Source organism: Barbus barbus (genome assembly GCF_936440315.1).
Source record: "Barbus barbus genome assembly, chromosome: 19".
NCBI lineage: Eukaryota > Metazoa > Chordata > Actinopteri > Cypriniformes > Cyprinidae > Barbus > Barbus barbus.
This window is the reverse complement of record NC_136747.1, coordinates 26,409,108-26,553,286: the sequence shown is the minus strand read 5'-3', so window position 1 is coordinate 26,553,286 and position 144,179 is coordinate 26,409,108. Positions and strand designations below refer to the sequence as shown.

Here is a 144,179-nt window from a genome sequence, read left to right as displayed (position 1 = left end):
AACATATGAAACATGAAACACGATACATTCATACACACAATGACAAAAACACAATTACTAAACTTTAATTACAATGAAAACAGTATAAATATAAATATAAAAACTTAAAATACAAAATTTAAATAATTCGGCAATATAGCAGTATCAGTGACGCAAAAATAACCCTGCTGATCTGGAGAAAAACACAGTTTGGTGATGCATTTATTTGAAGCAGATCTATTCAATTATATTTGGTTTGCATCAGTGTATAACACCTTGGCTGTTCACATCTTCATTTATTGATTTGTCAGATGCTTAGATCCAGATTAGTCTACACTTGTGTGTGAAGGATACAGTGCTGTGATTCCCCAGTATGACACACACACCAACAGCAGCACAAACGTGACAATGGGATAGAACAGCGTTGACATCATGTGACCCAGCGCCCTAAAAACACAAACACACAGTTTACTCACTACTCAAGTCAAACTCCTATAGACAGAAAACTGTAAATAATATGATGATAATGTATGATGTGTACATTAATGTGATCAGTTTTAGGTTTTGCTCTGCATGCATGACTGCTGATGAGAATATTTCACTTATGTGTGTGATGCATGAGCGCTGTGCTAATCGGCTGTGTGTTTCTGAGCAAGTTTTGGATATAAAACTACTATGAAGTGTCTATGAGAGAGAGACAGTAAAACCAATGTGTGTGTGTGTGTGTGTGTTTATTTACTTGCTTGTCTCCTGAATAAGAGCGATGGCGATGAGAATACGAGTCCTCAGGAAGATCAGCGCCAGCAGCAGAATGGCCTCGACCACACACAGAATAATCACTACAACACAGACAGAAAGATTGTCAACTAGATCGATTGATGTTTTCTTAGAAATTCAAAAAAATATTCAAATTATTATTCAAAATTAAATTACTGCAAATTTAGTTTCAATTATCTGGGTGATCATTAAATCTGTGTGATTCAATTGAAATTGAACAGATAATGTATAAAGCTCATAAATTGAATTCCCAAATGTATTCAGAGGCTATTTAAAATGAAAATGTAAGGGAAAATATACTTAAGAAAATAGCACGTTAAAAAAAACTAAAACAAGGCCAAGATAAAAATAATTTAAAAAGATGTATATCGGTCAAAGTGCTGAAATTGGCAAAAACTCTGACAAGGGATTAAAAATGTTTTGTTCACTTTTAAAATATTTTTTAAAAATAGATTAAAAAAAAAAAGATATTTTTTTTTAATATATAACTAAAAATAATTTGTCTATGAAATCTGTGAAACAATTTTATTATAAAAATTTTTTTTTTCTATTTATTTTTAAATTTTTGTCTATTTATATTTACATGTGTATTTTTTTGTTTTCATCTTATTTTTATTGTCTGTGTGTCGTTGTTGTCTCTGTGCACTGGAAGCTTATGCCACTAAAACAAATTCTTTGTATGGCAATAAAGGCAATAAATCTTGGCAATAAAGCTCTTTCTGATTCTAAAAGGTGTCATTTTTCAGGTGTTTATGAAAGTAAAAATCAAGTTTTGTTTTTGTATCTTTCAGTTGAAATGACACTTATGAAAAAAGAGCCGTAACAAATAATAAGCCTTAATAAATAAATAAACAAAAGTTCAGTTAATTTGTAGCATTCTGTATAATTATTATGGAATTGTGTATGAGGGGCCGAAAGTTAAAATAAAATGTATTATTCTAAAATTTATTCGAATTAAATTACATTACAGTTTTATTTTATTTGTTAATATTATTAGTGTACTCTTTTTGTCCAATTTTTATTATGATTAATTTCTTAATTTCTCATTGTACACCGGCCAATTCTTAGGCAATATAAATTAAGTTTTTGTTGGGCGCATGAAGCACATTGAATTTAAAAGAGAAACTGAACTGAATTGATATGGTTCTAGTATTCCATTTAAACACAGAAGTGCCAACGATGATAAACACAAAGTGCAGTGACTCACAGAAGGCCAGCCAGGTGTCTCGCACCTGCAGATAGACCTGCACGTTAGTGGTGAAACCCACGTTACCATAGGTCAGGCTAGAGTTCGCCAGAGACACGTACTCATTATAACAGTACCAGATTCCTGACAGAAAACAAGAACACAAGATTATGACAGATAAAAACACTATCAGCTAACATCAGTGTTTACAGTCAAACAACAGACTTTTTATATACAGTATATACTATACATAAAACAAAACTTATAAGTAAGGTATTTCTAGCAGCTAAAGAGGTTTATAACAGCACAGAAACAACAAGAACAGTGAAGTTACTGACTGACATTATTCATTAATCACTCATTAATCTTCAATGAAATCATTATGTGTCCAGCATCTAGTACATTATTAAAGCATGTGATGTTTCAGTGAGTCTGAGCTGAACAAAAGACAGAAAACAGGTCAGATGCACACTGTTTCTCATGGCTGGTTAGGACAAAAACTCTGATGAATATGTCAGATATGAGATTCATCACTTGATGCTGTCATACCTGGTTAAAACACAGTGTAACAAGTTAAGAGAAGCGTTTCATAAACACACTGGTAAACGTACCGAAGGCACCGACCGCTAGAACGCCGACGATGAGAACCCAGATGAGAATCGGCGCTGTGAAACGCAACAGCAGCAGGAAGAGAACGCTGACCACCATCGCAATCACCAGACCACTGACACACAGAGAGAAGTCAAAGCAAATATGACACAAAAACTCACAGAACCTCATAATCAAGAATATAACATCTCCCAATAATAAATGCCAAAGTGTGCATGCTATTTCAAATATTTGAACAGTTTAAATTGCAGCAGTAATGATAGTCTGGTAATATTTAGTAATGCAATAAAAAAAAATCCAGACAGAAAAAAAAAAAAAAACTACAAAATAAATTAATTTTACATACATTATTATACATAACATAACAACATTTTTAAATTATGAAGTAGCTTTATTATTTTTATTACTACATTTATTATTAAATATTCTACTTTATTATTAAAGTTATTTTTAATAACATACAATTTGTTCTTTCTATCTGTCTGTCTGTCTGTCTGTCTGTCTGTCTGTCTGTCTGTCTGTCTGTCTGTCTGTCTGTCTGTCTGTCTGTCTGTCTGTCTGTCTGTCTGTCTGTCTTTTAATTGTATTAAATAATTGATCATTAATTATAATTGATAATAAATCATTTAAAATAAGTGTAACATTTTGCTAAGTTTATACACAAATAGTTTTGATTATATATTATCTATGTGTACAAACACACACACACACTAACTTTTATTATATATTATATTCTTTATTTTTGTTATATACAGTATATATATACACACACACATATAGCGCTGCTTGAAAGTTTGTTTACCCTTTATAATTTTCTATATTTCTGCATAAATGTGACCCAAACCATCATCAGATTTTCATATAAGACCTAAAAGTAGGCAAGTGAGTGAAAAATATTTTCTTTGTCATTTATTTATTGAGAAAAATGATCTAGTGTTATATATCTGTGTGTTGACAAAGTATGTGAATCCTTGCTTTCAGTATCTGGCGTGACCCCCTTTTGCTGCAGTAACTGAAGGTAAAGTTTCTTGTAAATGCTGATCAGTCCTGCACAATAACATGTAGGAGTTTTAGCCCGTTCCTTAGTGCAGAACCACTTAAACTCTGTGATGTTGGTGGGTTTCCTCCTATGAACTGCTTGCTTAGGTCCTTCCACAACAATTTAACTGGATTAAGGTCTGGACTTTGACTCAGCCTTTCCAAAACATTAACTATGTTCTTCTTTAACCATTCTTTGGTAGAATGGCTTGTGTGCTTGGGGTTGTGGTCTTGCTGCATGACCCACATTCTCTTGAGACTCTGATGTCCTGACGTTTTCCTGTAGAATTTGCTGGTATAATTCAGAATTCATTGTTCCATCAATGATGGCAGGCTGTCCTGGCCAAGATGCAGCAAAACAGGCCCAAGCCATGATACTACCACCACTGTGTTTCACAGATGGGATACGATTCTTAAGCTGGAATGCAGTGTGTTCATAATAGTTTCTCATTTAAATCAATAAGTTCTATTTTGGTTTCATCCATCCATTAAACCTTTCTCCAATAGTCCTCTGGCTTGTCCACATGATCTTTAGCAAGAAACTTTCTTTTTGGAGAATAGTGGCTTTCTTCTTGCTCAATGTTCTCCTGATGGTGGGGCTCATGGACATTAACATTAGCCAATGTGAGAAAGGCTTTTAGTTGCTTAGAAGTTACCCTGGGAACTTTTGCAACCTCACAGACTCGACCTCGATCTTTGTTGGTCGACCACTTCTCAGGAAGGTAACAGTGGTCTTGAATTTCCTCCATTTGTACACAATCTCTGACTGGATTTGTGGAGTCCAAAGTCTTTAGAGATGGTTTTGTAACCTTTTCTAGCCTGATGAGCAACATCAACTCTTTTTCCGAGATCCTCAGTAATCTCCTTTGTTCGTGACATGATTCACTTCCACAAACACGATCAGTCTTTGATAGATCCCTGTTCTTTGAATAAAACCGGTCACGTACTGACATGTGATAGTCATTGCACTGACTGAAAACACCTCTGCACAGATGGACTCTAATTTCACCTTTAACTGATGTTGGTGATGTGGGTGGTGATGGCGCAGTGGATAAGACACATGCCTTTGGTGTGAGAGACCCGGGTTCGAATCCACTGTGAGACACCAATGTGTCCCTGAGCAAGACACTTAACCCCTAGTTGCTCCAGAGGCGTGCGACCTCTGACATATATAGCAATTGTAAGTCGTTTTGGATAAAAGCGTCAGCTAAATGAATAAATGTAAATGTAAACTGTAATTAACTGCTAATCCAAGAGATTCACATACTTTTGCCACTCACAGACATGCAATATCATTTTCCTGAATAAATAAAATAACAAAGAAAATATTTGTCTCTCACTTGTTTGATTGGGTTCTCTTTGTCTACTTTCAGGACTTGTGCAAAAAATCTGATGATGTTTTGGGTCATATTTATGCAGAAATATAGACAATTCTAAAGGGTTCACAAAATTTCAAGCAGCACTGTTTATACATACACACACACATACACACGTATATATATTGTGTGTGTGTGTGTGTATATAAATGTATGTTATTAAAATATTGAATAATATTAAAGCTACTTAATAATAATAATTTATAAAATGTTATTTTATAAAACTTATCTTAAAAATCTATCAAAAATTATCTATAGAAATATAAATTTAAGAAAAGAATTATGCTTATTTCAACATTTAAATGAATTTTAAATGTATTATAAATGCAATATTTTAAATAAATGTTGTAAAATGTAATAGAAAAGAGCTGGACTCACGCTACGATCCACTGCCATGACTTGGCGAAGTCCTCGAAGATCCGCAGGCCGACGTCTTTGATGTTGAAGCTGTTGGTGATGTCGCTGTGAACACAGAAACACTGTCAGAATAATCGCTGTGTGCTCCAGCACCGACAGACCCACGCGTCCCGGGGTGGAGGGCTGCTTTGTCCCTTTGTAAAGCTGTACAGACTTTACAAAGCATTTGTCAAAGCTCACAAATGAAGCACTGGAAGGAGCCACAGACGGACTAGAAGCTCTAAAACGACTACAGCTACACGCCTTCACCCTACAAAGAGACAGACAGACAGACAGACAGACGTCTACTGCTATACACATCTGTCACTCACTTTGTCGCCCCTCCAGCACTGGCAACAAGAGAGACACGCGTCAAGATCACACATGCATATTTCATTACTATATTTTGAGAAATAATGTGTCCACAGTAGTATGCTAAATGTGACAAAACCCCCATTTGTGGACATCCTCGAAACAACATATAAAAGAATCAAATCATATATTCTTCAATATAAAATTGCAAAGGTCTCTAGAGAGGTTAGTGTATGAGATTGAGTCAGTCCAAAATTTTTATAATTAGCTGTATAGAAAAACAATAAAAATTGATAGCATGTACTTATTTAGATTTAATATAATAGATATTTTATACAATCTTTCAGTGTTTTTAAATCAGTTGATATCTGGTGGACATGATGGTCAAAAGCTAAATAATGCAAAACAAATAAATGTTAAAGATCACAGATGAGATGGACAGAAAGACAGCTGATTTAATCTAATTAAATATGAAATTAAATACAAAAATGACGTATTTAAATATCAGTTTTGGAAACATGATTCACATTTTACATTTATTTTAATTTATACAGTATTTTTTAAAGTAAGTTTTGCGCAAATATTAGTCATTTTTATGCTTTAGTGATTTTCATTAATCATTTTATTTCTATTTAGCTTTCATATATTCTAATTTTAGTTCAGCTTAATCTTATTTCAATTAGTTGCCAATGCATAGCTTGAGTTTTGTTGTTGTTGTCTGAAGTATTTATAAATTTTCAAATCTGACCTTTCTTTCAATTAAAGCTAATTAGTTTTAGTATTAGTTAACCATAACGATACTGCTGTTAATCAGCTAAACCAATACAGTGTTTTACAATCATTTTTGCACTAATAACAGAACCTTCATGTCATTTTTCAAAACTCTAGACACATAATTCACAACCGATGATCAAAATGCACATTTTTCAAAACACATAACACTTTATACAAATGCTTGGATAAAATATACATGAGCCAAAGATCTTTTGTTCAAAGTATTACTATTGCAAAATACAACTCGCACATAACATCTGAATTGAGTGTTTATTCATTTCATTGCAATGATCTAACCATCAATTGATACAACTGCTCAAAGTGCTATGTAACTGTTGCATTACTCTTATGGAAAATTATGAACAACATTACGAAAGTGAAGCAACTTAAGACTGAGTATGTTCAGGTATGATCAGTTTCAAGATGCCTGTTGTTGGGAGAAAAGAAATCCCCAAAATTCTATATAATTGTTATCAGTATTTATAGTCTTTTTAGAGGCTGATAGAGCTGGAAGCTGATGAAAACCATTCATATTTTTGGATGAGGCAGGCCATGACAGGAATGAAAGGTTGAGAGCCCAGCGGTTGAGAGGGGCCCAGAACGATGTTCGCTGGGGGCCTTACCACCCCACACTGAATGTGATTTTGAGGGGACCCATAGCAAAATCAGTGCAATGGGCCCAGAATTCCTAGCGATGGCACTGAGAGCAATCATGGTTTCAGGCCCATCCACAGTTTATCACCTTGTATTTATCCCATATTCCCCTTTCCTTACTGTAACCCAACTGAAGAGTTTTTCTCCACATGGAGGTGGAAGGTTCACAATCGACCCCACAAACAAGTCCCTCTTCTCCAAGCCAAAGATCATATGTGCAATGATATCAAAGGAGACTGATGTCAGGCCTGTTTTTGTCATACCAGAAGATTTTTTCCAAGATGTTTAACTAATGAAAACATCCATTATGATGTGGATGAGAACCTGCTGTGGCCAAACCCACAAGACAGGGTTGATAAAAACATGGAAGTGCAGTGAAGGACACTCCAGTTTACATTTTACTGTAGGTCTAAGTAGTTTTTTTTTTTCTTATTTAAAGTTTTTTTTAAAAAAAAACCTGTTGTGTTGATTATTTCATCAATAATTTTCACATTTTAATGATTCCAGTGTCTGTACTTTTCTCAATGATGTATGAATGTGTAGAACCATAATGAAAGCTGCATCATGTGTTTTGAACAACTATATTTAATGATTGTACAACTAAACAGTGAAACTATGGGTATACTGTGTGTGGGTGATCTAAAGTAATGTTCCTATGATATTCCATAATAAATTAGTATTTTGAACCAATGCTTCTGCAAATGCAAGGCTTCTTTAAAGATATGAACGCAATATGCAAAGTTTTGAACAGTGGATAGCCTGTGTTATAAATAATGACTGTTTTGAGTTTTGTGTCTAGAGTTTTGAAAAATGACATGAAGGTTCTATGATTAGTGCAAAAATGATTGTAAAAAACTGTAAATCATCTGATAATCTCAAAATGACCAAATATTGATGAATCAGTCGATTACTAGTGTGTAAATCAGGATAATTTAGTCCGTGACAAGTTCTAACGTGTTCTTCATTTGTGTGTGTATTTGTGTGTGTGTGTGTGTGTGTGTGTGTTTACCCTGTTGCATTCCTGATTGCTGCCAAAGTCTCATTTGCATCCAATCCAGGAAGAGTGAAGTTTGGCGGAAAGTTACTGGGATTATAGGCATTTCCTCCCAAACTGGGCAAACACCGTCCCAACACTAAACAGACAGATAGGTGGGTGAGGATATTATAGAGATGAGTAAACCACATGGTGTTCAGTGACTGTAATCTTCATTTTCTGTCACTCACCGGAGGTGGTCGGCATGTAAAATAAAGGACACAACTCTTTATTTACAATGTCCATAGATGACTGAGAGAGAGAGAGAGAGAGAGAGAGAGAGAGAGAGAGACCGAAAGGCGTAAGAAAACAACCACATATTTACCATTTTTCTTTATTAAATAAAATACTACTAAGGCACAGATCATTAAAATATGAACAATTGGTCATCATATACTCTGCAGCTGCAGGGAAGAGGACGATTGACAACAAATGACAGTTCAACAAAAGAATGGCAATCCTGTCATCATTTACACACACATACTCACATATGCAGTGTCTTTCAGCTGGAAGGATGGGACACAGTACTCCTGTTTGAAAAAATTAGCCGGTTTTGCACCTGCGAAGTGGGCGCTAGGAGGCAAAATCCAGAACTCTGATGGACACGTCTTCACACACACCTAAAACACACAAACAACGACTATCACACAAACCTTCAACACAACAACATCACAATTCATGAAATGGTATGGTATGAATGACACCAACTTTGTTTCAGATTTGTATTCTAAAATTCTTTAGGAGAAATAAAACAGACACAAACGGTTCAATATCTGTCATATGATAAGAATTTAGAGCTATAAAATTAATGCGGGAAAAAAAAATGTCAGGAGACTTCAACACACCATACAGATCAGTATTTAGTATCATTCGGTTATTTTATTTTTTTAATCATATACATTTATTATATTTTTATTACATATGATTATTTAAACAGCTTTTATATTTGCATTTTAATTCTAAATAAAGTTTTAGTAGTTTTGTTGTGTTTTTATTAGCTTTTTTAAAATAAATATATAGAAAGAGGAACTCAAAATTACTAATATATATATATATATATATAAATTTTGTTTTGTTTTTATCTTTTTTTATTCGTTTTTTATATAAATACTGTATATATAAAGAGAGAGAACAGGAAAGAGAGAGAGAGAGAGATTATTAATTCTTAATTTCAGTTATTTTAGTACATAAAGTTACTAAATATTCAGTTGATGTTTATATTTTATTTTATTTAAAGCAACAAAAATCTTTTTAATGCTTTCAGTTGTATGCATAGTTCAATGGTTTTAGTAGATATAAACAATGTTGTAATCCACATTTTCTATGAATCGCATTTTAACAGTTTTACATGTATTTGCATATGAAATGAGCATTATACATTACCCGATCATAGCAGTGGGCATTTACATATACTATAAGGAAACACACCCCTATTAAGCGTTGAAAATTGCTATTTATTTCTATATTTGTACTATTTTGGGACTAGCATTGTAAATGAAGCGGTTCTAAAAAGATCTGGTACCTGTGTGGTGGGACACTGGAGACCCTGCAGAGCTGCAGCCATGATGTTTGTCGCTGTGGCACATTTGAGGATGTCAAAGTACATGACGCTGGGTTTGTCCCTGAGAGACAGACGGACATGAGCATCAAACCACTGCAAACACACTGATGTCTGACTTCTCTAAAACAACTGACGGCGAATCTCACTTGTTCTGTCCGATTCCGCAGAACATTCCCGTGGAGTTCCTGGGATACAACACATGTCGAGGGTCTCCATACAGCCAGGCTGCAGGAACCAAACCAGTTCACATGAAATACACACATCAGCTATGTTAATTAGCAGAAGAGACACTTATTCTGCACTATTAAATCAAAACAGAACATGAGAAACTGAATTAGTTTTTAATACAGTATTTTACTGTTTTTTTTTTTTTTAGACACTTTGCTTCATGCAGTCCATAACAGCACACCTGAACCATGGCTTATTTTCAATGTCATGCTTTAGTAAACTGTAACTGTGGACTGTAATTAGTTCTATGGAAAAGTCCTTAGACTCTAATTAGTGTTTCGTTTGCTCTTCATTATGTTCATCTTAATGAGATCTATCACATAATCGCAGATGTCAAGAGTAAATACTGATGTTTTAGATGATAAACTGTCACGTATGTGATCAAAAAGACACGACAAAGTCACTTTAACAATATCCAGATTATCAAAGATAATCAAAGCAAGCAGCATTTTAATATAATGCAACATTTTTATAATATAATATAAACAATGTAACAATATAATATTTGTGCTCCTATCTTGTTATATTTTATCACGAGACACAGGAAGTTGAATTGCAATTCCAAGAAAACAAACACAGGTAAAGCATTCTGGGAAATGAAGTGTTTCTTTCACCTTGGTCTACAAAAGGTCACTTCCTTGCATTGAAATTCAAATGCAGTTCCACATTCTGTTTGCAACTGTAACATCAGTATTTGGGATTTAAAAATTCTAATTAAATTCCTAAATTCTGAATGGACTTGTTATGGTTTTGAAAGCGCATTTGAGTTCAGGAATAAAATAAAATGTAAAATTACTCAATTTCAAAAGTTTTCTTTTAAGTTTTCTGCTGTAGTTTTCTATCAAAACATATTTGGACTTCACATAAAGAGCTAAATAAAGTTGTGTCTGTGTGTATTCCTACTTTCAGCAGAAACAATCACATTGTGTTACCCATAACCCCTTGCCCTCTCCAGTATTTACATATTGCACGTTAAGGGAGGCAGATAGAGTTCAATTTCCATATTGCTTTCAGGTCATACAGCCCCAATACACACAGAGTTCACAGCATGTATGTGTCTGAGCGCTGAACAGTGATGAGACGCAGATAGAGGCAGGAAGACACAATGACAGATGATCAGACTGATACACACAGAAATAGAGAAATGAACAAGAACTTACCCAGAATTCCTACCACCATGTAACCGGCGATAACCAGCATGAACAGAACGCAACATATGATGTCCGTACAGCTCCTACAGACACACAAGACACAAGCACACACCTTACACAACTGCTTCCAGAACAAGACCTTATTTCACCACAAATTCAAAAGAAAACTGAATTGGTCTTACATTTCACTGCTGGTTATACTCTGTATAATTGTGTATGTGACGAATAAAATAAACAAATAAAAAAATCTTGAAAAGAAATAATTTTTTATGCATGAAGCATTGAACCAAAAAATAAAACTTGCTGAAAATGTACTCTCTCAGGCCATCCAAGATGTTTCTGCATCAGAACAGATTTGGAGAAATTTACTCTAGAATTACATCACTTGCTCATCAATGGATCCTCAGCAGTGAATGGGTGCCGTCAGAACGAGAGTCCAAACAGCTGATAAAAACATCACAATAACCCACACCACTCCAGTTAGTCAGTTAGTCCTTTCATATCAAAATCCACCGAACTGTTTTAGACTGTCTTTACTTGTCGACAGAGCTTGATCTGTGCATACAGTATTTTTCTTCTGATTCAGACCATCTTTTCATTGGATGAAGCAATATTAGGGATAGAGGACTTGCATTGTAGCTGGATTTCCATAAAGGATGGATTAGTTTCTTTCAAACACACAACATTTCACAAAATGTTATTTGCTAGACTGGAGTGGTGTGGATTACTTGTGGATTACTGTAATGTTTTTATCAGCTGTTTGGACTCTCATTCTGACGGCACCCATTCACTCCAGAGGATCCATTGGTGAGCAAGTAATGTAATGCTGCATTTCTCCACATCTGGTGAAGAAACAAACTCATCTACGTCTTGGATGGCCTGGGGGTGAGTACATTTTCAGCAAATTTTAATTTTTAGGTGAACTATTCCTTTACTTCATAATAGTATTTGCCTAATTGATACAGGGGAAAAAAGCATAAAAACTAGGGAATTATTAAAAATAAACAGAATAATCTCAAAACTCAGAATGCATTACTGTGGTGCTGTCATCTAATGTTACAATACATTTTTTTTTTTTTGACTTATTAAAATCAAAATCTACTTTCTTATTTTTTCTTGTAATTGTGGACATGCATTTGTCAGATTGACACACACACACACACACACCTGTTGTGAATGGGACCAGTGAATGTGGGGTCAAATTGAGCTGGTTCCCCTGAAAAACAAGCAGAGTTTAGATCAGTGGTCAGCGTGTGCCGTTTAAAAGTGTTTATTTGTGGTGTTATGCATTCTAGATTCTCAGCAAGACACTCATAATAGATCTCTCCACACAGTGTGCCATATAATATCTGCCAAACAAACCCCAAAATTATTTGCATCCATATAATTGTTGGGTTTGTTTGTTTTGATAGACCAGTTTAGCAGGAACTACAAATCAAAAGAAACCCATTAATGAAGTAGAAGTATTTGCCTTCCGTAAAACACTTAGTTCCCAGTGAAGGGCAGTAATGCAGGTGTATAAACACCAATGATATTTTCATTTCATTAAGATACTGTTTTAGTTTTTAGCAATAGTTTGAACTGCGTGTTAGTTTTATATTTTCCAGATTTATTTAAAATTTTAGAATTTTGTTGTGTGTGTAATTTTGTCATTTTTATTAGTTTTAATATATTTATTTCCATTTTAGTACATTATTTTAGTACATAAATCATTTCATGTGAGCATAATTTGTAAGCTGTTTTTTTGGATTAAACTGTCAAATACTAACACAGATGTTTTTCTACCCTTTAAACAGGAGAGAAAACAGAGACGGATGGAGTAAAAATGGGATGATTTGAATATCATTTGAATTCACAGATGGAGCCAAACAGCAGATAGAAAGTCGGTCAGTAATCATGAGTGTTTCTGTGCACTTCCTCTAATGAAAGCTGCTGATCAGGACAGGTGCGCCATGTGCCCGGATCTTCAGGATGTTCCTGAATGTGATCATTTACTGAGCAAGACTGATCGTGCTGCATATGAACGGTTGTGTTCATGCCCACATGTACACCAGATGCTTATTTAATGCATTTGAATTCTGTCTCAGCTCAGCTCAAGTCCCTGGTTAAAAGTAAAGCCAACACGTGAATGAAGAAGAAAGTCAAAAATAAATGTTGTGGATGAATATTGACTGATTAATCCACAGTTTTTTAGAGGGGGATCAAAATGACAATTTTCACCTGAGATTTGGGGCCAAATTGCAGGAGGGTGAAAATGGCTTTAGAAAGATGGTAGCAGCATTAAGTTAATTAACAGAGATTGTTAGGTCTCTTAGTAAAATCTGTTAACTTCAGCAATCTTTGTTGCATCATATGCCAAAGGTGACTGTTCAAAAATGGGGAAAAAAGCACTTTCCAAGTTTTTTTTTTTCTCTAAAGTTTGCATGTAAGAATTGTTAAAGATATCTCAATGTCCTTTTAGATTCTGGTTCATAAAGTTTTCTTTCGACATTTTTAATTGAAAAATGCATTTTCTTCATTTTAGTTGTTGAACTTTAGTTGTGAGAAAAAAAGAAAAAAAAAAAATCTCACGATACATGGCCCCATTCATTCTTTCCTTTACACGGATCAGTCATCCTGGTCCCTTTGCAGAAAAACAACCCCAAAGCATGATGTTTCCACCCCCATGCTTCACAGTAGGTATGGTGCTCTTTGGATGCAACTCAGCATTCTTTCTCCTCCAAACACAACGAGTTGAGTTTTTACCAAAAAGTTATATTTTGGTTTAATCTGACATTCTCTCAATCCTCTTCTGGATCATCCAAATGCTCTCTAGCAAACTTCAGACGGGCCTGGACATGTACTGGCTTAAGCAGGGGGACACGTCTGGCACTGCAGGATTTGAGTCCCTGGCGGCGTAGTGTGTTACTGATGGTAGCCTTTGTTACTTTGGTCCCAGCTCTCTGCAGGTCATTCACTAGGTCCCCCCGTGTGGTTCTGGGATTTTTGCTCACCGTTCTTGTGATCATTTTGACCCCATGGGGTGAGATCTTGCGTGGAGCCCCAGATCGAGGGAGATTATCAGTGGTCTTGTATGTCTTCCATTTTCTAATAATTGCTCCCACAGTTGATTTCTTCACACCAAGCTGCTTGCCTATTGCAGATTCAGTCTTCCCAGCCTGGTGCAGGTCTACAATTTTGTTTCTGGTGTCCTTCGACAGCTCTTTGGTCTTGGCCATAGTGGAGTTTGGAGTGTGACTGTTTGAGGTTGTGGACAGGTGTCTTTTATACTGATAACGAGTTCAAACAGGTGCCATTAATACAGGTAACGAGTGGAGGACAGAGGAGCCTCTTAAAGAAGAAGTTACAGGTCTGTGAGAGCCAGAAATCTTGCTTGTTTGTAGGTGACCAAATACTTATTTTACCGAGGAATTTACCAATTAATTCATAAAAAAATCCTACAATGTGATTTCCTGGATTCTTTCCCCCCATTTTGTCTCTCATAGTTGAAGTGTACCTATGATGAAAATTACAGGCCTCTCTCATCTTTGTGGGAGAACTTGCACAATTGGTGGCTGACTAAATACTTTTTTGCCCAACTGTAATATATGTGTGTATATTTATGTATATATAAATGCAAACACATGCATGTATATATTTAAGAAAAATATGTTGTTCATATATTAAATATATTTATGTATAATATAAAATATAAGAATATAAATATAAATGTATATACATGTAAATAATTTTAAAATATATACTCTATGTGTGTATTTATATATACATAATAAATATACACAGTACACATACATATATTACGTAAACAAAAGCCTTTATTTTGGATGCGATTAATCGTTTAACAGCACTAGTTTGTAGATGTAATGAATCTTAAGCAGTTCATCAATCAAGCTGATGAAAAAAAAATCATTAGATTGATCGCAATGAATTATTTGAGTTAATCTAACTGCTATGGCTTCTCCAGTGTAAAGGTCATTGCACACCAAGTCCCAAATTTTCACATGCGTTTTTCCGTATTCCTCACCCTTTCCTATTAAAATGCATGCTACGGATGCGAAAACACAGAAAATCGAACCTGATCCGAATTTTTTTATGACGGATGAAAGTTTCGGAGGCAGTGTGTAAATGTGATCGACACAACGTGAGGTCGTATTTATTTTTTAACGTGCAAAAATTTCAGACTCAGTGTGCAAAGACCTTAAGTCTGTGGAAAGCTGCATGTGAGTTTAATATCTGGATATTCACGCACCTAAACATAAAACATGTTCAAGTTGTTGACATGAGCCAGAAATGCAACATCTGATCTGTCTGAGGATCTGTAGAAAAGTTTTAATCTTTGATCCTGAACATTCATCTTTCTTGTAATTACTTAGATGAGTTACTCTGTAAGTGTGTAAAAAATTAACTTGCTTCGTAAACTTAAGGTACACAGGTACGAATGATGCTGTAAATGAGTATGAATGGAGGAAGTCACAACAAAAAAAACATGAAACTTATCCTTTAAACCTCTGTGTGACTCATGAGCCCACACCAGGATATAAAGCACAAAATCAACCACAAACACCTCGTCAAATATTAATAAACCACAACAACTTGCAATTAGAAAGTCAAATTAGAATGGCTTACGTTTCTCAACTCTAATAATATATATACACTGCCATACAAAAGTTTGGGGTTGATAAGATTTTTGAAAAGATGTTGCTCTCCAAAGCGATTTTTATTTGATTAAAAAAATACAGTAAAACAGTAATACTGTGAAATATTATTACAATTTAAAAGAACTATTTAAATATAAAATATAATTCATTCCTGTGATGTAAATCTGAATTTTCAGCATCATTACTTCAGTCTTTAGTGTCACATGATCCTTCAGAAATCAGTCTAATATGCTGATTTTTATTTTTATCAGTGTTGAAAACAGTTCTGCTGCTTCATATTTTTGTGGAAACCTTGATAGATAAATTTTTTTTTTCAGGATTCTTTTCAAACAAACAGCATTTATTTGAAATAGAAATCGTTTTAACATTATAAATGTCTTTACTGTCACTTTTGATTAATTTAATGCAACTTTTCATTAAAAAATCTTACTGACCCCAAATTTTTGAATGGTACATATGTTTAAAGAAACGGAAAGCTTGTGCCACGGCAGCAATCATGTCAGACAAACCTGTTTTTCAACCTCTTTATGTACAATCCAGTGTCATGTTACACTCAACACACACACACACAAATGGTTATTTACCATCAGGACACAGAACATGTTCTCTGTCAGAGACATTTACAGCATCTCGTAAAAGAAAGGCTGAGGTTTTACGTGGAGTTTTATGTGGAGTTCATTGTGTGAAGAATTACAGGGATTTACAGTAAACCACACACACACACCCTGATCAGAGATCACACACACATGCTTATGAGCGTGTCCAGAATAGACAGCAATGAACACAATATTGCAATAATTCAATAGTAAACAGCAGAAAACCTGAGCTAATCTGCAAAAAAACTGAAAGGTATGTCGCTGAAAGCTGAACCTCATTGTGTTTGAGCTATATGTAGTTTGATGATGAAAGTGCCTCGAGATGTGAGCGAAACCTGACAAACCTGTTATCAAACCTGTTATCAATGTCAAAATGATTCATGAATGAAGTAATGCTCTGTTCAGTTTTCTTTTAGGCTGTGGGTTATTGTGTCATTATTAGAATTCACTTAAAGTTGCCATGAAACAGAAGTAGCACTAGACCTTTTTTCCATATTGCAACCTACATCCCTTTGAAATGGATTAAGAAAAAATGCAGGGCGGAGACTTGCTTTATCTGTTGGTTGTTAATTGGTTATTGAGATGTGGGCGTGGCACTCCAAAATGTTTGCAACCTTGCAGTTGATTGTAAGAAAGGGGCGGGGCTTAAGTGAACAAAATGTTGGAGAAGTCCTGCATATGTCATCAGAGAGAGGTCTGTAAAAGATTTAGTTAAGGAATTTAGTTATGGAATTCATTTTTTTTTAAATACGAGGATAAAAAATGAAAATAAAAACCTATGAAGATGAATGATTCAGAATAAGATCAATAACATGCATTTAGATAACATATAGAGTGAAGTTTCATTTCACGCCAACTTTAATATAAAACAACAGAAGCCTAGAAGTACAATTTGGGGATTTGCACATTTAAAACTTGTTATACAAACAATTTTTGCAATTCTTAATGTGACCAATCAACTTTGGGAGTATGGTGAAAACTTCTGGATATTATCTTTTTTTTTGGTTATATATATTATATATTTATTTACTCTATCTGCCTGGGGTGCCTTGCCTTAATGCAAATATGTTTCCTCACTATAATAATTAAAACTATCTTTTTATACAGTATAAACTATAAAAGTGTTGTTATGTCCTCATTTACAGTAGCTAGGTGTTTGTAAAACTGAGTCATATCTTTCAGGAAACAATTTCAAATAGTTTCCACACTGCAACAAAACCAGCTAATAAATGCTAAAATGACATCAGCTTTTCTAAAACAGGGAGAACGTGTGCGTTTATGAACATCTGATTCTTCCTAGTGTAAATGTTGACCAACAGGCTTGTTACCCAGAAACTAAACTTCCAGAGAAATGTCTTATCTCCAGCTTTCTCCTACTGACGTGTGCCGAGTGAGCAGAAAGAAAAAATACCCATGATCGACTGACACAAACACCACAGATCTTGAGAGACAACAGAATACACTAAAAGAAGAAACTAGACCTTAAAGACACATGTCTCTTTCCTGTTGCTTAAAGGTAGACAGGAAGTAGAGCATTGAGACATTTGAATGTTGAAACAATGCTGAGAAGTCAAGGTCTAACGCTCGAGAATGAAGACATCTTTATACATTATGGCATTGTAATGCATGTATATGGCCTCTTTAACTATCATGGCATCATAAAGATTGAGATCTGAGCACAGTAAGAGACAGTGAATTCTCTGAAGGGCACTGAATGATCAGTTTTGGCAGGTTTGGAGAGCACAGGTCTGTTTGATATATGGGCTGGATCAGGTTCACAAGCTCAGCCTTTACAAAACAAGCCATTGTTTGCAAGAGGCACTGAGAATACACACGTGTTTACTTAACATCTTAACTAAAAGATATAGCTTAAAATGATTATTATTATAACAGACTACCAACAAAGTCACCCTAAACACAAAGATCCAGACTTAATTTCTGATTTTTATAGTTATTCATGATTACATGATAAAGAATTATCGTATTTATAAAAGTTTAATATATATATTAAAATATTTTATAAATATGTTATGCTTTAATAATTGTTAAACATACACAATTTATAAAATATAGTACATTTATAATAGATTTCAATAAATACAGTACATATATTTGGAAGAGATTCATATATATGGGTAGTTGTTGTATGGTGTGACAGCAAAAATGTAGGAAAAAAACTTAACATACAAATAACATGAGAAACATTTATAGAGTTTATAGTTATATATAGAGTTACAAATAGGTTTATCTTCATGTTAGAGGTTATTTTTTCCTAATTTTTCCGTCACAACACATTGATACATCAGCTACCCATATATATATATATATAATATTTTGAATTTACACACACATAAATAGTCTATGTTTGAAACTATTTAGAGCGTAAGAGAATTATAAAATACTGTATTCACTATGAAAATATTACCTTTCACGCTTTTTTTTTTTAATTTTCAGACATGTAATTCACAATTGTTCAATTTCTTGATATTGCATGACCTTGCTATCAACTCACTATCATATATTGATTATATAGCTATTGTAACATAGTTATATATTGTTCGAACGTCTGAACAGAAGACCTGTTGCATTATATCGGATCCTCCTGAGAAAAGCTCTCACTGTACTCAGAAACACATTTAGAAACAGTCTTACCATACTCGGGGTTGTTTTGCTCTTCCTCCTGTTTCTTACGGCCCATCTTTTCACTTCGCGATCATGTGTCTAAAATAATATCCGTGTGAAATGATCTCGAGCTGTTTCACTGCTCTGCAGCGCTCATCTGAATCGATCAAGTCCGTGTTTAGCGCGCGGATCTCAGTTTTAGTGCTTGTTGTATTGTCTGTAAATCTTTGGTGGAGTAACTAAGCGCTGGGATGACGTCACGAGGCACCTGCCGCTGCCGGCTCCTCACCTGACGCTCGCTCCCGTGCGCGTCCTCTACAGGTGGATGATTATTACAGTCTGAAACCTGTCACTTTCCCTGCGTCCCAATGTGCATGCTATCACCCTATCTGCACTAAATAGTATTGAAAATTACTACTATGATAGAATTTAGGATGGATAGTGTGCACATTGGGACCCAGGCTTTGTTTTACAGCAGGGGGTCAAACTCAGCTCCTGGTGGGCCGCAGTTCTTTAGAGTTTAGGTCCAAGTTAAGAGTTGTTCAGATGGGGAACATAGCACTGCTTACAATGTGCCCCGCTATCCAACCCAAATTCCAGAAAAGTTGGGACATTTTGTGAAATGCCATAAAATCAAGAATATGTTATTTGTTCATTCTCATTAACCTTTATTTAATTGATTAACGTACAATTTTTAATTTTTTTTTATTTTGATGGCTACAACACACTCCAAAAAAATTGAGACAGAGGCATGTTTACCACTGTGTCAAATCACCTTTCCTTTTAATTGCACATTTTCATTGTGGGAATTAAGGATGCTAATTTTTAAAGATTTGCAAGCAAAATTTTTGCCCAGTCACACTTGATACAAGACTTCAACTGCTCAACAGTCCATAGTCATTGTTATCTGATTCTCCTTTTCATGACGGGCCATACATTTCAATAGGAGACAGATATGCTGGAAAGGCAGGCACATCCACATATCTACAAAACAACGCTGTTGTAGCACATGCGGAATGAGACCTGGCATTGTCTAGATCTAATCACCATAGACTTGCCATGAAAGATGTAATCTTGATGGCAGTATATGTCTCTGTACAATCCCAATATATGCCTCCACGTCAATGGTACCACCACATATATGCAAGTAGAGCCTAAAAGAAACTTTTTGCCACAGCTGCCAATGGCCAGTGATGTGAAAAAAAATTTAACCAGCCTTGAAACTCTTTTTCCAAAAACAGGCAGTTATACTACAATGACTAAACAGTGCTTTTAATTAGTCCTTTACGTTCAAGAAAAAAAATATATATATATATTGATTTATTAATCAATAAATCTGTTTTTTTGTCCCTAAAAAATGTAAATGTTGAGATTTTTGTCCTTTACACGTTTACGGCGAACAGAGTAGGCCATCGTGTTCGCAGTATCAAATACAGTCCAGTCTCTATGGCAGGGGTCATCAAACTTGATCCTGGAGAGTTTAGCTCCAACTTGCCTCAACACACCTGCCTGGAAGTTTGAAGTATGCCTAGTAAGAGCTTGATTAGCTGCTTCAGGTGTGTTTGATTAGGGTTGGAGCTAAACTCTGCAGGACACCGGCCCTCCAGGACCGAACTTGGTGACCCCTGCTCTATGAGATCAATTTTCCGCCTAAAGTATTATGGCCACAGATAATAAAAAAATAATAAGCATGAACCAATTATCCAAAATTATGCAAAATTATCCAACTTGCACACAAAATCATGTTTTTGTCTCGATCTCTAGCCTGGAGTGCCCGCGAGGTTTGCTAGAGGCCTCTCCACTCCAGACTCTTTTTGCCACTTTACTCAGGACTAAGGATGTGGAAAGGATTTCCCATAATCCTTTGCACAAACTCATCAATTTTTTCTCATCAGATCTCATTATCAGTTCACAGCTGTCTCACATTAGAAGGACTTTAAAAGTAGCACACACACTGTCTGTCTTCACTGGTGATTGAATGTTTAGCCCTTCCGTTTTTCCCTAGTTTCCATGTTCCTAAGTTTTGCCTCTCTCGTGTTTTGATCCTTGGACTGTTACTTTGTTTTTGATTGACTGCTACCTGCCTTGACCATTGTTGGATTACTCTTTTGCCTATGCCTTTGATGTGATTGTTTGCTGGTGTCTGATACTGCCTGTCCTGACTATGCTCTTTTAATAAAGCCTGCTATTGGATCTCCACTTCGTCGTCATGACTCCCTTCATTACAGGTTTTCCGTGATTATATATATATATATATATATATTTTTGTATGCTAATGCTGCTTTTCCCTTCGCTCTTGTTTCCACATTCTGCAATGTTTTCATGTAAATCAGGGCGGGCTCAAGCATCATCATTGGTCCACTAGTTCTTGATTGACAGCTCCAGGGGCGGTGACGTCACACCAATGCTCCTCATTAGCTGCCGATGCTCAGCGTTGACTTGTACAGGTGAAAATGGATTACTGGCTGCATCCGAAAACTTAGGCAGCTGACTTGCTGCCTCGCTGCCTTATGTGGCAATGACTTTGCAGGCAGCATTTTTTGCACGAAGGCACCTCATGAAACTGATTTCGGACAGGCTTCTGAGGCAGTGTAATGGACTTAATGATCTAAAACAAAATAGAATGAGGTTTGCTGATAACTAAACAAATATTTGATTACTATAATACTAATTTCTCGCTAGAAATAAAATCAAGAGGACAAAAAGTTAATCAGAAATATACATTTACACAAAAACTAACTACCAAACGCAACTTTCAGACGCCATCTTTAATTTTTATCTCAACCGTCACGGAATGGAACGCACAGGAATATGGGATATCAAAGGCAGCGAAGTATACATCAATGCTGCCTTCAAAAATCGACCAGATGAAGGTATCTCATGAGACAGGAAGAGAAGCTAACTTTGGATTCGGATGTGTCTTGATGCCTTCCTACTGTTAAATAAAGTTTGCAACATGTCAGCGGGAAACTTTCAGCTCATATTATCCTGTTATGCAGTTAGCCCATATTTATATGTAAATGCAGCGTTTTGACTGAACCACTTCTGCATGTGATGAAAATACATTTTTATAATTTTCTGAGTCGTGAAAGAGTCTGTTTTTGTGATATATTTCCTTTCTTCTTTCCTGCAAAAGATGCTCCATCTAGTGTAAAATTATTCGAGGCTTAGTGTATCCCATCATGCATCATGTTCTGGAAATAAATCATTAGACTTTTTGCTGAGATGTCACGGGAGGTAATGGAAACCTTTCCAATGTAAGTTAAATATTAATATAATAAATAGATATTTCACACAATTTGGTAGAAAAACAAAGTGTTGCATGTTTTATTGGTGTAAAGATAAGTAGTGGTGATATTTATTTTGTAAAAATTTGCAGCTGCTTTTTATCACTTAATTAGAAGCACCACAAATTAAATTGTGTCATGTTATAGGGACTACTATACAGATATTTAGAAGTTGATTTTAAAACACAATAAAAAATAAAATAAAATACCTATGTAAACACTTGCATTTTTACAACCCTATAAGATAATGAAACGTTCGACACACACTTGTGGTCTTCATCTTCACTTGAACACTTGGGCCAAATACAGAAAATATGTCATATACAACCCGGATTCTAGAAATGTTTTAACATTTTAATAAAATGAAAACTAAAAGAATTTCAAATCACATAAGCCAATATTTTATTCACAATATAACACAGATAACATTACAAATGCTTAAACTGAGAAATTTTACAAATTTATGCACAAAATGAGCTCATTTCAAATTTGATGCCTGCTACAGGTCTCAAAATAGTTGGGACGGGGACATGTTTACCATGGTGTAGCATCTCCTCTTCTTTTCAAAACAGTTTGAAGACGTCTGGGCATCGAGGTTATGAGTTTCTGAAGTTTTGGTGTTGGAATTTGGTCCCATTCTTGTCTGATATAGGTTTCCAGCTGCTGAAGAGTTTGTTGTCTTTGACGTATTTTTTGTTTAATGAGGAGCCAAATGTTCTCTGGTGAAAGATCTGAACTGCAGGCAGGCCAGTTCAGCACCCGGACTCTTCTATTACGAAGCAATACTGTTGTAATAGCTGAAGTATGAGGTTTTGCATTGTCCTTCTGAAATACACAAGGCCTTCCCTGAAATAGATGTCATCTGGAGGGGAGCATATGTTGCTCTAAAACCTTTATATACCTTTCAGCATTCATAGTGCCTTCCAAAACATGCAAGCTGCCCATACCGTATGTACTTATGCACCCCCATACCATCAGAGATGCTGGCTTTTGAACTGAATGCTGATAACATGCTGGAACGTCTCCCTCCTCTTTAGCCTGGAGGACATGGCATCCATGATTTCCAACAAGACTGTCAGATTTGGACTCGTCTGACCATAGAACACTTTTCCACTTTGAAACAGTTTAAATGAGCCTCGGCTCACAGGACACGACGGCGCTTCTGGACCATGTTCACATATGGCTTCCTTTTTGCATGATAGAGCTTTAGTTGGCATCTGCAGATGGCACAGCGGATTGTGTTTACCGACAGTGGTTTCTGGAAATATTCCTGGGCCCATTTAGTACTGTCAATGATAGAATCATGCCGATGAGTGATGAAGTGAAGTGAAGTGAAGTGAAGTGAAGTGAAGTGACATACTGCCAAGTATGGTGACCCATACTCGGAATTCGTGCTCTGCATTTAACCCATCCAACGTGCACACACACAGCAGTGAACACACACACACCGTGAACACACACCCGGAGCAGTGTGATGCAGTGTCGTCTGAGGGCCTGAAGACCACGGGCATCCAACAAAGGTCTTGTGCCATCTTTTGATGATGTTATGCACTGTAGATGATGAGATTTGCAAAGCCTTTGCAATTGGACATTGAGGAACGTTGTTTTTTAAGTATTCCACAATCCTTTTATGCACACTTTCACAGATTTGAGAGCCTCTGCCCAGCTTTACTTCTGAAGAACTCTGCCTCTCTAAGACATCCCTTTTATAGCTAATTACAGACCTGATGTCAGTTAACTTAATTAGTTGCTAGATATTCTCCCAGCTGAATCTGTTCAAAAGTTCTTGCTTTTTCAGCCCTTTATTGCCCCCGTGCCAACTTTTTTGAAAACTGTAGCAGGCATCAAAATGAGCTCATTTAGTGGATAAAAGTGTAAAATTTCTCAGTTTAAACATTTGTTATGTTATCTATGTTCTATTGTGAATAAAATATTGGCTCATGTAATTTTGAAAGCCCTTTAAAAAAACAAAAAACATCCCAACATTTCCGTAACATTTTGTAAGTGATCAAAGTGCAAAGAGTGGGTATTTGGACAAGACGGATGTTACAGGCAGCATACCATTCTCCATGGCTTCTCCAGACCCTTTCACATCTGTCACATGTGCTCAGGGTGAACCTGCTCTCATCTGTGAGAAGCACAGGGCGCCAGTGGCAGATAAAATTTCCACCAAGGTCATGTGTTGGATTCCCAGGGAATGCATGAACTGATCTGAAGCATGCATTGAATGCAATGCAGGTCGCTTTGGATACATGTGTCTTACAGATGCCTAAACATAAAATGGTTCAAACAGTTAAGTTTGGTTTTAAATTTACACCAAGATCATGGGTTGGATTCCCAGGGAATGCATGAACTGATCTGAAGCATACATTGAATGCAATACATTTAGCTTTGGAGTAAAGTGTGTGACAGATTTATAAACGAAGATGGTTCAAACAAATAAAGTTTGATTTAAATTTGCACCAGGGTCATGTTTTCGATTTCCAGGGAATGCATGAACTGATCCGATGCATACATTGAATGCAATGCAAGTCGCTTTGGGGTAAAGTGTCTGACAGAGGCGTAAACACAAATGGTTCAAACAGTAAAGTTTGTTTTAAATTTGCACCAAGATCATGGGTTTGTATCCCAGGAATGCATAAACTGATCCGATGCATGCATTGAATGCAATGCAGGTCACTTTGGATTAGGGGTGTGCTCAAAATATTGATTCTTAGATACATACCGATATAATAAAAAAAGATACAGTATCGATATTCTAGCACTTAGTATCGATACTCCGCCCTGCCATTAGGGGGCGCAGCGGCGCCCGCGAGTTTAAAAAAACTCATGGAAAATGTTAAAGCAAGATGTAGCATTTAAGTGATTTCATAGGCTGTGTCCAAATTCAGGGTCTGCATCCTTCGGAGTACTCATTTGAAGGATGTTACGTCACAGCGCCACGACGAAGGCTGTCCAAATTCGTAGGATCCTTCAAATGCGGCCCACAAATACGTCCTCCTTTTCCCCGAATTGGAAGGATGGGTGTGGTGGATCCTTTCCCGTCCTACCTATCCCATAATTCTTTTCGGCAGAGCGTAATGGCGGACGAAGCGAGCGGTAGCGGAGTGGGAGAGGAGTTTCTCTGACAAAACAAGCTAAAGTTTATGCTTCGGCTCAATGAATTTGTAGGAGAAATTAGTAGAATACTTAAAAACAAATAAAAATAGGCTATAATGGCTTACCTGGATGTGACTGTCTTGTAGTCTGATATAAAAAACTCTCCGACAACGAGCAAAGAAAGTATTTAATTTATTTAATTGCTTTATTTCTTCCAAAATAATTAAAATGAGGAGAATAACTCTTTGTTTGTCCATTTTCCCGCTTCTTGCTTGGCGCTGTCACGGTTGCTAGGCGACAGGATATGAGCAACGGGTAAGGGAGGGAACTGAAAGAAGGGTAGGCTGTCCAAATTCACAAACACCGACTTCCGGGTTTTGCGGACGTCGGAGGATCCCTCCTCCTTCAACCGGGTAGGAAGGACCCTAAGGAGGATGCAGACCCTGAATTTGGACACAGCCATAGTGAAATATGTTATGGCAGTACATGGTGTCACAAAAAAGAATTATAAGAAGATTTAATAAGAAGTTAAGAATAATAAGAAGAAGATTTTGTACTTGTGTGAGCTCAGACTGTACCCTTGGAAAGTTAAATGCTGACTTGTGGTAATTTCCAGATTAATACAATTTGTGTACAATTAATCAGAGCACTTAAAGTTGCAAATATTTAAGCAAAATGCACTTTGTTATAATGCACTTTTGTCTTCAATAAATTGAAGAAAAATGCAGAGTTCTGTTTGTTGAGTAAATGTGTTCAGCATTAACTAATTGGCTCTGGCCCATGTATTTTTATTGAATCGTATCGAATCGTGTCACATTGTATCAAATCGTATCGAGACAGCTCTGTATCGAGGTACGTATCGAATCGTGACCTGTGTATCGAGGTATGTATCGTATCGCCAGGTTCTCCAAGGTATACAGCCCTACTTTGGATACATGTGTCTGACAGATGCCTAAACATAAAATGGTTCAAACAGTTAAGTTTGGTTTAAATTTACACCAAGATCATGGGTTGGATTCCCAGGGAATGCATGAACTGATCTGAAGCATACATTGAATGCAATGCATTTCGCTTTGGAGTAAAGTGTGTGACAGATTTATAAACGTTAATGGTTCAGACAGTTAAGTTTGATTTAAATTTGCACCAAGCTCATGTGTTCGATTTCCAGGGAATGCATGAACTGATCCGATGCATACATTGAATGCAATGCAAGTCGCTTTGGGGTAAAGTGTCTGACAGATGCGTAAACACAAATGGTTCAAACAATTAAGTTTGGTTTAAATTTACACCAAGGTCATGGGTTGGACTCCAGGGAATGCATGAACTGATCCGATGCATACTTCGAATGCAATGCAGGTCGCTTTGGATACATGTGTCTGACAGATGCGTAAACACAAATAGTTCAAACAGTTAAGTTTGGTTTTAAATTTACACCAAGGTCATGGGTTGGATTCCCAGGGAATGCATGAACTGATCTGAAGCATACATTGAATGCAATACATTTAGCTTTGGAGTAAAGTGTGTGACAGATTTATAAACGAAGATGGTTCAAACAAATAAAGTTTGATTTAAATTTGCACCAGGGTCATGTTTTCGATTTCCAGGGAATGCATGAACTGATCCGATGCATACATTGAATGCAATGCAAGTCGCTTTGGGGTAAAGTGTCTGACAGATGCGTAAACACAAATGGTTCAAACAGTAAAGATTGTTTTAAATTTGCACCAAGATCATGGGTTTGTATCCCAGGGAATGCATAAACTGATCCGATGCATGCATTGAATGCAATGCAGGTCACTTTGGATACATGTGTCTGACAGATGCCTAAACATTAAATGGTTCAAACAGTTAAGTTTGGTTTAAATTTACACCAAGATCATGGGTTGGACTCCAGGGAATGCATGAACTGATCCGATGCATACATTGAATGCAATGCAAGTCGCTTTTTTGGGTAAAGTGTCTGACAGATGCGTAAACACAAATAGTTCAAACAGTTAAGTTTGGTTTAAATTTACACCAAGGTCATGGGTTGGATTCCAGAGAATGCATGAACTGATCCGATGCATACATTGAATGCAATGCAAGTCGCTTTGGGCTAAAGTGTCTGACAGATGCGTAAACACAAATGGTTCAAATAGTTTCACACCTATGGTAATTTCAACACTGCCACAAAAACCATTATTAAAAAAAGCTTAATTTGCTTTGTTTGGTCAGTGCGTTCACCCAGTTGAAGTATGGCAGTGTGAATTGGCTTTTAGGTGCTTTGGGGAAAATAATGATATGTATGTGCGCGTATGTGTGTGCGTATATATACTGTATATATATATATATATATATATATATATATATATATATATATATATATATACACATATACATATACACACTGCTCTCAATGGGGAAAAATGTAATTCTGGATATCTGTACTGATATGAACTGGGTAATGTGTTAGGAATGAAAGGATGCCACATCGTTTGATGGAAATGAAAATTATCAACCTACAGAGGGCTGAATTCAAAGACACCCTGAAAATCAAAGTGAAAAATTATGCAGCAGGCTAGTCCATTTTGCTGAAATTTCATTGCAGCAACTCAAAATGGTACTCAGTAGTTTGTATGGCCCCCACGTGCTTGTATGCATGCCTGACAATGTGCTAATGAGACAACCAATGGTGTCCTGGGGTATTTCCTCCCAGATTTGGACCAGTTCATCACTTAGCTCCTGGACAGTCTTTGGTGCAACCTGGCGGCTTTGGATGGACCGAAACATAATGTCCTAGAGGTGTTCTATTGGATTTAGGTTAGGCAAGCATGGGAGCCATTCAATGGTATCAATTCCTTCATCCTCCAGGAACTGCCTGCATACTCACGCTACATGAGGCCGGGAGTGCACCAGGAGGAACCCAGGACCCACTGCACCAGCGTAGGGTTTGACAATGGGTTCAAGGGTTTCATCCCGATACCTAATGGCAGTTAGGGTACCATTGTCTAGCTAGAGGTCTGTGCGTCCCTCCATGGATATGCCTCCCAGTCCAGGCCATCAATGACCCACCACCAAACCGGCCATGCTGAACGATTGCCTAGTCCAAATACCCACTCTTGCAGTCTTGGCCACTTGAGAGTGCGTGCACGTGACAGGAAGTAAGTGCGCAAGACTGTCCCATTTCTTAAAAATTACAAAGCGCAGTGTCCTTAATGCACACTAAATCCGGAGTGCTATTCGAGGCTTAGTGTATCCCATCATGCATCATGTTCTGGAAATAAATCATTAGACTTTTTGCTGAGATGTCACGAGAGGTAATGGAAACCTTTCCAATGTAAGTTAAATATTAATATAATAAATAGATATTTCATACAATTTGGTAGAAAAACAAAGTGTTGCATGTTTTATTGGTGTAAAGATAATTAGTGGTGATATTTATTTTGTAAAAATTTGCAGCTGCTTTTTATAACTTAATTAGAAGCACCACAAATTAAATTGTGTCATGTTATAGGGACTACTATACAGATATTTAGAAGATGATTTTAAAACACAATAATTTTTTTTTTAAAAAACCTATGTAAACACTTGCATTTTTACAACCCTATAAGATAATGAAACGTTCGACACACACTTGTGGTCTTCATCTTCACTTGAACACTTGGGCCAAATACAGAAAATATGTCATATACAACCCGGATTCTAGAAATGTTTTAACATTTTAATAAAATGAAAACTAAAAGAATTTCAAATCACATAAGCCAATATTTTATTCACAATATAACACAGATAACATTACAAATGCTTAAACTGAGAAATTTTACAAATTTATGCACAAAATTAGCTCATTTCAAATTTGATGCCTGCTACAGGTCTCAAAATAGTTGGGACGGGGGCATGTTTACCATGGTGTAGCATCTCCTCTTCTTTTCAAAACAGTTTGAAGACGTCTGGGCATCGAGGTTATGAGTTTCTGAAGTTTTGGTGTTGGAATTTGGTGCCATTCTTGCCTGATATAGGTTTCCAGCTGCTGAAGAGTTTGTCGTCTTTGACGTATTTTTTGTTTAATAAGGAGCCAAATGTTCTCTGGTGAAAGATCTGGACTGCAGGCAGGCCAGTTCAGCACCCGGACTCTTCTACTACGAAGCAATACTGTTGTAATAGCTGCAGTATGAGGTTTTGCATTGTCCTTCTGAAATACACAAGGCCTTCCCTGAAATAGATGTCATCTGGAGGGGAGCATATGTTGCTCTAAAACCTTTATATACCTTTCAGCATTCATAGTGCCTTCCAAAACATGCAAGCTGCCCATACCGTATGTACTTATGCACCCCCATACCATCAGAGATGCTGGCTTTTGAACTGAACGCTGATAACATGCTGGAACGTCTCCCTCCTCTTTAGCCTGGAGGACATGGCATCCATGATTTCCAACAAGACTGTCAGATTTGGACTCGTCTGACCATAGAACACTTTTCCACTTTGAAACAGTTTAAATGAGCCTCGGCTCACAGGACACGACGGCGCTTCTGGACCATGTTCACATATGGCTTCCTTTTTGCATGATAGAGCTTTAGTTGGCATCTGCAGATGGCACAGCGGATTGTGTTTACCGACAGTGGTTTCTGGAAATATTCCTGGGCCCATTTAGTATTGTCAATGATAGAATAATGCCGATGAGTGATGCAGTGTCGTCTGAGGGCCCGAAGACCACGGGCATCCAACAAAGGTCTTCGGCCTTGTGCCATCTTTTGATGATGTTATGCACTGTAGATGATGAGATTTGCAAAGCCTTTGCAATTGGACATTGAGGAACGTTGTTTTTTAAGTATTCCACAATCCTTTTATGCACACTTTCACAGATTTGAGAGCCTCTGCCCAGCTTTACTTCTGAAGAACTCTGCCTCTCTAAGACATCCCTTTTATAGCTAATTACAGACCTGATGTCAGTTAACTTAATTAGTTGCTAGATGTTCTCCCAGCTGAATCTGTTCAAAAGTTCTTGCTTTTTCAGCCCTTTATTGCCCCCGTGCCAACTTTTTTGAAAACTGTAGCAGGCATCAAAATGAGCTCATTTAGTGGATAAAAGTGTAAAATTTCTCAGTTTAAACATTTGTTATGTTATCTATGTTCTATTGTGAATAAAATATTGGCTCATGTAATTTTGAAAGCCCTTTAAAAAAACAAAAAACATCCCAACATTTCCGTAACATTTTGTAAGTGATCAAAGTGCAAAGAGTGGGTATTTGGACAAGACGGATGTTACAGGCAGCATAACATTCTCCATGGCTTCTCCAGACCCTTTCACATCTGTCACATGTGCTCAGGGTGAACCTGCTCTCATCTGTGAGAAGCACAGGGCGCCAGTGGCAGATAAAATTTCCACCAAGGTCATGTGTTGGATTCCCAGGGAATGCATGAACTGATCTGAAGCATGCATTGAATGCAATGCAGGTCGCTTTGGATACATGTGTCTTACAGATGCCTAAACATAAAATGGTTCAAACAGTTAAGTTTGGTTTTAAATTTACACCAAGATCATGGGTTGGATTCCCAGGGAATGCATGAACTGATCTGAAGCATACATTGAATGCAATACATTTAGCTTTGGAGTAAAGTGTGTGACAGATTTATAAACGAAGATGGTTCAAACAAATAAAGTTTGATTTAAATTTGCACCAGGGTCATGTTTTCGATTTCCAGGGAATGCATGAACTGATCCGATGCATACATTGAATGCAATGCAAGTCGCTTTGGGGTAAAGTGTCTGACAGAGGCGTAAACACAAATGGTTCAAACAGTAAAGTTTGTTTTAAATTTGCACCAAGATCATGGGTTTGTATCCCAGGAATGCATAAACTGATCCGATGCATGCATTGAATGCAACGCAGGTCACTTTGGATTAGGGGTGTGCTCAAAATATTGATTCTTAGATACATACCGATATAATAAAAAAGATACAGTATCGATATTCTAGCTCTTAGTATCGATACTCCGCCCTGCCATTAGGGGGCGCAGCGGCGCCTGCGAGTTTAAAAAAACTCATGGAAAATGTTAAAGCAAGATGTAGCATTTAAGTGATTTCATAGGCTGTGTCCAAATTCAGGGTCTGCATCCTTCGGAGTACTCATTTGAAGGATGTTACGTCACAGCGCCACGACGAAGGCTGTCCAAATTCGTAGGATCCTTCAAATGCGGCCCACAAATACGTCCTCCTTTTCCCCGAATTGGAAGGATGGGTGTGGTGGATCCTTTCCCGTCCTACCTATCCCATAATTCTTTTCGGCAGAGCGTAATGGCGGACGAAGCGAGCGGTAGCGGAGTGGGAGAGGAGTTTCTCTGACAAAACAAGCTAAAGTTTATGCTTCGGCTCAATGAATTTGTAGGAGAAATTAGTAGAATACTTAAAAACAAATAAAAATAGGCTATAATGGCTTACCTGGATGTGACTGTCTTGTAGTCTGATATAAAAAACTCTCCGACAACGAGCAAAGAAAGTATTTAATTTATTTAATTGCTTTATTTCTTCCAAAATAATTAAAATGAGGAGAATAACTCTTTGTTTGTCCATTTTCCCGCTTCTTGCTTGGCGCTGTCACGGTTGCTAGGCGACAGGATATGAGCAACGGGTAAGGGAGGGAACTGAAAGAAGGGTAGGCTGTCCAAATTCACAAACACCGACTTCCGGGTTTTGCGGACGTCGGAGGATCCCTCCTCCTTCAACCGGGTAGGAAGGACCCTAAGGAGGATGCAGACCCTGAATTTGGACACAGCCATAGTGAAATATGTTATGGCAGTACATGGTGTCACAAAAAAGAATTATAAGAAGATTTAATAAGAAGTTAAGAATAATTAGAAGAAGATTTTGTACTTGTGTGAGCTCAGACTGTACCCTTGGAAAGTTAAATGCTGACTTGTGGTAATTTCCAGATTAATACAATTTGTGTACAATTAATCAGAGCACTTAAAGTTGCAAATATTTAAGCAAAATGCACTTTGTTATAATGCACTTTTGTCTTCAATAAATTGAAGAAAAATGCAGAGTTCTGTTTGTTGAGTAAATGTGTTCAGCATTAACTAATTGGCTCTGGCCCATGTATTTTTATTGAATCGTATCGAATCGTGTCACATTGTATCAAATCGTATCGAGACAGCTCTGTATCGAGGTACGTATCGAATCGTGACCTGTGTATCGAGGTATGTATCGTATCGCCAGGTTCTCCAAGGTATACAGCCCTACTTTGGATACATGTGTCTGACAGATGCCTAAACATAAAATGGTTCAAACAGTTAAGTTTGGTTTAAATTTACACCAAGATCATGGGTTGGATTCCCAGGGAATGCATGAACTGATCTGAAGCATACATTGAATGCAATGCATTTCGCTTTGGAGTAAAGTGTGTGACAGATTTATAAACGTTAATGGTTCAGACAGTTAAGTTTGATTTAAATTTGCACCAAGCTCATGTGTTCGATTTCCAGGGAATGCATGAACTGATCCGATGCATACATTGAATGCAATGCAAGTCGCTTTGGGGTAAAGTGTCTGACAGATGCGTAAACACAAATGGTTCAAACAGTAAAGATTGTTTTAAATTTGCACCAAGATCATGGGTTTGTATCCCAGGGAATGCATAAACTGATCCGATGCATGCATTGAATGCAATGCAGGTCACTTTGGATACATGTGTCTGACAGATGCCTAAACATTAAATGGTTCAAACAGTTAAGTTTGGTTTAAATTTACACCAAGATCATGGGTTGGACTCCAGGGAATGCATGAACTGATCCGATGCATACATTGAATGCAATGCATTTAGCTTTGGAGTAAAGTGTGACAGATTTATAAACGAAGATGGTTCAAACAAATAAAGTTTGATTTAAATTTGCACCAGGGTCATGTTTTCGATTTCCAGGGAATGCATGAACTGATCCGATGCATACATTGAATGCAATGCAAGTCGCTTTGGGGTAAAGTGTCTGACAGATGCGTAAACACAAATGGTTCAAACAGTAAAGTTTGTTTTAAATTTGCACCAAGATCATGGGTTTGTATCCCAGGGAATGCATAAACTGATCCGATGCATGCATTGAATGCAATGCAGGTCGCTTTGGATACATGTGTCTGACAGATGCCTAAACATTAAATGGTTCAAACAGTTAAGTTTGGTTTAAATTTACACCAAGATCATGGGTTGGATTCCCAGGGAATGCATGAACTGATCTGAAGCATACATTTAATGCAATGCATTTCGCTTTGGAGTAAAGTGTGTGACAGATTTATAAACGTTAATGGTTCAGACAGTTAAGTTTGATTTAAATTTGCACCAAGCTCATGTGTTCGATTTCCAGGGAATGCATGAACTGATCCGATGCATACATTGAATGCAATGCAAATCGCTTTGGGGTAAAGTGTCTGACAGATGCGTAAACAGAAATGGTTCAAACAATTAAGTTTGGTTTAAATTTACACCAAGGTCATGGGTTGGACTCCAGGGAATGCATGAACTGATCCGATGCATACATTGAATGCAATGCAGGTCGCTTTGGATACATGTGTCTGACAGATGCGTAAACACAAATAGTTCAAACAGTTAAGTTTGGTTTAAATTTACACCAAGGTCATGGGTTGGATTCCAGGGAATGCATGAACTGATCCGATGCATACATTGAATGCAATGCAAGTCGCTTTGGGCTAAAGTGTCTGACAGATGCGTAAACACAAATGGTTCAAATAGTTTCACACCTTTGGTCATTTCAACACTGCCACAAAAACTATTATAAAAAAAAGCTTAATTTGCTTTGTTTGGTCAGTGCGTTCACCCAGTTGAAGTATGGTAGTGTGAATTGGCTTTTAGGGACATGTTTACTGTAGCATCTCCTCTTCTTTTCAAAACAGTTTGAAGACGTCTGGGCATCGAGGTTATGAGTTTCTGAAGTTTTGGTGTTGGAATTTGGTGCCATTCTTGCCTGATATAGGTTTCCAGCTGCTGAAGAGTTTGTCGTCTTTGACGTATTTTTTGTTTAATAAGGAGCCAAATGTTCTCTGGTGAAAGATCTGCAGGCAGGCCAGTTCAGCACCCGGACTCTTCTACTACGAAGCAATACTGTTGTAATAGCTGCAGTATGAGGTTTTGCATTGTCCTTCTGAAATACACAAGGCCTTCCCTGAAATAGATGTCATCTGGAGGGGAGCATATGTTGCTCTAAAACCTTTATATACCTTTCAGCATTCATAGTGCCTTCCAAAACATGCAAGCTGCCCATACCGTATGTACTTATGCACCCCCATACCATCAGAGATGCTGGCTTTTGAACTGAACGCTGATAACATGCTGGAACGTCTCCCTCCTCTTTAGCCTGGAGGACATGGCGTCCATGATTTCCAACAAGACTGTCAGATTTGGACTCGTCTGACCATAGAACACTTTTCCACTTTGAAACAGTTTAAATGAGCCTCGGCTCACAGGACACGACGGCGCTTCTGGACCATGTTCACATATGGCTTCCTTTTTGCATGATAGAGCTTTAGTTGGCATATGCAGATGGCACAGCGGATTGTGTTTACCGACAGTGGTTTCTGGAAGTATTCCTGGGCCCATTTAGTATTGTCAATGATAGAATCATGCCGATGAGTGATGCAGTATCGTCTGAGGGCCCGAAGACCACGGGTATCCAACAAAGGTCTTCGGCCTTGTGTTATCTTTTGATGATGTTATGCCCTGTAGATGATGAGATTTGCAAAGCTTTTGCAATTTGACATTGAGGAACGTTGTTTTTTAAGTATTCCACAATCTTTTTATGCACACTTTCACAGATTGGAGAGCCTCTGCCCAGCTTTACTTCTGAGAGACCCTGCCTCTCTAAGACATCCCTTTTATAGCTAATTACAGACCTGATGTCAATTAACTTAATTAGTTGCTAGATGTTCTCCCAGCTGAATCTGTTCAAAAGTTCTTGCTTTTTCAGCCCTTTATTGCCCCCGTGCCAACTTTTTAAAAAACTGTAGCAGGCATCAAAATGAGCTCATTTAGTAGATAAAAGTGTAGAATTTCTCAGTTTAAACATTTGTTATGTTATCTATGTTCTATTGTTAATAAAATATTGGCTCATGTAATTTTGAAAGCCTTTTAGTTTTAATTTTATTCAAATAATAATAAAAAAAACATCCCAACATTTCCGTAACATTTTGTAAGTAATCAAAGTGCAAAGACCGCAAGAGTGGGTATTTGGACAAGACAGATGTTACAGGCAGCATAACGTTCTCCACGGCTTTCCAGACCCTTTCACATCTGTCACATGAGCTCAGGGTGAACCTGCTCTCATCGGTGAAAAGCACAGGGCACCAGTGGCAGACCTGCCAATTCTGGTTTCTGGTGTTCAATGGCAGATGCCAATCGAGCTCCACGGTGCCAGGCAGTGAGTACGGGGCCCACTAGAGGATGCCGGGACCTCAGGCAACCCTCATGAAGAATGTTTATGATTGTTTGAGACAATCACACCAGTGCCCTGCTGAAGGTCATTTTGTAGGGCTCTGGCAGTGCTCATCCTGTTCCTCCTTGCACAAAGGAGCAAATACACGATGTGTCTTAGTAATCTTTGATCAAAATCTGAACATTTGCTTCTGCTCTGGAATGGCATTCCTTCTCTGATGACGTCAGTTTGACGGCTTGGGCAGAATATACTTAAAACCACACCCTCTATTCAGTATTCCGTTTCAGCTGGAAATATGTCACAACACTAAAATAAAGTGGGCAGCAACTTCCGGTTCATAAAGACTTTAAGACTAGAAGGGAGAATGTGGACATTAAAATAGCGTGATTTGTGTCACACTGTACAACAATAATTACAATTTTTGCGTTATTGTAAGGTTTAGGTTTGGGGTACGTGTAGACATTAATAAAACGCATAATCTAACAGGTAGAAATTTAAATTTCATTTTTTATTTTCTGGTCGGGGCTTACTTTACTTTACTATAGTCATTTAGCAGACGCTTTTATCCAAAGTGACTTACCAATAAGAAAAACATAACGGAGCTAACATGGCAGCCTTGATCCGGTTGCACCATATTTCTCTCCAAGTCTCAAACGTGGAAAAAGTTGCTCAAAAACTCGTGTCCCGGTTCCAGTTTAACGTGTTCGCGGCCAGACTGACAGACCGAGCGAAGCAGCTCGCGCTCCGGAGAGGATCGGCCGTGTTTGTGGTCAACGAGAGGTCGCACGAGGCGGCACGGTGGCTGAATAGACATCAGTCACGTGAGCACCGAGATTCGCGCTGTCTGTACGCAGCCCAGGCGCATTATCCGGTCGACACCGTGAGTAACGTGTGCTTCGAAGTGGAGGACGTGCAGAGCGCGTGCGCGGCGCTGCGAGATCGCGGTTCGTGCGAGTTTCTCCAGTCGCCCACTGAGGTTCATGATGACAGCGGCAGGGTCACCTACTCCATCATACGTTCTCCGGTGGGTAACGTGTGCCACACACTCATTGACCGCTCTCAGTACCAGGGGCTCTTCCTGCCTGGTTTTCATCAGGTCGACTCGGACTTCCAGACCGCGGGCCGCTCGGAGTGTCCCATCACGCATTTCGACCACATCACCTTCGCCTGTCCCCGCAGCAGCAGCGCGCACATCAGCTGCTGGTACCGCGAACACTTCGGCTTCCAGAGATTCTTCATTGACAGGTATCAGTGTTATTATCGTTCTAGTGCTGCTGCTCACCCATATCTATATATATTATTATTACAACCGGCATTCTTGGAGCTCGAACGCCAAGGTCATGTATTCGATTCCTAAGGAATGCATGAACTGATCCGATGCATGCATTGAATACAATGTAATGTAAGTCGTTTTGAAGTAGTGTCTGACAGATGCATAAACGTAAATGGTTCAGACAAAATGCATGCATACACTGAATGCAATGCAAGTCGCTTTGGAGTGAAGTGTGTGACAGATGAATTTTATTGTAGCCTATATATTTAGTTTTTTCATCAATGTATTTACAACACCAGTGTACCATTTTACCAGATTTAGTCCTACACTTATTCACTTTTATTTGTAAATAAAACATTTAAATAAATGTTTAACATTTAAATAAACAATTATTAACATTTAAATAAAAATGTTTCACTAGGTTTTATAAAATATATTGTGCACCCATGATTTTTCTAGAGTATCTTTTGCTGCTGAATTATCCACAAACCTAGTTTATAATAGTATTTTTTTGTCATAGATTATGATTATATATTTTTTCCATTTGTTATTTTTCATTAAAATAAAGTGCCGATATGTAGGCTAGTAGATTGTATTTAACTACTGCAAAAGAGTGACGATCAGGTCAACACACAGAAGTATAGAAATTCTGCATTGATTTAAAAAAAAACAACTGCGCTGGTATCGGATTGAATCGCCAGACACATTTTTTTTTAAAAATGGTATGCATCCCTAATCCTTGTTTATCTTCTCAGTTTCCCCTCAAATGTAAATCAAATGCCCATTTACAAAAAGATTTCTATTTCAAATAATTGCTGTTCATTCATTCATCTATGAATCCTGAAAAATAAAATGTATAGCAGTTTCCACAAAAAATACGAAGCAGCACAACTGTTTTCAACATTGATAATAATCTGAAATGCAGCCTAAATATGTGTGTGCATTAAAGAAACTTAAAAAAATCTGAATTATTCTAGACTTTTGACCGGAAATGTGCATGAACTACCTTAAATCTGCCAAATGCATGAATCTAAATGTAAAATTGCTGTTGATGAAAACAATTAAGACCTCATGCTGCTGAGTCTCTCAAACTAGTCAAATATGTTCAGAATTATTACTCATGACCCATTCTGTGCAGGAATGAGGATGTGGATGAGGGATTCGTGCTGAACGACGACAGGATCGGGCTGCGACTGACGGCTATGGAATACTGGAAATGCAGCGAGTCGGGAATCACACTACCGTTCAAAGATGAGAAAGAGCAGGATTGCAAGTTTGTGATCGCAGAGTCTCTTCCGCAGGAGGGTAACATTATTGTGTACTTACATGTTTTTATGTTATTTGTTGTTTAGTCAGTCAGATTGACTGGTGTAGTGATGTAAATGTTCTGTACAGTGAGAGTTTTGAAGCATTAAGATATTGAATGCTTTTTTGAAGAAGTCTCTTTTCTTCACCAAGCCTGCATATCCAAAGTACGGCAAAAACAGTGCCATTTTGAAATATTTTTACTATTTAAAATGATTGTTTTCTATTTGAATATATTTTAAAATGTCATTTATTCCTGTGATTTCAAAGCTGTATTTTCAGCATCATTACTCCAGTCTTTAGTATCACATGATCCTTCAGAAATCATTCTAATATTTTGATTTGCTGCTCAAAAAACATTTATTATTAATTTATAATTAATAGTAGAAAAAAAAAAACTCCAAGCTTTTGAATGGTAAAATGTGTAATGTTACAAAAGCTTTGTATTTCATATACATGCTGATCTTTCTATTCATCAAAGAATCCTAAAAAAATGTACTCAACTGTTTTAAATATTGATAATAATAATAAAAAATGTTTCTTGAACAGCAAATCAGCGTATTAGAATGATTTGTGAAGGATCATGTGACACTAAAGACTGGAGTAATGAAGCTGAGAATTCAGATTTGATCACAGAAATAAATTTCATTTTTAAAAATTCATAAAGCCAAGACACTCGAGTAGTGTGGATTTAAAAAAAAAAAAAAAAAAGCCTATGTCATGTGACGAACTCATTGTTTAAATGAACTCTGTGTTTGTAAATTGACATCCTGATGAAGGGGAGTTAGCTGCAACGCGTTGGTGCACAAATGTATTGTTATTAAATTCTAAAGCCATGTGAATAAAGTCTTTTTAATTTTTTCACACTACTCAAGTGCCTTGGAGTATTTTGATGATGCAAAATAATCCTGCATCCAAAGAGAACCGATTTATGGTGTTTTTACACCCCAGCAGCAGTTTGTTTTTTTTAATATAAATTTGAATGTATATTTTAAAATGTATTGAAGGAGAGGAATCCTGGATCCATCATGGCCTTATAAAAATGTTAATTATAGTATTTCCTGTGTAATATTTCTGTCTCCCTGTAACAGTGAACTTTTACATGCAGAGTCTCTATTTTCTCTATTTTCATGACTGCTATGTCACAGAGGTCATTGGGACCTCCCATCATCTACGTGACCAACAAGTGATTATGACAGGTTTTAGTCTGCCTTTCGAGCTGCTCTCGTTGTCTGTTTGTTATGAACCGTACCTGATAAGGACTAGGGCTGAGGCAACCTTGAAGTAAGATAAGTGTTTCTCTGCGTATGTGTGTTAGTATCTGTCTGTCCAGGGAGATGTGGAGACAGCCCCAGGATGAAACGTTCATCTGCCGATGTCCAGGGTATCAGTCTTTGGAGAGATGTATTGCGTCTGACCACTTGTCACCAAAATAATCGTTACAAGATATGCTTCAAGTTTGACGTGCATGTGTGGAGATTCTAAGTTTGTTTCGACCAATCATAATCTTGTTTACCTATGCATTGACTAATTAGTAACCTCTGTTAGAGTATAATTACTGGTGTTTCTAAAATGTACACAGAGCGGCCTACGAATTCCATCGAGAGTGTTGAAGCTGACTTCTGCTGAAGAAATTGCAAACTATTTTCTTCAGTAAATATTTCTTCATTTGATTGCATCTCTGACTCCTGGGTTTTGACTGTAAATTCCCCTACAATATTCAAATAGAAAACAGTTTTAAATAGTCAAATCTTTCAAAATTGTACTGTTTTTGCTGTGCTTTGGATCAAATAAATGCAGGCTTGGTGAGCAGAAGAAACTTCTTTAAAACATGAAAAATGTTACCGTTTAAAAACTTCTGACTGGTAGTGTACAGTCTCACATCATTGCTGTCAGATTGACCAACCGGCCTCCAGAAGTTCCTAACAGTGGTTTAATTTCAGGCAGTAACCAGATTGACTCGTTTCTGGATCAGCACCGAGGCGCAGGAATCCAACACATTGGGCTCTACACCGAGGACATCGTGAGAACAGCTTGCACTCTGAGTCGGGCTGGAGTCCAGTTCTATACTCCTCCGCCTGCGTACTACACTAAGGTCAGTGTGCATCTGTCGAGCAGGACACAGTCACACAGGCTGCGCAGTAGAGCCTGAAAGTCTGAGGCCACTTTGAAAAGATTTGATCGCAATCTAAAAGGTCTAAAAAAATCAGATTGAGCTTTATTTCGAGGTGACTAATCAAATATAAGTAAATAAGTGTAAAAAGGCGGTCAGATGGTGTCTTCTGTTGAAGGTCAGGATGTTTTTGGATCATCTCATGATCATGTTCCCCAGCAGGATCTCAGGTTTAATTCATGTTTCTCTCAGATGGTTGTGCTCATTATATTAGGTTAGTGCTGGGGAATGTCAGTTATGCAACCGAATATTGTTCTGTGATCTCCTGTGCACTCAGTCGTGTTGTCCTCTAGCTCATGCTCTGCTCGTAACGCCGCAGGTGGGAAAGCAGGAGGAGATCGAGGCAGCAGGTCATGACCCTCACGCTCTGAGTCAGTATGGCATTCTGCTGGACACTGACATGTACACGGGCACGGACGAACTGATCACAGGCGGCCAGCGGTACGACACTATCACTACGGTCACTGACAAGACATTACGTTTAGTATTATAGAAGTTATTATTATGCATTTATATGCAGCAAATACAAAGGTACCTGTATAATGCACACACCAAAATGTTTTAATAGTTTTTGTTTTCATCAAAACCCGCTTTTTTGATGAAGTTTGTTTCTTTATCAGATTTGGAGAAATGTAGCCTTCCATCACTTGCTTACCACTGGATCCTCTGCAGTGAATGGGTGCCGTCAGAATGAGAGTCCAAACAGCTGATAAAAACATCACAATAATCCACACCACTCCAGTCCATCAGTTAACATCTTGAGAAGACACAAGCTGAAACAAATCCATCCTTAAGATGTTTATAACTAAAATATGAATCTATTATCCATAATAAGGGACATTCTATAAGGTGAAAAATGCTTAATGAGGCTTAATGCATTAAAACTGTGGTTTTAAAGGACCAAATTCAGTAAACACATTATTAAAAGCCATATAATGTACAGACAAGCAGATACAAACCATAATATGAACAAAACGCGTTTAATTGCGCATTAAGCATTTTCCTCCTATAGAAAACCGTTATAAGGAAAACGCTTAACGTGACTAATTGTGTTAAGACAGTGTTTTTAAGTGACCAAACTCAGTAAACACATTATTAATAAAGCATATAATGTACAGACAAGCAGATGAGTCCAGAAAAATAACACAAAATGTTTAAAAATGTGTTAAGCAGTTTCCTCTCAAGGAAAACGCTTAACGTGGCTTTATGCATTAAAATGACAAAACTCAATAAATTGTATCAATAAATCATACTATGTACAGATATACTTGAGTTTGGTCTTTTAAATACACTGTTTTAATGCATTATGCCACTTTAAGTGTTAAAGCAAAATGCTTAACGGGTATTATGGCTCATATCTGCTTGTCTGCACACATAGTAGGATTTATTAAGTGTTTACTGATCTTGCTCATTTAAAAACTTAATGCATTAATCTGTTAAGTTTTTTCCTTATGGGAGGAAAACGCTTAATGCATGATTAATCGCGTTGAGTTCTTATTCTGGACTCATCTGCTTGTCTGTACATGGTATGCTTTATTAATGTGTGTTTAATGAGTTTGGTCTTTTAAAAACACTGGTTTAATGCATTAAACCACGCTAAGTGTTTTTCATGTTAAGTTTTTTCGAATTTCCCCATAATAACGCTTCCACTGATGGCACCCATTCACTGCAGAGGATCCATTGGTGAACAAGTGATGCAATGCTACATTTCTCCAAATCTGATGAAGAAACTCATCTTTGATGGCCTGAGAATGAGGATATTTTCAGCATATTTGGGTGAACTCTTTTTCCTTTAAGGCCTGTCAAACTTGGGTGATGACAGCTAAAACAACAGAAATTCTTAGTTTAAATATCTGTTTAATACAAATGCTTTTCAAATCATGTTTTTTGCTGCATTGTGGTTGATATAAACACAGATTTTCCTCATTTCACAGGTACTTGCTCCAGGTGTTCACCAAGCCCCTTTTCGGAGACGACTCCTTCTACCTGGAGCTCATCGAGCGCAGAGGCGGCACCGGCTTCGGCGAGGGAAATATCCGTGCGCTCTGGAGATCCGTACAGGCCTACAAGGAGAACAAAGAGCGTGATGAGGAGGAGCGTGAAAGCAAAAAGAGCACACATCAGTGACATCACTGAAAAAAAAAAACGTTACTGGAGGCACTTGTGACAACTAGCCACGCTCTCTGATAATGTGCTTATACTCTACCTCTCTTTAGCTGTATATGAGCCGTGATCAGTGTTTGTTTTTTACTGAAGAGGAAATACAGTGAGGAAAATAATTATTTGATCCCCTGCTGATTTTGTAAGTTTGCCCACTTAAAAAAAAGGGCTTATTTTTATGGTAGGTTTATTTTAACTGATATATTATTTATATATTGTGCAAGGTATGATAAAAAGAACAAAACAACGCAAATGCAGTATAGTGTTTAATTGATGTAGCGGGGAAAAAAAAGAAAATCTCAGCCAGGTAACAGTAAAATGAAAAACAATGGGAAAAAGATAAACCAATAACACTTGAATAAGGCAAAAAGCAACAAATAAATAGTCACAATACAAAAAAACAAGATAAACCAAATTAAACCATTACAAACACGTGATAAAATACAGAAACCAACAAACAAGAGACAAATGAAATGCAACTCATTGTGCAAAAAATTAAATATACATACTTAAAAAACAATGTAAAAGATTCGCTCTCTTAACTATAAATGGTTTGGTTTACATTAACATCTTGTGAAGCCGTTCTTCTCTTTCTGCCACCCTCACGGTCACCAGCTAGATGAAACTTTTCTAACCTCCAGCTCAGATGTGTGTGCCCATACAGGATTTTGACTTTCAACATTCATTCATGACATGTGAGGAGGGGGAGGAGGAGTGCCAGAAAGACTAAAAAAAATAAATAAAAAAAAAAATGCACTTACCAACCACAATGTTTTAATGCTCCAAACTTTGGTATGGTGTTTTCCCATTTACACCTCTCCAGTTCACCGCTTTAGCCAAGTCATTTTTGATTGCCTGCCTCATAATTCGCCAGACCATGTCCTTCACATCCACTCCACCCAGCAATCCAAGTTCATGAACCTGAAACATTTTAAGCATGCTGTCTGTCACTATTAAGCTAAAACACGATTGATCACACACACAATTTACTTATAACAGTAATTACAAAGAGACCAGAGTGATAACAGTAGGCAACTATGCATAACAGACTGTTACCTACCACTTTTTATCTCATTTCCAGACAGGATTGAAGATCACTTTCCAGGGAAGTTTATGACCTTAAGTCTTTAATTGGTTAGATTCTGTGATGTCATGAACATTGTTTGATTTGAGATCTTGCACCATCCTTATAATGTTCCTCTGCTGCTCCATATTTTTTTAGTTATGTCAGAGAAGTGCTGAAACATCACACACAGGAATTAGTAGGTTTACCACACCCATCCTATGAAATGAGCCTTACACCAAGAGTGAATATATGACAGAAAACAAAGAAATCTTACATCTTATGAATGAGTCACAGCTTGAGACTATATTTCTCTGGGTTCTGGGTGTTTCATGATGCCAGTTCCTGCAGTGGGTGGTTATGTCTTTGTCCTAGAGGACTTGGTTAGAAGCTGAACAAAACTTGGATTGTAAATTAGACAGCTGTGGCAAATTTTTTAGGGGTGTGGTGGGCTCCTCATCAGTGTCTCATTCATCCAGTAGGCACTTGTTTCATCTTTAGATAAGGCAAGAAATTAATGATTACTAATTTAATGATTTCCTCTTAGATGATAAAGCGCTAATTGTTGGAGATTTTAACATTCACGTTGATAATACAAATGATGCGTTAGTACTTGCGTTTACTGACCTAATAAACTCTTTTGGAGTCAAGCAAAACGTCACCGGGCCCACTCATTTTAATCATACGCTAAATTTAATTATATCGTATGGAATTGATCTTACCGATATATATCGTACCTCAAAGTGTTGTTACTGATCATTTCCTTGTATCATGCATGCTGCGTATTACTGATATTGGTTATATGGTCCGCGTTATCGTCCGGGCAGAACTATTGTTCCAGCCACCAAAGACAGATTCACAAATTCACAAGATTTATCTCAACTGCTCTGTGTACCCATAAATACACATGAACTACACGAAATGACTAGCAACATGGGCGCTATCTTCTCCAATACATTAGAAGCTGTTGCCCCCCTCAAATTGAAAAAGGTTAGAGAAAAGCGTACTGTGCCATGGTACAACAGTTATACCCATTCTCTCAAGAAAGAAACTCGTAATCTTGAGCGCAAATGGAGAAAAACTAACTTGGAAGTTTTTAGAATTGCGTGGAAAAACAGTATGTCCAGCTATAGACAGGCTCTAAAAGCTGCCAGGGCAGAGCATATCCGCAAACTCATAGATAACCAAAACAATCCAAGGTTCTTGTTTAGCACAGTGGCTAGATTAACAAATAAACACGCCACCCGATCTAAATATTCCCTCACAGTTTAATAGTATTGACTTCATGAATTTCTTTACTGATAAAATAGATAACATCAGAAATACAATAACAAATGTATATTCTACTGCGTCTAGTATTTCAGCTTCATTCATCGCACCCAAAGAAAAACTGCAGTCCTTTACAACTATAGGACAGGAAGAGCTAAATAAACTTATCAGTGCATCTAAACCAACAACGTGTTTATTAGATCCTGTACCCACTAAACTACTGAAAGAGTTGTTACCTGTAGCAGAAGAACCGCTTCTCAATATTATTAACTCATCGTTATCTTTAGGTCACGTCCCAAAACCATTCAAGGTGGCGGTTATTAAGCCTCTTATTAAGAAACCACAACTAGATTCTAATGAACTGGCAAATTACAGACCCATTTCAAATCTTCCATTTAGGTCTAAAATTTTAGAAAAAGTTGTCTACTCTATGCTCCTTCTTGCAAAAAAAATGATCTCTATGAAGAATTTCAGTCAGGTTTCAGGCCTCACCATAGTACAGAAACTGCACTTGTTAAAATTACAAATGACTTGCTTCTTGCTTCAGACAAAGGCTGCATCTCATTGCTAGTATTACTTGATCTTAGTGCTGCGTTCGACACTATAGACCATGACATACTCATAGATTGATTACAAAACTATACTGGTATTCAAGGGCAGGCTTTAAGATGGTTTAGATCCTACCTGTCCGATCGCTACCACTTTGTTCATTTAAATGGGGAGTCATCTCAGTTATCATCAGTAAAGTATGGAGTACCACAAGGATCTGTCTTAGGTCCTCTGCTATTTTCAATATACATGTTGCCCCTTGGTAATATTATTAGAAAATACAGGATTAATTTTCGTTGTTATGCTGATGATACTCAACTATATATCTCAACAAGACCAGATGAAACTTCTAAACTAAGCTAATAGATTGTGTAAAAAATATAAAAGGTTGGATGACCAATAATTTCCTCCAATTAAATTCAGGTAAGACAGAGATATTTATTGGACCAAAATCCAGTACACAGAATCTCTTGGATTACAATTTGCAACTAGACGGATGCACTGTCACGTCCTCTAAAGTAAAAAATCTGGGTGTTATATTAGACAGCAACTTGTCCTTTGAAAATCATATTTCCCATGTTACAAAAACAGCATTCTTTCATCTTAGAAACATTGCCAAGCGTCGAAACATGCTACCTGTTTCTGATGCAGAAAAGCTAGTTCATGCATTCATGACCTCTAGACTGAACTATTGTAATGCACTGCTAGCTGGTTGTCCTGCATCTTCAATAAACAAGCTACAGATACGGCTAGAGTTCTTACCAGGTCAAGAAAATATGATCATATCACCCCAATTTTTTCAGGTCTCTGCACTGGCTACCTATTAAGTTCATTTACAAAACATTATTACTTGCCTATAAGGCCCTAAATGGTTTAGCCCTAATTGGTTCTGGACTTTTGGTAGTACCTAGGATAGCAAAGTCCACTAAAGGAGGTAGAGCTTTTTCACATTTGGCTCCCAAACTCTGGAATAGCCTTCCTGATAACGTTCAGGGTTCAGACACACTCTCTCTGTTTAAATCTAGATTAAAGACACATCTCTTTAGCCAAGCATTCACATAATGCATCTTATAATCTTATACTGCAGTTATATCTGATCAAATGTACATTATTATTATTCTTTAGCTTGGGTTGAACAAATCATTTTTGCTTAGATGTAACAGCAGCTACGCTAATTATGTCTCTATTTGTTTCTCTGTTTCTAATTAACATCCTGTGGTAACTAGGAATTACAGAAGCTTCAGTCTGGATCCAACCCTTAAATGATCTGAGATGACCAAACACCTGAGAAAAGATGATGCCAACCCCTCAGAGGACCTCAGAGGATGCCAACGCTCAGACAACATACAGAATTACCAGATTTGGCCACAAGTTAAATATATTAAGGTTCTGCAATATATAAATATATTGTGGAAACTTAATTTCCTGTAGAGCTGCTTAGCAACGATTTGTATCGTAAAAAGCGCTATACAAATAAACTTGAACTAAATTTGATAAAGCGAGGGTGTTATGTTCATGTAAATATACTATTCCGTGAAATATTCATTTTTTGCAGTTAAAAAAGGAATGTGCATTTTAATCTGTTAAATTGCATAATCATACAAAGACCTGTTAGACAGGTCTGTGTCAAGGAATTACATAATACACAATCTCACGTTTTGCGTTTTGGTGGCATCAGGGAGCCAGACACAGCCTCTGACTGGAGATCGGTCTGTTCTGCAAAAGCTTCCAGCATGCGTCACTGTAATTATCTATGAAAGACGGAATGTAAAAATCAGAACAATCTGAGAAGTTTTCTACCATTTAGCCTTTTAAATTAAACACTGTATACAGAAAGGATGTATACATACTTGCAATATATAGAATTTTAACTTTATATGCAGACAAAGAGTCCAGGGGTTGCCTCAAACACTTGGTGTCTGGGACTAGGCTTAAGCCAAGGGAAAAAGTTTAAATTCTATTATTGTGAGGTGAATAACTACCTTAAACAATAAAACTGATTTATTGTTTAATCAATTTATTGATTTACTGGTTTATATGGAGGCCATAAACACATCATTCTTCACCCAGATTGCAGGCACAACCTCAACTTCTTTAGTCTCAGCAAAGCTGATTGTGTGGCACATGATTTCTGCAAGCAAAACACAAATGTGAATAACATACATATATATATATATTAAAAAAAAGATAATATAAAGACCAATACAGAAGAGCAGTTATGACTCTTAGTTGCCATACTTGTGTAGATTGTGTCCAAGCATATCACAAAATCTCCATTTGCAATACTTTTTCATTCGTATTAATTCCTTTTCCTCCAGATTTAAACATCTTATTGACAGCCCTTTTTCACGTTACTTCACTCAGTGTAAGACCACGTTTTCCTTTATGCACTGTAAATGGGGACTGAGAATAACTGTAGTGCCTTTAAAATAAAAACAAATGAAATCCAATGATAGAAAAGAGGTAAACACGAACAAAAAGCCAATCAAGTAACGCACTGCAGAGAAATGGGTGAAACCTACATGTTAGTTGAGATTTTAAAAGAATGAACTTACCTTGATGTATTAAAGCATAACTGCTGCTGTCCATAAGCCCAGGATATATAGGCTATTTATAGTTTAATAAATCTTGATCATCTATTTATCTACTGCAACAGCTGTCATGGCCATATTAAGGATTTCCTGGAGCATCATCAAGAATATTACTTCTGTGATATAATATATGGAGTTTATGCATGAGGATGCCCTCTGGCTTCCAGTACACACCTACTCTGGGTTTTCGAACTCAACTGTTTATGTTCACTTCAGATTAAAACCAACTCAGTTTTGGTTAATACTCACCAAAATGGGCATTTTGACATACTTTTGTGTGTATTTCACGGTTTACAATAATCAGTGAAAAATAACTAAACTGGGTATTCGTGAACTATTTGAGAAGTGGCTTTTTAGGTCAGAAAACTGGTCTTAAGAGAGTGTGTGAGTATCAAATTAAGTTCTCTTATGTAGTTCACCCAGAAATACAAATTCTGTCATTAATTACTCACCCTCATGTCGTTCCAAGCCTGTAAAACCTTTGTTCATCTTCAGAACAGAAATTAAGATATTGTTGTCCTTACTACGTTTCTGTGCCTGGGAACATCACAGTTGCATTGTCGTCTACGCAGGATCAGAAAGCTCTCAGATTTCATCAAAAATATCTAAATTTGTGGTCCCAAGATGAACAAAGGTCTTTCAGGTGTGGAATTACATCGTTTTGGAAACATTAAAATAAGGTCTCGTTTGATAACATTAGTTAATACATTACCTAACAATGATCAATGTATGTTTACATAATTTATTAATCAGTTAATGTTACTTAAAAATGTTCCTGTTAGTTCACAGTACATTAACTAATGTTAACAGATACAACTTTATTAACTAAGATAAATAAACATTATATGAATATTGTACAAGCTCACTAATATAGTTAATGTTAACCAACAAAATCTTAACATATGAAGTGTTACCAATGTTTTATAAATTATTCCCTTTGAGTGCGTGTTTCACACCCTTTCATTGCTGAAACCCCTTAAAACCAGACTGCCACAGGGTTCCTTTAAATGCATGCGTCTGCTATTCATGGTTTTCCCGATGCCACCAGTGTGGCGGTTAGACTGGTTGCTTGGGCCCGTCTTCACCCCATATAGTCTATTTATCCTTAAGCTGTCAAGCCAATGCAGTTAAATTACTCTTTTTAGCAGCCAAATGCAACAAACACCTAAATATTAAAATAAACTATTTTTTAATAGTGTCACATAAAATAATTAAAATGTAGGTGTTACATATGCTATAAATGCCCGATTTGAAAGTGACATCAGCATATAGTGCTTAACTGTATAATTTTGCAAAGTCTTCAGGCTGATCAGGCAGTTCTTCCAGTAGTGCTGGATTTTTTCTGTAGATATAAGCATTCGCATCTGCATCTTCCCTCTGCATCAGCTCAGCCAATGAGGAGACACAAGTATCGTGGTCGTTCAGCATACCAGGCAGATGAGAGGACTTGTGTTGAATTCGTGTCGATCGCCGCACAGGCGTCAGAAACTTGAGGTCTTTGATGACGTTTTTGCGTCGTGAGCCACTGCCTGGTGCTGTTTTGCATTCAATTATTTTTTTCACTCTAAATGACGAGAAAAGCAAATTAATACTTGAATTTCTTGCATGTGTATGTGTCTTTGTAGATACCATTAAATTACCCTAAACTCACTTTTGCAAATATGGAGTTGTTTTCACATTGTATTTCACAATGGATGCCCCTGCCATCTCTGGAGTGGTGCTCTTCGTCTTCTCATCACTGTCATCATCTTCACTTGCAAATGGCTTCTTCTCCTTCGGTTCATGATAATCATCCTCATTCTTTATGACAGCCGCCTTGGTGTCTTCTGCAATGTCGCTCTCTGAGTTTTCCTCCTCTTCCAGAATTTCAAACACTTTATCGGTTTCCTGCTCCTTCACTTGCACTCTTTTCTCTGCCACCACATCAGATTTGTCAATGTTTACACCTATCGGGGATGGCCAAAAACATATGAGCCATTTAGAAAAATCACATCAAGAATCGAAAAGAGTCTGGTAATATTAGAATTAATTTGCAATTCCTGCATAAAGAATCTGGATAAGACTCACCATCTTCACATGATGAGGGCATCTCCATTGCCTCCAATTCATCACACAACTTCAACACCAACCGTGTATTGCATATAAAGCAGAAAAGCAGAAATTACAATAATAAAAAAAAAATATGAAGTCAATACACATCAGCGAATATCTATCTGTCTGCCAGTCTATCAGTTTCAAAATTAGAGCTGTCTTATGGATCTTACCGACTCCGTCCTTATCTCTGGGTCAACGGGCAAATCCATATCACTGATGTTCTGCAAGTTTAGTGTGGGATTCATAATATTGCTTGATCTCCTAGAACACACTGTTTTATTGTCAGGGACTTCAATATCATTAGTTTGGTCATCAGTCTTCAATGCAGCAGTTGGTTTTACAGCCTCAGACTGGGCACCAATTGTAGCTTTCGGTTCAGTTATAGGCCGCGGAGCTGGTTTTAGATTTCTTGAAAAGGTTGCAGACTTTTCCGAGATTGGAGGCCTCTTCAGAGTCTTTCCCTTCCACTCTGCAAACTTTGCTCTGAAAGTACAGTATAAACATTGGACAATCACATCAATATATCCTCTTCGATCAGCAGATTATCACACTTATCCAGTTAAAACTGATCAGGTAAGGCAAGGCTGAAGTTAATAAATTACACTATTGTTCAAAAATTAAACTCTTATGCTCAACAAGGTTCCATTTATTTGATCAAAAACACAGTAAAACAGTAATATTGTGAAATAATATTTAAAATAAGCTTTCTATTTTAATGTAGTTTAAAATGTACTTTTTTTCTTGTGTTTGCAAAGCTGATTTTTCAGCAGCATTACTCCAATCTTCAGTGTCACGTGATTTAACTTCAGAAATCATTCTAATATGCTGGATGCATGCTCAAGAAAATATTTATTGGACATTATTTATTATAATCACCGTTTAAAACAGTTGTGCAGAGTAATATTTTTGTTGAAAGCATGATACATTATCAGTATTCTTTGATAAATATTTTTTTGTAACATAGTAAATGTCTTTGATAAATTTAATCCATCCTGGCTGAATAATAATAAAAATGTATGCATCTTACTGACCCCAAACTATTCAATGGTAATGTATACAACTCACCTTCTCTCTTCAGCTGTCTTTATTTGCACTTTGTACTGGCTGACTGTACTTGTGACAGGCCTGCAGACTCTCTGTTCAGTGGAGGCGGTTTTGGGTTTCTCCACCTGCACAGTCTTCTCTTTCTTCTTTGAAGCGATGGGTTTGCTGACGGCCGAGCGCCCTGTAGCTAGAGGGGCTGACCTGGGAAGAGCACAAGCACCTGCTTGGGTGACAGTGCCTGGGATGCTCTGAGGTATCCGTTTATGGGAAACGGGCACCTGGACTGGTTTTTCAGTGGCATTCACCTGGATATCAGAGACAGATTTCGGTCTAGATGACACAGCAGAGTTTACTCTGGGTTTAGTGGACATCGGCAGGGAAGAAACAGACTTGGACCGAACTGTAGGCCATTCAGGTTTAGGTCTAGTCAAATCCGGTTTTGAAATCGCTTTCTTTGCTGTGATCTTCTCATCAGCACTGGGCTTTCTGAAACAGTCGATTTTAGATTGCACTACACGACCCTTATACATACCAGGTATATTAGAGGGTGGTTTTTGAACTTCTTTCACAAGAGTCCTGTGTCTTAATGCGTTACGCTTGGGAAGATCAGCATTAGTTTTAGTCTTTGGTCTAACATCCTTCTCTCTTGTTCCAGAGTTGTCCTCCTTAAGATCATTATTCGACTGAAGGGGTACAGATCTACATATCACTTTTTGTTTTGATACAGTACCACTGAGGACTTGTTTTTTTGGGCCACATTCTGGTTTAGTGTTTTCCTTGTTGCTCTGAATAGAAAGAATAAAGGATCAGAACGAAGTAAACTACATTTTAAGCGCACAGACATCTTTCACACTTTTAAATGCAAGAGTTTTTTTTTATATATAAATCTATAAAAGAACCGGCCAACTTCACAAAATGCAATGATCACCTTTCTCACCACTGACTCCATTCTGTGCATCTACAAGTACTTATAAGATGATGGTCTTCCCCTGCAGAACACTTATAACATTCAAACAACAAAATAGCAACATTTCCATTTTTAAAACATATATACATATACATATCAGTACTAAAAGAGACCCTATTATACGAACACTTCAAAAAAAAAAATCCAAATCACGACAATACTCGCATAACAGTTGCCCATATAATCTACTAACGTTATCTACTGTTTCTTCGATCAGCCTGGTAAGACAAGTATAAAAATCTGAAGAAAAAAATGAATTTGAAGAACAATTATGAGCGCACGCTCTATCAAACAAACCTGCACTCTTTCACGATCCACGTGTCAGCATCAGACTCAGCACTTCCGGTTTCAATTAGTAGAATTTCCGCCTGCGTTATTGTCAATGGGCTGAAGTAGTTAATATTGACAAGCGAATTAAAACTTTGTTGAACCTGACAATAAACATCCGTGTTTTTAGAAGATACCCTACCATATATATAACCTATATATAAAAATTATTCCTAATAAATCTCATTTGTTTTCCTGCATTTGGACCATCATTAGTATGTTACTTAATGTGATTTCTTTAATTCCCAATGAATTGCAATTCATCTTTAAGTCGTCCCTTTCCCTTTCATATGCAGTGCATTTCATCCAAATATTTCCCTATAATATGTAATGTTTGGATAAGATTTGAATGTCTTGTTCATAGCCTATATGTGTGAAAATGACTTTTACCCTTCTGGATATTATTAATGTATATGTACAGTAATACAGACTCTTATCAGAAATGAGCACTACAGTCACTCAATGACACACACTGACTAATAAGGTCAACCCATGAGGAAGAATGTGCAATATGAAAACCGTAAAACATCTGATCACACTTTTTACAAAACACCATCTACAATTCCTCTTTATGGTATGATTTATTCTTTGGAGAAGCCTATCATGTAAACTGTGTAGTACATATCAAAGTATCACAATATTACCATCTGATACCTTCACTGTACTATGGTACCACCTCAGTATGACATCTAATGGGGATTTATGATTCGACTGTAATAAAAAATAACTATTGCATTTGATTACCCTGGTAAATTGTGATTTGTGTTTTCCAACGACAAAAGAAAGACATTTCTGTATAAAACAGTATTTATTAAAACAATTACACATACAAAAAGCTCATGTTTGTGATCTGATGACAGTTTGCATAAAATCTGAGTTTTTTTTACATTTTCCCTCCTGATCCGAGCAGAAATGATAGCCTTGAATTTGAATGTCACTTCCTGCTGGTATTTTGAAACGGCATTTGCGTGTGCTGAACTTTAGGCCGCTGTGTCATTTTATAATCTCCTGTGTCCTATCAGATGGAAGAAATGAATCATTTGATAATGCAAACACGACCTTCTCTGTGATAATCGTACGCAAGCACACGTTTGAGAGCTGTAGATGTGTGCATTAAACACAGGGTCTCGTCACGAGTGTCCCAACACATGGAGTCTGGCTTCACTGGCTGCTTCGGGACAGACTTCCAGACGGGCCAGCCGGCTCTGCTCCAGCGCGATGGCCTCTGCCGAATGTTTGCACTTCTCTGAGCCGCACTGACAGGTGAAGTACTTGCTCTTGATGTCCCAGAAACGATCGCCGTAATCAAACCTGTCACAGATAAGAAAGAAAAAAAATCAGTGATCATAAAACCAACAGGAGGAAAATGTGTTAACAGGAACAGGATGCAAATACGGTCATAAATTCCTTGAGATCGAGCCACAAGGTTGTGCCATAAAATCATAATGCAATCAAGTACAGCGAGATAACAAACAAACACAGGCTCACCCGAGCTCCTGTCCGGTGAAAATGTCTCTGGAGCTGAAGAAGGCGATGCGAGGGAAGCGCAGGTCCTGGTGCAGCATGAACACGCGCACGGGGATGATGTTGGGGTCACACAGATGGTTTATAAAGCGGCTGATGTTACCATAGTAACGGGCATCAATACAGTACACTTCACCATCCTGCGAAAGACAGGGTTATTACAGTTAAATAAAACTATTAAAAACATTTCTGTGAACTGAAATAACGTATAAATAAAATACAAATATTAGATAAAAAAACACTATAATTACTAAATAGAAATAAATAAAAAAATGAATAAAACAAATAAATTTAAACCTAAATAATAATTAAAAACTGATTAAAAAAAGATAAAAGATCAAAATGACTAAAAATTATAAAAATAAAGGTGAATTCAATACATTAATAAAAACTAATGTTATATAATGTAAATAATAATAATAATTCAAGTTAAAAAGTAAAAAAAAAACTAATTAAATATATTAATATAAACTATAATATAGTGTATATATATATATATATATATATATATATATATATATATATATATATATATATATATATATATATATATATATAGTATATATAATAATAATAAAATAAATTAGATGTGTGTTGCCTTAGCAACTGACTGAAATTAGTTTCAGTTGAAGCTGGAAAATAAATTTATTATATACATTTATATAAATAAACTAATGAGAATGACAAACTGAGCAAAATTACAAAACAATTTACTAAAATAAAAATACAAATAAAACTGAAATTATAAAAATAAAAGCTAATTCAATATATTAATAAAAACTCAAATAGTATATAATGTAAATAATAATAATAATAAACAAGAATGAGAAATTGTCTTGGCACCTGACTGAAATAAATTAAGCACTAGAATTAATAACTGAAAATAACCAAAAACTAAATAAATTGCATTTAAATAGTAATATAAAAAAATATTAAAAATGACAAGCACAGTGCAAAATTGCTAAAAAAAATCTAAATGAGATGCTAAAAATAAAAGCTAATTCAATATAATATAAAACGATACAAATATGTAAAGCATACAATTTCTATATAATGTCTGATGGCCTGGTTTTCCAGATAATAGATGCTGATAGTGTGGCTCTCTGAGAACAAAATATTACTTGCATTGCACATACTGTAGATGGCTGTTTATACTGCATTGCATTTTGCATCAAAGCACATGAATAGCCACCATGCAGCATGCTGCTTTTGGTCAGGAAATCAAACATTTTTTTCATTGGTTCTCAAATTCATTATTGTATAGTGCTTTTCACATTATACTTTGTTTAAAAGCATATGTTAATGTTTATAATATCTTATATATATATCAGATTAGAGCTGTACGGTATTATAGTTACATTCTGCAGTGATATAAACAAGCAAGCAGATTTGTGTGGCGCTTTTGCTGCAAATGCATGTCAGCGATGTTTGTCTGCAATTTGCATGATTTTGTCACTCCTGAAAACTGGCCTTCAGACCGTCCACAATCTGGGCTGAAATCAGTGACACGACACCTTGTTGTCCAGATCAAAGAGGTACGAATCGTCCTCCCTCACGTCTGCTTCTGCGTCAGAGATCAGCTCGCCAACATACCTGCACAAACACACACACACACATACGTCACAGCAGAAATAATAGCTTCAACCGGCCTGCGTTCACCAGCCTGAATGCTTTCACTCACTCGCAGATGAAACTTCCTTGAGGAATGTCCTGAAGCGCTCTGACGCCCCATCCCATCTTCTCCGTCCGGTAGAGCTGCAGACGCACCCTGAAACACACAATCCACTTCAGCCGGGAGCTCACGCAAAAGCACTTTCTTAAAAACACCTGAGGTTCATTTGACATGCAAATCATCCCAATACAGTGAATTTATCATGAAAATCATCCTGGCTTACTTGATTCCAGCTTGAACCACTCGGTTCTTGCAGGTTTTATGGCAGGAGCAGGCCATGTTGCACTCGAAGATCAGAGGAGGCTCAATTTTGTTAAACTCCTGAAGGAGGCGATGATCCTACGAGAACACATGTGTGCTGTTATACAGCATCCAGTTGTTGATTGTAGAGCTCATCATGGAGATGAAGCAGTAATTTACCTTGTCGTACCAGCAGCGGATGCTGAGCTGCCCGCAGAGACAGTTACTGGAGGAACAATCGTCTGTGCAGCTGCAGTGCTGAAACAAACACAGCTCTCTATAAAATCAGCACACGGATGACTGCAAATAAAGTGTGGTAGTCCTATTATGAAGAACAATTAGGGCTGAGTAATACTGAATATGGTGATATATATAATAGAAAAACAATTGTGGGCTTTTATTTTGGTTTCTAATGTCCAAAGTCTTTTCTCTGAGGGTTTCAGTTTTATTTATCTGCAAATTAATATTTATTTTTCTTTTATTGACATTGATTTGAGATCAGACCACTCTTTTTGGTTGGTTTAGTCATAAAAGTGTCTGAATTAAATTTGAAAAACAGTCTGAATCAAAATTACAGTTGAGAGATCATTTCCACGATTCAGTTGTTTTAAAAGTCCATTTCAATGAATCAATTCAAAGCGATGATTCAATGATTTGTTTGCATCCTATCTTAAAACTGCTCATAGAAGTAAGAAGTTTTCTGACAGAAATTTAATACTTTTATTCACCCAGAATGCATTAAATTAATACAAAATGACAGTAAAGACAATTTTAATGTTTTTAAAAAATTCAAATTTCAAATAAAGCTGTTCTTTTGAACTTTCTATTCATCAAAGAATCCTGAAAAATAAAATGTTTCCCTGATTCCCCCAAAATATGAAGCAGCTCAACTGTTTTCAACAGTTTTGATAATAATTAGAAATGTTTCTTGAGCAGGAAATCAGCATATTATAATGATTTCTGAAGATCATGTGACATTAAAGACTGGAGTAATAATGCTGAAAATACAGCTTTGATCACAGGAATAAATTACATTTTACTATATATTCAAATATAAAACAGCTTTTATAAATTGCAATAGTATTTCACAATATTACTTTTTTACTGTATTTTAAATCAAATAAATTAAGCCATGGTGAGCAAAAAGAGACTTCTTTCAAAACATTTAAAAAAAAAAATCTTACTGACCCCAAACTTTTCAATAGAAGTCATATTGGAAAATACTGCTCTTTATTGTAGTATCAGTGCACATGAATAAATATGATTAAATATCATACAGTATATTCTGTAGTGTTGTGTATGGAGTGGCACCTGCAGGTGTGTGATGTTGCGGTCGATGTTCATGGTGGATGTTTCACAGTTCTCTGCGATGTATTTGTAGTCAGACGGACTGCCTTCATCGTCCACGCCGTTAATACACGGGATGGGAACGTTCTCATAACCCTGAGCCACGTCACTGCACCACACACGCACACACACACCAGCATTATTTACTACAACTAAAGGTATTAAAAAAAGTAGTTTGAGATCATTGAAATAAAGCTGACATAAGTTTTTCATCTAATAGTATTCATATTATTTTAAGCTTAAACTTAATTGAAAATCAGAAATATTGCTTTGGCAACTAACTGAAATAAATACATTGAAGTTGAAGTACTAAAATTACTTGAACTAAAAGAGAAAAAAAAAAACTAAAATTTAAAATGACTAAAAGTAAATAAAAAAACAAAATAATAATAAATAAAAAATTACTAAAATTAGAAATGTTGCCTTGGCAACTAAATGAAATAAATTTAAGTTGAAGTACTAAAATTACAAAAAACAAAAACAAACTAACAACGGAAATAAAGATATATTAAAGCTAAATATAAATTTTATAAACTAATAAAAATGACAAAAGCACATAAAATTACTAAAACAAACTAAAATTAGAAACACTGCCTTGGCAATTAATTAAAATAAATTATTTGAAGAATTACAAAATTTTTATTATTATTATTAAAATGACTAAATCTGAAATAAAATAAATTGAAGCTACATAGAAATATACTGTATATTAAAAAAGGTTAAGAAAAATGACAAAAGCACATAACTAAACATTAAAGAAAGTTTAACAAAGAAAGTTTTAAAAAAGGAAAAAAAAATGTTGCCTTGGCAACTAGCTGGAATACGTTTAAGTACAAAAATTATTAAAGCTACAACCGAGAAAAATAAAATAAAAAATATATATAAAAAAAGAAAAACAAGACTAACATATTAAAATATACTTTTGTAAAAATAAATAAAAAATAAGAAGAACTACTAATAATATATAATTAATACTAAAAGTTATATAATTTATTTAATTCTCAATATTAAAGAGCACACACTGACCTGCATATGATCCTCTCTGTCCGTACAACACGATTGGCGATTCCCCTATGCAACTTCCTGTTAATCTGTAGCGCCACCCAGACGGGCGTGTCACAGCGGGCGAGAGAGAGCGGTGTGTCGCCCTCCTTATTCATAATGTCGATGTCAGCGCCTCGAGAAAGAAACAGCCTGGAGTAAAGACGAACAGAAGACGTTAGATGAGCCTACGACACTAAAAGCAGCTCTCAGGCGGCATTTGACCCACGTGACGCAGTCGATGTAGCCCTCGCGAGCGGCGATGTGCAGCGGTGTGTCTCCGTGCAGGTTAACAGACGAGAGAGGACAGCCGGCGTTCAGGACCAGCGTCGCTATCTCAGCGTTGCCCGCAAACGACGCCCAGTGCAGACAAACGTTCATCTCCTGCAGACAGACAGACAGACACTGTGAGACAGGGCCATAACCACCACAGACATTAAAGTGCCCCAATTATGGATTTTTGAAAATGCCCTTTCATGCAGAGTGTAACACAGCTCTAAGTGAATGAAAACATCCTGCAAAGTTTTAAATCTGAAAGTGCACCGTGTATAAAGTTATTGTCTCTCAAAAGAAAGAGTGGACTCTGAATCACTGAAACGAGTGTTTCATGTTGACATCAACATGCAACATTAGCATTGTTGGTCTTTTCCCGTTGGTCTGAATGAAAATGCAAATTCATTCTTTGCCACTAGGTGCCGCTTAATAGCGGTTTTCCCTGTAACGCTGTACACAAAGCAGCACTGCGCTCACAAACGCTGCTTTATCAGGCATTACAGGCATGATGAAATGAAATCGACCAATCACTGCAGATTAGAGTCACGCAAAAGAGGGGTTTGGAAAAATTCATCGTTAAACGAATTGTTTGGGAGTCATTGAGCAAGTAAGGTAAAAATAAATGCATATCATAATGTAAACCTGTTGGTGAGATGGAAGTTTCAAATCATTTAACATAAGTCAACTGTTTTATGATAGAAATGTTAAATGACCGACAGCTATTTTCAGTGATGCAAACTACTCCACTTTTTTCCTCAAATATGGCTATTTTTAAAGGGTGAGAGAAAGAGAGATTAAAGTTGCATGTGTCAATTAAGTTACATGAGTGTGTGTCTCTCTACAAACAACGAAGCTGAGTTTAACTTCAAAATCAGCTATTTTACCGCTTCGTTGCTGAGAAATATAGTGTAGCGATTCAGTACCACTATTTTATTAATACATGTCAGCGTTGCTTCTGTGTGCGATCTCTGAGCGTCAATAAAAGCAGCACATTAATAAATAGTGGTGATTAAACTGACTTGGAATTAAACAGTTTAAATGCAGACCTGCACACATATATAAAGTTGCCCCCCCCCCAAAATGTTCAAGACATGGTTACGGCCTTGCTGTGAGAACACTCGTGTTTCCTGAAAGACTCGCATGATTCACAAGACTCACTTTGTCTCTGAGCGTGACGTCGGCTCCTCTGTTGAGCAGAGCTCTGATCACATCTATATGTCGATGTTCTGCCGCCCAGATGATGGGCGTCCAACCGCCGCTATCCTGAAACACATAGATGAGCTGAAAACTAGCAAACACTTATTTCCACCACAGAATGTGTGTGTGTGTGTGTGTGTGTGTGTATATATATATATATATATATATATATATACACACACACACACACACACATAAACACACACACACACACACAGTGCCCTCCATAAGTATTGGAACAGTTAAGACAAAATTGCTCTGTTAGCTGTGGAGTCAAGACATTTGCAAATATGATTAAAAGATGAATGTGAGACAAAACTACAGAATGTCACATTTTATTATTAGCCGTTTCAACACATACATGTTTTACCAAATAAAAAGAACAGCACTTTTAGAGTTCATCCCACTCATTGATGTGAGCATAAGTATTGGGACAGTTGAACAAAAGGCAGATATAAAAGATTAAAAGCTATTATTTAGTTGCAGATCCCTTGCGCACAATCACAGCAGTGAGTCTGAGACCCATAGACATCACCAGACTCTTGGTCTCATCCTTTGAAATACTTTTCCCAGCCTTTAATGCAGCCAATCCCAATTGTTGCTTGTTTTGGGGAGTTTCTGCCTTTACTCTCCTCTTCAGCTGCTGAAATTCATGTTCAATCAGATTTAAATCTTTCCATTTCTTTGCTCTTATAAATTCCTTGACTGAACTGGCAGGGTGTTTTGGGTCATTGTCCTGATGCAATATGAAGCACTTCCCAATGAATCTGGTGGAATTTTCTTGAATATTGGTAGGCAAGATGGTTTTGTATTCTTCCAAATTCATTCTGCTACTGTCATCATACATTAAGTCATCAGTAAAGTTGAGAGGGCCTGTTCCAGAGGCAGCCATGCATGCCCATGCCATGACACCACCTCCACCATGCTTTACAGATGAGGCTGTATGCTTGGGATCATTTGCAGTTCCCTTTTTTTTCTCCACATTTCTGCTTTCCCATCACTTAGATAAAGGTTCATCTTTGTCTCATCGGTCCATAAACACAGTTACAAAACTCTTCTGGCTCACCTTTGTGCTTCTTTGCAAACTCTAATCTTGCCTTTCTATTTTTGGTGCTGGTCAGAGGTTAGCATCTTGCTGTGTAGCATCTGTAATTCTGTGTCAAAGCCTCCTGAGGACAGTAGATTGTCAGAGCATCACCCCAGCTTTCTGGAAGTTGTTGGTGATTTTACAGACACGTCTTTTAGGGTTAATTTTTTTTAGGCTTCATTTTCACAGCTTTTATGATTTGTCTGTCATCAACTACTGTTGTTTTCTCAGCCGATCAGGTCGTTGTTGGCTGCTGGTGTCGCTGGTGGTTTCCAAACTCTTGATTTCTCCGTGCCCTTTGTTTTTGCTAGAGCTCTAACTGTTTTCCTCTTTTCTTTTAACATCCAAATTGCTTGCTTTTCTTTCAAAGTCAGCCCCCTCATCTTCATCCTGGTTTGTGTGTGTCATCATCGAATGCAAGATTCAGAATACAGAAGTAATGGATATAACTGATACGACACAATCCCTGCTTTTAATATCTGAAGAATTAATGCAACAGGACACAGCTGATCACTTAGAAAGACCTGTGAGGCAACTGCTCCAATACTTATGCTCACATCAGATAGAGGGATGAAACTCTAAAAGTGCTGAACTTCTTAGCTGGTAAAACATCTATCTGTTGAATCACCCAATAATAAAATGTGACATTCTGTATTTTTTCCTCAAATTCATCTTTTAATCATATTTGTAAATGTCTTGACTCCACAGCCATCAGAGCAATGTTGTCTTTACTGTATGAGTTACTGCAAAATGTTAACTCATAACTGCAAGACACAAACTTACACACAAAAAAAAAGAATTGTTATGAGATGTTGACTCACAATTGTGAGTTCAAACCTTGCAATTTTGAGAAGACAAGCTTTTAGCAAGTTCATAATAGTGAGATATACAATTGCTGTTATGAGATGAAAAGTCTGAATTGTGAGTAGAGGTCGACCGATATGGGTTTTTCTCTGGCCGATATTTGGAAATCAGGGCAGTCGATGAACGATATATGATGTCGGTTTTTTTGGACGATATGTTTGGCCGATTTTCTTTCTTTCTTTTTTTTTTCCCCCTTCATCTCAGGGATGTTCATTTTTTTTCAGTAATTTATCAAAATATTTAAAAAGGTTTGCAAAAAGGAGAGAGAGAAAAGTCACGTATAAGTCGCATTTTATTATTTCATTCAGAAATAGGCCTAATGCCGACGTGAAATGTTTACAAACATTATAATAAACACTGTAAACATAGCTAGGCTATTTTAGTTCCCCTCACTCCACAACAAATGCTTTCAATTAACAGTATTTAGAAAAGAACAAGAATTAAAAATATAAGAAGCTAGCTATAAACGACAAGCCAAAACAAATTAATTTAGGCTAAAACGAAACTGAAACCAACGTTGGGTCTCTCATTCGACACAAAATCAAATGTTTCCGTATTCGCGATGTATTTGAATGCCAAAATATTATTTATTATGTACAGGTGCATCTCAATAAATTAGAAAGTGTTGAAAAAGTTCATTTTTTTCTTCCAAGTCATATATTTTTTCGATTCATTGCCTGACATATTGTCAAGAGGAAGATGAGAGACACCAGACCCAACGATGCAGATGACCTGAAGGCCGCTATCAAAGCACCCTGGGCTTCCATACCACCTCAGCAGTGCCACAAACTGATCACCTCCATGCCACGCCGCTTTGAGGCAGTAATTAAAGCAAAAGGAGCCCCTACCAAGTATTGAGTATATATACAGTAAATGAACATACTTTCCAGAAGGCCAACAATTCACTAAAAATGATTTTTTTTATTGATCTTATGAAGTATTCTAATTTGTTGAGAGAGTGAATTGGTGGGTTTTTGTTAAATGTGACCCTAAATCATCACAATTAAAAGAACCAAAGACTTAAACTACTTCAGTCTGTGTGGATTGAATTTATTTAATACACGAGTTTCACAATTTGAGTTGAATTACTGAAATAAATAAACTTTTCCACGACATTCTAATTAATTGAGATGCACCTGTACTTCACAGAATTACTGAATTTCACAGGAAAGATTTGTTTATTTTTTATAAATAAAGAACTGTATTTCTTTAGTCAATTATTACATTACATGTTACACGGGTTTATTCATTTTTAAGTATTTTGGGGATTTTAAGAACAAGTGGAAAATGTGCTGAATGTTTCATTTCATCCAAGTGAAATTAACAAGCAGTTAGACTTCATTTACGTTCGTTTTAAACGCGGAGCCAGGTGCGAGTGGACACAGGTTGCGCGCGTGCGTCAGGCCTTGTCCATATTGCCAGATGCGCTCGTGAGAGACTTGCGCAGTTGGCTAGAGCAGTGCTGATCGGGGAGAAGGTGCGCTCACTCTGTTGGTTAGGTTGGTTGGTCACTCAAAGCTGGCAGTCGTGCATATGATCTGGATCAGAGTAATATCACGTCCACATCGCAGGCTTTGCGATTAGCAAATTGCAACGTCTCAAATCGTGATTGCGATTCGATTTCGATTAATCGCACAGCTCTACCAGGTAGTTCTCTCTTCAAAAAGTTAGCAGGCAGAGGGGGACATCACAGGGTTATCCGTTGTGCCAGTGGAATGGCAATCTGCTTGCCATCACGTGTTGCTGCGCCTGTATATTAATCGGCCTAATTTGTAGCACAATCGGCCGATGTTGATTAATAAAAAAATGCCAAAAATCGGCCGATCAATCGGTCGACCTCTAATTGTGAGATATAAACTCTTAATTTTGAGGGGGAAAAATTGTGAGTATGTCATGGAATTAAAAAAATTAATTGCACCTTTTTAATCTCACAATTCTGAAAAAAAGTCAGAACTCTGAGGTGTGAGCTCATAATAACTGCAAGATGTTAAAGGATTAGTTCACTTCCACAATCAAACTGTCCCTATTATTTCGTTCATGTCAGGTTTTTGAGGAAAACATTCCAGGATTTTTCTCCATATAGTGGACTTCAATGGTGTGCAAAGGATTTAAGGTTAAAAATGCAGTTTCAGGGCTCTAAATGATCCTAGCCAAGGAATAAAGGTCTCATCTAGCGAAACAAAAAGTCATTTTCTAAAAAAAAAAATATTTTATATACTGGAGAAAAATGACTATATGGAGAAAAATCCTGAAATGATTTCCTCAAAAACCTGACATGAACATCTTGGATAACGTGGGGGTGAGTAAATTATAGGGATTTTTTTTTATTTGTGAAGGGAGATAATCCTTTAAAATCACAATTATGAGTTTATATCTTACAAAGAAATCTCTTATTGCAAGTTCATAACTGTCATTACAATAATAACTGTTAAGAGATGGATTAATGAGTTCAGAAACACACCTGTGCGTTTAAGTCCACCTGTCCGGTGCTCAGTAACAGCATCACCACCTCCAGGTTCCCCAGTTTAGCAGCGTGATGAAGACCTGTAGATCTGTCCTCTTCCTGAACAACAAACACACACGATTCAACACTAGAGCTGTCAAAATGGCTGAAAAACTACATTCAAATTTCATACTTAATTATTATCAATATTCAAATTTAAAAGGCATGATTTTAGTCAGGGTAATAAAAAAGAGCTTCTGGCTTCTCTCCTGAGGCCATAAAAGGGCGCATCGAGCATTCCTAATATTACTAATGCACGATATTATTAATGCACATTTATTCAAAGCAATAAATAACAGGACAATCTGTAAAAAAAGATCTGTGCATAATGTTTAAAATAAGGTTTATAAACCAAATATTATTTATTAAGTTGCTTAAACGATTAGAAAAAAAAAACAGCATCATGTATGTATGCATTGCTTAATACAAATGGCCGAAAACCAATCACAAAGAGTACTTTTTTCATTTAAAAACATGAGATGCAGTGGGATGGGGAAAAAAATTGAACTTACATTAATTTTACATGGCTTTCTAAACATGCGTCTCTCTTGTGCGAGACGCGAGTGCAGTGGTGATAGATGTCCCTATAGAAAATGTGATAAATATGCGTTGTGTGTAAACGCCTTGGTTTCAGTTTTGCCTAAACAAGATCTCCGCATTTATGTTCTCCTTTTTTTCCGTAATATTTTGAATGAACAATGCAGCAGCGCCACATGTCATCTAGTGGGTTCAACTGGATAGGCTAACAAAGACATTAAAACACTTACATTGTCATCGCATCTCGTGTGTCACTAATAAGGCTGCCTGACGCACAACAAAAGTGGATTTTTATTTTAAATTCGATGAACATTTGAAATTGTAATGTTTATTTGGCAGCCCTTCTGAACACAGTCACAACATGAAATAGAGCACGGTCATGTGTTTGATTCATACATGAACTGATCAAATGCACACCTGAAAAGTTGCTTTGTCTGCCAAAATGCATTAATTTATATTTAACTTCACACAAAAGTAGAATATTTATGTTTATTGCTTACCTCATTTTTTTTTTAAATCAAGTAACAGGTGGTTCAGGCTATTTTTTTTAAGTCAAGAACTGCCAGGATATGAGGAATAATTGACCCAGGACTGTTGATTTTTTAAAAATGAACCCAAACTCAGAGTATAACAGAAATTATGATTAATATGCATTATTTTTTCATTGGTCCACTGTCAAGATATTACAGACAACAAAGTGTGTGTGTGTGTGCATGATACTTACTGCATGATAGACGCAAGCTCCGCTCTGGATCAGGTATTTCACCACCTCCACATGATTGTTCACTATGGCCTCTAAAAGAGGGGTCCTCAGGGTCTTATCTTGGGCATCCACCTTAGCACCTGCCTAAAATTAACCACAGCACAAAAGCAGGAATTTTAATGGAAACTTTCCTCAGATACAAACTAAGACAAGTCGATTACTTAAAAAAACAATTCTCAGCAGCAGTGATTCCCAAAGTTATTTGTTAGCCTTTGACGTGAAATATTGTCTTGAAGCCACCCTGAGATTTTAAAGTTAATATTTTATTCATTTAACATCACATTTGCATCTACTCTAATGTCAGCTAATGGTCACATGACAAGCAGATAAATAATCATTTTTATTATTTATTTATTTTAATTTAGCAATTGTATGATTTCATTAATTACATCTTTTATTTTGGTGTTTTATTTTCAAATTATGTATTTTCATTAGCATTTTTATGGTTTAAAAAATTAAGTATTATATATAATTACATAATATATATAATTATTTTATTTTGACAATTACAAAAAAATCTATCAAAATAAAGTACTTAATGAATAAATCACAATTAAAACCCATAATTTGAAAATTAATTAATTTGGTATTTTTATGTTTCAATTATCACTAAGTATTTTATTTTGATTGTTCTTATTTTTTCACTATATATTTTGATTTAGCATTTTTATTAATTATTTATTACTATAGAATTTATAATGATTGTTTCTATTTTTAAATTACCTCCAATTAGCATTTTCATGATTTAAGCATTTTAATAATATAACCATGCAGCCCTTAATAATCAATTAAATCAAAAGTAAAATACAATTTTAAAATAAAAACTGTGCTAAAAATGCATTTTATTTTTACATTTTTATGACTTAATTATTACTAGGCATTTATTTTGATTGTCCTTATTTTTTCACTATATATTTTGATTTAGCATTTTTATTAATTATTTATTACTATAGAATTTATAGTGATTGTTTCTATTTTTAAATTACCTCCAATTAGCATTTTCATGATTTTAGTATTTTAATATATTTTTTATTTTTTTTATATTTTTTTAATATAACCATTCAACCCATAATCAATTAAATCAAAAGTAAAATACAATTTTAATATAAAAATTTATTTTATTTTTACATTTTTATGATTTAATTATTACTAGGCATTTATTTTGATTGTCCTTATTTTATAATTCTATATTTTAATTTAGCATTTTTAGGATTTAATTAACATTTAATTAGCATTTCAAAGTATTTTATTTTGATTGATTTTTATTTTAAAATTGTTTCTTTTATTTTGCCATTTTAGTAAGGGTTTTGATTTTGATGGCTGTGAATGTAGAGCTCACCTGTATAAGCAGGTAACAGACCTCCAGCAGACCCCTCTGAGCGGCAGCGTGAAGAGCGCAGCGCCTGTTCTGAGAGTCCGGCTGATACGACGGGTCGATGCCCTCCACTGACAGATACAGAGAGAGAGAATATCAGCTCGGATGCTGAAACCTTCAGCAGATGTGATATATATACACACACACACACACACACACACACACACACACGCGCACACACGAGTACACAGGTACGTACTGAGCATGAGCAGAACTCGCTGAGCTTCTCCCTGTTTGGCTGCAGGATAGAGCTGACGGGGATGAAAGCGCAGCTTCTTCCTCCTGACCAATCAGAGAGCCAAGCAGATCACATGACAAAAACATAATCTTTAGCCTGAGTATGTTCAGAATAGCACACTACCATACTGTTTTTGCCTCAATTCTGTGCAATGTGGGTTGTTTTTTCCCACATGCATACCAGTGTTATTTCAGTAAAATTGACATTCTATTATAGTTTTTGTTAATATTTTGAATTAGAATTTATTTTAATATTTTCTGTTTACATCTTGTTGAGTTTTATTCAAATAGACAGTTCACAAAAAAAGTATAAATAAATATTCTTCATATTTACTAGCTATTCCAAACCTTGATGCCTCATTTTAGTATAATCGATATACTATAATAGTTTTTGTTAATAATTTGAATTAATTTTCTTTTATATTCTAATTGTATTTAAAAAATATATATTTTCTGTTTACACTTAAATTGTAGTTACAGTTTTATTTTTATTTTATTTTTTAAGCAGTTTTATATATTTTAGTACTTCAAGCTAAACAAAAAACGAGAAATGGGCACGGAAAACCTGGATACTGGAAGAATTTTAATATTGTGATTTATGGACCTGGAAAAATCATGGAAACGTATAAAATCAGAAAATGTTAATAATTTTGATAAATATAATATAAATATATTTTTCTATATTTGGCAATTTATGTCAAACTATATAAAATTCCTTTTTGTAATTAAAAATAATCTAAAGTTCTTGTTAAACTAAACGAAAATAAGAAATGTTTCCTTGGCAAATAGCTGGTTGGTTTTAGTTAACAATAATAAGCCTGATGAATACAACACCCAAGACTACAAATATACAGTTGAATACCATATCCTATAATGCAATGCACTCTCAGTGAGACGACTGAACCAGAAATGACAGAATCTGTCATTTTTAACATCTCTTAGACTGGCAGTAATATCATGTGGTCACCTCTCGGTGTCCTGTGTGAGAATGGCTCTCTGTAGCGCCGCCCTCCTGTCTCCCGGCGGAAGTGCACTGGGACAGACTGGCTTCCCATTGGGCAGGACAAGCGACGGTCCCACACTGTCCACCCCTCCGTCGCCCAGGGCAACCACATCCTCTCCTGGAGTGGCATTGGCTGGCTGAGTTTGCAGCTCCACCCCCTTTGTTACATCTCCACGACATCGCATCCTTGCACTGAGTGGAAATAAACATTTCAACATTAAAAATTTCAATCAAAATATTTATGTCACAACAACTCGGAGTGATTTGCAAGTTAATATCTATACAGGTGGATACAGGTGGAGCTGGGGAAGGTGGAGGGTTTCTGAAGTGTGCTGCTACTGTTACAGCAAACACTGCCAAGTATTTGAATGTTGAGCAGCGAGCTCATTGGCTACTGATAGAGGAGAATACCAATCAGTCGTGGCATGTGATAATGATATCATTATGTAATTCTGAGTTAGATCTATCGGACTGCACCATCTAGAGTTTCATGCCAGAACTTTGTAGTTGTACAAATGGCAACATTAGACAAAAACACTTGTTTATGTTTACTATTAAATAAATAACAATTTGTATATAAATGATATAAAAATTACAGTTTACTTAAATTTTTCTATAATGTGGGATGTTTTAAAAGCTTTCTTTGAAAGAGGAGATTTTTTTTGAAGTGATAATAGTAAACAAATATGAGCTATTTTACTATTAAGCAACGCATAGAACTCACTTGATCGGCTCGCCCATCTTCTTCTCGTTGTTTAACGATCGTGCTGTGGCCGCGAGTGCAGAAGGAAGTAGCGAGGGTGTGGTTGTGGTGGATGACGCACTTGCAGTGACCACGTTCGAGCCTGAAGAGGGCGCCGCAGGAGGGATGGTGACCTCGCGTGCCTCTGATGCGTCCTCACCGCAGTGAGGGCAGAACAGCAGGCCGATGCCCACTCCTCCTCGACTGCGCCCACCGCCCAGCACAGACACACAGCCCCGGTGGAAGCGGTGAGCAATTTGAACGTCCGGACAACATTCAAGAAACGTTCCCTGTGTGCAAAGTGAAAAGGAGTTGATGAAAATCTAATAATGAATTAAATCATAAAATGTAATGTACATTTAAATAATATACCACCTACTAAAAATTTATAAAATATTTTATTATTTTACTTGCATGCCATGACATGTATGTAGCTTTTTTATTTCTTCATATAACATGTTTTTTGTGGTCACAGACACTCACAGAGAGGCAGAAGTATCCGCAGCCTGGACAGCAGTGGTGTTTCACCATGTGTGAACGGTGCATCTCACACAACACCATTAGAGACACGCGGCTGGACGGACGCATCGTCTCCCCCTTCACGATTACATTGGTGCAGCCCACCAGCTGAAACACACAGAGGACGGGAGGAACCACACAAGAGAGACGGGTGCGATCAGTCACTCGGCACAAACATACTGTAAAAACTATCTGTTCCAAAGCACAGTGAGCTGCTTTTACTGTCTTTATAGCAACATTTCAACCCAATCCTGTTCATTTTAACTTATAAACCACTAAAGACAGACCAACTGTGAGCTACGAGGTTGTTGAATGATGGTGTTTGCTTCTGTTGAAGCCATAAGCTGACATTATTCCAATTTTTGTAAATAATTGTGTTTACCATCACAAAAACTACTTTACCCAGAGAAATCTCCACCAATTAGAACTGCGATGCGCAAATTGCACCTACCCCAATGAAGCACTGCAAATGACCTAACATACCTATACATATTTTACCTGTAAATATACATACTGGAGTTTTTAATTTACGATAAAACAATACAATACTTGGAAAATTACCTATATTCAATACAATTTTCAACAAAACTGAAAAAAAAAAAAAAAAAAATAAATAAATATAAATATAAATATATATATATATATATATATATATATATATATATATATATATATATATATATATATATATATATATATATATATATATATATATAAATATAAATAATGCAATATTACATACAATACGACACATTGTAGACTAAAATAATATATAAAATACAGTATTTCTAAAATAAAAATTATGACTATTTCATAGGAATTTTAGTTATTTTATTTTACACTGCAGTAGAAAAATCACAATACTTGTGTCTTAGTTCATCAACTCCAAGAAACTTTTGCAAATATATAAAAAATAATTTATTATTTTTATTGATTATTAGAGCGGTCACATATTTTTGACAAAGGAATTGTAATGATTTTCTCTTATTGCACAATATTTTTTTAAATACTATTTTACACCGATTCCTAGAAAACAATATATCTTACAGCTGAGCTAGATAAAAATATTTTCACTATATAAATTTCCATGACTTTTTTAATGTTAAATGTAAATTAAAAATGTTTTAAGGCTAGTTTTGTTTTTAATTTACTTTTTAATAGTTTACTAAAACACTCTTTAAAATGTGTTGTTTCTATATAAATAAACAACATCTTTTAATCAGCAGTTTTATATCTCTCCATTTTCTTCTAATTCAATAATGTCATTAGCAATGCTTCTTTGCCTCAATACAGTACAAAGTCCTGTCTCTTTCTTTTTGTCTGACTGCCAGATTTTTTTTTTTTTTTTTGCTTCAAATCAAAGTTTTTATTGTTGTGAATAACTTCGAAGCTGGTTGGTTTGTTTAAGGGCTTATAACACAATGTTTTTAAAATCTCTATAGGAAACAAGTGCGTTCAACAGTACAGGCTCACCTCTCCGTTGATGCTCTCTATAGCCATGCAGGTTCTGTTGGAGCGAGCGCTGAACCCGTCCACACGCGGCGCCTCCATCCTGCAGCTGCACAGAGGAAGCTCCTCCAGACGCTCGGTTTCTGCATCACTCCCATCTGCACACATCATGTGACGTTAAACACACTGACTTTATATTGGGATTATTTGGCCTTAAAGACAAGGCTAAACTATCTCATACACATTGGTAAATAAAAAAGGATTTAAAAATAACCATAACACATGTATAAAAATTATATTATATAAATGTATTAAAAATTTATTTTAATGTTTTTTTTTATTAATTATATAAAACATACGATTAAAAACAGTAGTATTGTGAAATAATTAGGGTTGGTAAGCAATACATAATGTGGCGATTTATTAATTTAATTAATCACACAAAAAGCAGCTTCAGCAAAAAATATTTTGTTTGATTCAACATAAAATTTATTTCATATACTAACACGTTAAACTGACAGCCCTAGAAAAAATGTTATTTATAATAAAATCTTTAAATAACTGTTCACTTTTTTAACATTTTAAAATGCAATTTATAACTTATTAATGCGATTTATTTAAGCTGAATCTTCAGCATCATTACTCCAGGCTTCGGTGTACCATGAAAACAGTGCTTCATATTTCTGTGGAAACCACAACGCATTTTATTTTTCAGAATTCTTTGATGAATAGAAAGCTCACAAATTTATTTAAAATAGATATCTTTTGTAACATTATAAATGTGTTTGGATCAATTTAATGCTTCCTTGCTGAGTAATTTCTTGCTAAATATTCTACTGAATCATTTTTTTTAATAGTAATACTAGCAGTATATCACAGTTTCCACAAAAACATGAAGCAGCACAACTGTTTTCAACATTGATAATAATCAGAAATGTTTGTTGAGCAGCAAATCAGCATATTAGGATGATTTCTGTAGCATCATGTGACATTGAAGACTGGAGTAATGATGCTGAAAATTCAGCTTTGACCACAGGAGGAAAACATATTCACACAGAAATCACCTATTTCAAATAGTAATAATATTTCACAATATTACTGATTTTACTGTATTTTTGATTAAATAAATGCAGCCTTGGTGAGACTTTTTTCATAAACTTTAGAAAGTCATAACTAGGGCTGCACGATTAACCTTTATCGCATCGATATTGAGGTTTTAACTCCCACAATAACCTAACCTCAGGAGTCTGAGGTTTTTTCCCCCGCCTCTGACATTTGAGTGACAAACCTATTAGCCAATCAAAATGGTCAAATCTCGCGTTCCTGGCTTGCTGGCCAATTAGAAATGGCAATGGAAACAAGGTTGTATGCAGTGCACCGGCTTTCTGTCAGCAGCAAAGCAGCTAACACACAACGTGTACCTCGAATTGTGCCAATAGAAAAAGCTTGTAACTGCGCAGAAATGGCCGAAGGCACTTCTTCGGTGACGGGAGAGGAAGCGGGGGAGCACTTGGTTAACAAGAAGGGTGGTACTTCAGCTGTTTGGACTTATTTTGGATTCGCGAAGAACGACGTGGAGCAAAAGAGTGCTAAATGTAAAATGTCGACGTGCCGTGGCCAGATCCAGAGGAAACACTTACCAGTCTATACCAGCATCTTAAAAATCACCACCGACAGCAATATGATGCATGCACAAAAAGTGTGGATGAAGACGAAGCCACGACTAGCCAGTAGTAAAAAACCTTTAATGTAGCACTCTGACACAGTTTCTGATTTTGCACTTTCTTATCTTGCAGAAGGCTGGATAAGGTGTTGTTTTTAATTGTTATTGTCATTTATTTTAAAATGTGTGCAATATAACAGTTTCATGTTCAGTAAATGGCAGTGGACTACAGAATTATTTTGTTTTTCTAATTGTAAATCTAAATCTAATAAGAATTCATTTTCTATTTTTCAGTGTTTAAGATTGTTAAATTTAAAAACAAATGACCAAGTGGTTAAGTTAATTTCCATTATGTCTTCTTATTCTTTGGTATTTAGGTTCAGGTATTTAATAATCACGAAGCATCAAACAATCTCATTACCTCAATCACTATGTATGTAGTTTATTTAACCCTCTGTGTCGTAAAAGTAACAACATTTTATTCATAATTTTAGGTTTTATGCACTTAAAAGTATCGAACGCAAAAATCGCATCGCAATATTTGTCAGAAAAACCGCAATTAGGTTTTTTCTCAAAATCGTGCAGCCCTAGTCCTAACTCTTCCAAACTTCTGACAGTCGGTGTAGCTCATCACACACCTGCGTGTGGAGACAGAGAGAGGCTGTCCGCTGCAGAAATGTCCAGTGAGTCCAGAGGAACCTCAGTGTAGTCAGTGCTGCCCAGTGTGGCTGCGACCGCAGCACCTACGGACTCCACACCTGACACACAGAGACAGCTGCTCACATCTGTTCACTCACACACACACATCATCAGGTGTCTGTCTCACCTTTATCTGTCTCCAGCTCTCCAGCAGGGGGTTTGTCTCTCCCTTTACCCTTCCCCTGACGTTTCCATGGCAACTCGTCTCTCTCTGCAGAGGTTTTCTTATAAGCGGCGAGGGGCTGATCGGAGCCAGAGCTCTGACAAACACGACACACTCATTACACTCACTGCATCACACTAGTCTGAGAACTGCTCGTTTTGATATTAGCGGTTTATTTTATCTAAAACATTCTACACACACACAACTTGTACAATTGCACAGCAAAATAAAAATAATGAGTATTAATAAGCATATATTATTTTACACTGTAGCAGTACAATTACAATACTCTCAGTTTTTATAAATATAGAAAAATTATAAAAAAATCCATTTTGTCTAAATACTGTTAACGGTCTCGCTTATTATTTAAAGTTTCCACGTATTTTGACAAATTATTTGTAGTGAGCTCCCCAAACCTAAGATTATTGGATGAAGATTTAATATATAATATTATATTTTAAACCAATTAAACTTAAAAAGCAATTCCTAGACAATAAAATATTTTGGAGCTGATAAAAAATATTTTCACTATAGAAATGCATTTTTAAGTTAATTAAAAATGTAAGTTAATATCATAACTATAATTTATTATTATATATTAATGTATTGCTATTTTAAAATTTATATGAATGACTTCTTCATATTTTATTTAAAAATATACATATATTTAGGGCTGCAACTAACGATTATTTTGATAATCGATTAGTTGGCCGATTATTCTTTCGATTAATCGATTAATCGGATTAAAAAAATATTGACCAAAAAAACCACTATTCCACATTCTGCCCAATGTCCTTCAAACAAACGTGACAACTGAATGCTATGAAAACATACAGTGCTTAATTTATTAGACCACTTATCATAATAAAGAGAAAACATATTTTAGAAATTTGTCAAAAATTTGTTTAAATTTAAAAATGTTATTGTCATTTATTGGACATAATAATAAAAAATGTCCTCATAACAGCTTGCATTCTTGCTGGTATTGTTTATGTACTTTTTGACTGCAATTGGGTATCGCGAAAAAAAAAATACTCAAATAAAAAATAAGTGCTCTGGTTTTCTTTCATAGATAACAGCAATAATGATATTATAGCATTAAAAATAGCCTACTACTGTTACTAAAGAGCTTACACATATTGGAGTACTAACCAGTACAGAAAGCCGAAAAATGATTTTGGTTATCACCAATACTGTTACTTTAGAGCAGCAGTGGCACAAACCTTACATAAACACATTGTTAAACTTACATAAATTTGTTAAGCATTGTAAAAATTGAATATAGTTTAAACCTCTATTAAAAATTAAAATAATAAAGATAATAATAAAGACGAATAAAAACACAAACTCAGTGTTAACCAACAGGTAAGAGTAATGTTCTGCAGGAACTACTTTGATCACAGTCACCTCGTCATTTCTTTATCCTGTAAAAGGCCGTTATGGAGCGTCTCATGTTTATATTCAGACAGACAATTACACGCTGTTATCCCTTTAAAGTTCCTACTCTCATAAAATATTTTAATTTATTTTAAACCTTAAATTAACTTTCAACAACAGATAATTCAGCACAATGGATATGTTTGCGCTGAAAAGCCTATTAATTGTCTCCCTCTCTACTGTGTTCTGTCCGTCTGACGCGCGTGCGCGCGCCCGCCGCGCCGGCGCTCATTCGGTATTTTAAACTTAACACAGACTGTCAGGACGGACCTTTATGCAAAAATGGAAATGCTCGCGTGAATTTGTGGCATTTATAGATATGACCGTAAACTGAACGTTTTTGCGCTGAGGACGCACACGCATCTGTCAAAGCGCCTGACAGGGCAAGCCATTACTCTTATGCATTAACTTAAAGCTTAAAATAAAGAATTATCATGTTTTGGGCAGCTTGGATCACGTGCTTCTCCGGCAGAATCTCATTCTGTTTCCTCCACTATTTTTAGATGCATTTTGTCCATAGAGATGCATTATTCAGTGCCGTAATTTGACTAACCAGCTGAAGTTGGACGTGCACTGTGGGCAGACCCGATTAATCGATAATGAGAATCGTTGTCGATGATTTTCATAATCGATAATAATCGATTTTATCGATTAGTTGTTGCAGCCCTACATATATTTAGTATTTTTCTTTTATTTTCTTGACTTTGGTTATGGCTTTAGTTAATGATAACCATAACCATAACTTCAAGATATTGGCATCAACCAAACTGTCTAAAATGATGAAACTGTATGACAATAAGGTGCACTTTCATTGGTCAGTAACACTCACATGATCAGACAGATGCTCCGCCTCCAGCGTCTCTACCATCCCATCATCTGACTGCAAAACAAAAGCACAAGACTCTCAGATTCACAGCAGCCGTTAGACTCATTTTCAGTCATTTCAGGTCTGTATGAACTGTTCACCTTGCTGTCAGAGTAAATCAGATCTTCTCCAGAGTAACTGTTGTAGAGCAGGTGGAAATCTTCCTCATCTGCCTCCTCATCCAGATCCTCCAGCCAACCACTGTGATGCTCTTTAGTCGCCGTGGCAACTGGCTCCACCTTCCCCGCTGCTGGAGACACGTTAAGTGCAGGCTGTGAAAAACACACACAGAAGTATTTACATGCTTTAATATTACAATCATTATAACGAGCAGTGGGATCAAAACTGTCACTGTTTACTATGAAACACAGCTGGATGAACTACAGATGAAATACAAACACATGACCACATCATCAGTCATAAACAGGCTAGTTAGAGAAATTAACATTTTTAACACAATAACATTTAAAATTATTATTATTCATTTATTGAACATTGGTACTTTCAATCGTATTGCTATGATAAACGATACCAATAGCAATAACAGTAAAAAGAACAACATTATTAATAATTCTTATTTGTATTAACAACAACTATTATTATTTATTATTGTTATTAATAATATTGAAATATTATTATTATTTATCAATTATTTAATTATCTATATATATCTTACTATTTATTTAATAATATTAGGGCTGTCAATCTATTAAAATATTTAATCGCGATTAATGATGGTTACCATTATCAATATTGTCATTGTTAATTTGTTTTTATTAAATATTGATACTTTTAAACATATTGCTATTGTAAAAGATACCAATAACAATTATTAAAATTAATATACATAATAATAATGATTAATTCGTTTATTTGTTGAACATTGGCACTTTTATAATATTGCTATGATTAACGGGACCAATAACACTAACAATGATTAAAACAACAACAACAAGTATTATTATTAATATTGTTATTTATTTATCGTTTTTCATTACCAGTATTTTATCAAATGTGTGCCATTTATCTCACCTCTGTCTGTGGCCTTGGGACTTTCTCTGGAGTTGCTGCAGGATTGGCTTGGGCATCAGACTCCAAACCCACTTTACGCTTCTTCACAACTGCATGCAGAGAAAAACACGTAACGGCTACAAACCTGCTACTCATAACAGTTACACACAATATGTGACCCTGGACCACAAAACCAGTCTTAAGTGAGATTTATACATCATCTGAAAGCTGAATAAATACTTTCCATTGATGTATGGTTTGTTAGGACCGGACAATATTTGGCCGAGAGATACAACTATTTGAAAATCTGGAATCTGAGGGTGCAAAAAATCTAAATATTGAGAAAACCACCTTTAAAGTTGTCCAAATTAAGTTCTTAGCAATGCATATTACTAAAGTTTTTATACATTTACAGTAGGAAATTTACAAAATATCTTCATGGAACATGATCTTTACTTAATATCCTAATGATTTTTGGCATAAAAGAAAAAAATATTATTTTGAGCCATACAATGTATTTTTGGCTATTGCTACAAATATACCCCAGCGACTTAAGACTGGTTTTGTGCTCCAGGGTCACATATGAATATGCATGATTAATGACAATTAACACACACCTGCGTCAGCGTCTGTTTTGGCGCTGCTGATGTGTTTCTCAGGTGTAGCCGCTGTGATCGACTCGACAGATTTGATCTGATCAGGAACACAGGAGAATTAGTTTATTCAATCGACCCGAGCTCATCATGACTGTATTTTCATCACAAAAGAAAGAACCTGTGGGAACGGTGGTCTGTTCATGGTCTTGCGTGCGCGGTGGACTTTAGCAGGAGGACCAGCTGAAGACAGAGCTGAGGAGGATGAGGAGAGTGATGAAGATGACGGAGTCGTCTTACTGCTCGGTCCGCAGACGCTCATTTTAGCTCTGCCGGACGCTGATGACGGCGACGAGAGAGACGAGGAGGAGGGAGAAGCGCTTTTACCAGCACTGCCTGTGAGGAGAGACGCACAACACAGCATTAAATCAAATTTAATTAATTTAAGTTATTGCTTTTTTTTTTTATCACTGAGACCTTATTTTTCTTGTGTTGCTCTGTTTCGACTTTTAATGTGCAGAGATCACATTTATGTAATTCTGAAGTTTAATAATTACATTACGCCAAATGTAAGACTTCATAAAATTATATTTAAAATCTCCATCATATCATTTATGATATGTAGGACTTCTTATAATCTTAAATTTTATAAAACAATTTGTTTTAGGGAGCCTTTTTGTGTTTGCACACATGCTCCAAAATTAATTTTACATTATGCACACATCTATTTTAGCCACAAATGCAAGTGAAACATTCGCACTGTCAAGCCCTGAAAAACACAATGTAATGATGAAAAGTAGTTTTGGACACCACAGACTGATCTGTAAAACACACGAGCACCAGTAAAAACGCACCTGTGCGTGACTCACCTAGGATTGATTTAGTGGATGTGGTGGGACGTCCCGTCACGTCTTCCATCTGTTTTCCTTTTACAAGCTCCACTAACAAAACAAACTCAACAATTAGACAAAAAAAAAAAAACTAATACAAATTAATAGAGAAACACATCTACAGAAATTTAGGTCAATGTAGCAAAGCTGTAAATCTGTTTAATCGTTTTAAATTGTGATGGAAAGATATATATTTTGATATTTCTCTGAACTATTTCATGCTATGACTGCATTTAATATGACTAAATATTCGCAGATATCATGCTTTATTTGCAATGAACTGATAATAAGGTCAAAAATTAGACATGCACAATATTTTCTTAAATCACCAGTCAACAAACACCATATTGCATTATTTGTTTAAATAACCACTGACAAGATACTACGGTGGCCGAGACGCGCTGCAACTTCAGAAAACACATGCAAATAGAAAAAGCACCCGCAAATCAAGAAAACATCTTCATCGGTTTGACAGCAGTGGGCTGTTTCATAAAACGAGTTTACCAAGGCTTATTTCAGTTAGTCTGACTTATTTTGAATCAAATCAACTGACAATAATTCTGACTAACTGAAATAAACCTGGCTTATTTGGTAAGCTTGTTTTATGAAACAGGCCCCAGGTGGTGCAAATGCTCACAACACAAACAAATACATTTTATTTGCTGTGCGTTTCTTGGTTTGTGAGCATTTGCAGCGTGTGTGGTGTCAAATTGAGGAAGTTGTTTTGTTAATTTGCAGGTGTTTTTTCTATTTGCAGCGCGTTGAGCTCTCTCAGCCACTGTAAGATACAGAAATTTAGGCCTGTATTCAAATTAATTTTCCCTTTAAAAAAAAAAAGCTTCAATCTTGAATTTTATATGCTGAAATCAGGTATAAAAATGAGATAATGTGCAGTATAAACGAAAGAAAAATGCAATAGAAAATCGGTTATTGATTGTTATTTATCAATATAATAATTTCCAGTCTTATACAGCTATATAATTGTTTAAGTACATTTATAATACAGTGAAATTGTTCAAGTTAAATCAGGAGACAAAACATTTTAATGAACTGCAGATTAAATCCAAATGGATCTAAGAAATCTAATAAATAGGCTGATACAGAACATTTTTCTGGCCAATACTAACATATACTAATGAAAGCCTAATATAAAGAGTGTGTCACCCTCACCTTCTTGTCTGGATTGAGGAGAGCTCCCATCTGATGGGGTCTGGATCAACATAATAATATATATATATATATATACAGTTAAACATGATATATAATCCAGAAACATGCCAAAACATGATCAAAACTGATGCTTTAACTTAAACTCCGGCTGAAGTTTTAAAGTAGAAACTTGAGTCACGTTAAAGAAATATGGAAAGATATTGCAGATATTAAAGAAGACATCACGTTTTTGTTTTTACAAATAATTTAGATAATCAGAGGTTATAAATTCCACATGCATAATATAACAGCACCAACCAGCAAACACCGTAAAAAGCATTTATTAGTTTAAACAGCTGTTGACAAGATCAATGCAGCTGTGCGTTTAATCACACTGATGCCTCAAACCCTGCACGAGACACTGATCAACTGCATGCTGCAGCAAAACAACGCATTATTCATATCCTCTTTCGGAAATACACATTCATATCACAACCTCAAACGCGCAGATGCACTATAATTAAGGCAAGCACGTGTAAATGTGTGTTTTAATGTGTGTTGTGTTTCTCACCTCGAGTGCGCGCTCAGATGCCGACATGATGCCGGATGCGCTCGAGAGGAACCGCAGCGCGCGCGCCCGTCACTACTGCTACGATAAAAGTCATTAACACTCCTCCATTCATACTCTTTTTAAATTTATATTTATTTGTTTTTAAATTTATAAGACTTGACATATTATTTGTCGTTTCTATATATGAAGAGTTTATTTGCAAAAATAGATACATCTTCAAAAATCATGTTTTTTATTATGCTGTCATGTTTTTTATTGTTAGTTAGCTGTATTTTTTAAGTAATTTTTTACTTAATCAAAATAACCCAACTGCAGTTTGATTGAGATTAATTGGAATGCACAATGAAAAAAATAAAAACATGATTTTGGAAAATTGTTGATTTTGGAAAATCTGTTTTTGCAAATGAACTCTTCGTATATTACTTATCGTTTCTACATGTTAATCACAGAAGGTTTCCTCAAATCATAAACAGATCTTGGTTTAATATTCTTTGATATTTTTGGCTTCCGAAAGCGCGGGGACTTTTATTGTGTAATGTTCGGGAGCGGAAGTGGGCAACTGTGTTGGGTGTGTGTTTGACGCCAGTAACAGAAACTTCCTGGTTGTCGTGCTTCACCTGCCGAAATTGAAGCAATAATTTACACAAAAGCACAATAGCCTTCTTATATTCAACAAACTGACATTTCATCGTTACCTCACGTCTCCTGAGTGGAAGCGGATAGAAAACTCATCATTTAAAGCAGAGAAATCAGTGAAGCACTGCTGGAGGATCAAAAGAACACGGTGAGTGTGTGTGTGTGTGTGTGTGTGTGTGTGTGTGAGTGTGTTTCTGTGTGTGTGTGTGTGTGTGTGTGTGTGAGAGAGAGAGAGAGAGAGAGAGAGTGTGTGTGTGTGTGTGTGTGAGAGAGAGAGTGTGTGTTTCTGTGTGTGTGTGTGTGTGTGTGTGTGTGTGAGAGAGAGAGGGAGAGAGTGTTTGTGTGTGTGTGTGTGTGTGAGAGAGAGAGAGAGAGAGTGTGTGTGTGTGTGTGTGTGTGTGAGAGTGTGTTTCTGTGTGTGTGTGAGAGAGAGAGAGAGAGAGAGTGTGTGTGTGAGAGTGTGTTTCTGTGTGTGTGTGTGTGTGTGTGTGAGAGAGAGAGAGAGAGAGTGTGTGTGAGTGTGTTTCTGTGTGTGTGTGTGTGTGTGAGAGAGAGAGAGGGAGAGAGTGTTTGTGTGTGTGAGAGAGAGAGTGTGTGTGTGTGTGTGTGTGTGTGAGTGAGTGTGTTTCTGTGTGTGTGTGTGTGTGTGTGTGTGTGTGTGTGTGAGAGAGAGAGAGAGAGAGAGAGAGGGAGAGAGTGTTTGTGTGTGTGTGTGTGTGTGTTTATGTGGTTTATGAGGACACAAATTTGTATAATGACATGGGTATGACAGAGGTATTACAATATGAAGGTGGTTTATGAGGACACTATGTCCCTGTAATTCAAAAGGCTTAAAAAACATACTAAATGGTGTTTTTTTGAAACTCTAAAAATGCACAAAGTCTCCTGTGAGGGCTAAGTTTAGGTGTAGGGTTGGTGTAGGGCAATAGCACACACAGTTTGTTCAGTATAAAAACCATTACGCCTATGGAGAGTCCCCATAAACCACAAAAACCAACATGTGTGTGTGAGAGTGTGTGTAGATTGAATTAAATACATTTAAATAGACTAGGCTTTATGCACAAATATATAAGTGTCTCCCCTGTTTGTAGGCCTCGAGAATTATTTTGTACAAAATCTAAAAGCCCTGTCACAAAAATAAAGGAAACAAAATAGGATTTTTGTTGGATTTAGTACTATTTAGTAATGCTTTAATATACCTGTGATCATTTTGTTTTTTAAAATATATATATATATATATATATATATATACATATAAATAAGATAATAATAAATAAATATATATATATATTTATGTATTTATTTATTATTATTTTATTTATATATATATATATATATATATATATATATATATATATATATATAAATAAATAAAATAATAATAAATAAATACATAAATATATATATATATATATATATATATATATATTTATTATTATCTTATATATATATAGAGAGAGAGAGAGAGAGAGAGAGCCTATTCAGATATTGGTTTTATTTTATTTATTTAGCTCTCACACACACGAGACTATTATTTTAGTATAACTGATAAAAAATATATTTTAAAAATAGTAATCTGAAGTAGTTTTCATGTTTATATTTTCTATTTTATATATATTTATATTTTATATTGTTCATTTTATTTTTAGTTAAAGTTTTAGTCATTTTCTTGTCTTTTTTTGTTTATTTTTTTATTTTGTCTATATAGTTTCTGGGGGTTTTTTTTTTCTTTCTGATTAATCATTTTAGTACATTAGCTTAAACTAAAGGAAATTAAGAAATATTACCTTGGCAAACATCTGAAATAAAATAAGTTTAAGGGTTTATTTATGCTCTGTTTTATTAAGTTTGAGTTTTTTATGGTTTTAGGTTTCAGTGAACTGTAATAACCCTGCTGCTTAATGGTACTTTTCTGTTTTAAATATGCTGACAGTGCATCATCCTTTGCTTTCAAATGTCTGACAACAATCACATGATTGAAATATTGTAATAAAAACTTTGCTTTTGAAAGCTGATTGCAGATTCATTCCTATAACTGTAACAGTAGCGCAAGGCTTGCGACACCCTGACCATGAGTTTGATTCTCTGGGATAGATCTCCTGTATGCCTTGAATGCAGCATTAGTATTAGTTTTAGTTATAGAGGGAGAAAGAGATACTAAAATAATACTACTTTAAGTCACTTTAGGTAAAAGCGTTTGCTAAATGCATGAACTGGCTGATGGTCGATCTTCACGTTGGTCTTTCTGTCTGTCTATCTGTAGGATGATGAGGGTGTTTGCTGTTGGGAAGGATGAAGAGTTCCCCAGCTAACCGCGGTCGGGACATCGAGCGTCAGGCAGGATATCTGCGTCCGGAGCACTGCGTGCCGCCCCCTCCACGGACACACTCGGCCGACGACATGTGGTTCATCCGGGACGGCTGCGGCATCGTGTGTGGCGTGATCACGTGGATGCTGGTCTTCTTCGCCGAGTTTGTGGTCGTCTTCGTAATGCTGCTGCCGTTGAAGAGTGTGGTGTACAGCCTAATTAACGGCGCCTTGTTTAACGGACTGGCCTTCCTCGCCCTGGCGTCACACTTCAAAGCCATGTGCACCGACCCGGTGAGACAAACACACACATGCAATATCAGACGTGAAGCGACACATATCCAGTGTTAAGGTCCATTCACACCAAGAGAGATAACTATAATCAAGTTTTAATAATTGCTTTAATTCTATGAGAATTCACTCTACAACTATCTATCTATCTTGGTGTGAATGCGTCTTTAAACACATGATTCGGTTACAGAATTGCAGCCAGTTGCAGATGTTGACATGTCGCCGGGTGACAGATCTATTTTTGTTACTGTCAAACTATTGGTGACTGACTTATAGAGGCCCTAAACATGTCGCCTGATTTATCATTTAATGCTTAATGGTTACAACACATCTAGAGCTGGCGTTTTGACTCTCTTTCCTCCCAGGGAGCCGTTCCAAAGGGAAACGCCACTAAAGAGTTTATCGAGAGTCTGCAGCTCAAGCCTGGACAGGTGGTGTATAAATGTCCCAAATGCTGCAGCATCAAACCTGATAGAGCTCATCACTGCAGGTAAACACACACACACACACACGCACACACACACACACACACACACTCAATTCAATTCAATATTGCTTTATTGGCATGACTGTAAAAAATACAATATTGCCAAAGCTTGAAATATATATAGAGAAATATAATAACAATGAAAATATCAAAATAATAGAATAAAAACATTATAACAATATAAACTTAAATAAACAGTGTAACAAATCAGAACTTGTGTGAACATTTTTTTTACCACAGTGTTTAACATATAAACACACACAGGCTGAGGGTCACTGTGGTGGACAGTAGGGAAACACACTGAGGTCAGGCATAATACACACATTACACACACGTTCACCTGCTGTCTCTCAGGCTGTGGCACGTCCACACATATCTCGCAGCCAGTGTTGCTGTCTGTCCCTCTCCTAGTATTATCTTTATTTGTTCCGCTTCAGTCATGGCTGTAAAGTTATTCAGTTATTCCCACAGTGAGCACACACTCTTTGCTCTCTGGGTAACCAGCTCTTTCTGTGTCTGCCGGTCTCCATGGCTAGTCTGTGCTCACTGAGCCTGTACTTGGTCAGGATCTGTCTCTGCTTTGTGTCTTTGACACTCTGGAGATATTCTTCTAATTCATATTTTAATTGTATAGTTCGATAGAGTTGTAATTTACTTTGTGTTTTGGTTTCTTGATCCCAATGTTCCAGATATATATTTTTACATTGTTTGATAATTTTGATGTTTGGGTGAGAAGCAGTGCAGGTCTGAGACTGGTTAGTGTTAGTAGAGTTAGTCAGGTTAGTAAGTCTCAGAACCAGCTGACTGAGTGGACTCTTTTCAGGGTTCAGTTCTTGGGTTTGTTGTGCTTTAAAATGTAGCGATTCTGTGGGACTTGATTTTAGATGCATCCAGAATTTGAGCGATCTTTTTTGTATATTTATAATCAATGGGAAACGGCCTAATTATGCCCTACATGCATTATTGGGTGTTCTCCTTTTTGTAATTTTAGAATAATGTTGCAGAATTCTGTGTGTAGGGCTTCTGTTGGATGCCTGTCCCATCTAGTGTAGCTCTGATCACTGAGTGGACCCCAAACCTCACTTCCATACAGCGCTATGGGCTGAATTACACTATCAAAGATTTTACACCAAATTGGAAGCGGTATTTCAATATTTTGGAATTTTTTCTTGATTGCATATAGAGCTCTTGGAGCTTTATCTTTGAGAGCATTCACTGCCGTACTGAAACTCCCCGATGCAGTGATGATCATGCCGAGGTAAGTGTACTGCATCGTGTGTTCTAGGGCGGTGCTGCCTAGACTGAACTGGTATCTGTGTTCCTGACATCTGGGCTTTTTCTGAAAGACCATAATGTTGGTCTTTTTGAGGTTTACTGCCAGGGCCCAGTTCTGGCAGTAGTTCTCCAGCAGGTCTAGGTGTTGCTATAGTCCCTGTGGGGTGGATGACAGCAGCACTAGATCATCTGCGTACAGCAAAAGCTTGATGTTTTTGTCTTGTAGAGTGAGTCCAGGGGCTGTGGACTGTTCCAACTGCACCGCTAATTCATTAATGTAGATGTTGAACAGTGTTGGACTCAGGCTACAGCCCTGCCGTACTCCTCTCTTCTGGGAGAAGAATTCTGTATGTTTGTTGCCAGTTCGTATTGCTTGAATACATTGATTTAATAATGTCATAAACTTTACCCCCTACACCTCTTTGTAATATAATCCGTCGTGCCAAATAGAATCAAATGCTTTTTTTAAATCGACAAAGCATGCAAATATTTTTCCGTGTTTATTGATTAGGGTGTAAATGTGGTCAGTAGTTCTATAATTAGGAAGAAAGCCAATCTGACTAGGGCTCAGGACACTGTGTTTGTTAAGGAAGTTTACTATTCTATTGTTTAAAAGACTGCTAAATAACTTCCCCAGATTACTGCTCACACAAATGCCTCTGAAATGATTAGGGTCCAATTTGTCTTCACTCTTGTGAATAGGGGTAATAAGTCCCTGGCTCCAGATGTCAGGAAAACAGCCTGAACTAAGTACAAGGTTGAATAATTTGAGCACAGCTGTCTGAAGCTCAGGTGTGCTGTGTTTCAGCATTTCACCAACATTACACACACGCACACACACACACACACACAGCATCAAGAACTGAATCTGTGTGAGGTTAAATTCCGAGGCAGTTTCCTGAAAACGTCTTGTTGTAAGTGTGTGTTTTCTCTGTGTAGTGTGTGTAAGCGCTGTATCAGGAAGATGGACCATCATTGTCCCTGGGTCAACAACTGTGTGGGAGAGAGCAACCAAAAATACTTTGTGCTTTTCACTGTGAGTGTTGTTTTAGTATCATCAAGATACTGTTTTAAAATTAATATTTTGAAATCATTTTTATATTTTGTTTTCATTTTAATATTAGTAAATTTAATATATAATTTAATGTTTTAAAATTAATATTTTAATTTTTAATATTTATTTAGTAATTGTTTTGTTTAACATTTTTCTTGATTTTTAATGTCTATATAGATTTATTCCTTTTTATTTCAATTTTAGTTTTAGATATTTTAGTACATCAAGTTAAACTAAATGAAAATGACAAAAGTTGCCTTGGAAACTAGCTGGTTTTTAGATTTAGTTTGATCATATCTACTCACAAACCACACATTCTTAGATTCAAATAACCATGTTAACGACTTGAAATGAAATAATTTATTTCATAATGATATATTCATTTATTTCACAATTCTATATGACAAACTTTAAATTGCAATTATAAATGTTGCCTTGGCAACTAACTAACATGTTAAAGCACTAAAATGGAAATAAGTAAAAGCTAAATCTGAAATAAAAATAAATTACACCTACAGTAAGTTGTAATATTTAAAATAATAACAGTAATAAACATGATAAAAGAATAAAATTACTAAAAATATAAAATTTAAATTCTAAATATTTATAAAAATGATTTTAGTATATAAATAAACTGTTTGTTGTGTTTTTCTACAGATGTACATTGCTTTGATTTCTCTTCATGCTCTCATCATGGTTGCTGTCCATTTTATCCTTTGTTTTGAAGGAGACTTGGCAAGTAAGTGCTTGTTTCTGTTTCGTTGCCTGGGGTATTATTTACCTCAGTTTGCTGCTAAATGATTGGCTGCTTGTGTTGTAACTGAGCTCTCTGATTGGTTGGTGAGTTTAGAAAGCTTCCTGTTTCCTCTCCTCAGAGTGCAGTTCCTTCTCTCCTCCGACGACCGTCATCCTCCTCATCCTCCTGTGCTTTGAGAGTCTGCTCTTCCTCATTTTCACTGCTGTGATGTTCGGCACGCAGGTTCACTCCATCTGTAACGATGAGACTGTAAGTGAACATGCTGATGTCACTTCCTCCAATAATAAAACATTTCTCCTCATGCCAGGTTTTTATCGTTAACTAAAAACCATTAAAAAATGTTTATTAACTTTTACTCAAATTAAAATAAAGAGCTAATTCAAACTAATAAAAACTGTCAAATTTAAGCAGTTGTTTCATTATTTTTTATAATTAGAATACATTTTTATAGTAATTTTATTGTTTTTCAGGTTTACTAAAACTTAAAAAATAAAAAACTAATTCAAAATATTAAGCAGTGTTGTTTTGCATCATTGATGTACTATTATAGCTTTTTATTAATATTTTGAATTGGTTAATTTTTCATTTGAAAGTTTTAGTAATTTTGTCATGCTTTTGTCATTTATTATTATTTTTTTAATGCCTATTTAATTTAATTTTTGATTATTTTTTATTTTAGATAAGCTATTTTAATGTGTCAAGTTAAGCTAAATAAAAATAAGAAATGTTTCCTTGGCAAATAACTAAAATATTTACATTTTTAGAAAATTTATTTCAGTTACCTTTTAGTTCAAGTAACACAAGTATCAAGTTTTTAATGGTTTTAGTTTTAGTTAACTTTAATAACCCTGAATTTAAGAGTAAATTTGAGCAGTTTTTACCCGTTTATGTGACCAAACATCTCATTGAAGAAATTCCACTTGCTTTTCATCGTCATGAAGATCCACAAATCTCAGTCCGTGTAGAAGTGTCTTCTACATTCCCTTGAGCCACTGAAGAAAGATTAAAACTGAATGCAGAAATCTCTCGTTCTCCATTCTCTGAGACAGTGATGATTCTCTCTGTTCACAGGGAATCGAGCAGCTGAAGAAAGAAGAGAAACGATGGGCCAAAAAGTCCAAGTGGATGAACATGAAGGTGGTGTTCGGTCACCCGTTCTCTGTGGCCTGGCTGAGTCCGTTTGCCCCGCCGGATCACGGGAAGGCCAATCTCTACCAGTACGTGGTCTGAGCCGGCTGACCTGACACGTCACCGGCTCTGTCTCTACACAAACATCTCTCTTTGCTTTTAACTCCGTCTGCTCTGAAAGACCTCACCACGCCTCTTTACGCTCATGGAGACACTGACGGTCCGATGGAGAGTGAAACTGATGTCCTGAGCACCGCTGGCCCAGCTGCACTGTTATAACCAATCCCGCACTGTGAACACTGGCGTTTACCAATGATGTTTGTGATGAATTGGATCGAGTCTGGTGAGATTCTAGAGGCCTTGACCGTGGAACTTACTAACCATCACCAGCCGTGGCAAATAACTCAAGTGTTTCTTTTTTCTTGATTGACAGATGCCTTTACATTCGCTGGTTAATTAGGAAATGCCTTTTCTTGTTCTTCTTCATTCTCTGCTCAAGCCTTAGCACAGAAATGCTGCTTTAGTGTGAGCAATCTTTCGTTGCCAAATGTTATTCTATTATGAAAAGTAAAATGGCACAAAATCATCGTTTTTTTTCCTTTCTTGATCAAAACAAATTAATTTGCATAACACTAATGGGTGAATATCATGAAAACATGCCTGGGCCATATTCCATACCAAAATCTTTCTATTTTTTTTGTATTGTGACATTATTTTCATGACAAATACTATGAAATTTACATAACTGTAATTTGTATTGTACTATTATTATTTGTAATTCTCAGTCAATGCTGACTCTCGTTACTGCAATAGTCATTTTTACTGAATTATACACTATTTTATTCATTAAAATAATGATAGATTTTTATTTTTGTCTTGAAAATATTTGTGAATACTGAGTAATGTTTCTTTATACTAAATACAGCTTTTTCTTTTGTATTTTCTATTTGTTTTAAATCTTATTCTCATTGGTAATTCTCATTATTGTAATAATTACGTTGTTAGCAAACATTACATATATAATGCATTAAATAAATATTTAATGGTAATAAAAAAATTATATATATCATTAAAATAATAGATTTTCATTAGTTGTTTTGAAAACAATATCAGTGCATTTTGCCTGGTACATTTTTTTTCTGTTGATTTTGGGATGAAATATGGTGTTTTAGACATGTTTTATGAGATTAATCTAATTCATTTCTGAATGCAGTAGCTCATTACAGGCCTAGATGTACGGTTATTACTATAATAAACCATTTGCAATACATTGAGCCGTTCTTCGGGCGGTTTTCACTGTCTCTTGGCGGTGGAGCTCATGGATTTACGGTGTCACTACAGTATTTGAGCACGAGCTCGGTCTTCCTGAATCCAGACGGCTGCTGTCTTCGTCCTGTGACTCCTCAGGTTCACGTGATGTTCTTATCAATCCTGCTTCTCTTCTAAATCCAGCTCAGACCATCAGATGTTCAGCGTCTGCAGCCACAAAAGCTTTGAAACTGTGGAGACTGACAGCTGTAGACGTTGTCGGGGCTTTCTCTGGCTTGTTTTATGCTTCAGCACAATGATGTCGGGTCATGTGGTTTGGAAGCCTCACTTTGCTGCTTATGACTGAAAGTTTGTTGGTTGGATTTCAATGCATTGAAGTGTTTGACGGCTCTGCTGTTGGATCAGTATTTCCCGTCTGCTCTCTGAGTTACGGGTCGCTCATAATCACTGCTGTTCACAAGCCTGATGTAAAGGACCACTGATTCTTTTCCCATTTTCTTTGCACATTCTTTTGCCTGTTTTTAATTTGTTCTGTCTTTTTTAATCTATGCTTTATGTTGTGCATGTATTTCAATATCAATATCTTAATGCAGTTTTGGGTGTTTCGGGTTGCGTTCACTTTGAAAGTCAATTCAATAAATTTATCTTTCTGTTGTTTTTCCAATGAGGTGTTTTTCTTCTCTTTTTGTCTTTTGATGGCTTATGAAAAATAAAATCTCCACAAGTCTACAATGGAAGGTTATTTCGCCATGGGATAAAAAAAAAAAGTCAATTGCAACATTTTTTATCACAAGTCACACTTAGTTTTTTCTTGCATTTCTGAGGAAATGTCAGAATTGCAAGATACAAACAGAATTGTGAGGTATAAAGTTTCAACTGCAATATATAAACTCAGAATTCTGAGGAAAATAGAATTTTGAGACGTAAACTCCAAATTCTGAGGAGATAAAAAGTCCGTTTTTATTTATATTTTATTCTGTGGTGAAAACGGGCGTCCATAGTCCACATAATCAAACAAATCTAAAGTGATTATATACCAGTTTGAGTATCATCTAATATCATTTCAGCTTTTTTTTCCATGCCGGCTCATGCTAATTTCTCTTCAATTATTGATAACAATGAAAGAATCGCACAAACACTTCATAGCAGTTTAATGAATCACTTGTGTAGTATCATTTCATTTAAGTGAGTTTACAGATCTCTAGTTTGTCCATTAAATAATAAAACTATGTAAACATTTATAAATGCGGCCTGTGATTTATACAGTGAGTTACATAAACAGATGTCGTACAGTACTTAACATGAATGAGACGGATATTATAACATGATGGTTGAGTTCCTTTCATTTATCCCTTCACTTGCTTTCTTTAAGAGTAACAGGTCATAGCGATTTGAAATCAAAGTCAAAGATTTACAAACAGGCACTATATTTTCTCATTTGGTCCCTAATACTGCAGTATATAATCCCAAATGTGAATATTTGACTTATAGTAGTAGTTTAGACAAAGATGAAAATTTGCTGAGACAGTACTCGCCCTCAGTCCATCCAAGATGTAGATGAATGTGTTTCTTCATCAGATGTGGAGAAATGCATCACTTGCTCAGCAACGGATGCCCTGCAGTGAATGGGTGCCGTCAGAATAAGAGTCCAAACAGCTGATATAAACATCACAGTAATCCAAACCACTCCAGTCCAGCATATTATTGTGATGTTTTTAATCAGCTGTTTGGACTCTCATTCTGACGGCACCCATTCACTGCAGAGGATCCATTGCAGAGCAAGTGATGCAATGCTACATTTCTCCAAATCTGATGAAGAAACAAACTTATCTACGTCTTGGATGGCCTGAGATTGAGTAGGCTACATTTCCAGCAAGTTTGGCTAAACTAATCCTTTAATCATAATGACACAAATAATTCATATTTGAATCATAACACTACATTCTATAGTTACTATGGTAACAGCTGTAATTAAGTCAATTTAGTGTCATTGTTCAGATGTACAGAAAGTCACTGTAAATCCTGTAAAATAGTTACCTGAATGTTCATCCCGCCTAATTATAACAATACAAAATATTATTTGCAAATAATGGGCTCACGACAAGGATGGATGTTGTCAGCATTAAACACTGACGGCATCACATTGCCAGGGACTTCATAACACATCACATTATGTTGGATTCTGGAATCGTTCGGTGTTTTTACACGACGAATGGATGTGTGTAAAGCATTCGGTCCATGTCTATTTTAGTCATATCTACCATATATAGCTGCTCTATGAGTCTCTGGGTTCATGCACCCAATTGAGACTCATAACACAGGAAGAACTAGAATAATTCACAGGAAGTACAAGACCTTGACCTCGTCCTTTAGCCCCCTCCAGGAATGACCTGCTAAATCTGCTTCAGTGTCCTTGAAGATCCAGATAAAGCAGGTATTTTAACGTCTGGTAAGGAGCTACAATGTTCCAGAGAGACAACATGAAATCAAAGCTGACTTTCTTCATACATGCTACTGATCTTATAGTGCACATATAGTGTTAGACGAGTTAAATAGCGAGTATGACCTGTTGCTTTCCAGCATTGCATCATCCTGGTAAGTTTCGGCGTGTCTGCAGAAGGGGCTGAAGAACAGGTTTTGGTTTGCGTTCATTCGTACAGCTACAGAAAGTGTCTTTGCTATCACATTTCTGGATGTTTGCATGCATAAGTCATGTGGCATATTTGGGAAAAGCATCTTCTGGTAAAGAATGGCAACATTTGGAGAGGTCTGGTGTTATAATTGCACGTCTCCTGCCATACGCAGTGCTCACAGTGCTGGAGGAAATGCATGCAGGGAACCACAGCTTTAATCAATAATACCTGACCCTCTGGGAGACTGAAGGAAGTGATGTCTTTGAGGGCATGAGACATCAAAATAGCCAGATTGAAAGATAAGATGGCTGTAATTGGATATGTGGGTCAGAGAGTGGAAAACTACTGTTTTTTTAATAAAATAACATATATATATTGATTTAAGTATTTGTTTGTCGAACATGGTCAGCAAATTAAAACCATTAAAACATTTCTGTTACTTCAAATAATATAACCACTAAAACTATTTATTTTACTTCAACTATTTTTTCATTTAATTTTCCAAAATAACTCAAAATAAATGAACTAAAATTAATAAAAACGAACTAAAATTAAAATAAAATTAAATTCAAAATATTAACAAAAACTACAATAGTTTATCAGTGATACTAAAATAACACTGCTGTCAACTCAGTTGGCAACTTAAAAGGGAAACAAATATTTTGCTAGATAAATCTCATGAAACCTTATATTTCAATATTTCAATGTGTGCTCATATTTCCAAAGAAAAAATATATATTTTGCATTATTTCACTCAAAAGTGAAAATGCTGCCATTAGCCTGTCACTGATGTGACTTTTCCTGCATAATTTTCTTTTCTTTTTTAATTGTCCTAAAACAAGCTTCATCTTCTTTATTCTAAACAGTTTTCTACTAATTTTGAGGTTCACCCACCACATTAACAGTGATGTAGATTAATGCACCGGTTGTTTTTAATATTTTTATGGATCTTTAACATTTGCTATTTTAACAATAAATAATAATAAATATCTTTTTTTTTTTTTTTAATCGATCTTTGGCATCACAGTAGATTTACGGCTGCGAGAACATTTCAATCTCCATTTTCACGTTTAACCTCAAATATTTCGAGCAACACTTGTGCGGTGAAGCAAACAAAAGTAAAATCTCGTTAAGACTGTAGCAGGTTTGAGTTGGACCCACATACAGTTTGAATAGTGGTGATATTAGTGTTTTCTGATATGTTTATAAAACATACTGAACTCATCTAATAGTGCAGCAATGGCGTTGCGCATGCACGTTAACGCAGCGTCATTCTCTCTTGCTGTCGTGTGATTGGGTGAGGTTGGGCGACGTGTGATGAAGCACCAGAAGACCGGAGAGAGTGAGAGAGATGCCCACCCACCACAGAGCCACGTGTGTCTCCCCGAATATTAGCTGCCCCAGAAATGCCTGTTCAAAACAAAAACCAACAGATCATCATCATCATGACATAAGACACCTATATACACTATAACAAGCAGAAGAGTTCAAACTCAAGACTTATCAGGTTTAAACAAGATTAATAATAATACACAAATTAATACTGCTGTAGGGCAGATTATTTTCTATGCTGTCATGGATTCTTTATTCTTAAATTAAAGCAAAATGACAAGATCGCTTAAATTAATATTTCATGTCAAATATTTATTTTGCATAACCATGTGCAACCCAAACAGATATTTCCCACCTCTAGCATACTTAGTCAAACTGTCAAATGATGCAATGACGCTCTTTAATGAAGTCATAATCACTTTTCCGACTTTTGAATTTTTTTTTTAAGATTACGAGCAAATTATGAATCCTTCAAATAATACATATATTTTTAAACATATTAATACATACAATATATATTTATTTGTGTGTGTGAGTGAGTTTTTATCTATAATAAAGAGACTTTTCCAGATTCAAGATTGCTATGAACTATTTTCTTTAATATATTTTTAAAAAGTTAAAGTAATTCAACAGCTAGAAATTGTTTTATTATTTTACATTTTCATTTATTTCTATTTTTGTGAGCGCAATTATCTATAATATAGTGATAATCACTTTTCTGTTTTTTTTTTTTTCCAGGTGTTCAAAATTACTAGGATTTTTAAAATAATTAATAATTTTTTAAGACAACAATTTGTAAAATAATTATTTAAAATAATTAATCACACTGTTATTTTTATGAGTGCATTGTTTTTTTATCTGTAATAAAGTGATTTTTTTAAGTTAAGTTCAATTTTTTTATATTATGAATAATTAAGATAATATTTGAAATCATTTCTTAAAATTCAACAGCTAGAAATTGCTCTATTATTTTGAAATTTAGTTTTCAAGCATGCAATTTTTTTATCTATAAAAAAACATGTCACTTTTCTGATTGTTCCAATTCTTCAAGTTTACAAAGGATTTTTTAAATAATTATTTTTTAAGGTTATTTATTTTAGTTTATAATAAAAAAATCACAAAAATAAATACATGTCAAATTATTTAATGATTTCTAGCTGACAAATAATTTTTGACCTAAGCCTGACTAGAAGTATTTTTATTGACTTCTCCATGATTTCTCAAAGTTTCACAGTTCATGAGGACAGTCCTGTCATTTGCACACTGACCCACTCGTCAGTCAGCCCCCAGATAAGATGCTGTGTGACGCTGATACTCACAGAGGAGATGAAGTTGGAGGCGGTGGTGGTCACAGTGGTGCGGGTGGAGGAGCACGAGCTGCGGAGAGCTTTGGCCAGGAACGTCCACATCACAGCGTTACAGGTGAACAGCAGACCTCCACACAGCAGTCTGAGAGGGATGTGCAACTAGCACACAGAAAAGTGGGCCAGTTACAATTCACTTCCATAATGTACTTAAAGTGCTCTATTTTCGCGCACTAATTTTCTACTTAATATACTAAAAATGATTCTTTAATACTGCTGAAGATCATCAAAGTGTACTCAACTGTGTCATTTTGGGACATCATATGAACTAAAATGCACCTGTAGTACATTTTCCAAAGAACTAACTAAATACATTGTTTAAATACAGAGATAGTGTTAAATGCTTATTTTAGTTTATATGCATGGTGTCCCAAAATAGCACAGTTGAGTAGCTTAAACTTAGTTGATCTTAAGTTTAAGAATCATTTTTAGTAGCCTATATTAAGTACAAAATTAGTGCGCACTTATGGAAGTGTACTTTTTTTTTTAACCTATGATATACTGCAATATTCACAAGCCATATATGACTCATGATGTCCATATAAATGAATCCTGGCTTGCTGTGTAAATACTAATGCTCAGTTAGTGCATCAAATAAGAGGATGCACGTGCGCGCGCTGCTGAAGGTCATACGTGTCTGTCACGTAACAGCATCCTCCTCATCCTCATCCCAGAAAACAGCTAAACGCGAGTGCTGTTTGAACCCTGATGTGCCAGTGGCTGTGTTTTCACGCGCGACGCGCACTCACCCAGTCGCACGCGCTCGTGTCGTGCTGCGCGAATCTCCTCTGCTCGCCCCACGTCCGCAGGCCGGTCTCACACACGCCCTTCAGATAGTCGGTGCCGAGGGACAGTTTAGCGGAGGAGGACGCGACCGCGCCGAGAAAACCGGCCAGCAGCGCGTAAAGGACCCCGGGAAACATGACGATCAGAGACGGACTCCAGAAGACCCATCGCATCTCCAGCACCGCGAGCGAAAACACTCCATCAGCATCACCGCTGCTGCGAGGAAGCGCTCGGGCAGGTGCATTCTGGGAAATGTAGTCCGTGCTGCATTTTACATTTTACGCATTGTGTACATGAATAAAGGATATTCTGTCATTAATTACTCACCCTAATGTCGTTCCAAACCCGTAAGACATTTGTTCATCCTCATAGCACAAATTAAGATATTTTTGGATGGAATCCGAGAGCTTTCCGACCCTGCATTGGCAGCAATGCAACTGAAGTTTTATGGCCCAGAAACATAGAAAGGACTTCATTAAAATAGTCCTTGTGAATACTTTTTGTGCACAAAGGAAAACAAATAACTTCAGTTCAGTCTCTGCTGCCATTCACGAGAGTACAGTTTGTGAGAGTACAAAATTGAAATTATTTCTTGTTTATTGAATTGTTGTCCTGACATGAAGAAAACCATGCTAACCAAACCATTCATATAATCGCTCTAAATGCATGTGTTTGTCCTATGAAGACTGCATATAGGCCTAATTTATTGATTAAATATCTATATTTGTGGCTTTGCAGTGACAGTGCTCAGTAACAAATAGCCTAATTTGACAATTAATTCTTTCATTCTGAAGAAACATGCTTAGTTTAATAAATTTGTGATGCTCTGGGGCCTAACAGAAAATAAAAACCAGCAGACATTTCAGCTGACAGATGAAGGCTGGAATACTACGTTTGTCCACTAGATGGCGTCATAGGATAAGAAATATTTTAAACCTAATACTTTTTCTGTTATCAGTTAGAATGGCAAATAAATAGAATCAGTTGATATGTACTGTATTGTCAATACAGTTTTATTTTATAAATGCTTATAGATCATTAAAAGTATAGAGTCAAAAATAAAGTTTTTATGTATATTTTATACATGCATTCGTGCATTTATGAATGAGATCAATTGAATTCAAAGATGCTCCAGTGAAATTCTGAGTATTCTTTGTCTGTGGAAGGAGAGAATAATGCTAATGAGATGATTCTCCATTCTGAGATAGATACAGGAATCATGACCTTATCAGACACATCAGAGAGAGATGCTCTCGGATTACTCATCATCACCATTAAAGAAATCATCCAATGACATTTAAAGAACTTGTTGAGAACTGTGACTTTAATAAGCGAAGGATGGTGACTTAATGGAGATCTGATTCTGATCTAAAGGGCATTACAGGCATGTCAGTGGACTGTTCTTATCTTACTTAACATTAATTTAGTATCACTGAGATATTATAGTTTAAAAAGAAAAAAAAAAAGTATATTATACATTTTAATTTTAGGGTTGTTAAGTTAATTTTGCTGTGTTTTTGTCATTTTATAATAAAAGATCTATACAGCTTTATTTTCTATACAGCAATTTTTAATCGATTTTATTTTGATTTATACCCTCTGTTTTATTTTGGGAGGTATATTTGTGATGTTATATAGCCGTGAGGCCAGATACTAGATTCATCGTTCACTGTTTGTGATCCAGACATGAACGAGCCCTCAAATCACGGGTCATGTAGAGGAGGTTTGTGGAAATATTGCTGTTCCTTTCTGTCAGTCGATCAGGTTTCTCAGTCTTTTCTGCCATTAGGAAGTTCAAAGCTTCTACTTCCTCTTTTCCCTCTTCTTCATCTTCCCCTGCCATGTTTAACTACCAGACGGAAGTTCTGTGATCTGATAGTTCTCAGTTAAAAAATAAATAATAATAATAATAAATAAAAAGAGCAAGTCGTGAGATTGGAAAACTTTTCTTTCCAAAACTCCTTTAACATCTTAGTAACTTCTCTGAGATGAAGCAAACTGGAAGATGCAGGCTGCTTGAGGTCATCATCTTCAGCAAAAATTGAAGTTTCTCTGAGAGAGAGTCCATGCAGATCCCTCCAGAGATCATCGCACTTTTAGACTCTCTCATTAGCACAATAACACTGAACAATGACCAGCATGAGAGAACAGAGCGAACGCTTGAGGGGCAGAAATCCACCAGCTCGTGTTTCTGTGGAATTAAAGGTTGTCACAGGTCACTGTCTCTGCTGAACGCAAGGATAATTGGCCTCTTATGTGCAAGATTTTTCTTCCTGAAAGTGTGAAGAACACAAGGAGTTAATTAGCAGAGATAATGATGGACAAATATGGATGGACGGACAGACAGCTATAGATATACAGATAGGCTGACAGACAGACAGATAGATACATACATAGACAGATTTATAGATAGACAGACAGATAGATGGACGGACAGACAGAAAAACAGATATATAGGCAGACTAATAAGGCTTTTCAAACTAGCACTGTGGTTCAGGATGGTTTCTGTCTAGAGATGCATTTGCAGTGCAATTAAAATCTCCGCCCAAGAACATATACTCATCCACATTACATTTGTTAAGTACAGTGTTTAGGATATTTAAAAATATCACTCTTTCAATGCCTAAATTCAGAGCATATACATCGATAAAGGACATTTTCACATTTTCAAAGGTAGCTTGTATCTTTAGCAGTCGACCCTCGACTAGTTCTTCAGTAATACATGAAATAGGTTAAAAAATCCTTAGAAAAAAGGATGCCAACACCTCCACTATGACTGAGAAACACCTCCCCATCCCACTCCCTTTTCCAGTCAGTTTCTTAATTTTAAAACTAATTAAAAAGAGAAATTCTTTTCACATCCTCTCTGGCAGCATTAATGATTAAGGACCCCAGCTTTATGTCACACATGGCAAAAATAGGACTATAATTAAACCAAACAATAAAATAAACACAAAACAAGCACTTAATCATCATTTGCTATTTGTGTTTTAACTTTCACCATCAACTTCTTAAGACGAAATATTTCCTGATCAGTAACGGTTGATTGGGTAGTGGGTTCTGTGTTTTTCATGAAAAACCTAACTGAGCTAAGAAACAACCTCAAGTCTGGAAAGAATTCATCAACTTTGACAGATCTCATTCCTTTTGTTTTTTTGCAAAAAAATCTGAATTTTGGCAAAAGAATAAACACTTTGTGTTTCCACTTGTGTGTTCCCATCACTTCTGTGTACTTGACAAATTTCCCTGAGACTGGGATGAACAAACCATTGGGTGCATTTTTGACACTTTTGTGACTTGTTCGGTGTTTGATATGTTTTCTGGGCTCTTCCTTTTGTTTGACATTTTGGAAAAATCATCATCCATCAAAACATCTTCCTCATTGAATAAAACTGACTCCACTACTCTAGTCGCTATATAGCCAACATTTAAATCTCCTTCTGAGATATATTGCACTTTTTGATCACTCTGTTTATTACTTGAATCCTCCACCACCTCATCTCCCGGACCACTATCACCTCGATCATCTGCCTGTGAGACCTGCATAATCTCTCGCAGCTCAACCAACAGCCCCAGCGGGTCTTTCATTTGGACACGAGCGAATCGCGTGCTCCACCTCTCCACACCCAAAACACTTCATCAGTTCTGCAGTTACATGTACAGTATAATCAAAGTCTTCAACCTTGAACTTAAAAACCAAGTTCAACTCTTTTCTTAAGAATCATATGAACATGTTTCCTAAAAGACACCACGTTTAAGCTGGGGAGACTTGCAACTGAAAGGAATCATTTTTATCGGTGACACTAATTTTCCGTATTTCCCTAGCTCTTTTTCCAAAAGCTCATTTTTCAAAAACGGGGGTGCATTCGAAATAATGACCTTTTTTGCAGGACCTGTCAAAGACAAAACCGGTGTGTGTGTATGTGTGTGTCATTAATGGTAATCCCACTCTCAAGCAAACGGTTTACTTTATCCACCTCATCCAAAAAAATGACAACTGCACCATTCATCCTAGACGCTGACTTAATGCTTTCATAGCCAACAATCTCACCTACTGCTAAACTACAATCTTCTACAGAGATGGATGGATGGATGGTTTGTTTTCTGGAGTGTAACAGGCTACAGTTGAGGCTCTACTGTCATGTCTCTCTGTTCAGAAGCTCTTAGAGATGCAGTGCTTGACGGGGGGCCTAATTTGACAAGACCTTCTCAGCTGGAACGACTTTCACTGTGAGCATGTTGAGGCCAAATATAGCCTCCATCACAGAAGTGTGCTACAGAAGACGACAGAGCGAGCGAATGACAGCACGCATCAGCAGATGCATGCCAAAACATCAGCACACACAATCACGAGCTCATGTGATAAAGCATAAAGTTGCTTGTTATTTCTGTTCCTTATAACAAAGTATGAGAAGAAAATAGTTTTAGTTTCCCTGGATACCATGAGGCAAATATTTGCAGGAGAATACAGGAGATCATTAGGATTGAGTGATTGTGGGCAGATGTTTGTGATCTGATTGTGTGTGTTCAGATATCAGCATGTGATGACCAACAAAAGAGCAAGAAAATGGGAAAGATTTCCAGTTCCTGAGCTCATCATCATCAGAATGAGCGCTTTGGTCTCAATATGAATGTGCTGGACAACAGAACAGACAAAAAAAGTCAAACACTGAACACAGAAATGACTAAAGTTTTTATTTTTTAAGTTTTCCCCACTGAACTGCACACAACACAGACTGAACATTCACCCCTCATTCACATACATTTGCATAAACATCTGCTGCAGCTGTGCAGTAAATCACAGCTCATCATGTTCTCCAGGACTCTGTGATGCAGGATGAGACTCTCATGCACATATTATCTAAAACTGAAGCAGGAAATTGTAGGAAAAAACGTCTTTGGGGTAGGGGTGCTCTTTTTAGGGAAAACGTAGAAATGCAATTTTTCTGATGAAAATGGTGAAATATTGCAAATTGGCAAAAAAAAAATATATATATATCAATATAGCTATAAAATAATAATACCAGTGATGATAATAAAAAATAATAATTATTATTTAAAAATGCTATATATTTCACTGTAAACTAAGAATATTTATATTTAGCCAAAATCTTCCCATTCACTTTGTTGTTGACACAGGCAGTATGTCCAGTCAAGCTGATATTTTGGAACACATTTATCTAAATAAGGCATAAATGGACAGTTTGCATGACTGTATAAGTACAAAATATGACCCATTATATATTAAATACATACAGGTTCACTTGAAACAAAGCCTTAAAAAAAAACAAAGCCAGCTTTAAACCCGTCTTCACTGTTAAATATTTGAAAAATAAATTTACAACTGCACAATTACAATATTAATTTCTTAATTTTTAAACATTAAACCACTGAACTTTTATTTTGACAGAAAACCTCAGAAAGAACTTGAAGCTTTTCTTTTGCCTATAAGCACTTCTCATTACAAGTCTGATAAATTTGGCACGTTGCATTTTCAAATGCATGTTAAATTTAGATTGATAATGGCTGCAATTTATTTCAATGAATATATACTCTGCATGATTCAGAGCAAAGCGGAGCACTGTGTTTATTTACACGTGAGCAGCTCAGCTGTGTTTCCTACGGAAGTTTATTTCCACCAATAAATAAATAAATCAAAATTTTATCTCACAATAAAGACTTTTCTTGCAATTTTGAGTTTCTATCTCATAATTTTCTATCTCCGATTTTTTTTAAAATATAAACTCGGAAGAAAAAGAATTGTGAGATTAAATCAGAAACAAATGTGGAAATAATCTTCCATAGATAACAGTATCATGAGCTGCTCATGTGTAAATGAACACAGCGCCGCGCTTCACTCAGAAACACGCAGAAACACATATATATTCATTTAATTGCAGTCTTTACAGTCTGATAGTCGCACTAAGCCATATCATGATTTCGGTTTTATTTCAATGAATCATGTAGCCATACTTCGGTATGATTTGCAGTAATGCAGTTGACCTGAGCTTGACTTCAGTCAAAATCGCTGCTCTCTCTGCTCATATTGATCTGCAGTGTGTTTGCTGTGTCGTGCTGGCAGAAGGAAATCGATCTCTGGCCTCTTGTAGTGAAATCTGATGCGGAGGCTTTGGTAAATATGCAGCACAGATCCATCAGTAGCTCCATTTCTCAGCACGACTCAGATTGATTTAGTGACTCTTAAGATGCTTCAGCCCTGGACCTGTTTCTTTATCGTACTAATGGATGGAGAGAAAGAGCGAGAGGAGGAAGTGCTGTTTATTTCAGCTTTTAAACTGTTTCTCTCTGCAGGTCACTGTCAGGTAAAGCATTTGCTAAGTGAACAGGTCTTGAGCAAACAAACAGCTTTAAAGCATTTCGCTTTAGTCATGTTCAATTAGCCGCAAAAAAGTGCTGCAGTTGCCATGTGTGAGTTCAGAATGAAATACACACTACTCATTATGCAGTATGTACTGTAAGCGCAAGATGTAGATGAATTTATTGGGAGCAGATTGAAAGAAATTTAGCATTACATCACTTGCTCATCAATGGATCCACTTCAGTGAATGGGTGCCGTCAGAATGAGAGTCCAAACAGCTGATCAAAACAGGCACAATGATCCAGAAAGTGCATTCAAGTTATCTGGTCTATAACAAACATTAGCAAGAAACATTATTTATACAGCTTTTTTGGCCTGGAAAAACATATTTAGTCCCAAAAATAGATTGTTCTAATGGGTCACGACAGCAGAGAAAAAAATAAATGTTAAATGCAATAACACTGTAAAAAATAAAAAGTTGAGAAAACTGTAGGAGATTTTTGAGTTTGTGTGTGTGTGTGTAAATATGTATATATAAATTTAAACTTAAAAGGTAGGCCAGTTGTTGACATCAAAGGCAACGCATCCAATCAAACTGATATTTTAAGGAACATTCATCTAGGCATAAATGGACAATTTGCATGACACAAAAGTGCACGTGCTAAAAGAAAATATGACCCAGAATATATCAACCCTTGTATGGTGTTCGGGTCTGTGGGACCCGTTTTCACTTTTTATTAAAAGAAAAATGATACTATTAATGACTTTTTCCAACCCATACTCATTGGCCTTGGCTCATTGTCTGTGAAAAACCAACACGGTCTCACCCCTATTCGTCACATACTGCCGTTTGGTCATTTCCCCATCACGTCCAAAGGCCGACGTTGAGGAAAAACATATATCAGAACAAATTTTCAATGACCACACACTGTACATCCCCCCTACAGGATGGACCCGTGGCTAATAAAAGAGTGGAAATTTTAGGTCCTGTGTACCTTCACACTGTCCTCCTATTGTCTGGGACAACTATTTGTATGTGCGTGTGTGTGTGTGTGTGTGTGTGTGTGTGTGTGTGTGTGTGTGTGTGCGTGCGTGCGTGTGTGTGTGTGTGTGTGTGTGTGTGTGTGTGTGTGTGCGTGTGTTTGTGAGTGTGTGAGTGTGAGTGTGAGTTTTGTGTTGTCATTCCCGCACTTTACTTCATTTCGTTTATATTGCTTGTAATTGGGATGAAGTAAACATCTGTTGAGTATTTTAACATATATTTTTTGATTGTGTTGAATTAAAACCCAAAACTGCAGCGGGTCCACCAGACCCACGAACACTGTCTGAGTAACAAAAATATGAACACCACACAAGAGTTAAATAAACAAGTTCACTTGCAACAAAGAAGTTGCTGTAAATTATAGTCGGCCAAGAGCATGAACCCTTTTTTAAAAGTGTAACTCTATAAATCACCTTAGCCAATGTTTATCCATTTAGAAAATTGAATTATATTATGCACTTCAGACAAAATTAAATACATTTCAGTGTCTGGTTGTAAGGACATTCTGTTTCTTTGGCCACCACTTCAAGTCCAATGTAAAATTTGAGTAACAGAACCAGCTGAGAACCAATGATATAAAAATACTTAATTTTTTATAACAGTCTTGTACTTTGTAGAACATAAAAAGGGTTCTGCGGTTCATACAGCAGGCAAAATAACCCAAAATGTAGAGATGCTCAGCGCTATCTTCAGAATATTTTAGTCCATGCAGATGATGCATCACGAGAGAGAGAGAGACTTTTGAACGCCTTTTTTTATTATTCAAAAAAATAAAGAGTTCAAAATGTAAAAATTAACAACATTTGCAAAAACAAAACCAAAATCAAACACATTTCACCAATTAAAAACTAAACGTCCATCTTCAGTCACAGACACTAATGCCTCTCTCACACCCCACCTCCATAAACAACAACATCATCATCAGTGTGTTGGTAGTGTGTATACTCAATGATCACTCGGGATTCTATTAAAGATTTAAACATTGCTATATCAACATCCTTTCCTGCATTTTTACACTGATGAGACTTCAAAATGGCTAACTTAGCTTGGCCAATTACAAAATTTGCAAGAACACATTGTTGTTGGCATGACTTTGTGTATCGATATCCTAACAACAACAAAACATTGTTATACAAAAACTTTTATGATCAATCTTTCAAGTATTTCAAATAAAGAACCAAGTCTTGGATATTCAAAAAGCATGTGAAAAACAGTATCAAGAGCATTACAAAATGGACATAATAAAACCATCTCATTAAATTTCGAGACTAAACTATTTGAAGCTATAGCACACTCCACTGAAGATCTCCACATCGCTTAGAGACAGGAGGTTTATATAATACTCCCCATGATGGATGTACTCCCTCACAAACTGAAATCTTATCTCTCCATTTAGTATCTGGTCTTCCTTGCAACTGTCCAATAAGTACAGATTTGACACAAATATAATAAAGATTTTTCTTTGCCACATTATGAAACCATAATCCTTCAACAATGTACTCGGATTCATTCTGCTCCCAAATCCCATATCTTTAGGGGTCACCTTCAGCTCAGGGAAGTTCTGAGCTACAAAAACATTTACCAGGGCTGAATTCATAAAGGAAATTAATGCAGGGGGAAAAGCATCTTTAATACACTTAATAATCCTATCCGCAGTTCTCAAAGATTTTAATTTAACCTGTGCCGCAAGTGACAGCACAGTTCGCCACTCACATTGTGTCAAATCAATTAAATCCATTACTTTACTAACCCCAGCATTTAATGACCGTGGAATAAAACAAGACATACTAAATGGTAATTTTATAAGGGGATTAAAAACGAGGGTTCTGCAATCCCATAATGTACCTCTTCTGTTCTTGAGAAATAAAAATATTTCCATGATCTAATAACTGGCGTATAAAAATTTGAAAAAAAAAAACATTGTGCCATTTCCTCAAATAGTTTTTCCATTAAAACAACTGTTTATCAAGGCCTATTCCAGCCAGATCTGTTAGTATAGACAACCCAAATGCAGCCCATTGTAAAGGAGCAGAACAATACAAAAGCCTCTGCAATGTTTGTAATCTCATTGCTAATATTTTTGACTCTATATGTATTAGTCCTTGACCTCCCTCTGCCACAGGAAGGTAAAGTATCCCAGGAATAAACCAATGGTGACATTCCAAAAAAAAAAAAACCCACAAAAGCTTTTTGAATGCTAATGAGCGATTCAGTTAGGAGGATTTAAAACAGTGACCCTATGCCACAACATAGAGGCTGCCAAATTATTAACAATCAAGCACCTCCCTCTAAAAGAAAGCTGCGGGAGAAGCCATCTCCATTTCTGTAATCTACCAATCACCCGATTTGCTAATCCCACCCAATTCTTTTCGGTGTATTGGGCTGTCCCAAAGAAAACACCAAGTACTTTAAGTCCATCCTGAGCCCATTTACACTGTTGTGGCAATTGAGGTGGTCCTATATCCTCCCATTCTCCCAACAACAAGGATGCACATTTATCCCAATTAATACGAGAAGAGCTTCTTAGATGAAACTTATTCAAACAAGAAATAAATTTAGTAACATCATCAGTGCTCCTAATTATCACAGTTACATCATCTGCGTACGCTGTAAGCTTCACCGGGGCTACTTCTGGAAAACCTGAGACACCAATACCACACAGCTGTTTCCTCAGCATAGACAAGAGGTTCAATAGAAATAGAATACAAAAGACCAGACAGAGAACTTGTCTTATTCCCCTGGTCACAGGGAAAGGCCTAGTTAAAGACCCATTAACCCGTAACATATGTAAATATCACTGTACAGAACCCAGCAGGCACACAACGTCATATGACGTTAATATTAGGTTGGATTTAGGTCGCGACGTCAGGTGACCAAAATCCAACGTCGAGCCAACGTCTTAAGCCAACGTCATATAAATACTGATATACAGTCGTCAGGTATGACAACCAAAACCCAACGTCGCCTAGACGTCATAATGGTAACGTCCACACAACGTCAGATTCTAACATCATTTGACGTTGTTTTTAGGTTGTGGCATTAACTAACCAAAATCCAACGTCGAGCCAATGTCTTAAGCCAACGTCATATTAACGTAAAATACTGATATACAGTCGTCAGGTATGGCAACCAAAACCCAACGTCAACTAGACGTAATAATGGTAACGTCCACACAACGTCAAATTCTAACATCATTTGACGTTGTTTTTAGGTTGTGGCATTAATTAACCAAAATCCAACGTCGAGCAAGAATTTATTTGGCAGTTGGTGGATAATGGGAATTGATGGCAAACATGTTCATTCCAAAATATTTTTCTCAGACAAAAAACATCATATCAGCTAGAAGTAAAACAAACAGGGCTATGTGGATTTAATCTGTTTAGTACATAACCTGAATAACTTCAGTCATGTTAGTATTATTGCGGCATTAATCAAGTTGTTGCGTATTAATGAGTTTTCAGGAAATGCTAATTACTGTCATAGATTCTGCAGCACCCCATTAAATATACAAATTACATTAAATGATTAATCTTTAAATGGGGAAAAACTAATGACGTCTGTACAAAGTTTCCTTCTATTTTCCACTGACTGAGGCCGTTTGACAATCAATCAAATTAATTAAGGAAAATTATTTGTATCATTTAACATTTTGTGCTACAGCAGCATGTAGTCTTTGAAAATTGCTTCATTCTCATTTATTACTGCCTCCCATTTTGGGAAACTGTACATTTATTCAATGCCACTCAATGCGGATACGAAAATAGACAGACTTAAAAGGAAAGAAATAAAAATGAAATAGATGAATACTCTAAACAATGAGCAAATTTGAGACAAGCCTGAACTACAATATATTACAAATAATAAAAAATAAAATAAAATGAGGCGTTAGCTTAAGCTTGACAAGAGAAATATAATGAGTACCAAAACCAAAAGCTTCCAGGGTCTTAAACAAATAATGATGGTCCACCCTATCAAAAGCTTTTTCCTGATCCAAAGATAGGAATCCAATGTCCAGCGTGTCTTTGTGCAACTGTAATCTTGTCTCTGACGAGAGAAAAATTGAACGTTTAGGGACACAAAATGACTGATCTTCATGGATAACGTTTATCATATATTTTTTAAGTCTATATTAGTTATTGTTTTAGACAAAATTTTTAAATCAACACAGATCAGTGACACAGGTCGCCAATTTTTAAGGAACCCAAGATCTCCTTTTTTTGGAATCAATGTTACAACTGCCCTCCGACAGCTCAGTGGAAGTTTCCCTTGATTAAAACTTTCCAGAAAGACCGCATACAAGTCCTCCCCAATCAAATTCCAGAAAGCACGATAAAATCCAGGCCATTTCCCAGGGCTCAGCTCCTGGACAGCCAGAGAAAGTTCAGCAAAGGATATAGGGGTGGGTTTGTTGATCTTCCTCTGATAAAAGTTGTTCTGTTACTGCTTCATCACATATTTCAGCACAGTAGTGGTCCTCTTAAAAGGAAAGAGCATGAGCACGGATTTCCTGCTGATCAGTTGTCACACCACCCTGGGGTAAATTCAGCTTGTGAAAGTACTTCTGTTCTCTTGGTTTTTTTCAAGACCAAAGAAAAATGCAGAAGGAACATCCATTTCATATAGCTGAGAATATCTGGTCCTTAAGAGAGATGTTTTTCCTTGCTCCTCCAACAATGTCTTTAAAAGAAATGTATTCCCCTCAATAGAATCAGCAGAGTCACCATGACTGCTTCGTCTCAGAATGTCCTCTTCTAGTGATTTCAGTTTCTCTTTAAGAGTTCTGGTATTATGGGCAGTATATTGTTGGCAAAACAACTTAATATGCACTTTGTCCATATCCCACCACTTACTTAATAAAGGGAAACTGCATCTCTCCTCTCTCCAAGATTGCCAGAAAAGGTTAAAAGAGTGAATAAAAGAGTGATCCTGTATGTTGTTAAAATGCCAATGTGATTTGTGGATTTTAGAAGACAGGACAGAAACAGCTACAGAAATATAGTGGTGGTCAGATAAAAAAGATGGTACTATTATAAAACCTACACTATTACTCTTAGCAACATAAAATGTATCAAGTCTCGCCCCAGACAAAGCATTGGAGTTAGTTTTTAACCAGGTATACGGTTTAACTCCAGGGAAACTCTCTCTCTCCATAAATCAACAAAATCATGATAATACATTTTTATTATTATTTCTGCAGAACTTGGGTGAGGTTCATCATGATTCTTATCTAGATCAGGGTTTATAGTGCAGTTAAAATCACCTCCACAATATTATCCTGTAGGCACTGTGACAAAGCATCAGACAACTGTTTTAAAAATATCCTACGCTCTTGTCCAACATTTGGAGCATATACATTAAAAAAAAAGAAAACCCCATTTGTCCAACCATAACATTTGCTCTTAAATTCCTCAATTATTATCCTCAAACATAACCGTTGATTACAGACACATGGAGAAAAAAGTATAGCAACACCAGGACTAAGATTAGTCCCGTGGCTCATTAAAATATTTCCTTTCCAATCACAATTCCACTGTATCTGATTCTGTAAGTCAGAATGAGTCTCTTGAAGCTAAATAATGTCTGCCTTTTTTAATTTGAAATAAACCTAGCAAGTCTCTTTGTTGTGTCTTGACATCCATTGATGCTAAAAGATCCAATATTTATGAATGCCATAAACAAAATAATACTAGGGTATCCAAAAACCCATAAAATTGACTGACAGTCATGACCCCATAGATATTTCATTAAGACCAGCTTTTCACCTTGCTTGTGTGTTTTTTGAGCCTGTAACGTTAAGGTTGATCAATTTCCTCCAGTGTTGCTTTTTTCATAGCCAGTGTACATGAATCAATAAAGAGCTGTAAATCTGGGAAGTATTTTTCAAGTTTTGGTCTTCTCTGATTGAAGGTGTCATCAAGAAATTCATTTATTTGGCGAACTGTGTGCTTTAATTTAATATAGTGTCAATTCTCTGCAAAGCCTCCCTGAGATTCAGCTATATCAGAAGTGTCACTGTCAGAATCCATGGACTGAACTTGACTTCCTTCTATCAGCATGCCAGTATCCCCCTGTGCCTGGCTGAGTTCAGATACCTGAGACTCTATCAGCTCCCCACCAGCCCTCACGATCTCAGCACTCTCTCTAGATCTGTCCGGGATCAGCGCTCTCTACTTCATCACACTCTGTGTTATCATTTACACTTTCAACGGTAATCACAGGAGTATGTACCACATCGTCAGAGTGTTTGTTCGTTACAAGCTCATTTATACTCCCACCATCTTTAGAGAGAGAAAACGCTTCAATTTTCTGATCAGTCCTGTCATTATGATTTTTTCCGCCTTCATTGTTTAAAGAAACAGAAGGCAATTGTTCCGTAGAAGGATTACGTTCAGTCACATTAGTACTCATCATTCCTCATCATTCATTGAACACACCAACTTTGTATGACCGTACTTCCCACAAGTAAAGCACCTCATTGATTCAGAACTGATATAAATTAATATATTGGGGCAGTCGTGGCCTAATGGATAGAGCAGGGCTGTCCAAACTCGGTCCTGGAGGGCCGGTGTCCTGCAGAGTTCAGCTCCAACTTGCCTCAACACACCTGCATGGAAGCTTCTATGCCTAAGAGCTCGATTAGCTGCTTCAGGTGTGTCTAATTGGGTTGGAGCTAAACTCTGCAGGACACCAGCCCTCCAGGACCGAGTTTGGACAGCCCTGGGATAGAGGGTTGGACTTGTAATCCGAAGGTCGTGGGTTCGAGTCTCAGGTGAGGGATTGTAGGTGGGGGAGTGCACCCATGTTTAGCGGTTAAAGGAGCACATCCATCCGAATCTGTCCCCATTTTTTACCACCCTTAGGTGATAAAATCAGCGACAATTAAATCTACACTAAACCAAAAAAAAAAAAACAGAAAAGGAAAGGGAAAAAAAATCAACTCACACACACCGCAACTCGCTCAGACGCCCGCACATGCGCACAGAGAGAGAGAGAAAGAGAGAGAGAGAGAGAGATTTAAAATTCGGTGAAAAGGCTACGCGTCACGCACGCGTCGCGCTCACGGTAGAGTTCGGATGCGTTTGCAATATCCGGGTTGGAAGGAGGGAGTGTCTCAGATTCCCAACAGAAACACGCTGGAAAGAGCAGCGAGAGAGACGCGCTCCGCGGGAATATGGCATCGAGCAGAGGGAAGCGGAAGCGCAGCGCGGTGGAAACGGGTCCCAGCTCTCCGGCATGATTTAGATCGGGATACGGACCGCAATGGAAAAGCCGCTGTGTTCGTCGCAGCCCACGGCCTCGCTCGGGTTCGGTGCGTCTCCGGCGGGGAACAGCGCGCTGCTGCAGCGCGGACACACGCGCAGGATAGAGGGAGTGCTGAGCAAATACACCAACCTCATCCAGGGCTGGCAGAACAGGTAACACAACACGATCAAGCGCGTGATGAAGTTTACATTGACCGAGCTCAACTTGTGGCTGCAGTTATGTCATATTACCACAATAAGTTACGCGTGACATGAACTGCATTTTAGACCTAAATATGATTTATTTAGGGTTTTTTGTTTGTCATTTGCCTTTTTTTTTTTTTTTTTTAGTTAAATTTAGGTTAGTTATTCAGTTATGATATTTCAGTTATGATGGTTCATTAGATACTCGTGCTATATATAAGATACTTCTGTGGGCTACTTTATATATGTGACCCTGGACCACAAAACCAATCATAAGGGTCCATTTTAAAAAGATTAATAAATCATCTTTCCATTGATGTATGGTTTGTTAGGATCGGACAATACTTGGCTGAGATACAACTATTTGAAAATCTGGAATCTGAGGGTGCAAAAAAATCAAAATATTGAGAAAATCACCTTTAAAGTTGTTCAAATGAAGTTTTTAGCAATGCATATTAAGTTTTGATATATTTACGGTAGGAAATTTACTAAATATATGTTATCCGTGGAACATGATATTTCCTAATGATTTTTGACATAAAATAAAAATTGATAATTTTGTCTTGTGAAGTTTTTAGTAAACATGTTCAAATGAGGCCATAACAACTAATAATTCGAATTAGCTCGGAAAAAACAGTTTAGATTAATTATAGTCAGAAATAAGATAAGGTATGCACATATTCACACACACACACACACACACACACACACCTATAAATCTGTCTTTTGAACTCATGCATTGCTCATATTTTGTGGTTGTGATTCTCATATCTGCTGTGTATTCTGCCATAATGTGACTAAATTTCTTAATTTCCTTCATTACTAAAGTGTTGCATCATCATAAAACTTCCTCATGCTGCCTCATAATGATGCAACATGTTTGTGTTTTTAGAATTAAAGTGAAGCATTTGAATGTTAAAAATGTGTTTTGCTGAGTTAAAGCTGAAGTCATCTTGATATGTTAGTCATTGAACAAACACTTGAGGTTGGTTCAGACTTGTTGCTTGTTGCACAGGAGATTCTGAGATGAACTGATATTCAGGAATAATTACACGAGAACCAGTTTAATAAATAAAAACACACACATTATCTAGATGAGAATCTGATCTTTGTACTTTAAACACAGTCCATCTGTAAGTTGTAAAACAGCGCAGGCGGAAATAAGTTTCTTCACACACAAGGTCTATTTCATGAAGAGGATTGTGCAAATGTGTGTGTTTTAGGACGTTCTGACCTGTGTGTGTCTGTGTGCTGAACGCATGGGACGAGTTTTGATATTCAGATCAGATTCTCTGCTGATGGTGACGTGAGTTTCCATTGACATCCAGACTCCATCTGCAGAGACTGAGCGTCTGTTATGAGACTGAGCTGCGATCATGATCATGAGAATCTAGAGGAAAATCATATTGCTCAGATGTTACTCTTTTAAACATCAGGACCTCAGTTATGAAAAATGTAAACATAATTTTTAGGGCCCTATAAAATCCATTTGATTTTCTTCCCAAATTCCGGGTTTTCCATTTAAATTTTTCTAGATTCCGTTTCAATGATTTAATGCTATATTTATAAAAAAATCTTTTAACATGTAATGAAATGAAAATAGTGATTAATGAAACATTGCATTTTATTTATGCATCTAATTCTTTATTTTTTACAAATAAAGTGCGGCACAACAGAACAGATTCCAACTATCTGGATTATTCCTTTACAAATCGTGATGAACGATTATAAAATAATTAACAATAATAATTAAGGATTGTTATTTGGTAGCACTTTATTTTACAGTCCTGTTCCACATGCACATACTATCTATTTGTTATAATTATTACAATAACTGAGTAATACGACCCCTAAACCGAAACCTAACCCCAAGTAGGTGTGCAACCTGTTATTTTTATTATTATACAGATATTATTATTATTAATAATAATCTAAAATTATAACGTTGTTATTATTATTGATTACTTTGAGAAGTACATTTGAATGTAGGCTACAATATAATTCAAAACATGAAGTTAATCAATGGCAGACTTTCATTTAGACTTGAGTTTCTGTAAGTTTTTGACAGTTTTTAAGCATTTTTCCCGAAAGAAATGGTGAAATGCTCATAAAATGCTCTCAGAGCAGCTCTGGAGATGAAGTTTATGTGGACTGCCGTTTCAATATAGACACACAGAACATACTTAGATAGCAGTCAGTTTGCAGTTTAATAAGTAGTGACTCTAATTCATATCGTGATTTAAAATTGATGTATACTACAGCCATCCTTTTGATTTATGATTAACATATTTGATTGAATATGCCAAATACAGTGACATTCTGCTCTTCGTTTAATCTCCTGCTGTCTAGGAGAACTAATCGAGATATTAAAGATCTCCTTTGTGATTTTTCTGTCCTGTATTCAGAGTTATTCATATCATGGCTCAGGACGAGATGAGAACATATGTTGATATTTGGATGGTGACAATGTAATGTTTCTGAGTTCAGCCTCGCACACACACACACACACACACACGCGCTCAGCGTTTGTTTCTCCGTGTTCAGCAGGACTGTCAGTCTCTGAGCTGGTGGACGTGACTCAAGCTGCTTTTCTCGTTGTTGCTGTCAGGAGAGTGAAACAAGTAAATATAGTATGAATATATCAGTGTTATTCATCCAATGTCGTCTTCTGTCCTTGAATATTTAATTCAGTTGTATCTTTCAGATCATAAATATCCTGTCTCGAGTTATTTAAACACCTCTTACAGGCAATATATCATTTTAGCATCATTGAGATACTTTTTTTAATTTTATACTTCCCATTTTTAGTTAAAATGGTGTTTTTTGTAATTTTTAGTACTTTTTAAAAACTTGTCTATGTAATTTGTATAATGTTTTTGTTTTAGTTTGTCTTTTTTTAGAACATCAAGTTAAATCAAATAAAAATGTAAATGTTGAAAACTAGCTGGAATAAAAAAAGTTCAGTTATTTTATTCAAAATAATGATTGTTTTCATGTTAACTATAATAACCCTGTTTATGGGTCACATTTCACCCCAAAACCAAATAGAAAATATATATAATTCATCAAATAAATTAATTAAAAGCTATTTTTTTAGGACTGTTAAGATGCATTGTGGCATTATTTATTACTTTTTTTTTTGAAGTCTCTATTTTCTATAATATTATAATACAATATTCTATATATATATATATATATATATATATATATATATATATATATATGAAAATAATGTGATAATATAAGTCCAACAATCATAATGGTCCTAAAAACTCTTGTTCTATTCAAAATATAATTCTATCTTTCCTTCAGTTGTTGAAATATGATCTGCACATGTTCTCCAGGCATTTTCAAGGCTGCTGTTGTTGGTTTGCTGAGATGCAAACATACGTTTCTTAAGGAAAGAACTAGAGTTGATTAATCGAAAGAACAGACTAATTACTGATGAGAGAGATCACTGTCTAAAACATCAATAATAGAACACCTTATTTATCAGTTATGATACGCCATAAACTTTTCCAGCTCATAAACTTGCAAAAGCCATTTCTGCTCTATGGAAATTAGATTAAATATTTAATTTGAGGTGAATGAAAATGAGGCTGTAGAAGCTGTTCAGTGTGGTGTACTTTTGTTTTCTTTGGTGTCAGTCATGCAATCAACTGCAGCAGCACTACAGTATACAGTATTTTTATTTTTTGTAACTCTTTCCCCAGGATTAATAGGTGGACTGGAAAAACCAGGCTGAAGAATAGAAATGTAACTCTGCTCTGGGATTATGACCTTTCTCAGATTACTAGGACACATCTTTGTGTGACTGAATGCTTCTCTACAGACACAGATCTCAGTGAAGTTAAAGGGCCAGAGAAAAGCAGAAACTGAAGTGCACCTGTGGTTTTATTTGAGCTGATTGAGGAACGGTGAAACTCACAGGTGTGTCTGTGCCGTGGGTGGCAACTCTTGATGTGTTTGTCACAACGCTTTCTTTTGCAGTACTGACTCACTTCACTGTTTTCCACAAGTGTTTCCTGCAGAATTCAAAACAGTTTTAACATTCTATTTTTAAATTGAAACAGTTGAAATATCACATCACAACAGAGCTCTTTAGTGAGAGTGTCTCTTTAACTGATAAACAGTCAGTAAATGTTAATCCAATGCTTTCAACGATTTCATTAGACTGATTTAAAGCCATAAATCGTTAGTTTGCGAGTCTTTCTGTTAACAAGATTAATTTGTTAGTGAATTGCTCTATGTTTTGCATGCACATAACACACATTTGTGTTGTCATTGCTTTTTTATACACCAGCACTAAATAATGTCTCGGGAAACATTGTAGGTTTTCACAGCAAAACTTACAAACTATTCAAAGGTTTCTGGAAAAGCGTTTTATTAGAATACTTTTATTCAGCAAGAATTCATTAAAAGTGACATTTATAATGTTATAAATATAATGTATAATTTACATTAATATAAATATAATTTACATGAACATTATATTATAAATGTAATGTAGATTTTTATTTCAAATAAATGCTGTTCTTTTTAACTTTTTTTTTTATTATTCATTGAAGAATCGTGAACAAATGTATCAGTTTCCACAAAAATATGAAGCAGCACAGTTGATCATAATAAATGTTTCTTGAGCAGCAAATCAGCATATTAGACTGATTTTTACAATATATAGACACAGAGAACAGCTATTTTAAAATGTAATAATATTTCACAATATTATTTTATATTTTATTTAAAGTGACGAAAATTATTATAATTTTTTTATGGTTTAGTTTAACTATAATAACCCTGCTTACAGGTCCAAATTTACCCTAAAATCAAAAGAAATTATAATTAATTTTCTAGGATCATTAAGACGCATTGTGGCATTATCTTGCTGTTTTTCATGTTATTTTGATCAAATAAATGCAGCCTTGGTGAGCAAAGAAAAATATTAAAAAAATAAAACGATACAAAATCTTACCAGTAGATGGCTTTAATAAATCTTTCACCTTTTAGACTAATTAATATTTGTCAATGTGAGTCTCTCTTTCATGTATTTGACAGTCTGGTGTGATGGTCGAGGACGCCTGCCAACACGTGGCATACAACGCACTGCTGCTTTCCTCCTCGTAATGATACTTTTCCATGCCAGAAACGTATGCAAAAATGAGACAGAGCTGTGATATCATACAGGAGGTCAGTCAGTGCATCCCAAATCACAGACTTATGCAGTATTCTATGGCGTTTTGTAGTATAATACTGCGAGTAGTGTGAAAACTGAAAATTCCAAAAAGAAAAAGTGCACTTTAAATACCTGGATGATGCACTTAACCGAAAAAATGAAGTGTGGAATGTTGAACACTTCATGCACTCAACTGTCACTGCTTTAATTACGTAGCAAAAGAGGAAACTGTAGAAAACGTTTTCCTGGACCAGGAGACGTTGGGATATCTTTCAAGCAGAAGTTACTCTTTATTGAGAACTTGATGTGCGTCGCTGCAGTCATCCAAGTCTGACTATAGCTCAGAACAGTAGAGTTTATACCTTTCAAGGGGGAGGGATACATAGAGGTGGAGACAATCTAAACAAAGCATGCAAATGCAGTACAGGAATCAGCCCATTACCAGAATTGCAACCTCATCAGCATAACAGTGTCATTCAAATGCATAGGTATATATATGTATGTGTGTGTACTGTATGTGTAGATGGATAGACAGATAGAACAACTAGTCACCAGTTTAATTTGTAAATTTGGTTTGTGTTGTAGTACTGGACTTGAAAGCGTCTCTCTTGAAGAACATCTATAAAAGTGAATGATTTACAGATATGAGGTGATTCCAGTGCTGCGAGTGTCTGTGTAACTAGGCCACACATCTAAATACACTCAATGCTCATGATGAATGAAGCACGTTTTTAGCATGTTGGTTTGCTTCAGTGAGGGTAAATCCACCTCTTCCTCTATTTCAGGATCAGAGCTGCTCTTTTATGTCTGTGAACATGATTACATGGTCTTGAAAGGGTCTGATTTGGGGTCAGAGCACGTTTTGAAATGTTTGGTGGCTGGAGTCTGAGATAAAGAGCAGCGTCGAGGATAGAAACTCGGAGAGAATGGACTCAAATGTTCATCATCTATATTATGAAGTGTAACTTTTCTTTGCCTCCATTTAAAAAAAAAAAAAGCCTACTATAGAGCTGCATGATCAAATGTAATTAATACTTCAAAAACGTTAATACTTAAGGTGCCACGTGGACCAGAAGAGCACTTCTGAAAGTATTTTCTCCACTCATTTTCTCAAAAATACTTAACCATGAACCAAACCAAACAGCCTTGAGATCAATCACATTACAAACATTAACTGGAGGGAAAAAACATTTACTTTAATTTATCCATGAAGCATTTCAGATGACATTACTGAATCAATGTAGCAATTGACATTTTTTGAGTTTTAAGTACAAAAAATGTTTTACTTGATCAAATAATATATTTTAATATGGAATAATGGAAATCAATAAAAAGCAAATGTTTACATCTGTGTGGAGAAAATGAATGGGGTTTTTACTTGTGTCTGATCAGATCATATCTGCGTACTTGTGTGCCAAAATAAGGAAGTGTGGCATGATTTTAATTCAACACAGGCTATAAAATCATCTAAAAATGTTGAAACTTGCAACAAAAATACTGTACATTTCTGAGCTGGATATACAGCAAATGCATGTTCAGTATATGATGCATTGCAATGCAGGTTTTTGAGCTGTGATTATTTTGCATGTTGCAAAATGCAGTATGTTTTTACCATTATTTGCAACACTTTATTGATTGTTTTAAAGCAGTCAGTTCTCCAGATGATGATGATGAGAGGATGCTGCTTTAGAAAGCACTGCCGACAGCGAGCAGCACACTAGGGTTTGGTGTATACACTAGAAACACATTCATAATGCATGTGGAAAAATCAGCCTGTCACTAAGATCCATGCGTTTCACTTTTACTAAACATGTCAAAACAAATGTCAGACGTGTGTGTGTGTGTGTGGTTATTGAATTGTTTTGCTGGTCAGTGCTGCTGTTGCTGTGATCAGAGAGAGTCATTGATCCGCTTTAGAGAGAAACACACAGACACACACACACAACATCCTCGCTGCAGACACTCTCTCGCACACGCTTGCTTTGTTTCATTTTGAGAATTTTTTTTATTGAAATTGTCTATGCAATATGTACACACTTACATTAAACGTGCATGTATTCTTAAACAAAAATCTTCTAAACATTTTTTACATTTTATTTCATGTATATACATTAATTTTCTTGCTTGCTTTTTTATTTTCCAAAAATAAAATTTGTCAATAAACTATATTAATAGGTTAACCAAAGATCTGCTTTTTGGAAATATTGCACTTTAATTTTATTTTAATTTTAACAGCATATTTGGGATTGAAAATGTCTACAAAACAGTTACTAATTGCTTATTAAATGTAAAGATACTTTGGGTTGAGAATAATACCCAAATATTATGTTCATGTTAATGTTTAAATTCATTTATTACTCCTAATAGTGTGGTATATTGTATTTTTAGTGGAAGTTTCTGTTATAGATGGTGAAAAACACTATCATGAAATCGCCAGAAAGCACGGCTAACACAAATACAAAATCTAAAACTCTGCAGTTACTTTACAGGATGAGAAATGAATTGTTGAAGGAACTGTTTTCCAGGTTTGTTTGGTTTTGTCAGTCATGTAAGAACAGGCTGGAGCTGTGAGTCGGTTCTTTAGGTGCGCTTCTGTGGTTCAGCTGCTGTTATGTGCACTTTCTCACACGGTTGAATCACACAGAGAGCTGAGCTGGGACTTTCACTCTCATTTACCCCCTCTGATTGTCTGAGCAGGTGATTGGAGGCGTGAGGGAGCTCATCTGAGCTCAGCAGTCATAAGCAGATCTTCAAGTCAAATTCTCTGGCCGATTCTCTTTCATTGTTCTTCTCAAACTGTTAATTATTATTAATAATCAATGTGTCCAGACTCTGTTTCTGTTCTGCTCTACACTTACATTCATACTTTTGGGTCTTTGGAGATTATGTATAATATATACTTATTATACTACATAAAATACACAAATCAAAAATCTAAATATCAAATGACAAATCATACAAGGAATAGTTATTAGAATGAACTAAATAAATAAATACATACATAATTTGCTAAACATAAATTCATTTCTAAACAACTATTCAAAACCTTTACAGGAGTCCCATGAAACGCTTGCTATTTTGTAAAAGCTGAAACAGAAAATCTCAAATCTCTCTCTCTCTCTCTATTTTATATATATATATATATATATATATATATATATATATATATATATATATATATATATTTAAGATTACTCAAATTAGTGGAAGCAAATAAAAAAAAAACCCATCAAAATATATTTATATTTTCAAAAATTTATTTTTATTTTATATGTATTTTAATTTTTTATTCTATTTACTTTATGTATGCACTGTATTATTATAGATTTGTTTAGATTTATGTATGTTTTGATTTGTTTAGAATGATTTGTTTATTTTTAGATTCAAGAGTCTTTATTGTCATTTCTGCTCCCACATTACGAAATTTTGTATGAGACTCTCAGCTTAAAACATCGTCAAGAGCAGAAAATAAACAAGCAATTATAAACACAACTTTTAAATAGAAATATAGACTCTAAACACCTCAAGTAAAACTGGACACTGGGATGTACTGTATGTACACTATAGACACTATGAAATGAAAAAAATAATTAGCAGCAGAGTGGATATAAACTAGAGTGTAAATAAAGTAAAGTGCGGCAGTGCAAGACAGTCAGAATTTGTGGATTCAATGTCCTTTTGCAGAGAACTGATGCCTGTGTGTGAGAGTCAGTGGGGGGTAGGTGTGTGTGTGTGTGGGGCTGTGGGGGTAGGTGTGTGTGTGTGTGTGTGGCTGTGGGGGGAGGTTGCATGTGTGTGTGTGACTGCGAGGGAGTGGGGGCAGTGATGGCTTTCACAGCTAATTTTATTTTATTTTATTCTGTTTACGTGCATTTATAAGTGCTTAGATTTATTCATTTGTTTATATTTGTTTCTTTTGTGTCTTAGTGTTTTCAGTGTATGTTTCACAAGGTTGATTTTTATTTTTTTTCCTGCAAGGTTATTTCTAAAGGTATTTGCCTGCTTAAGGTAAAACAAACATTTTGAATAGTCCTGCTGTTTGACAAATTGCCTCTTAATTAATATGAGCACATAAGAACAGCTTGCAAAATCATTAAGTGTTTTAAAATGCCACTTTAAATGAAGCATGCCACACCACAGGAATGTCAGCTTTGCATGTTCTGTCAAAGTATTTCTGTCCAAGTATAAAATCATTTAATGTTTGACAAACGGTGTCATTCTCACTTCACTGCAGTGGTGATGCATGACTGTAGGAATGTATGGTGATGGATGTTAATCTGTGTGTGTGCAGGTATTTCGTGTTGGACCCTGATGTGGGTCAGCTGCAGTATTTTGTGAGCGAGCAGGGGCGGAGTCAGAAGCCCCGCGGATCCCTGCCTCTGATTGGTGCATCTGTGACGGCGAGCGACGAGGCGCCTCACATGTTCATCGTCAGCTCGGCCAATGGGGAGCTCTTCAAACTCAGAGGTATTTTACACTCGCGCTCGTGACTCTCACGACTTCACGCAGCAGTATTGGGCTGTTACCACAGCAACCAGCGCCCTCTCTTTGCAAAATTCACGTTTCATGCAGGAGTTTGTGCAATTATTCAGTATTTTTCTTTCTGTAGTGCTGGAGGCTTTTGTAGTGAGTCTTGCTGACATTCAGTCTGTTTCTCAGCCTGTCCAGCCATATGGAGAAAAACTGTGAACTAAACAGATGATTCACTTCCATTTGGATGTCAGTTCTATACACCACCATTCAAAAGTAATTTTTTTCATCAAGGATGCATTAAATTGATAAAACGTGACTGTGAAGACATTTATAACGTTAGAAAGGATTTCTATTTCAAAATGCTGTTCTTTTGAACTTTCCAATCATCAAAGAATCCAAAAAAATCATGGTTTCTGCAAAAATATTTGGCTGTTTTCAATATTGATAATAATGAGAAATATTTATTGAGCAACAAATCAGTGTATTAGAAGGATTTCTGAAGGAACGTGGGACTCTGAAGGCTGGAGTAATGATGCTGAAAATTCAGCTGCACATCAGGAATAAATTCCATGCGTTTCCAATGTTCTGTCGGTGTCATTAGGTTTATTGTTGAGAATGACTCGGTTTATTAGCATCTCTGTTAATTGCTGTCAGTCCATCTCCTGCTCATTACAGAAGCATCTTCATCACCTAATTAAAGTGGGAGCTTGTTTAAATTGCTAATGCCGAGTGGCTCTGAGTGAAGCTTATTCGTGATGAAGCATTCTTGACAGTTATTTTACCCAGGATGCATTCGTTCATAAGATTGAGCATTAAATGGATTCTGATGAAGGTTGTAGTGCTGCATCATAAGTGTTCTGATGAGAGACAACATCTATTTCTATGAGCAACAATAACTGAGAAACAGTGAGAGGAAGAACATCTGCCACATTGACTCGCAGAGGATCTGCTCGCTGCTGCATCTCAAGGGGTTCTGGGTATTTACTGTGCGGTTTAGTAGCTGGATTCTACTGTAGCTGGTCCAAGGTGGCTCTCAGTTGTGAGGATTTGGCTAAGGTATGAAACCAAGGGTCTTGATGATGAAAATCAGGTCATGTCATCTTAAATTCAACATGAAATCAAAGCTTTCCAGCTTAAAAAATATTTATTCATTTATTATATTTAAAATAAAGTAAAGTAAAGTAAAGTCGTGACGTATTGTCAAGTATGGTGACCCATACTCGAAATTGGTGCTCTGCGTTTAACCCATCCAAGTGCACACACACAGCAGTGAGTAGTGAACAAATGCACACACACACACACACACCGTGAACACACACCCGGAGCAGTGGGCAGCCATGCTGCAGCGCCTGGGGAGCAGTTGGGGGTTCGGTGCCTTGCTCAAGGGCACCTCAGTCGTGGTATTGAGGGTGGAGAGAGCGCTGGACATTCCCTCCCCCCACCTACAATCCCTGCCGGCCGGGGACTCGAACCCGCAACCTTTCGATTACGAGTCCGACTCTCTAAACATTAGGCCACGACTTCCCCCCAACATTTATTTTAGATTGATTTAGTATAATTATATTTATATGCATTTACTTTTATTTTATATTGATTTGTTTGTTTTTATTTTATATTGATGCATTTTATATGCATTTATTTATTACATATTAATATTAGTCATTTATTACATATTTAATGTATTTATTTTTACTCATTTATTTTTGGCACCTGTAATAAAATCAGAAGGTGTTGCAAGCCAACATAAAAAAAGACAGTTGTGTAAGTGTGTGCTTGTTAAATAAAACAAATAAAATATAATAATTTTAAAAATGCTAAGATGCTGTGTGTGTCTCTGTGTGTGTGTGTGTGTCTGCGCGTGTGTCTCTGTGTGTGTGTGTGTGTGTCTGCGCGTGTGTCTGCGCGTGTCTCTGTGTGTTTGTGTGTGTGTCTGCGCGTGTGTCTCTGTGTGTGTGTGTGTGTGTGTGTGTGTCTGCGCGTGTGTCTCTGTGTGTGTGTGTGTGTGTCTGCGTGTGTGTGTGTGTCTGCGCGTGTGTCTCTGTGTGTGTGTGTGTGTGTGTGTGTGTGTGTGTGTGCGCGCGTGTGTCTCTCTGTGTGTGTGTGTGTGTGTCTGCGCGTGTGTCTGCGCATGTGTCTCTGTGTGTGTGTGTCTGCGCGTGTGTCTGTTTATGTTTGGGTGGCTGCTGCTCTGTTTCTCATTGATCATCTGTTTCTGGTTTATTAATGCTGATTTCCTGCTGAAGCTCAGTGAAGTTTGATTTCAGCTCAAGTGTTTCACTGGCGCTTGTTTTGTCTCTAGCAATAGTCTGACTTCCTGTTGAATGTGGAAGTTATGTGGTGTTCAGGGTCACTCGTCTGAGGTCTGACCCTCATCAGTCATTGTGAAAGATCAGTGTGTTATTTTAGTATCATTGAGATACTATTATACTGTAGTTTATATTTACATTTTAGTTACTTCTTAGTTAGTTCTCTGCTTAGTAACAATTTTGGTGTTTTACTTCAGTCCCAATCTAAAATGATATAACAGAATGCATCTTTTAAGTTGTTTCCATGGTGACTATAATGCATTAATACTTTGCATATTTACTCTCCCTCTCTCATGTTTTCTCCCATAATTCCTCTGTCCCAGCGGTGGACGCTACAGAACAGCAGCTGTGGATGACGCAGCTACAGGCGTGTACCAGACGCCACTCCGACAGCAGTGCCAAGGTCTGTGCGAACACACACACACACACACATTGTGGAGTATGTTTGAGGAGAGCAGGGAAAGTGTTATAGGAGAATCCGTTTTTTTGCATTTGAGGGGTTTTTGGCAGCGTGTTTGTAAAGATTTGTATACTGTATAATTGTGAGGGTCAAATATCCTCATTAATACAGTGAAATATCATGATGAGTGACTTCAATGTGTCGTCACTAATCGAAAAGACTCATGGATGCTCCATTTGATGCTTTTTAAGTAAATCTAACTATGTGCACGGTTTTCTGTGAGAGTTCTTTATGGTCAGGAGATAGAAAAGATCACTAATCTGATAGAAAAACAATTAAAGTCTATGAGATAAGCTCACTAAACTAGTTTCTAAGGCAATGGATCTCAGGCTTTTTGCCTCTGAGGCCTCTCACTGTGCACAACGATATTCAAAGTCCTGAAACGTATTTTAATTTATGGGCAGTCCTACAATATTTTCTGCAAATTAAAAAAAAAAAGTCATTAATAAAATTTGACGATTCCAAAAATGTTCCTCAGGGCTATTAATATTTATAACATGACATGCATAAAACTATTTCATTATTTGAAATAAAATAAACCTTAAATAACCCTAAAATAACTCCGTTTCTGATTAAAAACATTTGCATAACTGGTAAAACATGTATTCATAATAAAAATGCCCATATGGTTTTAAGGTTGTAATAATTCCCATGACCTTTCCAGGTCTAGAAATCACACTCATAAAATTGAAATCCAGGTATTTCAAGACCGTGAAAGAAACACTTAAAAATAAAAATGAAATAATAACAAATATTTAAAAAAAAGACGCATTTGTGATATTTTAACTCATTTTACATCATTTTGAGGGCTCTTTGCTAAGGCGTAATCTGATCTGTTCACAGATGAGGAAACTGAAGGATTGTGACGAGCATCTGTGTGTGGACCGAACTCAGAACACATTGGACGCACAGGTAACACACACACACTTTCTCTTGTTTAATGTGTGTTATATTACGCGTCTCATGTCCTGAAGTGTTTGATTGTTGTGCACATAGTGCAGGTCTGTCTCTGTTAATGCTGTGCTGTAGTAACTGCTCATCAGCGTATGATCACAGAGCTTCATTCAGTGAAGAACAGATGCTTCATTCTGCCTGTGAAACACTGACTCTTTCTTTCTCTCTCACTCGGATTCCTCTGTAACTGATATCACACATATTGATCCAGACGGATCTAGAGTCACTGCTGAGGGCATGAGCAGCACACACATGCTACTTTTGTTTTTCAGTTAAAAACACATTCTCCCACCTCAGTCTCAAAATACAAAAATATGAAAAAATACAAATTCCACCAATATTCACATTAGCGCTTTTTATATATAAATAAGCATTTTTCAATGGCCACTTTTTAAACGGTTAACCAAAATCCTAAATGCATTACCTGCATACTGCAAAAAAAAAGGTTTTTGATTACTTGTATAGTTTTCTAGTTAAAATATCACTGAAAGTCCTTGAAACAAGATAAATGTACTTGAGAAAGAACACTGCATGAGAAATTATGACTTGTTTTATAGATTGTAAATCTTAAAAATGAGTGTGTTTTGTCTTACTCCATAGCTTACTTATCCAATTTCAAGGATTTTGAGATGTTAACAGGAGAAAAAGGACAAAAATACTCATTAAGTATTAAGAATACTTTGTTTGCATTGTTGCATTACTAATTCAAAGTGCTAAAAAGATCTAAAGAGAAAGATGAGAGATGTATTTGTTGTGTTATTCATTTAATGAATTAAAAATTATTCATAATTTTAATTTATTCATTAATTTTTGGCATGAATGCAATGACAATTCCATCAGTTTTCTTGCAATATGATTCAGTGCAGTGTTAATGCTTTAATACATTAACTAATATGAATTCCTTGGCTAGAAATATCATTGCTCCACACACTGCACTAAATAAAATGAACGTTTTATTTTAAAAAAGATTTCAGGCCTGTGGGACGGCATTTGGCTTCAGTTGCTTTGTGCCCACGCTTGCTTTCAGAATGTGTTCGGCACACACACACACACCTCAGTTCACCTGAGAGATAGAGCGCTATAGTGTTTTACAGAGAGAGAGACAGACACCTGTCTGTGTGAACATCTGACCTACTTCTGCTCTGTGATTCACTTCATTTAAAGGCTCATATAATGCTATATTCAAGGCTGTGAACTGTTGTGATTTAACTGCATCATCTTGTTGTAATTAACACACTGAATTCTGATTAAACTGAGTAACAGGTGCTTGTATGATTGTGAATGACACTCACATCAGAGCAGCAGCTCAAACACAAAAACAACCGATTATCTTCAAACTGCATCAAAACATACAGCAATACATATAAATTAATTTATCAACATATTCCATACAGAAAACAGCTTTCCTCACTATGGATTTAATCTTACTGTAAAGACACAGTTCTCTTCACATTTCTGTGAATTACTCAAGGGTGATTTTTCACTTATTGATTTTCATTGATCATTACTCTTCACCACACACACACTAATTGACTTTTGTTACGCATCACATCTAGGTTTGATTTATAAGTTACCAATTTAGTGATAAACAGATGCTTCGCTGATGTCTGTGCATGTGGGATAAAATCCTGTTTTAATCAGCTCGAAATGTTCAGAACAAACTTTAGATACCACAGTTATAAAGTCTGATTACATAACTGATCACATGCAATAAAACATTGTTTAATGGTATTTTAGTATCATTGAGATGATATACTATACACTGTTATAGTTTTATTAAGTTTGAATTGGTTTTTGTTTTTATATTTAGTTTTCATTTAAAGTTTTATTAACTTTGTGTGTTGTTATTATTTAAATATGTCTATATAGTTTATTTCAGTTTACGTTTTAGTTATTTTATAAAATCAAGTTAACTAAAGCACTTGAGCTGAAACTAAATGGAAATGAGAAATGTTGCCGTGGCAACAAGCTTAATATATTGTACATCAGTTAACATTTATTTCAAGAAATGATTTTTTTTGTTTGTTTTATTTAATGATTATATCCCTGATTGAATCACCATTTAATTAGTTGCATATGTTTGCATATAGGTTTCAGTATTTTTTTGATAATATATCAGGCTCTTTTATCATTTAAGACATAATTTTTTCTGTATAGTTGTGATGCTTTAGTGTATGTTAAGGCGAGTTTGATAGTGAAATATTTTCTGCTTGTGACGTCTGTGGCTTGTGTTTTCTGGAGTGTGATTGTGGTGTGAATGCAGCTGTAATTCTGCAAGGTTTTTTTTTTTTTTAAACCATCTCTGTGTGTCTCAGGGTTCATCGGGCCGGACTCGGAGTTTCTCTCTGCTTCCTCACCTCCCTCCGTCTTCCTCTCCTGCATCTCAGAGACATCTCCCTCACCACGGGCCTCAGAGCAACATCGTTACCATCACGCACCATAAGTCGCCTGCAGCCGCCCGCCGTGCCAAAAACCAGTACCCAGATCGCCTCCTGGAGGTCAAAGAGGTCAGACACACAAGCACACCTCAAACACTGGACTGATGGAGGATAATTACAGACCATCATGAATCTTCTGTCTGATCTAATGCAGAATTAAAGAACACTAAAAATATTACTTCAATTTAAGATTTATGTATTTGAATTGGATAAACAATTTCCATCCATTTAGACGACAGTTTTAACAAACTAATAAACTTAATATTATGCATATTTGTCAGTCATATATAAATAAAAAAGGTTTTCTTATTTGTTTCAATCTCATACATTTCACAGGATGCTGAATTGGACTTTAGAAGAGGGAATAACTGAATTGAAATTCAAAGGAATTCAACAGAGCATAAGAATTGAATTAGCTCCAATAGTGAGAGAAAATATATAGTCAAAATTATGTGAGCTGGATCAAGCTTTATTCTGTGCAAATCAAACTATTACTGGAGAGCTGCTTTATGGGAGAAAATCATTTTGTAATTTTGGAAATCAACACTATTTTTTTGTGCGTGCTATATAAATAAACGTGACTTAATGAATTGCAGAGCTGTTGCAGACATATCCACATTGCTATGATCAGATGCTTTCTTAACTGCTGTTTTCTCACTACTAGCATTTTAGTTGATTTATTTAGTTATTGAGGGGAAATTGCGCAGCACATATTTGCATATTCTTCTAAACGCTGCTCGGCAGCATGCAGATGTTCGCTAACAGTGTTACTTGTGTATACAGAACATTTTACCTCAAACTTCACTGTGAGTAGGCTGAATCCCCCTTTAAACATGACAACACTTTTTTGTAGTTTTGTAATGCTTACCCACACTGTGTGGTCCTGCTTCTTTTGTACTTCTCATAAATGTCGTCTTCTATTGGATTACAGCCGGGAGAGCTGAATTAGTGTTGCGCTCAAATCGCATTATTGTAGGTGAGATCAAACGACTATTCGACTAATTTTGTCGACAATTTTTTTTTGTCAAGATTATTATCTTGAATAAAATTTAATAAATAAAATAAAATGTAAGTCGCTTTGAATGCATGAATGTGAATACTGCATTTTCACACAGATTTTCTCCAGAAACATCTCTTTCCTTTAATAGAAATAAGGAACAAACTGAGCTGGTTTTGTTGCTCTGGACATAAAGAAGTGTCAGAGATTTTTCTCCTCAAATAAACTGTCAGTTTGAGCTCTGTTGGATTTAATTTCTGTGCAAGAGCATAATTTAGAGAATTAAATAAGTCCTGCGTCAGCTGAAACATTATTACCTCGTCCGTCACGTCTGCTGACACAAGGCTCGTGTGATCATCCACACCAACCACAGCTGAAACTTTACTGCTTTGATTCCAGGCCCTCGATTATATCTGTCATTTCAGAAAGATCTGATTACAATAATGGGCCAAGAAGTCTCATCTGCTCTCCAAGACCACATTTAGGGCTATTTGATTGTAAATACAGTAAAACTTTTAAATATTACATAATTTGAAGTAACTTTTCTATTTGAATATATTTAAAATATAATTTATTTCTGTGAAGCAATCATTACTCCAGTCTTCAGTGTCACATGATCCTTCAGAAATCATTCTAATATGCTGATTTGCTGCTCAAGAAACATTTCTTATTAAAAATGTGGAAAACAGTTGTGCTGCTTCATGTTTTGTAAAAATTAATACATTTTCAGGATTTTTTGATGAATAGAAAACTCAAATAGAACAGCATTTATGTGCAATAAAAATAGTTTGCAGCAACATAAATATCACCTTTGATCACTTTTATAAATCCTTAATTAATAAAAGTATTCATTGTGTTCAAAAAAAAATCTTACATCAGAATCAGTGTTTTATTGTAGAAACAGACTTGCAAGTTCTCTGATGATATTTGTACCAGTTTAATCCCAAGGGTTGTGTTCTAGTAAGTCACTCTTAAAAATAAAGGTTCCAAAAGGGTGTTTTTGCAGTGATGCCACAGAACCATTTTTGGTTCCCCAGAGAACATTTCCTAAAAGAACCATTTTAAAAATCTTAAGAACCTTTTTGTCTATAAAGAACCTTTTTTTTCATTTGAAAGGTTCCATAGATGTTCAAGGTTCTTCATAGAACCATTCATGCCAATAAAGCAGCTTTATTTTTAAGAGTAGCTGAATGGTGCCACCTGTCAGTCGACCGCAGTAAAGCCCCTTCCTCATTTCTTCAGGTTATGAACCAGGCCGAGGGTCAACAGAAGAGTCTGGTCCAGTCCATCGAGTCTCTGCCGATGCGAGGATCCCTGTCCTGCCTGGATCAGGACCTGCTGCTGCTGAAAGCCACCTCTGCCGCCACCCTGAGCTGCCTTGGCGAGTGCCTGACTATATTACAGCAGAGCGCTGGACACAACCACGGGCCGCCCTCCGGTGAGTCCAATACGGACACCCTACCAACGCCCATGCGTCCTCCAGACCCGGAGCCGGCCAAAGATCAGGGCGAGGTTGACTGCGACCCCTGTCCGTATCTAACGGGGCCCGTGCAGCTAAACGTTTGCAATAAATTTTGTTGAAGGGCTGTTCGTCGTTCATGCTGCATGTTCACTGTTTGTGTGAGTTCATCTGTATTTTGGCTCTTCATTTGAATCGTTTGTTCATTCGGTTCTGTGCCTGATTGTATCATTTGTATTCGTGCTGACTGTGTAACATGTTAATGCATGATTTGAGTGAGTGTTTGGAATCTGATTCCAGTTGCTTTTCAATGCTGGATGAACCACATGCCAAAGAAACACACACACAGGTGCCTGAAAACTCAAAACGACCCAGTGGATCCAATAAAATGTTTCAGATCGACCCTGACATGGACTCAGGTGCTTCTCGCTGGGTGTCAAAATCAATTGCCATGATTTTTTATTTGATTTGATTTTATTCATTTTTTATGTTGATTCACAAAATGAGAACTCCTTGATATGAATGGACACCTTTGATGTCTTTCTTTCTCCAAGGAGAAACACTTGAGAGCTGAATGACTCTGTGCCTGATCTGAATATTGTATTTTTCTTTTGTATTTTCAGTTTTGAATGTTAATCTTCAGATCTAAGGTTCTGTTCCTTGTGTTTGGAGAGAAAGAACTGCGTTTTGTTTCAGCCTTCGTTTAATGCGGTTTTTCTTCAGTTTTGTAAAACATATTTTTGAAAATATGAGCGAAAATGCTTCTTCTCTGGCCCTGAATGCTTCAGATGAGTTCAAATTTAGATGGAAAATCCAAAACTGATCGCTTAGACTGTTTCTGATGTTACGGAAATGAATTAAAGGAATGAGTTCAGACGACATCTTTGATCTCTGACTGAGGTCTGTTACTGTGGGCTAGTGACATACATTGAGGGGGCGGGGCTCTGGCGGGGGCGGGGCCTGCAGATCCAAACGAAGGAAACACCAATCAGGTAAATGCATATTGTGCGTTTTGCTTGCATGATCTGTTTGCTTTACGTCACAATGATCAGCAGGAACATTTCACATGTTCTGGTCTGTGCATGATGCATGGTCTGTCTGAGGATTTCTTTTCCAGCTTATTCAGAAAAGAATGAATCTGAAATGATGCTTGATGCTGTCTGATATAGTGTTTTCGAGGAGAATCATGGTCTTAAGGGTCACTTATTTTTTGACATTTTAATTATTTTCAGCTGTGGCTTTACCGTTTAAAAGTTTGGGAACATTTCAGTGTTTCTGGAAGAAGTTTCTTCTGCTCAAGGCTGCATTTATTTCATTATAAATACAGTAAAAATAGTAATATTGTGAAATAGCATCATAATTTAAAAAGTTTGTATTTTAACATTTTAAACATTTATTAAATGTTTACTTTTCCCCTGTGATTTACAGTTTTAAGAACCTGAAGGTCCATTCACACCTAGGGCTATAACAATTATATGTATAAATATATATTATTAAAAATTGTTCTAAAGAATCCCAGCGTCCAACCATAATGATACAAAGGAACAATAACTTTCAGAATGATTTTTTTTTCAGCTGATGAATTTTAAAAACATTGCCAGCCAATAAGAATCCCTCCAGCATTAAAGAGCTAGTGCGTTTATAAAGCTACAGACGATAAAACTGCAGTGCACTCATAATAAACAGCGTTATACCAAAGTCCGTTGATGTGTAGACTGCTAATATGGTTATCGTTCTTGGTGTAAACGGGCCTTCAGTTTTCTTTTTTGACACTTTATTGTTCAGAGGTTGCTTATTCAGAGCTCAAGAGGATTTAAAGGGTTAGTTCACCCAAAAAAATTAATTCTGTCACTAATTACTCACCCTCGTGTCATTCCACACCTGCAAGACCCTTGTTCATCTTCAGAACACAAGGTTTTTTTAATGAAATCTGAGAGCTTTTTTCCTTTCATAGATAGCAAGGGTCCTACCACGTTCAAGGCCCAGAAACATAAAGACATTGTTAAAACTGGTCCATGTGACATCAGTGGTTCAAATGTGGTTTTATTATTATTTATTATTTTGTTTTCTTTGCTGCACAAAAATATTCTTGCATCTTTGTAAAATTACGGTTGAACCACTGATGTCACATGGACTATTTTATCGATGTCCTTACTACCTTTCTGGGCCTTGACCATAGTTGTACCCTTGCTGTCTATGGAGGGTCTGAAAGCTCTCGGATTTCATCAAAAATATCTTAATTTGTGTTCCAAAGATCCTACGGGCTTGGAGCTACATGAGGGTGAATAATGACAGAATTTAGATTTTTAGGTGAACTATCGTGCTAAGTATCGAACATTCATCTGTGAGAGACTCCATAATAATCTCCATGTACTCTCACTGGGGATACTAGAGAAAACAGCTAAGATCTCATTGGCAGAGATGGAAAGTAACGAATTACATTTACTCGCGTTACTGTAATTGAGTAGCTTTTTTGTGTACTTCTACTTTTTAAAAGTAATTTTTAAAATCTGTCATTTTAGTTTTACTTAAGTACATTTTGTTTAAAGTATTGTACTTCGCTACATTTTAAAACGCATTAATTACTGAGTAAAAAATAAAATAAAATAAAATCGCTCCCTGGAAACTACTGCAGTAAATAATGGGCAGGAGAACAAACTGGTGGTAAAATCACAGGAAAGACAGGAAAACCAAACCCAGTCCTATTCTGCTGAATTTGAGCTTGAAGAACATGAAGTGAACCCCTGGCCATGTTTATGCTCTATTATGCAGTGTAAGCTGTGTTTGCCTGGGGAGACCAAACTAGCAGTTTATAAACTCTCGACATCACCCCTTCGCAAGCATGTAGAGATAAACTAAATACTTGCATCGTTGCATTTGTGGTTAAACTGAAGCTTTGGCAGTTTAGCAAAAGGTTTTGCACAAATTAGCCAAAAAGAAAGTGGTGCAGAGTGTGCGATAATATCGTAATTGTTGTTTTAACGATGTGCGATTTGACATTATCAGTATTAAGCCCAAAACCAAACCAAACACTCCTACCTTGAGTGGTCTATCATATTAGACTACTGCGCATGCGCGCTTTTCACTGCGTGATTCAGTCTGTTAAAATGCATTTAAAATTATCCCAAAATTGAAGATATAGGGGCAGAAAATGTATATTTACATCTTTTCATATAGTAAATCAATGTCACACAAAGAGTGCCGTTTTTATTCAAAAAGCAGCATGATTACATATAGATTTTCTTTTACAACAGTTCAATAAACAAGGAGTTAATTAAGAGACTTGCCTTTTAGACCCCATATTGCCTGTGTTTGCTCTATTTCGACAAAAATAATCCCAAGCACAGCCACAGCACAGTTTTGCGTCTCTGAGCAACATGAAGGTGTTTGGTTCATCACAATGACTCACTTATTAACAGTGACTTGGTGACACCTACTGGCGGTTTTAATTTCACATTTAAAGTATCTTTTGATTTTATATATATATATATAATTTTAAATGAGTATTCAACATTTTATGTCTTATATATCAAAACATTATTTCTGCATTTGTTACTTAAACAGTGTGTAAATACATCTAAATTCCACTTCAGATGAAGCTTCTGTGTTTCCTCTGCATTGCAAAGATGAATTTAGTTGATATTGATTTAATTTGCCTGGTAACAGCCCACATGTCTTATTCCTTTAATTAAAGACAAGTAGTTTGAGATTTATAGGCCTATCCCAGGGGTGTCAGTTCCAACCCTGCTCCAACACACACACCATATAGTTTTCAAATAAGCCTAAATGATTAGATTAGTACAGATATAACCCTAATTAAACACAGCTGATCCAGTGTTTAATTAGGGTTATACATATACTGTGTAGGGCTGTGACACACTTGGCCTATCCTATTTTTGCGTCTCTCCCACTGTTAAAAAGTCATTTTTACTCTGAGCTACTTTTTACTTTTACTTGAGTAGATTTTTAGACTGGTACTTTTACTTGTACTTAAGTACAATTTCATTAAGGTAATGGTACTTTTACTTGAGTAAAATATTTCCGTGCTCATTGGTGATTTTTATTCTTTTCTTGGGTAAATCAGTGAAGAGAGGCGAGGGAAAGCGTTAGTAAATCTCTAGAGTGTTTCTGATATTACTCATACGGGCTAGAGTTCAAGTAAACAGTCTGTATGTAGTCATCAAAAGTGATTGTTTATGTAAATGATAAGACTTGTTTATTTCAGTTTTCTAAGAGTAGATGATTTCTAAAGAGAGCCTCATGCATCTCATGCATTTATAAATTAATATCTTCATGGAAATTAACAGGTTCAGTTTGTGATATTCTGCTTTCTTTTTGATACATCTTTACTAAAGTCTGTTTAGTTTTCTGTCTGTCTGTCTGTCTCTTTTATTAAAATGCAAATATTCTACAGCTAAAAAGGGCCACAATGTCACAAAGACAAACTGTATTTACGTCTCAGCTCTGTCATAAATTGTATGTGGCTGAATCTTTCTGAATGTAAGAAACTTGACATCAGCTGATCAGAAATATTGTGAGAGCAGATACCAAGTTCATGCAGCCCTCAGGATGCTTTGATCAGAATTTGAGATGTTTCTGCATCAGTACAAGAGCTTAGACACTTCACATCTTTGTACAACACACTGAACTGCTGCAGAATTAATCTACAATTGATTGGTTATATATATATATATATAAAATAATAATACAGTGTTAAAACTGCCATTCGAAGCAGCATATGATGTTTGTGTTGAAAGGTGTGAATCAGTCCTGCTGAAAAAAATCCCCTAGGTGGTTTGCTGGGTTTAGTTGGTTTCCAGTTTTAGTTTGATGGGCATTTGTCAATAAGCTAAACTCTGTAAGCCACCTTAGGCTGTTTTATTTTAATTTTTTTAATTAGGGTCATCAGACTGAACACAGACTGAAGGTCGCTAATTGATTTGGTTTTGAGTTCCAGCGTGATGTGAAACTGCTGACTGCTGGTCATGTGTTCTGCGTCCCTGCAGATAATGTTCCCGTGTGGACCGTCCCAAAGTCGCCCTCAGGAGAACATCTGAGGAACGGCGGCGCTGTTACCCGGAGCTCCATTGAGCCCTCGCCCTCCCTCTGGAAAACAAACCTGCTGCTGAACACTGAGGTGAGACAATACTGTGCATTATATATATTTTACCATTCAAAAGTTTTGGGTCAGTAAGATTTTGAAATCTTTACATTTTTATTTGTTTTTCCAAAAATACAGTAGAAATGTTATATTGTAAAATATAAGGTTATTTCAGGTTAAAATAACAGTTTTCTAATTTAATATATTGTAAAATGTACTTTATTTCTGTGATCAAAGCTGAATTTTCAGCATCATTACTCCAGTCTTCAGTGTCACATGATCCTTCAGAAATCATTCTTATGCTGATTTTCTGCTCAAGAAACATTTCTGATTATTATCAATGTTCAAAACAGTAGTGATGCTTGATATTTTTGTGGATTTTTTTATGATTCCTTGATGAATAGAAAGTTGAAACAAACAGCATTTATTTGAAATAGATTTTTTTGTAACATTCTAAATGTTTTTATCATCACTTTTAATACATTTTTTTTCTATTTTTCTATTATGTATTCATTTTATAGAATATTGCTGCATAAATTTAGTTGTGTGAGATCATGTATGTGATGCCACAGGATGGGATGGTGGTGATTTCTCCTGAGGAGGAGGTGATGGATTCAGATGATAACACTGAAGAAGATCTGGGTGTGTTGGACGACCAGAGGAGTGTCATTCTGCATCTGCTGTCTCAGCTCAAACTGGGCATGGATCTCACACGGGTGCGATTCACAACAACAACACACCAGTATCACGTAATATTAGAGTTACATTTGACATTAAAGTGCCTATCTGTGTGCAGGTTTTTCTTCCCACATTCATCCTGGAGAAGCGTTCACTGCTGGAGATGTATGCAAATTTCATGGCGCACCCGGACCTGTTCCTGTCCATCTCTGCCGGAAGCACCCCGGAGGAGCGTATGGTGCGTTTCGTTGAATATTACATGACCGCCTTCCATGAAGGACGTAAGGGCGCTGTTGCCAAGAAGCCCTACAACCCGGTGCTGGGTGAGACCTTCCACTGCTCATGGGAGGTCCCACAAGATCAAGTCTGCCCTCTGAGGACTGAGACCAACCCCAGGACCAATCAGGAGGCGACTGAGGCGGGGTCAGATTGTTACAGGGTGTGTTTCGTGGCGGAGCAGGTTTCCCATCATCCTCCAGTGTCTGGGTTTTACTGTGAGTGTGCAGAGAGAGGCATGTGCGTCAACACACACATCTGGACCAAGAGCAAGTTCATGGGCATGTCAGTGGGCGTCTCTATGGTGGGAGAAGGTGGGTCAATTTTTACTCAGAGGTTGCTAGTAAATTTCATAATTTAAAGGGATTGTTCATGCAAAAATAAAAATTAGCTGAAAATATACTCATCCTCAGGCCATCCAAGATGTAGATGAGTTTGTTTCTTCACCAGATGTGGAGAAGTGTAGCATTACATCACTTGCTCTGCAATGGATCCTCTGCAGTGAATGGGTGCCGTCAGAATGAGAGTCCAAACAGCTGATAAAAACATCACAATAATCCACAAGTAATCCACTCCACTCCAGTCCATCAGTTAATGTCTTGTGAAGTGAAAAACTGTGTTTGTTAGAAATTAGTCCAACATTAAGACATTTCAAACCGTCCATTATCCATAATATTGCTTTCTCCAGTGAAGTCATATTGTCTGAATCAGGAGAGAAATATGCACAGATTAAGCCCAGTTTATAAGTGAAAACGGTCAAAAACAGCTCTAAACAAATATGTTGGTGGATTTTGATGTGAGAGGACAACAGGAAATGGACTTATGATGCTTACATATGTTACAGTATGTTACTATATGTTTACCAGTTGCTCTTGTGTAAAGTTATAAGTATGTGTGTGTGTATATGTGTATATATATACAGATTTCATGAGATTTATTCCATGACTTTCCTGTAGTAGATAATTTTCACTATGTTACAATTCAGTTCAGTGGTGAAAGGTGTTGTGTGAATGTGAATGCATTCATAAGGGTGGAGTTTGTTTTCCTGTCGGACTCCTGGTGTGATGTGAACCTGATGGATCATCTGTGCTGATGAAACATACACACGTGTCTCAAGCTGGACGTGTTCAGTCTCTAGGGTGTGCTTAGTGTTTTAGGGTTTTGCTCTGTGCTTTTCAGGCGTGTTGTACCTGCGTGATCATGGGGAGGAGTACGTGTTTACATTCCCGAGTGCATACGCTCGATCCATCCTCACCGTGCCGTGGGTGGAGCTCGGAGGAAAGGTCACCATCAGCTGCGCCAAGACCGGATACTCCGCCAACGTCACATTCCACACCAAACCTCTCTACGGGGGCAAAGTTCACAGGTCTGGGGGCAATGTAGTTGATTCTGAAATGAGATGTAATTGAGAAGTCTCTGAGTGATGAAGATGATGATGAAGGTGTGTGTGTTCAGGGTCAGCGCAGAGGTGAAGCAAAACTCCAGCGGGATGGTGGTGTGTAAAGCTCAGGGTGAATGGAACGGGATGCTGGAGTTCATCTACAGCAGCGGAGAGACCAAAGTCATCGACACAAACAAACTGCCCGTCATCAGGAAGATGATTCGCCCCGTCGAGAAACAGGGCCGCACCGAGTCCAGGTAAAACTCTTCGATTACTTGCATTTATATATATATATATATATATATGCAGTATATACAGTGCTTTACAAATTTATTAGACCACCACCACCCAATGTAAGATTTATGCCAGTTACCATAATATATTCAGTTTTTTTTGACAGATTTCTACAATATTTGTGTTTTCTCTTTATGATGACAGATGGTCAGATGGTCTCATACTGCGCTTAACGAATGTATTAGACTGTGTTTATTGACTGTAATTGGGCATCTGAAGAAAAAAAAACTATTGAGTGCTTTATTTTTTTCCTTTCGTCTAAAACAGTAAATTTGAAAATTCATGGATAACAACAACAATTACAGGTGCATCTCAATTAATTAGAATGTCATGGAAAAGTTAATTTATTTCAGTAATTCAACTCAAATTGTGAAACTCCTGTATTAAATAAATTCAATCCACACAGGCTGAAGTAGTTTCAGTCTTTGGTTCTTTTAATTGTGATGATTTAGGCTCACATTTAACAAAAACCCACCGATCTCAACAAATTAGAATACTTCATAGGACCAATAAAAAAAAACATTTTTAGTGAATTGTTGGATTTCTGGAAAGTATGTTCTTTTACTGTATTTTTACTCAATACTTGGTAGGGGCTCCTTTTGCTTTAATTACTGCCTCAATTCGGCGTGGCATGGAGGTGATCAGTTTGTGGCACTGCTGAGGTGGTATGGAAGCCCAGGTTGCTTTGATAGCGGCCTTCAGGTCATCTGCATTGTTGGGTCTGGTGTCTCTCATCTTCCTCTTGACAATACCCCATAGATTCTCTATGGGGTTCAGGTCAGGCAAGTTTGCTGGCCAGTCAAGCACAGTAACACCATGGTCATTGAACCAGCTTTTGGTACTTTTGGCAGTGTGGGCAGGTGCCAAGTCCTGCTGGAAAATGAAATCAGCATCTCCATAAAGCTTGTCAGCAGAAGGAAGCATGAAGTGCTCTAAAATTTCCTGGTAGATGGCTGCGTTGACTGTGGACTTCAGAAAACACAGTGGACCAACACCAGCAGATGACATGGCAGCCCAAATCATCACTGACTGTGGAAACTTCACACTGGACTTCAAGCAACATGGATTCTGTGCCTCTCCACTCTTCCTCCAGACTCTGGGACCTTGATTTCCAAATGAAATGCAAAATTTACTTTCATCTGAAAAGAGGACTTTGGACCATTGAGCAACAGTCCAGTTCTTTTTCTCCACAGCCCAGGTAAGACGCTTCTGACGTTGTCTCTGGTTCAGAAGTGGCTTGGTAGCCCTTTTCCTGAAGACGTCTGAGCGTGGTGACTCTTGATGCACTAACTCCAGCTTCAGTCCACTCCTTGTGAAGCTCTCACAAGTGTTTGAATCAGCTTTGCTTGACAGTATTCTCAAGCTTGCGGTCATCCCTGTTGCGTGTGCACCTTTTCCTACCCAAATTCTTCCTTCCAGTCAACTTTGCATTTAATATGCTTTGATACAGCACTCTGTAAACAGCCACCCCTTTCAGTAATGATCCTCTGTGACTTGCCCTCTTTGTGGAGTGCGTCAATGTTCGTCTTCTGGATCATTGCCAAGTCAGCAGTCTTCCCCATTATTGTGGTTTCAAAGAACAAGAGATACCCAGAATTTATACTGTAGAGATGGTCATTAATTGAAACTCAAATGTAAATATTCTAATGTTTTGAGATACTGATTTTTGACTTTCATGAGCTGTAAGCTCTAGTCATCAAAATTAAAACAAAAAAACTTTTGAAATGTTTTACTTTACATGCAATGAATCTAAAATATATGAAAGTTTCACTTTTTGAAAAGCTTGCAAGAAAAAAATTACTTTTTCACGACATTCTAATTTATTGAGATGCACCTGTATATTTTAGCATTAGAACCATTACTGTAATGATCTTACACATACTGGTGGATTAACCATTACAGAAACACAAAAATGATTTTTGGTAATCACCAATAAAGTTAGTTTAGGGTAGCTGTGGCACAAACCTCATATTGGGTGGTGGTCTAATAAATTTAAGCATTGTATATATATATGTTGCTGCTCAAGAAACCTTTCTGATTATTATCAATGTTGAAAACAGTTGTGCTGCTTCATGTTTTTCTGGAAACCAAGATGTGATGCACTTTTATTTTCAGGATTCTTTGAAGAAAGAAGTTCAAAAGAACAGCATTCATTTGAAACAGAAATTGTAACCATAATTTCACTTTGGTAAATTTAACCTCCCTTTGCTGAATAGAAGTGTTAATTTCTTATTATTAAAAAAGTATTTTAAAAGCCCAAACTGTGGAATTGTAGTGCATCATGGTTTCCAGCAAATCAGCATGATTTCTGAAGGATCCTGTGTCACTGAAGACTGTAATGATGCTGAAAATTCAGCTTTGATCACAGGAATAAATTACATTTTACAATATATTCACATAGAAAATGGCAATTTAAATTGTAATATCTTAATATTGCTGATTTTACAGTATTTTTAACAACTAAATTCAGCCTTAGTGAGCAATGTTTTGTTTAATTTTGTGGTCATATAGTTGTGATAGTCTGTGTTTTTGATGTCAGGCGTCTCTGGCAGCATGTGACCGCGGCGCTGAAGGAAGGAAACGTTGATCTGGCCACTGAACACAAGCATGTGTTAGAGGAAGACCAGCGATCAGATGAGAGACAGAGAGCTGCCAACAACATGCCCTGGAAACCCAAATATTTCAACAAAGAGGTGCATTCATGACTGAAACCGCCTCAGACAAGTCTGCAGTTCTAGACTGGTTGAAAACATCTACAACCCACATTTTTTAAATTTGAATAAAATGAAAACTTAAAGAATTTCAAATCACATGAGACAATATTTTATTCACAATAGAACATAGAGAACATAAATGTTTAAACTGATAAATTTTTTGTTGTATGCACAAAATGAGCTCATTTCAAATTTGATGCCTGCTACAGATTTCAAAATAGTTGGGACGGGGGCATGTTTACCATGGTGTAGCATCTCCTCTTCTTTTCAAAACAGTTTGAAGACATCTGTGCATCAAGGTTATGAGTTTCTGGAGTTTTGGTGTTGGAATTTGGTCCCATTGCCTGATATATGGTTCCAGCTGCTGAAGAGTTCGTGGTCGTCTTTGACATATTTTTCATTTAATGATGTGCCAAATGTTCTCTGGTGAAAGATCTGGACTGCAGGCAGGCCAATTCAGCACCCGGACTCTTCTACTATGAAGCCTTACTGTTGTAATAGCTGCATTATGTGGTTTTGCATTGTCCTGCTGAAATACACAAGGCCTTCCCTGAAATAGATGTCATCTGGAGGGGGGAGCATATGTTGCTCTAAAACCTTTATATACCTTTCAGCATTCATAGTGCCTTCCAAAACATGCAAGCTGCCCATATCGTATGCACTTATGCACCCCCATACCATCAGAGATGCTGGCTTTTGAAATGAACGCTGATGACATGCTTGACGGTCTCCCTCCTCTCTGCAGATGGCACAGTGGATTGTGTTTACTGACAGTGGTTTCTGGAAGTATTCCTGGGCCCATTTAGTAATGTCAATGACAGAATCATGCTGATGAGTGATGCAGTATCGTCTGAGGGCCCGAAGACCACGGGCATCCAACAAAGGTCTTCGGCCTTGTCCCTTACGCACAGAGATTTCTCCAGTTTCTCTGAATCTTTTGATGATTTTATGCACTGTAGAGTTTAAGATTTGCAAAGCCTTTGCAATTTGACATATTAAACAATCTTTTTACGCACTCTTTCACAGATTGGAGAGCCTCTGCCATCTTTACTTCTGAGAGACTCTGCCTTTCAAAGACATCCCCTTTTATAGATAATCATGTTACAGACTTGATGTCAATTATCTTAATTAGTTGCTAGATGTTCTCCCAGCTGAGTCTTTTAAAAATTTCTTGTTTTTTCAGCCCTTTGTTGCCCCCGTGCCAACATTTTTGAGACCTGTAGCAGGCATCAAATTTGAAATGAGCTCATTTAGTGGATAAAAGTGTAAAAATTCTCTGTTTAAACATTTGTTATGTACTCCATGTTCTATTGTGAATAAAATATTGTCTCCTGTGATTTGAAAGTCTTTTAGTTTTCATTTTATTCAAATAAAAAAAAAACATCCCAACATTTCCGGAATTCGGGTTCGAGTTTCTATGTTGTGAAGCTGATGAAGGTGTTTGTCTGTGTGCAGGGTGATGGATGGGTCTACAGAAACCCCTTATGGTAAACGCACTGAAGAAAGGAAGACGAACACCGTTCAGACGAACACAGGGACTGAAAACAAACTGCAAAAACAGGAGAATAATGATGCATCACACTACAGACTGTACAGAAACCAGTGTGTATGTATGAGAACATGGATACATAGAACAGACCTTTTATACACTATAAATTATATATTATTTTTCATGATTATAACCGAGCCTTTGTGGATATGCACATGTACACAGTATTTATGCAATTTGTTATTAGATGATTTGTTAACAGAGTAAGACAGTCATGGATTTACATCCAGTGTGCATTTAACATATGGACAAGATGTTCAGAATCAAATTTAAACAGTATTTCACCCCAATATTATATATATATATATATATATATATATATATATATTCTTTAATATAATACATGTTATTCTAATAATTCATAATTAAATTGTAAATTAAATTATACATTGTATAAATTCAATTCTATCATAATTATATAATTAATAATACATGAATAATACATTATATAAAGTTTTTGCATTGTGACATTATTTTAATAAAAATTACACATTACACACCTAAATTATTATTACTATAATATCCTATTTTTTTTACTCCATTACAACAAATACATATTGTAATATAATATTTTATTTAAATCAGCATAACTTAGTTGTAAAACAAATACAATCACAATATAGAAATACTAAGCAATTATTTTAAATAAATCTTGATGGTCCTGAAATAAGCTTAAGTTTATTATGTTTATTTAAGAAATAAAACAGTATTTTTCGGTGAAATATGATCTGCACATGTTCTTGACAGATGAATGAGTGATGATATGTTTGAGATGAATCAGCAGACATTAAATGGATGAAAATGGTTGTGTTTTCACTGATCAGGTGAGCTCTGATGGTGGTGTGATTGCGTTAAATGTTAAATGAATGAGCACGTCTGGTCAATCAATATCCTCATAATGAGTCCCTGCTAATTACTGAAGCCTGCTGACAGAACGCTATTGTTCAAACTAATTGGCCATTAAATGAGATTTTACCCGAGAGGTTTGACATCGCTTCGCTCCTCCGCAATTCTGATGCTCTTTTAAGAGGCCTTCACTCAGTCCTGTGACTTTATATTAACAACATCACCGTTGTGAAGTCCATTAATTTGAACTGTAGGTTCCCAGCAGGCACTGCTGTATGTCCTGATTTAAAATGTATAGGGACACTATCCACCTTATTTTTAGCATAAGAGCTGCTCAGCCATTTGTAACTTAAATGCAGAAATGTGGATATGATACTTATGGAAGCTTATTTCTGCCCACAGAATAAAACAAACAAACATTTTTTCACAATTCACAATTTCTATAGAAGCCCTGAACTGCAAAGGGGGGGGGGAAGTCGTGGCCTAATGGATAGAGAGTCACACTAGTAACCCAAAGGTTGCGGGTTTAAGTCTCGGGTCCGGCTGGGATTGTAGGTGGGGGGAGTGAATGTACAGTGCTCTCTTCCACCTTCAATACCACGACTGAGGTGAGACCCTTGAGCAAGGCACCGAACCCCCGGCGCGCCAAAGCGTTGGCTGCCCACTGCTCTGGGTGTATGTTCACTATTGTGTGTGTGTACTTGGATGGGTTAAATGCAGAGCACAAATTCCGAGTATGGGTCACTTGGCCACATGTCACTTCACTTCACTTCACTCACTCACTCACTCACTCATCCTCTTTATTCCACCCCTAGCGCTGTCCCTGGTTTGACAGCAGACAAACATCAGCAATCCATCATCCTCCAGCCACTGACATATCGAAAAATAAAACAATTAGATAGATAGATATATAGATAGATAGATAAGGGTAGTTGACAAATAAAAATTGGACTGTGTGACATATCAAAAATGTAGAAAAAAAACCTAACATACAAATAACATGAGAAAAATGTATCTTCATTCTTAGAGTTACAAACAGCAAGAGAGAGGTTTATCTTAAATGTTAGATTTTTTTTTTTTATTATGTTTTTTTTTTTTTACATTTTTACATTACACCATAGGACACATTGATAGGCTAAGTCAGGGTTCCTCAAATCTTACCCTGGAGGTCCAATCTGCTGCAGAGTTTAGCTCCAACTTCTGATCAAACTCACCTACCTGTGATTTTCTAATGACCTTGAAGACTCTGATTAGCAGCTCATGTGTGTTTGATTAGAGTTAGAGCTAAACTCTGCAGGAATGGTCCAGATTTGAGGATCCCTGGGCTAAGTCAACTACCCATAGATAGATAGATATATAGGTTTTAGTCAGAAAATTCTCAAAAGGAGAAATTTAACTTGTAAAAATCATAGAAAAATCTTCGATCTTTGAGTTCAGTTCATTGAAAATGGGGGCAAAAACAAAAGTGTTGTGTTTATAATTTTGTTCAGTGTAGGTGCACATAATCAAGTCTGTGGACTGAATCAATGGACATCATAATCTTTTTCAACTGATTACTAAACTAAATTGCGATCATAATGCACAATGTAATCAATCTAATATGCATTTTGAGGTGCAGCTCAATATGTTGTTTTCACTATAGCTCACCTGAATATGTTCGAAGATTTGTGTTGGATGCCTTCAACGTGGAAAAGAAAACATCTTTATAAGCTAACAGAAAGAAAAGACTTGAGATTAGATGAACGTTACAAAAAATCTGACCAAATCTCTCTGTGTGGGTACATTGCCAAAACAAGCTAATGGCTGGCATCTTCAAAAGAGTAACAAAAATGGATCTTTTCGAATCCACTAGTTGCGCCTCGAAATGATTCCTCTAAACGCCACGTGCTGGTCAAAACTGTGTAAATGCAACGAAAACTAAGTTCAAACATGCAACCAAAAATGCTTGTAACAAATCATCAAACACCACTAAATACGAAATGCATGTATAGTATGTTATTTTATTAATTTGGCATATTTTGCGATGAGCTTGGCTAAACAGGCCAAAAGACAAAACGTTACATTGTTAATGTTTTAGCTGGCCGTTGATCTTAAATATTTTTTAATATTTCTAGGCCTACTTGTTTCAGAACGTTCAAAAGTAACGTTCCCATTATTTCTGCAAAATGATCAAATGGAATGTCCCCTTAATCTTCACACTTTTTTTTTTAAAGGATGTTTAAATAAATTTCCGTAACTTACCTGGAACATCAGGAAAACGTTTTTTGAACATATTTGTGTTAGCTGGAAAGCTAAGTGCTTTTAGAGAAGGTTTTATTGAGAAATAAAATGAAATTCAGTACAGAGTTCAGAGGCACAGTATAAAAACCCCACAAAAGTCTTGGGAGATCAGTGAGATCAGCAGCTGCAGACATGACACATTTATTTTTGCATACTTAAACTGGACTATAAAATCCGAATTTAAGGATTACATGTAAAACCATTCATGCTGTACATTTATCACCAAAAGAAAACACATTCACATTCATGGCAAAAACTCTAAAAGTCCTGATAATTATTGCATCATTTGATTCATTGTTACAAAACCCCCCAGAAATCTAACAAAACTCAAAGAAACAGCAAAATGATAAAATATCAAAACCCTTTCAAAAATCACTGTTACACAAGAATATTTCAAAATGACATTCAGTATACATACACTTAAAAAAAATATACAGGCATAAATTTGAGATTTATATATTTGAACTGCATTTAACATTTCCATTCGTTTGGATTATATAGTTTTAACTTAGACTAATAAACTCCACAGCTAGCCATATTTGAACCATGTTCATACTCTTAACTTCTTAAATGTAATCGTTTTCACAACGAACAGATTGATGCTGATTCAAACGGCATTAATGCATTTTGAAAATCTGATTATTTAAATTAAATCAAATACATGCAAATAGTCACTAATAAAATAAGCAGAAATCTG

The 144,179-nt window shown here is 36.3% G+C and overlaps 7 protein-coding genes across 11 annotated transcripts in view; 3 read left to right on the top strand and 4 right to left on the bottom strand.

The window, feature by feature from the left end:
* The window catches only part of LOC306885555 (choline transporter-like protein 4), a 27,531-nt gene extending 8,240 nt beyond the window's left edge, over window positions 1-19,291 (bottom strand). Inside the window, exons 1-13 of the mRNA XM_079442165.1 lie at window positions 18,981-19,291; window positions 12,242-12,290; window positions 11,084-11,157; window positions 9,842-9,920; window positions 9,657-9,756; window positions 8,623-8,754; window positions 8,326-8,386; window positions 8,111-8,234; window positions 5,344-5,427; window positions 2,554-2,666; window positions 1,964-2,086; window positions 719-818; window positions 334-426 (exon numbers count right to left, since the gene is read on the bottom strand). Coding sequence (XP_079298291.1) covers window positions 334-426; window positions 719-818; window positions 1,964-2,086; window positions 2,554-2,666; window positions 5,344-5,427; window positions 8,111-8,234; window positions 8,326-8,386; window positions 8,623-8,754; window positions 9,657-9,756; window positions 9,842-9,920; window positions 11,084-11,157; window positions 12,242-12,290; window positions 18,981-19,026 — 1,178 coding nt within the window. The 5' untranslated portion in view covers window positions 19,027-19,291. The remainder of the gene's footprint in view (window positions 1-333; window positions 427-718; window positions 819-1,963; window positions 2,087-2,553; window positions 2,667-5,343; window positions 5,428-8,110; window positions 8,235-8,325; window positions 8,387-8,622; window positions 8,755-9,656; window positions 9,757-9,841; window positions 9,921-11,083; window positions 11,158-12,241; window positions 12,291-18,980) is intronic.
* Window positions 19,292-36,353: 17,062 nt separating this feature from the next.
* On the top strand, window positions 36,354-42,888 carry LOC306885429 (4-hydroxyphenylpyruvate dioxygenase-like protein). The gene is made up of 5 exons (XM_079441929.1): window positions 36,354-36,994; window positions 38,161-38,327; window positions 40,271-40,422; window positions 40,820-40,941; window positions 42,435-42,888. Exons 1-5 carry the CDS (start codon window positions 36,357-36,359, stop codon window positions 42,625-42,627), a joined length of 1,272 nt encoding a protein of 423 aa, XP_079298055.1. The 5' UTR covers window positions 36,354-36,356; the 3' UTR covers window positions 42,628-42,888.
* Window positions 42,889-48,867: 5,979 nt separating this feature from the next.
* On the bottom strand, window positions 48,868-52,587 carry LOC306885428 (cytoskeleton-associated protein 2-like). Of its 2 annotated transcripts, none has more exons than XM_079441927.1 (7): window positions 52,535-52,587; window positions 52,199-52,259; window positions 51,292-52,055; window positions 50,397-50,709; window positions 50,200-50,248; window positions 49,784-50,078; window positions 48,868-49,696 (listed from the first exon to the last, which is right to left on the bottom strand). In XM_079441927.1, the coding sequence occupies exons 2-7, from the start codon at window positions 52,226-52,228 to the stop codon at window positions 49,408-49,410; spliced, it is 1,740 nt and encodes a 579-aa protein (XP_079298053.1). In that variant the 5' UTR covers window positions 52,229-52,259; window positions 52,535-52,587; the 3' UTR covers window positions 48,868-49,407. The 2 variants fall into 2 exon arrangements, with proteins under 2 accessions (XP_079298053.1, XP_079298054.1); XM_079441928.1 differs by having other exon boundaries at window positions 52,199-52,269; window positions 52,535-52,580.
* A 769-nt stretch (window positions 52,588-53,356) lies between these two features.
* LOC306885174 (histone-lysine N-methyltransferase EHMT2-like) lies at window positions 53,357-80,036 on the bottom strand. 4 transcript variants are annotated; one of them, XM_079441537.1, is made up of 30 exons: window positions 79,979-80,034; window positions 79,429-79,468; window positions 78,238-78,309; window positions 77,550-77,764; window positions 77,393-77,468; window positions 76,797-76,885; window positions 75,866-76,036; window positions 75,729-75,779; window positions 73,427-73,559; window positions 73,239-73,358; window positions 70,962-71,095; window positions 69,453-69,596; window positions 68,952-69,259; window positions 68,192-68,419; window positions 67,187-67,269; window positions 66,952-67,058; window positions 65,574-65,696; window positions 64,825-64,896; window positions 64,271-64,372; window positions 59,820-59,924; window positions 58,618-58,772; window positions 58,374-58,541; window positions 57,312-57,456; window positions 56,181-56,258; window positions 55,984-56,099; window positions 55,770-55,856; window positions 55,603-55,681; window positions 54,053-54,228; window positions 53,654-53,875; window positions 53,359-53,579 (listed from the first exon to the last, which is right to left on the bottom strand). In XM_079441537.1, the coding sequence occupies exons 1-29, from the start codon at window positions 80,003-80,005 to the stop codon at window positions 53,695-53,697; spliced, it is 3,585 nt and encodes a 1,194-aa protein (XP_079297663.1). In that variant the 5' UTR covers window positions 80,006-80,034; the 3' UTR covers window positions 53,359-53,579; window positions 53,654-53,694. The 4 variants fall into 4 exon arrangements, with proteins under 4 accessions (XP_079297662.1, XP_079297664.1, XP_079297663.1 ...); XM_079441536.1 differs by having other exon boundaries at window positions 53,357-53,875; window positions 79,979-80,036; XM_079441539.1 differs by lacking the exon at window positions 64,825-64,896.
* Window positions 80,037-80,528: 492 nt separating this feature from the next.
* Window positions 80,529-89,909, top strand: LOC306885080 (palmitoyltransferase ZDHHC3-like). Its single transcript, XM_079441414.1, has 7 exons — window positions 80,529-80,762; window positions 82,878-83,215; window positions 83,578-83,702; window positions 85,914-86,010; window positions 86,686-86,767; window positions 86,904-87,034; window positions 87,857-89,909. Exons 2-7 carry the CDS (start codon window positions 82,907-82,909, stop codon window positions 88,013-88,015), a joined length of 903 nt encoding a protein of 300 aa, XP_079297540.1. The 5' UTR covers window positions 80,529-80,762; window positions 82,878-82,906; the 3' UTR covers window positions 88,016-89,909.
* A 2,731-nt stretch (window positions 89,910-92,640) lies between these two features.
* Window positions 92,641-95,519, bottom strand: LOC306884869 (transmembrane protein 42-like). The gene is made up of 3 exons (XM_079441097.1): window positions 95,261-95,519; window positions 94,467-94,613; window positions 92,641-93,225 (listed from the first exon to the last, which is right to left on the bottom strand). The coding sequence occupies exons 1-3, from the start codon at window positions 95,468-95,470 to the stop codon at window positions 93,085-93,087; spliced, it is 498 nt and encodes a 165-aa protein (XP_079297223.1). The 5' UTR covers window positions 95,471-95,519; the 3' UTR covers window positions 92,641-93,084.
* A 14,214-nt stretch (window positions 95,520-109,733) lies between these two features.
* Window positions 109,734-140,633, top strand: LOC306885105 (oxysterol-binding protein-related protein 10-like). Its single transcript, XM_079441446.1, has 13 exons — window positions 109,734-110,073; window positions 119,568-119,743; window positions 122,379-122,458; window positions 123,359-123,427; window positions 125,785-125,976; window positions 128,147-128,342; window positions 133,370-133,500; window positions 134,037-134,180; window positions 134,261-134,732; window positions 135,598-135,784; window positions 135,874-136,056; window positions 138,633-138,786; window positions 140,263-140,633. The coding sequence occupies exons 1-13, from the start codon at window positions 109,919-109,921 to the stop codon at window positions 140,296-140,298; spliced, it is 2,175 nt and encodes a 724-aa protein (XP_079297572.1). The 5' UTR covers window positions 109,734-109,918; the 3' UTR covers window positions 140,299-140,633.
* Window positions 140,634-144,179: the final 3,546 nt, after the last annotated feature.

What these genes read in the sequence shown, in the direction of transcription:
- LOC306885429 (XM_079441929.1), top strand. Translation starts at nt 36,357, where the DNA reads ATGGCAGCCTTGATCCGGTTGCACCATATTTCTCTCCAAGTCTCAAAC. An exon ending in CAGAGATTCTTCATTGACAG is followed by an intron (nt 36,995 to 38,160) that starts GTATCAGTGTTA and finishes CATTCTGTGCAG; the next exon opens with GAATGAGGATGTGGATGAGG. An exon ending in CGCCTGCGTACTACACTAAG is followed by an intron (nt 40,423 to 40,819) that starts GTCAGTGTGCAT and finishes GTAACGCCGCAG; the next exon opens with GTGGGAAAGCAGGAGGAGAT.
- LOC306885428 (XM_079441927.1), bottom strand. Translation starts at nt 52,228, where the DNA reads ATGCACAGAATGGAGTCAGTGGTGAGAAAG. An exon ending in TGGAGTCAGTGGTGAGAAAG is followed by an intron (nt 52,056 to 52,198) that starts GTGATCATTGCA and finishes CTTTCTATTCAG; the next exon opens with AGCAACAAGGAAAACACTAA. An exon ending in CAGAGATAAGGACGGAGTCG is followed by an intron (nt 50,249 to 50,396) that starts GTAAGATCCATA and finishes TTGGTGTTGAAG; the next exon opens with TTGTGTGATGAATTGGAGGC.
- LOC306885174 (XM_079441536.1), bottom strand. Translation starts at nt 80,005, where the DNA reads ATGTCGGCATCTGAGCGCGCACTCGAG. An exon ending in AGAGCTGGAGACAGATAAAG is followed by an intron (nt 73,359 to 73,426) that starts GTGAGACAGACA and finishes TCTGTGTGTCAG; the next exon opens with GTGTGGAGTCCGTAGGTGCT. An exon ending in TAGAGAGCATCAACGGAGAG is followed by an intron (nt 69,597 to 70,961) that starts GTGAGCCTGTAC and finishes TGTGTGTTTCAG; the next exon opens with CTGGTGGGCTGCACCAATGT.
- LOC306885080 (XM_079441414.1), top strand. Translation starts at nt 82,907, where the DNA reads ATGAAGAGTTCCCCAGCTAACCGCGGTCGGGACATCGAGCGTCAGGCA. An exon ending in AAGCCATGTGCACCGACCCG is followed by an intron (nt 83,216 to 83,577) that starts GTGAGACAAACA and finishes CTTTCCTCCCAG; the next exon opens with GGAGCCGTTCCAAAGGGAAA. An exon ending in AATACTTTGTGCTTTTCACT is followed by an intron (nt 86,011 to 86,685) that starts GTGAGTGTTGTT and finishes GTTTTTCTACAG; the next exon opens with ATGTACATTGCTTTGATTTC.
- LOC306884869 (XM_079441097.1), bottom strand. Translation starts at nt 95,470, where the DNA reads ATGCGATGGGTCTTCTGGAGTCCGTCTCTGATCGTCATGTTTCCCGGG. An exon ending in ACACGAGCGCGTGCGACTGG is followed by an intron (nt 94,614 to 95,260) that starts GTGAGTGCGCGT and finishes TCTGTGTGCTAG; the next exon opens with TTGCACATCCCTCTCAGACT. An exon ending in CCTCCAACTTCATCTCCTCT is followed by an intron (nt 93,226 to 94,466) that starts GTGAGTATCAGC and finishes TGTTTTGAACAG; the next exon opens with GCATTTCTGGGGCAGCTAAT.
- LOC306885105 (XM_079441446.1), top strand. Translation starts at nt 109,919, where the DNA reads ATGGAAAAGCCGCTGTGTTCGTCGCAGCCCACGGCCTCGCTCGGGTTC. An exon ending in ACCTGCTGCTGAACACTGAG is followed by an intron (nt 133,501 to 134,036) that starts GTGAGACAATAC and finishes GTGATGCCACAG; the next exon opens with GATGGGATGGTGGTGATTTC. An exon ending in CCAAATATTTCAACAAAGAG is followed by an intron (nt 138,787 to 140,262) that starts GTGCATTCATGA and finishes GTCTGTGTGCAG; the next exon opens with GGTGATGGATGGGTCTACAG.